This window comes from Culicoides brevitarsis, chromosome 1, assembly GCF_036172545.1.
Source record: "Culicoides brevitarsis isolate CSIRO-B50_1 chromosome 1, AGI_CSIRO_Cbre_v1, whole genome shotgun sequence".
Classification (NCBI taxonomy): Eukaryota; Metazoa; Arthropoda; class Insecta; order Diptera; family Ceratopogonidae; genus Culicoides; species Culicoides brevitarsis.
Genome location: NC_087085.1, coordinates 31517155 through 31661333, shown reverse-complemented (window position 1 = coordinate 31661333; position 144179 = coordinate 31517155). Strand labels below are relative to the sequence as shown.

The following is a 144179-nucleotide window of genomic DNA, read 5'->3' as shown; positions in this document are numbered from 1 at the left end:
ATTATGAAAAAATTAATTTAAAAAAAATATATATTTTTGCCATTTTTTTATTTTTATTCAGAAATTTTATATTTTTTTTTTTATTCTGCTTTAAAAATTATGAAAAAATTAATTTTTAAAAACAATTAATTATTTTTAACAATTTTTTATTATAATTCAGAAATTTGTTATTTTTTTTTAATTTTTTGTTAGATATTGCTTTAAAAATTATAAAAAAATTAATTTTTAAAAATAATTATTTTAAAATAAATTTTTAATAATTTTTCATTAAAACTTAGAAATTTATTTATTAGAAATTTTTTTAAAAATTTTAAATTATAAAAAAAAATATTTTCAAAGAAAAATTTATTTTTACAATTTTTTTTTTTAATTTTTTTTGAAATTTTTAATATTTTATATTTTTTTCCAAATATATCGCACATTTCGTGCTCATAAACCTTCTAGTAAAGCATTTTGACACTTTACAAAAAATTCTAAAGAGATTTGTAAAGCAGAATTTGAGTTATTTCGTTACAAAACTTATATATTTAATTAATTTGTGTATTTTCAAGCAAAAAAAAAAAATAATAATCAACTAAACATCGCAAAGCCCCGATAATTTTTCTAACAATCATCACTTTTAGTTTTGCCATCAGTTAAAGGATTTAAAAGCAATTTACAGTTATTTCCTTTCTCTTTTGTCTATTTTTATGACATTTTCCTATAGCATTGTTTATTTTTCATCCATGAAAATCGCAAAAATAGTAAACCAAAGTCCATTTGATCCACGCGCCAACTTATTTTTTTTCTCTATGACAACACACAAAAAAGTTATAAAATTCGTTTAACCACAATAAACTGGATTTACTTCTTTTATCATATTGTACAAAGGCGTGTCTGTCATTTATCTTGGCATTTTGGCATCCTTCTAAATGTGTAACAAAGTAAAAAAAAAATAAATTTAACAGAAGTGAAAGTGATTCCAAAACTACAAATGAAAAAATGTGTACAAGAAGTCAAATAATTTAACAAGCCATTACACTTAAATTGTATTTTAATCTTCTTTTATGTCATTTCCTAAACTTTTTTTTCACTGTCATCATTGTACGGAAGAAGAGAAAAAGTCAGAAGAAATTTCGTTTCTGGCTATTTCTCAATGGGTATGTAATGCAAAGTCAATGATTAGTAGATAATCTTTTTTTCTCTTTTTTTTTTGGCAATGAATGAGCAACTTTAAATGAGTTAAGAGATGTTTTATGGATTTGTTAAACTTGGATGTATAGATGGCATATTGTTCGGAATTGATGTCAAAAATCTATCAAGTTTTGGGAAAGTTGATTACTTTCGAGTTTTGTACAAAACAAAAATTATTTATAGAATTTACGTCACAAGATTTTTCACACCCGAAGAAGGAAAAAAAAGTAATTGACGTGTGTATGATTAGCATTTTTTTTCTCTTCTCTGGTTGCACTGACTTTGCCATATCATTCGCATGGCCTTTCACTGATCACGTAGTTAATGATATGAATGAGTGTGCATTAAATAGGTAAGCAAAAAATTAGCTGGAGATTATTTCGCATCTAACTGTGTTACAAAACAGATGTTCGCTTTTTGCCTTATTTACTTATTGTCTTGCTGCTGCTGCTGTATGTTTGTGATGTAGGTTAGTGGTGCTGATGATTATTTATTGTCTTTTCCTGAGTTTCCTTTTTACTATTGGGTAAGTGCTTTTTTGGCCAATTTCAGCCCAAGGACAAATGAGATTTGATTATCTTTAATGAGATGATTTTTTTCTACTGATGGATGTTGTGTAATGGCAGAGCTACAGGTCAAATTTAATTTTGTTCAACATTTACATAATATTTAGTAAAAGGCGAAAAATTTTATAAAAGATAAAAAATTAGCAAAAATGTCCTTATTTTTTTAATGAAAAATATTTTTATTACATTTTGATTAATTTTTAATTATTTTTTAATTAAATTAAACTCAATTAATTATTTTATTTTAATTTAATTAAATATTATTTAATTTAATTTAATTTTATTTTAATTTTTATTTATTAATATTTAACTTAATTAAACATTATGATATTTTTTATAAATATTTATTTTTATAAATTTTAATTTAAAAAAATAAATTTTAATTCAAAATACAATAAAATTTAAATAATTTTTAAAAATATTGAAAAAATTCAGAAAAGCCAAAAAATAAAAATTAATTAAAATTAATAAAACTTAATTATAACTTAATTAACTGAGATTATTTTTATAAAATAATTTAAAATAATTTTTATTTAAATATTTTTTTAAAAAAATTATCTAAAAAAATTAATTTAATATAAATAAATTAATAAACAAAAAGAAATATTTAAATAAAAATTAAATTAAATTAAATTATTATTTTTAAATTTATTTATGTATTCAAATTAAATATAATATTAATATGTTTAAATAATTTAAATGTTTTAAGTTCAAAAAAATTATAATAATCATTACTCACAAATTTAGTAAAATTTTTCTCATTAAATGAAATTTTATAATTTAAAGTTTTAGATAAACTCACAATTTTCGCATAAATTCGAAAAAAATATTTAGACAGGATTATAAAAAAAAGAACTATGATATTTTAAAAATAATGCATAATAATTTCGTGTTCCTGTCTAATATTTTTTTTTATTCAAACAAATTACAGTCCGTTAAATTATGAGTCTTTCCATGGACACTCGTAAGTTGTTTCATGCATACAATACACCCTGCACTCAACCCCTAACTACATCATCATCTCGTTGCAAATGCAAATAAATGCTCAACAGGGTGCATAATTTTTATCCCATAAATTTCAGTCATTCCTGCCTATAACGAGACATGCACAGTAGCACACCGTCTGCATGCCTTTTAAATAATATTCTTCCAGCATTAACATTTTTCTTTCTTCTTCTTCATTTTTTTTTGTTCCATTTTAAAATCCTTGCTAAAACATATACAATGTTGCTTGAACAAGATATTATTTATAATCGCCCCCTATAACCTTATGATATTCCTGCAAAACTAAGCTCAACGTAGAAATTCTGGAAATTTTCTGCAAATACTCAACTATGAGGAGAAAGAGAGAAAAGAGAAAAAAAATGACGAAGGAATAATGCAACAAGTAGCTGAATGTACAGAATAATAATAAAATGGAATGGAGTGGTACATGATGAAGTAAAAAAAAGTGCATGTTAAAGATGAGACATAGCAAAAAAATATTACTTGAAAAATCCTCTCATAGGATGCATTTATCTATATTAAAATAGATAAGAATGGGATTATTGCATCTGTGAAAAGGAGAAAATTTTCATGTTGAAAAGTTGTGTAAGCAGGAAATGTGATTGCAATTTAATATTCGTTTAAATTTTCATCGAACCTTCATTTATTTTAAATAACATCTTATCTTTAATCAAACTTGAAGACAACTTTTCTTCAATTTTTTTGCTTCAGTGAAAAATATTTAATCTTTTGCTTTAATTTTTTATCATATGGATCAAACATTTTCAATTGACTTTTTATATTTTTTAAATTTTCCGGAAGATTCAATTCGTAAAATTCCTTTTAATGCTAAATGACAAGCTTACAAATGCAGGAAAAGATATATGGTGTGAAATATTTTCTTACCGCATTTCGAAGAAAAAATGCGGTATTGAACTCCTTTAGTGTCTTAAAGTTTTTTTTTTTATTAATTCTTAGTTATTTGTGGACCTTGAAAGTCAATGGGCAGTCACTTGGGTTTGAGGTGAAAGAAAATGTGAAATGAGGAGTACAAAATTGTGAATTTTAATGGAAAAATTCCAAAATTGTGAAATGAGGCGTACGAAATTGTAAAGTGAGGAGTACAAAATTGTGAAATTTGTGAATTTCCAGAAATGTTGGAAATGCTGGAAAACAATCGATACTTGCGAATAGTACAAGAGGTCTTCTCTGACTTATTTTTTTTTTAATTTTATTTGCTTGGTTTGGATTTATTTTATTAGAAATATCTCAATTTTTATTGTAAAATTCGAATCTATTTCGAATAGTTTAAGAGTAAAAAAAATTACCTGCTTATTTTTACAGCTTTTTTAACGACATATCTACTGTAACTCCCTAAAAAGGAAAGAAATAAAAAAAATGTTAAAAATATATTCTGCAATATTGAAATCCGATAATAAAAAGATAACATAAAAATTCACTTCTCACAGAGAGAAGAAGATTTATTTGAACGGAGCAAAAAAATCATTTGACATTTACCTCGTTCACCATGGCAAAGCAAAGCGATTTATTTTATGTCAATATAATTTTGTATCATTTTTTGCAGGAAATCGCTCGTTTCGAAGATTTATTCACACACACGACACACAGCGAGGTGTAATTCACATCCAGGAAGAGGAATTAATTTTTTGAATCCTTAGAATCATCCTTTTATCAGCAGTCGAAGATCATCGAGCAGTGTTGCTTACAAATTCGCACTAAAAGAAAGAGCACGAAAAAGAGAGAGAGACAGGAAAAAATCTCATTACTTTAATCGAGAAGCAAATCTGCGTTGAAATACGGATCCTTTTCAAGTGCAAGCAATCAGAATAAATCAAAGTATCGCTATGGGGGATTTTCAATAATAATAATAATATGTGATACATATTTACCCATTATTTATTCATCTGAATCGTTATTCTTTATTTTTCGTCATTCGTGTTTGTGTGCAGGCAGGATCCAAAAATAAGTTCTGTGCAAATATGCCGTGAGTGAATCGCTTCATTTATGGATACGGAGAAACTGATGAAGAGAAACCCATCACGCAAATGTACTTTCTTCATGTGTAAATAAATCACAAAACTTTTTGCTCTGAAATTATGTTATGCAACTGTTGTCAATCATCCGAAATATCGTCAAGTCTGACAGTGTGTGTCGAATTTTAATAAACATGTGAGCATAACTACTACTACAAGTTTCCCAAGAAAATTTCTTGTTAAAAAGTACAAACAAGTAATGGGTTTGATATGTGCATGATGTGAGTTTCGAGTTTTATTTGCATTTTGGAGTAAGCAAGCAGAAAGTTTATGAAATTATGATGTTCAGATGGTTAGAAGTAATTTTTGCCAAAGTAGAAATTCTTCCTGTTGGAGATGAGGCACGGTTGTTTGCAATGTTGAACTAAAGCTTTGACACAGTTTTTGACATAGTTTTTAAAAATTAAAAAAAAATTTTTTCAGTTTAAAGTTTTGATTTAAAATGATTAAAAATGATAAATTAGAGCCCTCTGACAAATTTTTATTCATTTGGAGCAAGATTTGACAAAAATGGCTTTGACACAGTTTTTGACATAGTTTTTGACACTGTTTTTTGCCTTGATTTAGTTTTCAAAACAAAACTATGTCAAAGAAAAAAATTTTTTTCAGTTTCAATTTTTTGGCAGTTTTGAGTTATAAAATAATTAAAAATGATAAATTAGAGCCCTCTGACAAATTTTTATTCATTTGGAGCAAGATTTGACAAAAATGGCTTTGACACAGTTTTTGACATAGTTTTTGACACAGTTTTTTGCCTTGATTTAGTTTTCAAAACAAAACTATGTCAAAGAAAAAAAAATTTTTTCAGTTTCAATTTTTTAGCAGTTTTGAGTTATAAAATGATTAAAAATGATAAATTAGAGCCCTCTGACAAATTTTTATCCATTTGGAGCAAGATTTGACAAAAATGGCTTTGACACAGTTTTTGACATAGTTTTTGACACAGTTTTTGCTCTTGATTTAGTTTTCAAAACAAAACTATGTCAAAGGAAAAAAATTTTTTCAGTTTCAATTTTTTGGCAGTTTTGAGTTATAAAATGATTCAAAATGATAAATTAGAGCCCTCTGACAAATTTTTATCCATTTGGAGCAAGATTTGACAAAAATGGCTTTGACACAGTTTTTGACATAGTTTTTGACACAGTTTTTGCTCTTGATTTAGTTTTCAAAACAAAACTATGTCAAAGAAAAAAATTTTTTTCAGTTTCAATTTTTTGGCAGTTTTGAGTTATAAAATGATTCAAAATGATAAATTAGAGCCCTCTGACAAATTTTTATCCATTTGGAGCAAGATTTAACAAAAATGGCTTTGACACAGTTTTTGACAAAGTTTTTGACACAGTTTTTGCTCTTGATTTAGTTTTCAAAACAAAACTATGTCAAAGAAAAAAATTTTTTTCAGTTTCAATTTTTTGGCAGTTTTGAGTTATAAAATGATTCAAAATGATAAATTAGAGCCCTCTGACAAATTTTTATCCATTTGGAGCAAGATTTGACAAAAATGGCTTTGACACAGTTTTTGACATAGTTTTTGACACAGTTTTTGCTCTTGATTTAGTTTTCAAAACAAAACTATGTCAAAGAAAAAAATTTTTTTCAGTTTCAATTTTTTGGCAGTTTTGAGTTATAAAATGATTCAAAATGATAAATTAGAGCCCTCTGACAAATTTTTATCCATTTGGAGCAAGATTTGACAAAAATGGCTTTGACACAGTTTTTGACATAGTTTTTGACACAGTTTTTGCTCTTGATTTAGTTTTCAAAACAAAACTATGTCAAAGAAAAAAATTTTTTTCAGTTTCAATTTTTTGGCAGTTTTGAGTTATAAAATGATTAAAAATGATAAATTAGAGCCCTCTGACAAATTTTTATCCATTTGGAGCAAGATTTGACAAAAATGGCTTTGACACAGTTTTTGACATAGTTTTTGACACAGTTTTTGCTCTTGATTTAGTTTTCAAAACAAAACTATGTCAAAGAAAAAAATTTTTTTCAGTTTCAATTTTTTGGCAGTTTTGAGTTATAAAATGATTAAAAATGATAAATTAGAGCCCTCTGACAAATTTTTATCCATTTGGAGCAAGATTTGACAAAAATGGCTTTGACACAGTTTTTGACATAGTTTTTGACACAGTTTTTTGCTCTTGATTTAGTTTTTAAAACAAAACTATGTCAAAGAAAAACATAGTTTTTGACACAGTTTTTGCTCTTGATTTAGTTTTCAAAACAAAACTATGTCAAAGAAAAAAAATTTTTTCAGTTTCAATTTTTTGGCAGTTTTGAGTTATAAAATGATTCAAAATGATAAATTAGAGCCCTCTGACAAATTTTTATCCATTTGGAGCAAGATTTGACAAAAATGGCTTTGACACAGTTTTTGACATAGTTTTTGACACAGTTTTTTGCCTTGATTTAGTTTTCAAAACAAAACTATGTCAAAGAAAAAAATTTTTTTTCAGTTTCAATTTTTTGGCAGTTTTGAGTTATAAAATGATTCAAAATGATAAATTAGAGCCCTCTGACAAATTTTTATCCATTTGGAGCAAGATTTGACAAAAATGGCTTTGACACAGTTTTTGACATAGTTTTTTTAACTAAATTTTTAATAATTTATTTTTTTTAAATACCTAAATATTTAATTTAATTTTCAACTTAATTTTTTATTTATTTTTTTAAAAAAATATTTTAAATATTTTATTTTAAAAAAATTTTTATAGAAATTTTTTGATGAAAAATTGAGAAAATTTGTCGTTCTATAAAACCGTTTTAAAGCTCTCACACATATTCAAATTTATGGAATCCATACTGTAGCCTTGATTTTCTCCAACGGAAGCCATTTGCGTACACTTTGAGTGCTGATAAATAATTTATATGAGAGAGATTATTTAAAATCTTTGCTTTGATGCCATAAAAACCCCTCTATTAAAATGTTTTTTTTTTTTAATTTTATTATGCCTTATTTTGTCTCGTGTATACGATTTTTTTTAAATGCATCTCCAAATATGTTTTTAAGTTTTTTTTTAAATATTTGGTGAATTAAATTTTTACTCAAAATATTTATTTTATTTAATAATTTAATTAATTTTTAATATTTCAGAGATTTTTAAAAATTAAAATTAAAATAATTAAATTAAAAAAAATAATTTTAAATTTACCTATTTATTAGAATTGAAAAATGTATATTTTTTAAATAAAACAAAAAACGCATAAATACCTGAAAATTATTTTTTTTACTCCACGGCTAAAAAATTCACTTTTACATCCTATTTCCGCTACTTTTAAATAAATATCACAGAAAAGTCTGCTTTTGGCCATAACAATGAAAATAATTACCAGTGTTGTAAATGGCACTTTGAAAAGTTTTTCACAGCCCATTGATGTTGAAAGTTTAAGGTTCTCCGGTCTGTCATTAACTCGCATCTCCTTCATCGCCAACGCGAACAAAAAAAAACGAAACATGTATTCCGAATAAAAATGATAATAATAATAATCGCGGTAATTATTAACATAAATAAAAATGTACACACTTTTTGAACATTAATTAGTGTACTCGCGGCACTTCTAATGGCTAATGGAAACATAAAAGTAATCAAAATACCAAACATTACGTGTTTTTTATTAGACCAACTTTGCCATTCACTCACTTTTTTGGTCGTTCCGCAAGCAGGCCTGTGTTTAATTTAAAGGGAAGTCTCGAATTTTAAATTACAAATGAACGTTATGATGCTTCCTCTCTCTCCAAATTGGCATCCCAGCGACGCATTTTTGAGCATATTTGATCAGAAAATTTGCGGTACCGAAGCCATAACAATAATAATTAATGAAAATATTTTAACCGATTCGCACGTCTTTGCGCGGGAAAGTTTTTCAACAATTACAATAAAATAAAAGTAATCCCGAGAAAATGGAAAATTTTTAGCGATTTGGGAAGGCAAAGGAAAACACTCATCAAAAAATTGAGGGGAATACTCGAAAAATGTATTTTTTTCCTCAAGTAGCACAGAACCGATTTCTGCTTGTTAAAAATGATGTTTAGAAACCAATTTAAGGAGCATTTGCACAGCAGCACTCAAGTGTTCTTTATGTAGTATTTCAACATGATGTCTTGTTGCGTTTAAATAAATTTCTGAAATTAGAAATTAAATTTGATGGCACTTATTTTCTTAATGTAGCTTCAACATTTTCTTCAAATACATTTCTTTTTTTAATTTTTAAAATTTGTTTTTCTTCCATTTTAACAAAATGTCTTCCTGAAATGAGAAGTATGAAAATGATAAATGTCAATAAATATTTTGGCGGGAAAAAAATTAAAAGCTTGTTTATTCGAATTTTTTATATTCAAAAATTTTAAATAAATTCACGAAAAGTTATAAAATTAAATTACGCAAATAATTTTTTTAAATTAAAGTTTTTATTTACAAAAAAAAAACAATTTTTTTTTGTATAATTTATTTATTAAAAAAAATTAGATCTCTAAAATGTTGAAAAGTTAATTTTTTTGCTTTAAATTAAAATTAATAATTAAAATTAAATTTATTAATTTTTATAAAATTTATTAAATTTATTTATTTATTTTTTAATTTAATTTAAAATTCTCTTAAATTAAATTAAAAAAAAATAAAAAATTAAAAATTAAAAGAAAATTTATAAAATAAAAATTTAGTAAAAAAAATTTTAAAAAAAAATTAATTTTTTATTTTCAATAATTAAATATTAAATTAAAAAATTTAAAAAAATTTTTTTTTAAAAAATTTTAAATAAAAGCACTTTAGCTTTTAAAGAATAAATACGATAACTAACAAAAAACGATCATTCGCTCTGATAACATGCCAGAACTAAAATAGATCAGTGAAATGTACTGCTGTTTGAAATGGTTTTCAGGTTTTGCAGGACGTGATTCACATAGAAAATGCCGATTTATCGACTGCGTTCTACCATCGTACTGTCACGGAATTGAATTTTATGTTAAAAATTCTCCATATTTCGGTTCCAATGGGGAACAAAGTGAAAAATGTTTATTCACATTGCTTCCTTTTGTTATAAAAAAAGGAATCGTTCTGCATTGATTCTAAAACGTTAGTTTTTATTTTGGTCAGTAGATTGCCCTCTTATATATCAAAACTACATGGGAGAAAAAATACAGAGCATGACAAGGACACATTCATTGTATTAATTTCATGCTTCATAGAAAATTGGTAGCATAAAAAAGCGATCGCCCGAAGGAAACAAAATATTTTGTTGTTTTGCTGGTTTCTGAAATCGAGAAAAAAATCAAATTTAGCATACACTCAATCAATTCTAATCATCATTTTTACCGAAAAAAAGGCTCAATTTGCGTACATTTCTTTAAAATAGAAAAAAAAATTACGTAGGAAGGAAACCACATTCCGTGAGACCGAAAAAAAAGTAAAGATGTTTGTGTGATGAATACAAACACTCATAAAGATATATGGTTAATGTAACGTAACCAACTTCAACGTGTTCGGATTCCAGCGAATTTCACGAATAATGAAAAGAGACGAAATTTGTTGAAAATGCTTTTCGTTGCGTTACATTCATGTCATATTTATTTATTTGTTACAATAACACGACATCACGATAATATCATCATCGTTCCCGTGGATGGCACGTACAAACATAAAATTGATGTACTCCAGTCAAAAAAAAAAAAAAAAAAAAAGGCGAAAGAAAGAAGCCTTTTTTCTCAATGGATATGTCTTGTTTCCTGATGCACGGTGACTTGAACATGCGATATGTGGTTTTGTGTGGCACTTACACGCGTATTCCATTTAAAAGTCTGTATCTACATCCCCTTCATACCATTCAATTGTAATGGCTTTGCTACATTAATCTAACAAAGTGTATTATATTATGTAATTGCAAGAACACACTTTACTGAAATAATAACTTGAATTTTTTTCTTCAAAAGAGAAAAAAATGACACTCGAGATTTTCAAGGATTTTGTTATCAAAATTTAATATTTTTTACGTGGCAACTTTAATTATGACGTCAAATCAGGCGGGGTGCCAGCAAGGATTATAAAGTAGAAGAAATTAGATCAAAATCTTCGTTCTTGCGACAAATCTTAAGGAAACCGGTAAACACGACCTTTGCTGATAAAAAATGGCAGATAAATTCCACACATGTCCCTTCTTTGTGTCATTAAATTATTTGAGATAATCAAGCATGTGGCACCTTTGAACCTTTTTTTCTACTTCTTCCTCTTGTCTTTTTGTCGTTGTTGTGCGTTGTTAGGATTGAACTTTTTGATAAAAAGAATATTTTTTTACGTGTTGTGTGACAAGACATCGAACTAATTCGTTTCCAGCATGTGAGTTTTGTGTTGAAGAGAAGAATTTAAGGACTCACGTTCAGTAATCTGAAAATTTTGATCTTTCTTTTATTTGCCGCAAGAAAAAAAATGTGTCAAATGTTCAGAGGTGGCGAATTGTCGTTCGAGTATTTTAAAAAAAAAAATATAAAAATTTGATTTAAAATTTTTTTTAAAAAAATTGTATATAAATTTATTTTATTTGGAATTGTAGGTCTAAAAATGTCGTTCTCTTGTTTTTTTTTTAAATTGATTTAATCAATTAACAACAAAAAAATAAAATTTTTAGACCTTAAAACCAAACTAAAATAAATAAATTTGAAATTAAGAAAAGTCACGAAAAATATAAAAATTATAATTAATAATTTATAATAGTTATAATTAATTAATTATTTATAAATAATATTTTTTATTTAGTAAAATTTAAATTTTACAATTTTTTTTTTAAATTAGATCTTAATTTTTTTTTGTACATTTAAAATTTTCAAATATTTAGAAAAAAAAAATTTAAAAACATAAATAAAAAAAATATTTCACAAATTGCTGCAAAATTTTTTTTCTTTAAATTTTTTCTTGTTGAAATAAATTTATAAAATAAAAATTCAAAAATAAAATATTTTTATTTTACTATTTTAATAATTTTTATTTTATAAATGCATTTCAACAAGAAAAGATTTATTAAAAGTATTTTTGCAGCAATTTTTGAAATTAATTTTTTTTTAAATAATTGAGAAATTTAAAGTTAATAAAAATTAAGTATTTTATTTAAATTTATTGTTAAGTCAACAAATATAATTAGATTTTTTTTATTAAAGAACTTTATTAACAAATTCATTGTAAATAATAAAAAAATTTGTTAAATTAGTTTTTAATAATTTTTTTATTTTTTTTTTAATTTTTAATAAATTATAAAATTTTTATAAAAATGATAAATATTCAAAAGATTTTAATGGTTCTATCTTTATAATTTTTATTTAATTTTTTTAAGATTTTTTCATTTTAAAATTATTTTTTTTTTAATTTTAGATGTTACGCCTCTGCTACATACACAAACATAAGAAGTAAATCTCACATGAGAGAAGTTATCCGGAATGGAGTTACTTACATTCACACACCAACGTGTTATAATTCTTGTTCAAAAAAAAAAGTAAAGTAGAAAAATGGGTTTCCTTTTGAGACACAATAGCCGAGTAGTGTTCTTAGTGTATGTAATCTTTTAAGTAAATTGCGTGAACATATCAAAGGTCTCTCCATCCATGATTTCTTCCGCATACGCGTGTGTACAAAAGTGGAAAATATGAAAAAGAAAAGGATGTGAAAATTACTTTAAAAAGGGAAATAGTTGTGGTTAGCACATGCGGCAATAAATAAAGATAGAAAAGTCTTGTAGTAGAGGTGAAATTGTGTCCTTGATAACATGTCACACATAAATTGCTTGTAAAGTACCAGACGTTCCCCAATTTATCGCACATGATTTAAGTTCCGAAGAATCTTCAAATTTTCCCCATGCACAAGATGAAAATTATCCGAAACATTCTCGTCGTGCCTAAATTATTAGCATATAAATATTTTCGCAGCAGTTATTTATTAAAGCAAAAATGTTCACAACTACTGGCAACAACATTGTAAATTTCACTGTGTGAGGGTTAAATGCTTTTTATTAGGAGTAAAGAGGGCAAAAGCAGATATTTTATTTTGATAACGCAACACATTCCCCCGACCCGACCAATTTTTGTGTCTAGAACAATGGGAACGTTGGAAAAATCAAAAAATATTTTCTACCCATTTACACGACGACTGACTTACATGACTACCCGAGGTACCTACAAGCTGATATGACAAGAGTTATAACTGTTGCTTTTTTGTGTAAAAAAAATTCCTGTGAATGTATTTATTACCCGAGTATTTGATAAAACATGCGGATAAGGAATAGTTATGGCCATAAAAAAGAGTGTAAATTTATGTCATCTACGAGTCTACGAAATTCCAGCAAAGGTAATTTCCATGGAGGCACAAAAAAATTCTACTGCTTCTTCAACATCAATTTAATCAAGCAGAAATCTAAATGGAGTGCTATATAAATATTTGAGTTTGGAATTTATTTTACGTTTTTTTTTTTCTGTGAACGAAACAAAAAATCCATTTTCGAGCGTTTAATATCTACCTTTTCTATGTTTCGACGTGTGTTGTACGCGGGGATACAAAAGAACACAAGAAATGTGTTGAAAGGAGGAAAAATTCTAAATTAATTGACTAAATCGCTTTTTCAGCTAAGAATCATCTAAAATTTGAATATTTTTTGAAATCTATTTTTTTTATATTTTAAAAATCAATCAGTAAAATTGTAGAATTTAATTATTTTTTTATTTTTAGAATAAATTTAATTATTTTTTTTTTAAATTGTTGAAATTGGTTTAAAATAATTTTTTTTATTTTATTTTGAAAATTTTATTTATTTTATTGAGGAGTACAAAAATGAAATTTTAAAAATTTATAATATTTTTGACCACAAATTGAATTATAATGCTCAATAAAAAAAATTAAATAAAATTTTTGAATTAAAAAAAAAATTAAATATTCTTGACAGTTACATATTAAGATAAATTTTTACAAAAAAAAAAATTTGAAATTAAAAATTTTGAGCAATGAGGAGTATAAAAATGTGCTTTAAAATATTTTTTGAAAAAAATTTGCTAACACTTCAAAATAAAATTTCTTCTTATTTTTTTCTAAAATAATCTCGGCAAATAAAAACCTAAAAAATAAAAAAAAATGAAATTTAAAGAATTTGAGTTTTTTTTACATTAAATTTTAGATTATTTTTTTTTTAATTTTGAATTTTTTCTCAATTTTTTTTTTGCCAAAAAACGGATTCAAACTAAAAAAAATTCTCAAAATTTAAAACTTCTCATTTTCGTACTCCTCATACAAAATAAATGAAAAAAACGCCATTCCACAACCACATTTTTACAAAACTTCTCCCGGAATGCGAGTAAAAATGTATGCCTAACTGATGCTCAACATGTAACGTGTATCGGGACATGGGACTCGAAAGTTTAAAGTTGATTGAAAAAAGTATGAACTAGAAAACGACGACGACGACGAAGAAGAGAAAAAGATACAAATTGAAAAGTTTTTGTATTTTATTATTTGCGTGAATAACAACTTGAACGAGCATGTAATTACTCGAAAGTAAGCTGGATATAAATTTAAATAAAAATCGTCAAGTAGCTATTCTTTGCTTGATTGCGAAAGATTTTTTCTTTTTTGTCATAAATTTAAATTAAATTTGTCTCTTTAATTTTATTTTTTTCTGAGATTCGAGCTTCAAACCAATCAAAAGTCAAATACGGAGAAAATTATTTTAAAATTTGTTATTGATTAGCCGCAAAAGTCGTTTTTCCATTTATTTCCATTTATTTATTCCATTTTGCATAAAGGATAAATTTTCACAGAGCACCTGATACCTTTGACACGTCATTTTCTATCTTAATTTCCTCACTAACAATGTGGTTTACTTGCAAAATATTTGTTCGTGCTGGCGTCATTCTGATACAATTTCACCTCTAGACGTTTTAAAATATAATCTTGTCGAATCGTATCAAGATTAATGAAATCTAACAACACTTTTGAAACACATTGTTGTAACATTTTAGACGCACGTACACGTCATTCGAGTCTAATAAGTTTTGATCTGGATTTAAAGTGAGGGGAAATTTTCCTACTTTTAGACGCAAAAAATGATGAATTTTGTTTAAAAAGTGCCCAAGGCGGATTTTTGCCCACAACAAAGATACAAAAGTATTTTTAGACACCTCAAGGCGCTACCTTCAAAAAAAAGGCGACAGTGATTGATCAATTAAATTACTATCATGAGAGCGTGAAATGTTGGCAGAAATAACAAAATAAAGCTTTTTCGAGCTTTTTATCCGCAGCAAACACGTTTTTCTGGCATTCCGCGTACTTTTATTGCCGAAACACATTCAACAATGCGCCGCTCTTTATTCAATTCAAAACAAACAAAAACATTTGACATTGATATATGACATCATCCGAATGCAAACACAAACATTTCACATTCCACGAAATGAACTTATTTCCTCGTTTGAAGTTCACTATTTTCACAGTTAAAAAAATTCTGTGTTGTCGCTTGTCAATAATGTCTATTTTTTGCAGCGTTACCTTTTTGCCTTTACTCTGTGTCGTCGCCGTATCATGTTCCGAGCAAAGCAAGTATTAAATTTGAATACAGAGGCACGTGTGTTCGTTCCATGGTCGCAAGAAAAAGGATAAACTAACAATTCGCATTGTGTGTGTCGCTGTAGAAAATCCATGTCTCGCAAACCAAAATATCTCAAAATGTGCACTGGGCTGAAAATTTTAGAATATGCTTTAAGGCAAAGTTAAGAATGTGCATTGGGCCAAAATTAAGAATGTGCATTGAGGCTTAAGATTTTATGCTTAAATGCACATTTTGAATTTATGCCCCAATGCACATTCTAAACTGTTGTTTCAATGCACATTCTGAACAATTACCCCAATGCACATTCTGAACTGTTGTCCCAAATGCGGGACAGTACTTTACAATGTGATTCGGGCCAGAAATTAAAAATGTTTATTGAGGCAAAGTTATAAATGTGTATTGGGACAAAGTAAAAAATGTGTATTAGGGGAAAGTTGAAAATATGTATTGGGGTTAACCTTGAGAGCTTTTACCCCAATTCACATTTTGAAACTATGTCCCAATACACATTCATAGCTTTGCCCCAAGATACATTTCTAACTTTGCCCCAATGCAAATTTTGAACTTATGCCCTAATACACATTCTTAAGTTTACCCCAAGGCACTTTTTCATCTTTGCCCTAATGCAAATTCTTAAACTTCGACCCAATTCACATTTTTAAATATTACGTCACGGATATTTTCGTTTTGACAAAACATGAATTTTTCACAGTGTGTGAAATATTTGAAAATTTCAAATGAAAAAATGCTAGCTGTCGGAATGTTTTGTGTTGTGTCATTTTATATGCAATAGTGCGATGGTTTAATATTCAAAAGATGTTGCTTTTTTGAGTTGTCGCACGAAGGACATCAATCAATCAAGGGTAGCTTATGGCGATATCGGAATAGTTTTGCAGACCATTAGATGTCAAATATGTAGTTTTTGCAAAAGAAAATTGGTCAAACCGGAGTTCTCACTTTACTCGAAGGCACGTGTGACACTTTAATTAAAAATGAATGTTCATTTTTTTTTCTTTGAAGATTTTTTGTTCACACCTGGTTCAATTGTTCAATTCGTGTTTGTCGGTTGAAAGAATTCTTATGGCGAAATTCTTTGAAAATTTATTGAACTGGAGTTTGAAAGAATAACCATCGAGCAGTATTTTTTCGTTTTATGATTGAAAACTTATTGTTTGTATGTTTATTTATTTGTGATTTTGTGAATTTTTTTTTTTAATTTAATTTTTTTTATATTAATAGTCAAATTATTTAAGAATTTTTTTAAACTTTCATTAGAAATTTTCTAACGTTTTTTTTTTTTTTAAACATTCTTATTTTTTTTTTAAGAATTTGAAAAATATTTTTGTAGGCTTACTTAACTTCATTTAAAGTATTTTTTATTTATTATTTTGAAGTATTTGCTCATTTAAAAAAATCTTCATTTTTAGTAGATTTTTTTTTCAAAATAATAATAAATTAAATAAAATATGAAATGCAAAAAAAAATAAATAAATAATATTTAAGTTTATGAAAAGTTTTTAAATTTTAAATTGATAAAATTAAATTTTATATTGAATTAATTTTTTGAAAATCATTTAAATTAAAATTAATTAATTTAAATTAATTTTATTTAAATAAAATTTTATTAATTTTTAAATTAAATTTTAAATTAATTTTTAAATTTAAAATTTTAAAATTAAATTTAAAAATTTATTTTAAATTAAATTCAATTAAATTTTATTTAATAAAAATTATTTTAATTTGTTTCAAAAACTTTCGAAAAATAATTTAAAATTTATTGCATTTTAGATAAAAAGATTTGATGGTTGAATATTGAAAAAATCTCTAATAAAATTTTAATAAAAAAATCTTGAATATGAAAAAAATAAATTTCTCACAAAATCACAGATAAACTCTTAAACCACATCGTAAAAATAAATAAAAACCATATCACCTGAAGTGTATAAAGTGCCAAGTGAACAATTCATCAAGCAAAGCGCCAACGAAGCACGAAACCGCATGAAAAAAGTTCAATCATCTAAACAAAACAAACACCCCGGAAACACACTTTTCTCAATATTTATCCTCTGTAAATCCCTCTCGATGTACCTTCGAAGAGTAAAATCTCCCGTAATCTGATAAAGGGGAAAATCCCGTCTGATAAGAACAAACTGCACATTGTTGTCGTTAGGACAATAGTTACGGCACGACACGAAAAAAAAGTATCGATTTACACTCCGCTCTTTGTTTATTCTGTCAATCAGCAAAATCGAGAAAAAATTGTCGATTTTTTTTTCTCATCTTGCGAAATGCACTCATTGTAAGCAGATAATAACACCTCAATATGGCACGTTCGCTCTCGGTGTGTATTTAGAAAATTGAAGGAAAATGTGCTATTTGCACCTTCTTTTTTCCATCAAATCTGGATTTCCTATTTATCGTTGCTGATGGGCAAGAATTTTTTTCTCTTTTAAATGGAATTCAGATAATTGTAAAAAGCAATTTAATTTTCTTCATTAATTTAAAGTGGTCGCATTTATTTGTAATCTCGTCTAATTTGCTGCAGTTGAAAAAATTCTCAGCAAAATTTTCAGCGACGTGAAAATTTGTCGCTCAGAAATTTGTCGCATTAGCTTTTGAGACAATTAAAAGACCAAAGGCAATGTTTATTGAAGCAATAAATTAAATGTCATGATCGCTCATGTGTTATTTTGCATTCCGTTCAACTCGAAAGAGACGAGAGATAATGAAAGAGGTGCGAATAATTGATTAGAACCAAACAGATGTCCAAATTAAATTTAAATTGTGTTCACATGACAAATTTTTCGCTTTCAGACAGGTTATTGACAATAAACCATGTAAGACACATTTCCATTATGCGAAGCTTCAATGAGTCGAAATTCCATTAAATTAGCATTATTTCGGGAGGTTTCATGCGCATTTCATGCCAACATGAATATTTTAAGAGTTTCATTAACGAAAAGACACAGACGACAAATTTGTCATCTTTTAAGTTCTCCACGTTGTAAAATTCCCGTCGTCTTATATATATGAATAAATATCGCTCTACTTGAGTCCTATTAGCAAAATTACTCATAATAATCATCAAAATAGCAAAAAAAAAATACATCAGAAAATTATTATTCCATCATCAGTTGTCTATCGAGGAAAGAAGGCGCAAGAGACGCTGTTGTCATCGCAACATGCACGTTACATACACGAAGGCAAAAAAAAAAATAATTTTTCTCGTAAAAAGACATTTATTTTTATTGTCATATTCGCACACTTATAGGAATTTATGCAGATTATTGATACTCGAGTGAATGACAATTGAGGAAGAAATTGCTGTTATTGGTGATGATTGGTGATAATAGTAACTGTGGCAATAAAACACATTCCTGCTTCCAATGGAATTGTCGTCAAGAGTATATGAATAAAAGTATGATATAACAATAAACATAAAGTACCAGTCGTTTCCACTTCATATTTTTTTCTTCCGATGGCATGTGATGTGTGTCACATGGTGCATATTAGAGGAAGAATTGTGATATATTTTGTGAGAAAACTTACTTGGCAAGGATTGTTGAATGCGAAAAAAAGAAAAAAATAAAAAATTAAATTTAAATTAAATATTTAAAAAAATTTTGAAATATTTTCATATACCTAATTAAAAATTTTATTTTAATATTATTAAAAAATTTTGATGTTTTTTTATTCTAGAATTTTAATTGAATTAAAATTAATTTGATAAATTTTTTAAAATTAAATTTAATAATTTATTAGTTTTTTTTTCAACAAATAAATTTAATTTAATTTAATTAATTAATATTTTATTTTTTTTTATTTTTTTAGTATTTAAATAGTTCTTTTGTTTTTTAAATTTATAGATATCGTTTTAATTTTATTTTTTCTAGTTTTTTTTATTAAGAATAATTTACTTACGGATTTATTATTTTGTTTCAAATTTAGATTTTTATTTATTTTTTTTTGTAATATTTTTTTAATTAAAAACTGTTGACTAACTAACGAATTAAAAAACTATTATTTTATAAAAATTTAAATTTTTTTTATTTCAAGTTTTTTGAAGGTTTTTATATTTTTGTAAATTGAAAATTTTAATTTTATTAATTGAAATTTTAATTTTAAATTTTTAAAATTTTTATTTTAATATTTTATTTTTTTTATCATTTAAATTTCGATAAGATTTCATTAATAAAAAAGAAATTAAGACTTCATAAATAAAATAATAATAAATTAAATCAAATTATTAAATTTTTTACAATTTTTTATTTTTTCGCAATTTAAAAAATTTTAATTTTTTAAATAATTTAAATTTATTTTCCATAAGATTTTATTTTTTTTTATTTATTTAAAAAAAATTGAAATACATGAAAAATCTCAAATATCTTATCAATCTCATTTTTTCTCATTTAATTTAATGACTAATTACCAAAAAATAACACGCTCCTTCAAAATCAATAAAAGTCCAATAAAAATCGCTTACGTCTCTGCTGTAACTTAATTTATTCTAATTTTATCTAAATTTATTTCTCGTCGCAGAGATTAATGCTGATCAAATACTACACATCCCATAACACGAGATGACCATGATTTTGGCTGCGCACGTAAAAAACGTGGCGTGTGAAAAGTTAATCGACACCCTACACATGCGAGATCCTCATCTATGTGTGTCGTGTTCGCATAGCTTTTATTTATAGCTATACACAATTGAATCAGACACATTTAATGTGAATAGAAGTGGTTTCGTCGTTTTTGCTGCTGCTGCGCTAGATTTCCCAAATGGTTTGAAAGCAATTTTCATTCACTTTTCCCTTTGCTTTCTTTGATTCTTTTTTTCACATATTCGCCACAAAGCAACATATATGACAAACTATGTCGTTTTTTTTCTTATCAAGTCATAAAAACGTTGATGAGTCTATTTTCTTTTTCATCTTCTTTTATTTTTTTTTGTGTCCGGAATTAAATGCTAAAAAAATATGCGAAGAAAATTAAAATTTCTCACGAATCAACAGTTTGTTATTTTTTATATGTGGGTCGTTAAAAAAATGGTCTGAAGCACTTAAAAACACTTGGTTTGGCAGATAAATCTTAAAAGTGTCCTTCAACCATAAATCTACAATAAAATAATGGAAATGGTTCCAAAAACAGGGATTTTAGAGACAAAGATCTTATCGAGGTTCCTCCACACACACGAAGAAGTCGGTATCCGGTGTAACATAAAAATTTTGGGCCATTAGTGGTGACCTTATGAGAATTATTGTATTTGCCACCGCCATTAATTTCCCCCTATTCGTTTCCCTTTTGTTTCTCGCTTTGTACTTTTTGCTGCCTTATCGCATACAAGGGATCAATTTTTTTGGTACATTGGACACGAATAAGCTATTTGGGAACCAAATGGAATCCAATAGGTCTCCAATAATGGCCATTAGCAAATGTAACCTTGAAATGCGCACCGTGCCCTCCATTTAAGTCCATTTGCTCGGGCAACGGCAACTTTGTCATATGTCATTTATTTAAATGTTTTGACAGTTTAGAAAACCATAAAAGTAAAATTGTAGCGATAAATTTTTATTCTTTCTTTCGTCTTCTTCGTTTTTTTTCTCCCATTTACCGCGCCAAATGCAAAAAGAATTCCGGAAATGTACACGCACTTCGAGTTGCGTCAGATCATTACACAAAACGACGACGACGAGAAATTGGACAGTCATTTGAGGCAAAAAGAAAGCTTTGACATTGAAGCAACCACAAAATTAAGGGAAAAAATAGAGAAAAGAAAATTCAATTTGGGAATACACAATATTTGTCGTATTTGTTGTTGCTACTTACCCATTTGGGTAATGAGGGTATTCATTGTATGACACGAATGTAAATTATGTTATTATAATTGTCAAATGAGAGAGAGAGACTGAGATACAAAAAGAAAAGTAAGGAACCAATCTGAAGCACAAAGACATGCAAAATTATTATTGATCCATTTCAATGTCAAATAAATTAAATAAAAAAGAAACAAATTAGATGCCTGCGGCTTTGAAAAGACTTAAGAAGAGTCTTAAAATATTACGAGTTTTTCAGTAAATTTAAATTTGTCACGGAAAGGTTGATTTTTATTTAAAGCGAAAATTATTTAAAAGGAAACCGAAATTTTTATTGAATTTGATTTTATTTAAAAATGTACCTACTGAAAAAGGGACAGATCGAAATTATTTGTTTTATAATTTTATAAAATATCTTTAATTCACAAGAAAGAAGATATTTTGCTTAAAATTTATTCAAAAGAGCTTTAAACGAACAAATTTTTAAAACAAAACAATTTAAATCTAAATGTTTAACATTTTAGTACTCCTCAAAAATAGTTTACGTGATACGCTAAGATCCTTCAAGATCAAAATAAAATAATAATCTTAGAACAATTTGGTACTCCTCACGATCTTCAATTCCTTGTGATATCAATTATTCTCATTAACTTCACGAAAATATTTTATTTAATCGAACTTGAAACAAAAAAAAAATTTTTTTTTTGACTATTTAATTTTTAATAAAATATAATTAAAACCCTAATTTTAATAATTAAATTGTAATTAAAAAATCTTTATTTATTTTTCCTCTTTATTCATAAAAATCAACATCAACATAGATCTCTCAAAAATTTTATTATTATGATTAAAACTAAAATTTTTCACATTTTCGTACTCCTCAATATTCGTTTATGGGTTCTTTTATTCAAAAAACTGAAATCTTATTCTGAGATCTTTAACTTTTTTTTTACTTTTCTTATTTCAAAGAATAGATTTTTAATACAAAAATATGAAAATCTAAAATTTTCTCAATTTAGTACTCCTCAAAATTTATGGGCTCAAAAAATCTTAAAAGATCTTTTAAAATCAAAATTAAATATTAATCTGAACACAATTTTATACTCCTCGTTATTAGATTATGCATTTAATATTTCCACACGAGGTTAGATCTCAACTTTTTTCATTTTGATACTCCTGAAAAAAAAAAAGTTTATAATCGAATAAATTCTTCAAAACGCTATAAAATCTCATAAAAGTTCATTCTCTATTAGAAGCACAATGTTAGCAATAAATTATCCTCACTTCATAAACAAGTTTATTTACAACGAAAGTAATTTAATTTACTCCGCGCTACAGCCAAACCAAATCTCTGACACGGACAATAATTTGCCATCGGGCATTTTTGATTCAATTAGTGGAGCGCGATTTGGTGCGATGCAAATAAAGGCCGAAATTTGTTTGTGAATAGAATGCCAAATTTTGTAAGCAAAGTTCGACATTCTTCATGGCAAAGTGTGAAAGGACATCGTCACCGGAGACACTTTTATGCGAGAGTAAATTCTAATTAGATATTGAAGGATTAATTTACTTAATAAGAGACACGGTGCAATGCCTAAGTATAGGAGGAGGAATTATCAAAGGAGACTGGAAAGTGCGAAAATGAGGAAAATGTGAATAATTAGCAATAATAATGCTTATTATGAATATACTTCAATGAGTAACAGTCAAGCCAGAGATAACAATTTTTATCGGCTTTGCGATGTCGTCTTATATCATTTTTCTTACACTTTTTATTCGTCGTGTAAGATTTTGACAGTGCATGTCATCGTTGTGCGCTTTTAAATTGAATAAATCTTGGAAATTAGTTCCATTTTCTTTTAAACGTAACGAGATTAGCACATTTTTTTATTCCATCTTTCAGCGTTAAGCTGACAGTCTGGTTTTAAATTCTGCATATTGTCATTCGGATTTTTTCTTTCATTCGTTTCAACAGAATTTATTTAAATATTTTATATAAAAAAAAATATTTTCAGCGAACTTTTTTTTTGAGGTCTATAGCAAAGCAAAAAAAAATTTGTTTAAATTTTTAAAAAATAATTAGAATTATTAAAATTAAATTTAAAAAATATAAAAAAAATATTTAATTAATTTATTAATTAATTAAATAAATCATTTAAAAAAATTATTTAAATATTTATTTAATTATTTTTTTAAATAAATTATTTTTAATAATTTTTTAATATTTTTGAATAAATTTAATTTAATTTTTTAACGAAAGACGGATCTTTCAATTAATTTTTTTAACGATTTTTTTACAATAATTTTACATAGAAGCTTGGTTTGAATTAAAAGAAATAAATTCAAAGGAGTCTACTAACATTTTTTTTTTTCATTTTTCTATTAAAATTCTTTAGAGCCACATATTTTCCTGTTAGCAAGAAAAACCAAACAAATTTACATAAACAAAGAAAATAGTCGAAGAAAATATTTATGCTTTGGCGGGATTCCTTTTGTTGGTTTTTCTTGTGCAAAGAATCAACATACATTAAAGAAGTTAGATAGAAGATAAATATTAATAACTTGTCTTTGTTGTGAAACAACGCGGTTAGCTGGGAATTTCAAAGGGATTCTCCAACCATCGTCTGGCATAAAATGCAAAGCTATTTTAATGCAATTTTCATCCGTCTGCCGAACACAAAGAAACAGGTTATTGCATTCCCGCGAAATTTACTGCACAAAGGTTCTCGTAAATTACTTATTTTCATGATTCACGACGATAGAATGTCTGAAGATTATTTTAGCGGTATCTTAATTTACAATTTCAGGTAGCTCTAATTGTTCCTCTGAAATATTTTTGACGAATATTTTGAGAGATAATCTGTTATTATTTGTGGAGCGTCATCTCTTTGTTAAAATTTTCGCGGTTTTCGGTTTTATGTGTGGGATAATTTTCATCGAAAGGCTGAAAAATAAATGAATTAAGAGCATGTCTCGCCTTTGTTGGTATTTATTTCTCTTAAAATTGAGTTAATTTTTAATTTTTACCTCACCATAAATTCATTTAATACTCAATTGTGAACAAAACCACGAATTAACGGTCAATAATACGTATTTTCGAGAGCAAAATGTCAAAGACACGTCTTCACCCCTCATCATATGGCAGCTGATTGTGACAGTAAGTGGGTGTTATTCTAACCATTAACTTGGACATGTTCCCTTGTGATCATCAAAAACATGTGAACCCAATAAAAATTGGCATTTACTGACGAAAAAACGGTGGCACGTACTTTTGGTCTGAATAAACAATGAAATTTATTGAGATGAGGATTTTTTTGAAGTATTCCAGCCAATGAGCAAAATCTCCGAAACTACCACAAAAATTAGTTTCAAAACAGATTTGACAAAAAAAAAAGTAGAAATCTTACCCAACATTTACATTATCTCCAATAATAATCAGCACGAGAAAATTCTCACGAGACATGTTTTTTGCCATGTAAAAGCCTGACAAAAACATTGTACATATCCCCGCACTAAATAGACACAACTCTCTGTGAAGTGTGTTTTTCCCTCATCAACATTCATTAGATTGGCAGTTTTGCTTTTAACGCTCTTAACAAGAACAACAAGCTTGACATGCAACAAGTCAGTTTAAATTTTCTGAAGACATGATGAATTGTTATTGAACTTCAAAGTGTGTGTTTTGCAACAAACTAAATGTTTATCGAGTTTAACTGACAATTACCGAGTCTTCTTCTTGTTCTGCTTGAATTTATTGCGAAACGAACAGCAATAACTGAAAACGATAAATAATTAACTGTTCATTGTCACAATTTGCATATGAATAATTTGCAATAAATGGATTCAAAAGAATGCTAATAATAGTTGAATAAGTGGTTTCCGATAAGATGACCAATTTGCATCAATATTTTAACAATATTGTGGAAAAAGATTGTTTAGCAATTGAAAATTTTGAGCGAGATATTGAAAACTTTTGATTTTTTGAACTTCACATACGTTTTTAAGTTGGCTAAAAATTCTTTTGAGTCAGTCGATGGTGTTATTTCTCGCTTCATTTTGCATTGTGGCAATCTAAAATCCATTAGTTTCAGCGCGTTAAAATAGACTCTTTGCTTCACGTTAAGTAATTCTGTGTTAAGATCACTCGATTTCATCAGTTCATCGAAAAAATTGGCATGAGATTTTTTCATGGTTTCGTGTTAGTTAGTCTTAAAGAACGTCGAAAAAAACTAAATTCAAACATTTGGAATAAGTTTTAGAGTATTTAGGCACTTTTAGTTTGTCAAAGAGGTACTTGAAAATCCTCAAATCCATTATCGTCGTCCTTCATTATATATTTATTTATTTCTTTCATCTAATAAAGACTACAGTAACAAGTGTCATATAATTATTTGTATCTGACGGAGATCACTTTCTTCAGCTTTTCACTAAAGGCATTTCGTGGAAGCTTTAAGTCGAAGGCAACGCAAAGCTCATTAAATAGACGCGTACATCGATGGATTGTGCTGTTTTGCGAGTAAGTTGTGTGTTGCGTTTTCGATTGGAAGGCTCTAGCGTGGCGCAGCTTGCCTTTCATTACGTCATGCACAAACGTGCAGCAAACAATTTCTTGTCTGTCGCGGATTGTGATCATTTTCAACAAGTTTAGTCGATGTTGGTAGCGTGGCAGTGCATATCCTTGCCAACCCAGATTTCGTAAGCAAAAGATCAAAAATTGCTTTTGAATGGATTCGACACGGGCTACGTCGGTCTTGTATGCAGGCATTCATACTATACAACCATAGTCCAGGATTGAACGAACATAAGAGACATATAAAAACATTTTATTACAAATACGTCTTTGAATTCCTTTCCAAATCCAAAAAGTCATAACCCTCTTGACTCATATACTTCTTCATAGCTTCTAATCCTTATATCGCATTTTTTAAAATTTATCGATACTGCAACTTTCTACAATAAAAATACTAAATTATGTAACAATTCAAAAAATAAAAAAAAATATTTAGTTCCTTTTCATTTCTCGTCATGTCAGGATTAAAACATTACGCTTACCTTGATGTTTATTTAAAACTACTTCAAAAGCACCTCAAACTCGAGCTGCTGAACCGCAATTGGAAATGGGATATGTACACAAATTGTCTCATCGGTCTCGTATTAACAAGTGGTTCCTTTATCATTTACGCTCTTTACAAAAACTGGAGTGACTTTGATTTCGTACTTTACAGCTCAATGTTGATACCTCCTCTGGCATGTGGCTTACAACGTTCAATCGAATGGCCGTCAAATGGTAAAATTGTCAGAATTTTGTACGAAAAACATCTAGAGTTCTGTGAAAAAAACCAAAAAATTCCAAAGTACAAAAAAATCATCGAAAATTACAGTTTCATCGTGAATTTTGTCATCATGGGATGCATAATTTTATTTTTTGTCGCAGTTTCAGCAATTTTGTCGACACCATTTTTCATGTATCTCTTCACCGGTGAAGAGATGCTTCTGCCCTTACCTTTGTATATAATTGGAGTGAATGCTGAATCGCATCCTGGATACGAAATCACCTATTTGTTCAACCTCGTAGCCTCTTACGTTGCTTATTTGACCTTTTCCTTGACTCTGGCTTTGACTTTTCTCTACATCGGATCCGTTACTTGTCAATTGGAGATTTTTCGTGTAAAAGTACGAGAATTTGAAAATATTATTCAAATGTCGTGCTTGGATAAAAACGAAGAACGCTTAAAAATCGAGATAATTCAACTCGTTGAGGGTCACATCGAGATTCTCGAATATGGCAGCGACGCGGAAACCGTGCTGAATGGACAGTATTTTATCGATTCCGTGTCCATTACTTTTCTCTCGGCAATTTTATTGTTTTATGCGAAAATTGCAAATTGGATTCCTGGTTACTTGGCGTCGTTTATTGTTACGTTTGCGGCATTTTTCGACTATGGACTGGGTGAATGGAACGTCATGCAGCTGGAAAAGTTGAATAACGATGTTTACAGTGTCTCATGGCATCGCCTGAGTGTTCGCATGCAAAAGTTGTACCTGATTTTTTTGCAAGGAACACAAACGGAATATATTTTTAGTTGTGGCGGACTGCGCCCGGTGAATATTGAAGTTTTTTCCTCGGTATGAATTACTTTTTTTCAATTTTTTTTGGTTTTTCCCTGAAATTTGTTTATTTTTTCAGTACTGCAACGCTGTTTACTCCTATTTTTTGCTGCTAAAGGACCTGAAAATAGCAAAAGGTTAAATAAAGTCAATGAAGATGTAAAAAATTTTATGTACTAAATTTTTTTGATGTTTTTCAACAATTGAGACAATATATTTTTTTTATTTTTCAAGCATGAATAAAAAATTCCTTTGTCTTATCGTTACTTAGATATCGATACGTGTCAAAAAATGACATAAAAAGAATTTCAGTAAGCGAAGTGTAATATTGTTAGCATAAAATAAGCTGAAAAAAACAAACAAAAACGATACAAAGTATTATTTTGTTCATTCAAATGTGAAAAATATTGTAAGAATGTTTCTTTGTGAATTGTCAAAAAAAAATAAACAATGCGAAGTCATATAAAGGATGTGAATGCGTATAAAGGTGAAAATTTGACACTGATTGGCTTCATTTTTGACGAGAAAAAATATTTATCTTGGATTATTTGAAATATTTTGACATAATTTTTTTTCACATGTTTTTTTAAAATATTTTTTTCGGTAAAAAATCACAAAAATATTAGCAGGAGTTTTTCATGAGAAACTCAATAAAGATATTTTTTAATAAAAAATGATTCTGATAAGCAGATTGACATTTATTATTGAAGAAGGATGAAGCATTTCCGATAATATATTTTGCAATTTGCATACTTTTGACAAACAAAACGTTCGTTGTCCTTGCAAAGAAATGGGTTTCCTTACAAAATTTTCATCCTAAAATCCTTTTATCTACCTTTGTTGAAAGACGACAAAAAAAAGTTAAATTTTATACTTACGTGTTTAACCAAGAGTAAAAATAACATAAAACGACATCAACTCTTTCTTCCATTTTCGAGACCAGCAGATTTCTTTTTTTATGGATGTTTCCTTGATAATTTGATGTCCGGTCAGCTATTTTCTTATCTTTTCTCCGACATTACGACGTGTTGCAACTTTTTTACCTTGGCTCGTTACATGTTTGTTCGATTTTTTTTTTTGGGAGGAAAATCATGAAACACGTTTCAGTGCCATTTTCTGCCAAGTCTGTGCTATAAGTAGAGCTTATCTTTGGTAAACTCTTGTTGCCAAAGAAAGTTTTTTTTTTCAAAGCATTTCGAAGAAATAGTAAAAAAATTTGTCTTCAATATGGATTTTGGGATTCGAAAATTCATAATATTGTCTTTTAGATCATGAGGAGTACGAAATTGTGAAGTGAGGAGTACAAAAATGTGAAATTTTTACAAGACTTAAGATTAAATTTTTAATTTGAGTAAAAAATCGTAAACAAATTTAACTTAAGAAGCTTTTGACAAATTTTGTTAAATTAAATTAGTTTTTTTTTTCGAAAAATTTTCTAATAGTCGAAACTTAATAAATGTTTCTTTATTTTTTTAAAAAAAGTTATTATTTAGTAAGTTGTTTATTATTTAAAATTAAACAAAATATTTTTTTTACTTTCTAATAATATTTTGAAAAAAATCCTGAGAAAATATTAGACTTTTAGAAAATATAAAAAAAAATGTTTTAAATATTTTTTATTTTGGTATAATTAATTTTATTTTAATTTCTGAATTTTTTTTTTTAATGAATTAATTTATTTTTTTTTTGTTTATTTGACTTATTATTAAACTTAAGAAAAAATTTTAAATTAAAAAGTTTCGAAAATTAATTCAAATTAAAAATTAAAAAAAAAAATCGAGGAATACGAAAATGTAAAAATTTTCTTGAGGAGTATTAAAATGTGAAATTTTTAAAAATAACAAAATGACTTGAAGTTTTTCGTTTTTTTTTAGAATGAAAACTATTTCATTCTAATTTTCTTCTAAATCTATAAAAAAAAGTGTACAACTTTGAATATCCGAACGATAACGAGTTTCTCGACTATGGGATGCAATAGTTGAAAAACTATTTGTTATATAATTTTGAGTTCAACAGTCTTTGTTGCCAGATATAATTCTTCTTACATCGTAAGTAGAACTAAAACTCTCTAAACTTTCATGTAATGTGACACATTCCAAAGAAAAAATAGTTTACGACTAAATGTGTCGTGAAAAACTTTGTAATTGGATTTTATTTGTTTTAAGCACATAAAAATTTTTAATGCACTTTTTAACGCCTCTAGCTTAGAATCTAGTTTTTGGAGGCGTCAAACGTGATTAAACTGATTTTTCATGAAAGTTTTTTTTCTTTCGTTTCACTTCAAAGAAGAGTTACAACTATTTTTATTCATTTTCATGACGACTTCAACGAGGACGTCAAAGTTGTAAAAAAAAGAAAAACTATGATCAAGAAACTTTTTTATTGCATTAAAAATTACATGAGAAAAAAAATCGTAATAAAGTCCGATTAAATTTTTCACTTTATGTCTTTTTATGTAATTTAAAGTTTCTGTAACTTCTTTAAAAAAATAAAAAAAAATCTTTTGATTAGTTTTGATGCAAATTGCATATTTTTGCGTTAAATGAAACGGAAGAAAATGTCAAAGTTGATTTTTAATTGGAATTTTTTTCATTTAAAAAATTATTTTTTTCACAAGAATTGATTTAAATTGTCTTTTAGTGACATCTTTTGTTGATTTTTTAAAACAACTTTCGATCGCATGTTTTCCATTAGAACTTGGAGGGTGCTCAAGTGTTGCACGCTCAATCAATGCAACAAAAAAACTTTGAATTTCTAATCGATAGTGATAAGATTAGAAACGCACATGCCGCAGATTGCAATTAAAAGGGCGAAATTTTATGATTTTTCGTCATTTTTTGATGAAACGTGTCACGATGAGTTACAAAATTCTGGTTGCGATAATTTTGTGTGGAATTTCTTCGTGTCGAGCTGAAGAAGTGACAGGCAACACAAAAATCTATGGAGGAACTTACGCGTTACAGAATGAAACTTTGCATCAAGTGTCGATTCGAATCATTAGAAAGGAAGAAGGTTTAGGATTTGGCGGCGGGCATAATTGTGGAGGAACGTTAATTTCGGATCGGATTGTTTTGACGGCAGCTCATTGCATGTACTACACTGAAATTGTGATGAATCCTCCGTAAGTTGATTTTTTTTAAATTTAAATCTTTTTTTAAAAAATAATTATTTTTATTTTTTTTATTAAATTTAAATTAATTTTTAAAATTTTTTATTCAAAAAAATATTTTTTTTAATTAATTAAATTAAATTTATTTATTCAATTAATTATTAATGATTAATAATTATTTAATAATTTAATTTAATTTATTTTTTAAAAAATCATCTTTTTTTCGTAAATTTATCGAAAATTTATGTTTAAAAATTTATTTTTTTTTTTCAATTCAATTAAATTAAATTTTTTAATTTTTTTTTCAAAAAAAAATTTTTTTTTTATTATTAAATTTTTTTTTAATTAATTTAATTTTTTAATTATTTTTTTTAGATATTATATAACCCGAGAATACAAAAAGGATGAACTTTACATCGTAATGGGAACTCTTGATCGAACCAATAAGACACAAAACACGATTGTTAGAGCGACAGAAGATTGGACTATTCATCCGGATTATGATACGGAACTTGTAAATAATGATATTGCCATCATTAAAGTAAGTTTTTAACTTTTTTCTTTAAAAATTTATAAAAAACCATTAAAATTATTAAAAAATCTCTTTTAGTTAAACGAAAGTGTTCCAACTAATATTCCAACGATCAAGACACTTCCCAATTTGGGATTCGATGAACTTAAAAGCGGAGTCATTTGTTCAGTTTCTGGATGGGGAGTGATGGAAAATGTAAGTAACTCACCAAAAAAGTCCATTTTATCGTAAAAAAATGTTTTTTCTTCAGAAAACGATGCCAAAGCATCTTTTATCCGTTGACGTTCCTATCGTTGATGCCACTCGCTGCAATGCCTCCGATAGTTATAACGGGACAATTGATGATGGAATGATTTGTGCTGGAAATATGCAAGATGGTTTAATTGATTCGTGTCAAGGAGACAGCGGAGGTCCGTTTGTGTGTAACAAAATTTTGTACGGAATTGTTTCCTTTGGACATGGATGCGGATTGCCATATTTCCCCGGAGTTTACACAAAAGTCTATCATTTTAAGGATTGGATCAAGACTGAGAAGAATAAGTTGCTGAATATCACTGAAGAAGAGGATAATCCGCACAATAATGGAACTGATACGGGAAATAATGGAGCAGGAAAATATTATTCGAGTTCGGTTTTGAGTGTTTTCTTAGTTATTTTATTAATGTTTGGTCTCATGTAAAAAATTAAAATAAAATATTAAAAAAATAAATTAAATTAAATTTAATAAAAAAAAATATTAAAAAATAATATTCAATATAATAAATTATTAAAAAAAAAATTTTTTTTTTTGTTCTAAAAAATGAATTAATTTTAAAGCTTTTAATAAAGATGAAAAAAATTCAAAAAAAAAATCAAATTGAGAAAATAGTAAAAATTTTAAAATAAATTTTCAAATAAAATTATTAAATAAAGGAATAAAACAATATGTACAAAAATTTTTAGGTGTTCAGATTGATTCAAAAATCAATAATTTTCTTACTTTTTCTATTTTGAAGAAAAAAATAAAATTTTGCAATATTATTTTAATTTTCAAAAATAATGAACAATTTAAGTGTAAAATATATTTTTAATATAAATTTGTATTTTTTTATGTTTCTACAAAAAAATTGTGTACAAAAAAAATATTTTTTAAATCAGACTTTTAATTTTTTTTTAGTTTTATTTAAATTGTAAATAAAATTAAATTAATCAAAACTCACTAAAATTTAATAAAAATATTTTTAAAAAATTAAAATTTAATAATTAATTAATAATTATTAATAAATTAATTAAATATATTTTAATTTAAATTATTTAGGTATTAAATTTTATTTTTTAAAAATATTTCTTAAAGCAAAAAAAAATTAAAAATGATAAATTTTAACGGTTTTTACTCACAAATAAATTTCAAACAGTAGCAAAAGCATGAACCATGTCCCATATCAAAATTCAAACCATCAAAAAAAATCCCAATAAATATTTTCCTTTCATCTTTCAAGCCCATTGAACATTCCATCGTGCATTTGTTGATATCTTAAAATCAACACAAACCTTAAAATCGCGAAAATGCACGTAACTTAATTGTAATTTTCAAAAAACAACTGTGATAAGATACTCCAATCAACATATTTCGCATTTAAGTTTTCGGACCTTTCAATGTCAAAAGCCCGCGCCAACTGTTGAGTTAGTATTAGTCCCAAAAAATCACAAACTAAAAATTGTCCACGTTAAACATCATGTCTGGCGAAATTCGAATAAAACAAAAGAACCTGATAATTCTCCTGGGATTCGTGTTGCTCGTGATTTTCCTCATCCAAAGCAGAAAATGTCGCGAACCGAGTGCCGTCATTCAAGAGGAACCGGAATCCGGAGATGACCTTCCCATCATTTATGCCATTACCCCCACTTATTACCGTCCCGTACAGAAAGCCGAGTTAACGCGACTCTCGCAAACCATCATGTTAGTGCCAAACATCTACTGGGTGATTGTCGAAGATGCCGATGAAGTCACCGAATTAGTCACAAATGTCCTCAAACGAAGCGGTTTGTACAAACGTAGCGTACAACTAACGGCAAAGACACCGGATGACCTTAAGCTGAAGCAGAAAGATCCGCATTGGTCAAAGCCACGCGGCGTAGATCAACGAAACACAGCACTCGAATGGGTCAAGCAACGAATTGTCGAAAGTTCACCGCGTCGCACAATTGTTTATTTCATGGACGACGACAACGCGTACAGCGTGCAGTTATTTAAGGAAATGTCGAATATCGAGCTTGGGCGAGTCGGAGTATGGCCCGTTGGATTAGTCGGAGGATTAATGGTCGAAAAACCGATTGTAGATGAAAATAACGTCGTGACAGGCTTCAATGCTGCCTGGCGACCCGAACGACAATTTCCCATCGACATGGCGGGCTTTGCCATTTCCGGAAGTCTTTTTATGAAATTTCCAAGTGCCAAATTCAGTGCTGACGTAGAACGAGGATATCAGGAAACGGAGATTTTAAGACATATAACGACAGTGAATCGCCTTCAACCGCTGGCAAATGGGTGTACGGAAGTGCTTGTGTGGCACACGCGGACCGAAGCACCCAAACTTCGCGAGGAAGAAAAACTCAAGAAACAAGGAAAACGATCTGACGAAGGAATGGAAGTTTAATTACGACTTTTCTTCTCATTTTATTAACGATTTTGATGAATTTTTTTAGACGTTCAATGCTCAAACGAAATCTTTTCTCGATGTTAAATTAGTGACGTAAGCTTAAAAAGGAATTAAAAATCATAGTCTTCTAATGTATTATACAAGAAAATATTAAAGAACAAAAATAGTATGATAAAAAATAATTATATATGATCAAATTTACCAGTAAATTAGAAAAAAAATTTAAAAAATGTATTATTTTAGAAATAATTTTAAAAATAAATAAAAAGTTATTAAAAATCTCGAAAATATATTTTTTACCTTTTTTGCTTCATATTTTATTCAAAAAATTTTGAATAATATTTTTTTAGCTCTTTTGGTTTATAATTTAATTTAAAAAACTCAAAATTATGAAAAAAAATTTGAAAAATATTGTTTTTAAATTTTTTGGTTTGTATTTTAATTGAAAAAAAAATTCTAAATTATTAAAAAAATTCAAAAAAAAAATGTTTTTTACCTCTTTTGGTTTATATTTTAATTTAAAAAATTCAAAATTATTAAAAAATCTCGAAAAATATTTTTTCTTAAATTTTTTGATTCATATTTTAATTAAAAAATTTAAAATTATTAAAAAAATATATATATTTTTGATCATATATTTTAATTGAAAAATTCAAAATTATTAAAAAAATATTTTTTTTACCTTTTCTTATTCATATTTTTATTAAAAAATTCCAAATTTTAAAAAAAATTTAAAAAATTTTTTTTTTATTTTTTTAGGTTCATTTTTCAATTAAAAATTCCAAAGTATTTTCGAAAAAATAATTTTAAAAATATTTTTTTTGGTTTATATTTTAATTAAAAAATTTCGAAAAATATTTTTTTACCATTTGTCGGTTTATATTTTAATAAAAAAAAAAAAATCAAAATCATTTAAAAAAATTCGAAAAATATTTTTTTTACCTTTTTTGCTCAATATTTTAATTATTAATAAATAAAACAAATAAATATCCAATAAAAGCCATTTGCTTGGTGATTTATTTATTTAAATATTCTTAAATTATTTATGAAAATTAAATTAATTTTACACATTTGTTGTGACTTTTTCCATAATTTTTATTACACTTAGCATTTTTTATTTATTTATTTTCTTTAAATATAACATAAAAATGTTATTTAGTGTACAATTATTTTTAATATATTTTATAATAACATTAGTAGTTGCTTAATTTACATTTTTTCATATCTTAACAATTAAAATTACATATAATTAATAAATGTCTACATTCAATAGAAATATTCGGTTTAATTTTTTATTTTATTTTATTTAAGCTTCTAACTGGATCCGTTTGTTTTGTTTTTTTTTTTTTATTTATTTTAAATCATATATCTTATAATATATATGTTTTTGTTTACGTACGTAGAAAAGCTTACATTATATATTTTTTTTAAATATTTATTATTTTTATTACAGATAGTTTTATTTGAATTTTATTTGAAAATTATATTATTTAATAAAAAAATTAAAATATTATTTTCTGAGTAAAAAATTATCATTTCGTTTAATTTATATTTAAATATATATTTTTTGGCTGATTAAAATTATTTTTAAAATAATGAATAAATGCACGTTAGTAGTATAGCTGATAATTGTTGTAAAATAATTATTTAAAGACAGATTTTAATATTTTGGTTTAGAATATTGTCGCTTAAAATGTCATTTTTTATTCAGTGAAAGTTAATGATTTTTAAGTTGTTGAAAAAAATGATTTTTTTAAATTTTTATAGGAATTGATAATTTTTTTCTTCAGTCTTTTTCTGATTTTTTAAGTACTCTGATTGGTATTTCACTATTTTTCGGATTTTTTTCTACGACGGAAATTATTTTTAATTTTTTTTATTTGGCATTATTTTTTATTGTACTGAATGCGACATCTAGCAACTTTCTTTCTTTAATTTTCACAACAAGCTGGCGCAAAAAGGAATATTTTATAGTAGTAAGGACTCTTTTTTTTATGGGGGACAAGCTTATAAAATAGATTATTCCTTTTTATTTTCTTATTTCATTATTTTTTTAAGGTATATGAGATACTGTTTGTATTTAAAGTATAAAATCTAAAATAATAATATATATAAGCTACCTCTCGTAATCTACATTCAATCTCTTTTTTTGTTGTCTGATGATAATTAATTAATTTCTCGATTTTTCATATCTAAACCGTTTTCCAGTCAATTTTTTTTTTACAAATTTTCCGCTTAAACTGCGTTTCATACCGCCGAGTTTTTGCCAAGTATTTCGCCGCTTCGGGAATGCACCATATTTCCGTCGTAGTCGACTGTGGATGGCTGCTTTTTGATTGAATTTGTCGGGGAATTGCTCAACGGTTGCTTCTCATCCTCCCTAAATGGTCCATGGTTATTGAAAAGAATAATAAATCTATACGTTAAATTCGTCGAGGTAGCGTTTGTTGCTTTGTGTGTTAAAAGAGCGCAGGATTAATTGCACTAAAGTGAGCAACACAAAACACTCTGTTAAGAGAGAGATGAATGAAAAACTCATGCAAACACAAAAAAAAATCAACTCAAAAATTTTTATAAAAAACAAAACATGATAGGGGATAAAATTCCTATACTTTCAAGTGTAAAAGTCATGCAATTATTTCTGTGTTAATGGTCGTCTATCCCATCCGTTGGAGTGATAGATACGGATTTTGTGAGCTGTGTAGTAAATCTTTTGCCAAGCCATGCATCAGTAATGCAAGAATTTATTGCTTTGATGATGGAGGGCGAATGGCTTGCTTACACCTCAGATGACATCAACAAACAAAAGAATAAAATTTTTAAACGAAAGTCTTTAAAAGAGGACTTTAAAAAAATTTTTAAACAAGCAAAAATAAAAATATTTCATGCTTTACAAACATTTAGAGTCAAACGTGTAATTTTTTTTATATGAACTTAATGATTTTAAGTCAATTTTTTTTACGAATTATTTTGTACTGAAATTTATTCATATATTTTAAGTTAATGGTAAGGAAAAAAATTTTTCAAAGCTTAAATAAAATTAAGTTAAAATAATTTATTTTCTTAAAGTTATAAATTAAATAAATAAATATTTATTAATTAAATAATTTATTTTTTTTAAGAAAAAGTTACGTTAATTTAAATGTGATAAAAAAAACTTAATTTTTAATATTAAATTTTTTTATATTAAAAATAATTTAATTTAAGCCAATTTTAAATATATTTTCTCAATTTTAATTCAATAAATTTTATTTATGATTTTTATATTAAAAAAATTAACTTTTTCAAAATAATTTTTTTTATTATTTAAATTAAATAAAAAGTTTCATTTTTAATATTTTATTTTTTTTAAATTAAAAAAATAATTTTTATTAATTTTTATAACTTAAAAAAATTATTTTTAATTTTATATTTTTTTAAGTATTTTTTTTTTAATTTAAAGAATTTTATTTTTAATATTTTTTATTACATTTTTTATATTTTAATTGAAGAATTAAATTTTTATTTATTATTTTTAATATTTTTTAAATTAAAGAAATATTTTTATTCTCAACAAAAAAAATCAGAACCTTCTCAGATAATATTTTCATTTTTTAAGTCAAAAATTTTTCGTTTTTGAACTTTTGTAATTTTTATAAAAAAAAGAACTAATTTCAGTTAAAAATTATAATTTTTTTTTCAAAAAACTTTAAACTTAACATCCTTACGTTCATAAAAAAAATAAATTAACACGTTTGCCCAATTTTTTTTTTAGTTATGAAAAAAGGTTTATCTTACAATGGAGTCGATGCACCCAATTTAACAATTGGCGGTGGTAATGGCAATGGAGATGGAGGTCGTTCCTTTATGAGACTGCCACTGCAATAAGGTAGTGGGAAACGCCAACCGTAAAGACTGTCAGTCATTTAATTTTTTATAAAGTTTTTAATGTGTGAGTTTTTTTTAGTGACATTGAAAAAAAGAGAACACAAGGAAGTGATTTTAGGAGTGAGTGAGGTAAGGAAAAAACTATGTATGTTAAAAAATTCAAAAAATTAATTTATGAGACATGAGTTCCCTCAAAAAGTTACAGTATGACTAAGCAACAGCTTGATATACCATAAAACTTGAATTTGTGTGTTTTGTGTGTAAAAAATGTCTCCAAAAAACAAAAATCTTCAATTTTTCAGGATAATTACCTTCCAATTTTGGTTTCGTCATCCAAATCCGATGGAGAACGCTTCGTGCGACGACACATCAAGGCAAAGAGTCCCGCATTGACGATCAAGCAACACAGCAAATCGATAACAATCAGCAACAGGATGACACCTCCAACGGCAACCGCAATAATTGTTGATGAATTCAAGATTTTAGCTTGTGGATGACGAATTACATCACGACCTATACAAAGAAAAAATATTAATTAATTATTTTTTTTACATAAAAAAATTAATTTATTTACAAAAATTGACGTAAAAAATATTTACAAAGCTAAATACAGGCAAATTAGTAATTTTATTAATAAACTTCTAAAAATAAAATTAACATGCAACATTCAAGCATTCAAAAAAAAAAATTCAAGGAAGGGAAACATCAAACAAATAAAAATTGAGGATTAATTGATTTTGTGCCATCGTTGCTTGTTCAAAGCACGAGATGTAAGTGTTAAATTTTAAAATATATTTATATAGTCTCAATTTTTGTGAAAGTGTTTGTGGATGATGATGTATATGATCGTGTCAATATTTGTGCTTTTAGTCCAAAAAAAGGGTGAAAACAAAGGATTTTTTTAACAATAAATTGAACTTTTTTACATTTTAACCTTAAAAATATACAAAATTCATGTAAAAATGATGAGAAAAGCTTTACACCGGAAACTTAACTTCTAGTCTATTTGGAACGATCTAATTATGGCTACTCCATAATCTATAAAATTCATTTGTGTAATTAAATTAAATTAAATATATAAACATTGAAACTAAATTAACACTATTGTAACATATTGTTCAACATATTTAAATTTAATTGTTATAGATAGAATGTAGGACTGTAGTATTATTTTGTAAAATTTATGAATTTATTTGGGATTAATTAGTAAAAAGCCAATCCAATCACCAAAAAATATTTTTTTAAAATATAATTACTACCTTAATATTACAGCCACAATCCATCTAAAAAATATTTAACTCTAATTTTTTTTATTATTTTATTTTTTTTAACAATAAATACATAATTGATAATTAAATGATAAATTTATTATCGACGAAGATTTTAACAGTGTCTAACATAAACTGCGCTCAAATTTTGCCAATTATCGTTTTAAAATAATTATTCATGTTGTTTGTGCCACAGACAATAATTGAATTTCAATTAAAACTAAAATTAAATTGGATAATGATAATAATATAATTTTGTTTGTACGAATTGAACTCCGAATACAAATACATAATTAAAAATTTATACAAAGGAAATTATTTGCGATTGTTTAAATATTTAGTTAGTTGATTTTAAAAAATCTTTTTTTTTATTAATTTTAAAGCCGATTCACCAAAAAATATACAAAAAACTAAAACAGTTCAACCGTAACTTATTATAAATTTTATAATAATAGTGGCTAATAATTATGTATATATATTAAAAGTGTGAAATTTTTAACATAATTCATAAATACCAATTTTGAGGTATGAAGGTAGAAAGAGAAAAATATACAAGAGACAGAGTGTATAAATATTATTTAATTTAAAATTATGTTTTTAATTACCTTTTTCATGTTTTGTTTATTTTTGTGACGTTTTTTTTTTAAACATACATTCATCATAAATATTTTTCACTGATAAACGAAATTTAATTGTTTATTTTAAATAATTCAAATGTTTGTACGATAATAATTGAAAAATTGTATTATGATGTGTATTCTTAATTATTAATGTTACTGTGTGCAAAAAATAAAATGTTTGAGATATGATATATAATTGAATTGTATCTGTATTATTGATAAAGATATTTATTTTTAATTATTTATTTTTTTTAACTTTATTTGTAAATTTTTATTCAAGTACATTTATATTAATTTTTATATAAATTGTAATATTATTATTAAACATTTTGTAAAAAAAAACTTGGTTGTATGTTTATTATCTATTATTATTTTTATATTATTCATGCGTTAAACACGTATTTTGCGTAACAATTTTATATTAAATTTATTTTAAATCACGTTTATATTTTGATAAGTCTTACTCATTTTGAGGATTTGATGTATAAACTTACAATTTATGATTTTCACCTGTATTGTATTTATTTATTGGTTCAATTAAGATATTTATGTAAAACATGATATAAACATGCGTATAAATGTTTATTTTTAATTATTTTTTGATATTTTCTTATTAAACATTAAACAATAACTTGCAACATTTTCATTTTTTTTTTCATTTAAATTGCTTTTCACTCTTCCATTTAACACTTAAAACTTTTCATATTTATTTTTTTTTTTCATATTTGATCAACAACGATAAAAATAGAACATTTTTTTTTATAAATCTGTCTAATAAAAAAAAATAAAATAAAAAATAAAACAAGGCAAACAATTTTAATTGTTGCATGAAAAGTTTGTTTTATGCTATTTAAGCCGTTTTTGTTCGTTCCTTCTAAAAAAATTGCACCATCAAGAGAAGAGATGTGAAAACTATATTTTATAGAACAAATTTTTATAAAGGAATTGTTTTAACTCTTGTAGAAAAAAATTTTGTGTAAAAAAAAAATAAAAAAAATGCAACAATGGCATTAAATTAAGTAGCACAAAACGTTTATTTACTACTTTTTCTGCCTTTTAAGTAAATTGAAAAAATAAATCATTTAAAGTCCGTTGTGGTTTTTTTATCCTCTTTTCTTAGTTTTATTTTTTTCTGAATAAATTTGAAATTTTTTATTCATTTTTTTAATGAATTAATCTCTTATTCTTTTAAAAATCTAGAAAAATTCTGATAAATTATGCAAAAGCGCAATGCTAATAAAAAAAAAATCTCAACAGCAGCAAAAAATTAAGTGCCGTTATTTTAAATGCATAAAATGAAGCACCTGAATAAAATGTAGGTCAAACTTATTTCAAAACATGTTATCCTTCCTTTCATTATGCCACACAAAAATATGGGTTAAACTTTTCTTCTTCATTTTTCCTTCTATCACGAACTTTTTTTTTTCATTAAAAGAAATCTAATAAATTTTCATTTTAAATGTTGTTAACACAATTTTATGGTTTTTGCTTCCTCATTTCGCGACACGATTTCTCACACATATTAGCTGAGAGAAACACCTTTTTTGCAATTTTTCATTGCATGTTGAAGAAAAAAAAAGATTTTTCGCACTTATCTTTTTTTTTTGTATGAGCGAAAAATATATAAGAAAAAAAGTTAAATAAATGCATTACGAAAACCATTACAAGTTTTTCTCGGTTTTATCTTTTGTTCATGCTTATACGATGCAAATGCACGTTCGGATAAACTTTTAATGGGACTTTTTTTTTGTTGAAAATTTTCTTCTTTTTAATTTTTTGTAGAACAAAAATCTGGTAATAAAGGAAAATGAAGAGATAAATATCTTCGTTTTTATGCCAAATTACTAATTTTATTACTTTTTCGTAGATAATTTTTTTTTTGCTTCATAAAAAATTTAAAAAAAAATATTTTGAGCAAAAATTTTCTACAATTTTATCTAAGAAGCTCAAATTTTATTTTTTTTTATTTGGCAAATATTTCGCTAATTTTTCTAATTTTTTAAATTTATTTATTTAAATTATTTATTTATTTGTCTTCTAGATTGTTTTTTTTTTATTAAATATAAAAAATCTTGAAAAATTCGTATTTTTTTTATCTAAATTATAATTTAATAAAAATTGATCCTAATAAATTTTATTTACAATTAATTAATATTTTTTTTCTTGTCTAATTTCATCGATTTACGTCTAAATTTTTGCTTACACTACTGGCAATTTTTTGTAATTTAATTGATGTCATACTGCTAGAATGGAACAAAAATCCCATGATGATTGACAACAACCATATACAACAACAACAACTACTGACAATACTTTTATGACTTCCACTGTAGTAATTATCTAGATTGAGAGGAGATTGGAAGCGAACGAGACATGGAAAAAAGAGAGAAAAAGAAAGAAGAAGAAAATATGATTCCTCTTCCGATGATTTTTCTTTTTTTGTATGAAAAATTGATGATGGCGTAAATGTGTCAGTGGAACTTTTGCTTACGATGCAAAAAAATAAAAAAAAAATGAGAACGGAAAAAATGACTTTTCACGCAATTAAAGATGAATTTCCGATGCGATGATGTCAAATAAATGTCCTCTTGAACTAAATTTCAAAGAAAAAAATAAAAGGATGGAACGGAAATGCAACTCTGATGATTTATTGTTGGATGAATGAAGATAAATTGATCTCTCTCGGGAAAATTTTGCGGTGACAAAAAAAAAGTTTGGTGAATGGTCCAATTAGTGAATGAGTTTGTGTTTGTGAATTTGTGTATGAAGCCTTCGTGTGGTTTTTAATTAAAAATTTTTTGATAAAAATTGAATGAAGTGAAAATTTGTTTGATTTTTTTTTTAAATTTTGAATTAAACAAAAAAAAACACAAACATCAAAGGCACCAATTTTAGATAAAATTTTAATAGAAAAAAAAATTAGACCAAAAAATTGCTTTCACTCAAAAAACAAACTCTCAAAAAAAATTGTGCGACAAAAAAAAGCAATAAAAAATACGGATTTCTTATTTTACGTGTATATTATCATAAATGAAAATTATAATTAATTATTTTATATCGAATCAGTAATTAATGGTAAAAATGCGTTAAAATACTACACAATTTGCTTACAAAAAATAAAACATAAATCTAAGTTACAACAAATATAATTTTTTAAGGAATCTAATTATTATTTTAATTTTTTTTTTTATATGAAAAAATTCCAAAAATAATTTTAAAGATGATTTTTCTCGAAATTTTGAAAAATTTAATGTGTGATGTCTTTCTTTGAATAAATTTCGAAAAAATAAATTTTATGTATGAGGATTTACAAAACACAAAATTAAAAAAAAAACTACACAAACAATACAAAAGTAAAGATAATGAGTACGTTAGAGAGTAGCGCCAGCGAGCGAGTCTTTGGCACACGTAAGTTGTCGCTGCCGCCAGTCATGTATCCGGCTCTGTATACAAAGTTACCATAAGATTTTGTGGACTCACCTCTCGCTGTCTTGAGCAAAAGTGTCACGGGTTGCGACAATCCGATGGCATTGTGTGCCCGGATTTCGATGCGATAGTATGTTTCGGGGCTCAAGTTGCGCATTTCAAAGTTGTTGCCATCGAGGACGGCACGTTGCACGGTACGGCATTCCAAGTCGATTTCGGTCCAAACGCCGTTGATTTTTTGACCCTGTGAGGAAAATTAAGGAAAAATAATTAATTTGAGATTTTTTAAAAATTAATTTTTTAATTTTTTTAAAATTTATTTTTTAATTTTTTTTAAATTTATTTTTTAATTTTTTTAAAATTATTTTTTTAATTTTTTTAAATTATTTTTTGTTTAATTATTTTTAATTTTTTTAAAATTCTTTTTTTGTTTAATTATTTTTTATTTTTTTTTTTAAATATTTTTCAAATTATTTAATTTAATTTTTTTTTTATTTTTTTTTTTTTTTGTTTTTAGAAAAAATATATTTTTTTTAAAACTTACAGGGCAGTATTTGACTTCGTAATAATCAATACGTTCTCCGTTATCATGAGGCGTATTCCATCTCAAGTCAAAGAGATCCGAATAAGGAGACAATACGATCATATCTTCGCCAGATTCTGGTTGAACATCAGCTTTGTGTAAAAGTTTTGGTGGTTCGGGATATGAACGTTTAGGAGTCGATTGGATCACGTGTTTGCCATAATTTCCTAAGCCGACTTGATTACGAGCAGCAAATCTAAAAAAATTATTAAAATATTAATTTTTGAAATTTTACTTATTATTTTTTTTTTTTTTTAAAAGTTTAATAACTTGTGCTTGAAATTTAAAGTAAAAAAGTAAAAAAAAAAATAAATAAAAAAATATTAAAATTTTATTTCAGTCTAATTTGTTTTTTTTTAAATTTTTTAAAAATTATTCATATGAGAAAAATTAAAATTTTTAAAAAATTCAGTTGTTTTGTGAAAAATGTTTTCAGTAAAAAAAATTAAATTAATTAATTAAAATTAAAAATTTATATAAAAATTGAACAATATTCAGAATTAAAAATTTTAGAAATAAAAAAATATTTTTTTTAATTTTAAATTTTTAAATTAAATTTTTTATCAAAAAAATTTTTAAAAAAAAATAAAAACTTACCTAAATTTGTAAGATCTCTCAGGCAAAAGTCCTTCAACGACATACGGACTATCGGGCGACCAAATTTTTTGTTGTGCATTATTCCATCCAAGTTCCCGTTCATCGGCATATTGCACGTGATACGCCAAAATCGGCAATCCAACTTCCATGGCGGGTCCCACGATATCGAACACCATCGATGTCGCTGTCACAACACGAGCTGCTGCCTGCACAACTTCTCCCGGCACATGAGCTTCGCGCAATTCCATGATGTGTTCCGCTTTTCCCAAAATATTTTGCGCAATGCACCGATAACTTCTGTAGTATTGCGGATGTGTCGGATGGATGATCAAGTCACTGCGAGGTCCTGTGCCAAAAATTTGCAAATTCGGATCGAACAAGTCCTTGATGAGTTTGTCGTCGCGTCTCCATTCGATCGTGGCATTGGGGAAACCTTCAGCTAAGCAACTCAAGTTGGCTTTGCGTTGTTCCCAACTGTAAACCGGAGGCAAAGTCTTCATGTGCTCAAAGTTGGGTGGGTATTCGACAGCGATATGACCATTTTTGAAGGCTTCGCCGCCCTTGTTGCGCGCGATACAAACGTACAAACCGTCATCGGGTCGCACGAGTTTCGTGATTGTCAGGATGCCACTCGATTCGCCGCGTTCATGATCACGATTGACTTCCAAAATGACACGATCGTCGTTCGGTTGGAAGCCTGGCACAAATTCCTCGTCTTCTTCCCATCGACGGAACGTGATGTCGGGTGCGGGACGACCTGTGGCTTTGCACGTGATTTTCGTTTCTTTCGTCACGGGCGTCGTTACGTTGTTAAATTCGAAGATTTTCGGTGTTACAAGCACATCAAAGAGCGTTTTCGACTGCGAAATGCCAGCAGAGTTCTTGGCGACGCACGTATACATGCCGTAATCGTCATCGGTGACTTGACTAATGATCAGCAATCCCGTTCGTTCGTCAACCTGGAAGCGATCTGCAATTGCCAAATTTTGTTGTGTGCGGTCCTTGATCCATTCGATCATTGGTGGCGGTTTTCCTGTGGCATTGCACTTCACGGAGAACGATTGTCCTTCAACAGCTTCAATTCTTTCGGGCAAAACCAAGACTTCGGGCTTGACTTGTACTTCGACACGAATTGTACGTTCAGCAAGTTCGCCAGTATCAATAACGACAGCACGACAAACGTAGGCACCATCATCCTCCAATTTGACGTTGCGGATCATCAAACCACGCGAATCGACGACGTGACGACCTCCGGTACGGATTATTTCACCATTTCGCAACCAATCGACTGCGGGAGGAGGACTCGCTGTTACTTCACATTTTACCAAGTAATCGCTGCCTTTTGTCGGGTATTGCTCTTCGGGGGCGTCTTTCCATGTAATTGGTACTAAAAAGGAAAAAAATTAGTTAATTTGAATTTATTTTAAATTTAATTTAATTCAATTTAAAAAAAAAATTTTTTGTTATTTTAATTTTTATTTAAAAAATTATTTTTTTTTATTTTATTTTTCATTTAAAATTAATTTTTTATTTTATTTTTATTTAAAAAAAATATTATTTAATTAATTAATTTTTTATTTTATTTAATTTAATTTTTTTAAATTTATTTTTTTTTTATATTTTTAAAAAATTTTAAATTTTTTTTTAAATAAAAATTTATTTAATGTAAAAAAAAAAATCTTACCATAAGTTTCAATTTTCACGCTAATTTCCAATAATTCAGTGTTGGCATAAGAAGCTGAGCAATAATAATTTCCCGCCATCGATTCCTCCAACTTATTGATGATTAAAGCCAAGCTCTGGTCGTTATTCAGTTGTTCCGTGTACATTGGTGAACTTTTTGGGTTGGCTCTGTAAATTAAATAAAAAATAAAATTGTTAAAAACTTTTCCGCAGGACAAAATTAACAAAATAAAAGTTAGTCAAATAAATCAAAATGCAATTAAATTAAACGTTTTATTCCTAAAGGACAAAGTTTTCTTGCAATTTAAATAATTTGATAAAAAACAACTTCTTTTGTAGTGTAATTAAGTTAAGAGCAGAATAGAGAAGATAAAAGAAGCAGATTTTTTAGAGTTGAAATTAAAGGCAATCAATTTTTGTGTTATTTAAGATTTTTTTCATAATTGATGAGAATAAAATTTAGCAAAAGCATGATTTTTATGATGAATTTTTAATTTAAATGATTTTTTTTAATGATTTAAAAAAAAATAATAAAAAATAATTTAATAAAATAAAATAAAATAATTTAAGATGAAATTTAGTAGAAATTTTAAAAAAAACATGTTTTAACAATTTTTTTTTTGACATAAAAATATGTTTAGTATTTTTTTCATTAAAAAAAAAAATATTTTATTTTTATTTCTATTTAATTAATTTATTTATTTTTATTAAAATAATAATTTTTAATTTTTTTTAATCATTAAATTTTAATTTTTTTAAAAAACTTTTCATACTCTTGTTGAACATAAAACATTTTTAATTTATTTTATTGAATTCATTTTTTTTTTATTTAAAATTTTTATTTAAAAATAGATAGAAAAATTATTTTTTAATTAAAAATATATTTGAACTTTACTTTTGAACCACTTTTGATTAATTTTCTGTGAAAATTTTCAAAAAAATATATTTTTAAGAAGTCAAAATTACTTGAAAAAATTCGATTTTTTATTTAAAAAAATTAATTTTTAAAATTTATTTAATTAATTAATTAATTTTATTATTTTTTTAAAACTATTATATCTTTACAAAAAATATCGAAAAAAAATAATAAAATAAATCTCCATTTAACATTAAGGATTTATTTATTTTTTTTAATTTTATTTTGAAAAAAATTACAAAAAAAATTCTACCAAGTGAGAACAAATAAGAATTTCAACAATAAAATTCATTAAAAATAGTTCAACAGATGACCAACCATCATGATGACTCTTTCTAAAAACAAACAAATTTAGTCAATATTGACACCGCACTGCACTGCACTATTTATCTCGCCCATATAAATATTTAGCATTTTACAACAAAAACATCAACAACAGTTGCTATCCATTCATTAGACTGACCGCACTGAGACTCATTCGAAAAAATAAATAAATCCGTTTCGCTTCACAACGACATGCAACGACTGAACAATAAATACAATAATTTTCTGTAATTTAACTGAATTCTCCGATGACCGATCTCCGAGTGATCAATTAAAAATATTTTTCATTTACTGTCCGTTCCCCTGCCTTCAAGTCTCTTGGGCATTTGGTTCGTTTTTTTTGCATGTTCATGACGATTGTGGGCTGTACTGTCATCGCCACAGGACAGAATTCGGGTTTTGATGTTCAACGAAATATCATGTTGACAATTGTCCGATACACATCGCAGCAATTATGTGCGTTTTTGTATTGTCATTTGACGATGACATATGCATTTCTGCACAGAAAATGCGGTTAAAATTCCTCTTTGTACTTTTATGATGGAATAGATTTATTAAAATTTGTCGTTGAAAGGTCTTTGTTTGCGATTTTATGTCATGAATTGTTGATTTTTTGACAAATTTGATGGATTTCGCATGAAATATTGTCATAAAATTACCTTTTCACGACTTAAAATCGAGAAATATTAGTTTCAAGCAAATAATTTTTCTATTCTAAAACATTGCAAGTAACGTGCGATGAAATTTTTGTAAGTTTCGCATGAGATGAAATTAGCTTTTGTTAACATAAGCAGCCTCTCAATAAATAATAACGACAAAATCCACTCATTCGACCCAAAAATAAACATTTTTCTGCATTTCTCACTTACTTCGCCGGCATCGGTCGACCATATTTATCATATTTCGGATAATAATACGAGTCCCTAATGGAAAATCAAAAGGAAAAAAAATAATAACACTTTTGTGCTTCATAACAACAACAACAACTTCCTTCGCCATGTCATAAAAATGGCGCTCTCGAAAAAAAAAAATGAGTAGAAAAAAAAGGAAAAGTAAAATAATGTGTTAACAATAGCATTCAATTATGTTATTTTGACGGTTACTTAAGGCCCTTGTTTTTCTTTGCATTTTTTTTTTTCATCTTGCTAATAAAATGTGATGTTTACGATAATAAAAATAATAATTATGATAAAGGAACAGACACTTTTCCCGGGTCTTTTGTGTCGCACTTTTTTGTTGTAATTTGATTTACTGAAGAGGTTTTTGCCTTTTTGATGTTTTTCTTTTTTTTTCTTTTAGCTCATAACAACAAGGGTAAACAATAGACCGCTAATTAAGATTTGCGTTTCAAGTAATGGACTTTAATTGGCTTTAAGGATTCTACAATTTACATAAAATTATGGAAAATATGGAAAAAAGGGACTTACTGTTTGGAGAAAATTGTGTTGCCTTTGTTGTCGCGCCATCTGAGGTCTGTCACTAAGTTGATATCGGGCACGTTGGCTCTACACGTCAACATTAGGGATTTGCCAACGGGTTTTCGCTGCACTGGTGACACTGGCAATATTACTAAATTTGGCTTGCTGCATTCTATTAATCCTGAAATTAGAAAAAAAAATAAACTTTATTAAAGTTTTGTATGAAAAAATTAATTTAATGAAAGCGCCATCTATTGTCGGTTTTAATGAGAATAATTTTTATTTTTTATATAATTTTAAAAATTAATTCATATGAGAATTTCAAAAAATTAAAGAAAACCTATGAAAATTTTTCTTAATGATAATTCGCAAAATTAGTAAAAAATTAAAAAAAATATTTATTATAAAAATTTTGTTTTTTTAAGAATTAAAAAAAATCTGACGTTTTATGAAAATTAAAAAAATCTTGAAAGGCCAATTTTTTATTTTAATTTTAATTATTTAAAAATTTAATTATTTAAAATTTTATATTAAAATAATTTACTTATTTTAAAAAATTATTTAAAAAATAAAATTAATTAAAATTAAAATCTTTTTTAATTAAAAATTATAAGTTAAAATAATTTATTTATTTTAAAAAAATTTAAAAAAATAAAAATAATTAAAATTTAAATTAAAATCTTTTTTAATTAAAAATTATAAATTAAAATAATTTAAATTTAATTCAAATAATTAAATAAAATTATAATCAGGTAATTAAATAATTTTTTTTTTTCAATAATTAATTTTTTAAAAATTTTCTAACAAAAATCATAAAAATTAATTAAACGAAAATTTATCAATATTTTTTGTTAAGCTACTCGATGACGATGAAAACCATATTTTTTCGATAATATGTGGTAATATTCCTTGATTGACGGTTACAATGCACATTTTCAAAGATTTTTCATCTCACGCCAATCAACGTCTCATATCTAATGGCTTTCAACAATATGCATCTTGTACAATGAAAATCAATCGGATGGAATGATTCTGCATTTTCTTCCCACATTTCCGCTCAATAAACGAGAATTATATTAACTGCCTCAGAAATAAATTTAGAACAAAAAAAAAATCAAAAATTACTCTAAACTCGTGTAAGGGATTTTCCACAAATTCTTTTTAAATTTTTTAAATAAAAAAATCTTTAAATGATTTATTTGCATCTTTTCCATTCAGTTTTCGACACGTTCCTGTCTGACTTACAACAATTGAACAAAAGTATCGATGAAAAATGGATAACATTATTCTCCAAACAGCTTCAATTGAATTTATTTCAAAAAAATCGAACAAGAGGCTTAGTCATGAAAAATTTCCTTTATCCCGATTTTTTTTGTTTTGCATACAAAATGCATGAACAAGAAAAAAATCGATTTCTTCCATTTTTTTTCGGCAAAAAGTGAACAAACTTTTCCAGACATTTTTAATCCAGTTGCATGCTCATGAATAATCTACTGGTTGCTTATTTTGTATTTATTTATTTTATTTTTTGGCGTCCCATTCCAGCACTACTGATTGTCAGCAAGATACATTTTTGCATAAAAACACCCCGAAAATCCCTGCGGAGAATACATAAACAGCATATTTTGTTTGAAATGAAAAATTTTCCATGATTTTTTTTTTTTTTGTATTTTTGAGTTGAATTCAATTTTTGGCAACCAGAAACCGAATTCATGAAGAATTCATATCAAAAAATTTTTCAATCACTTGCTGAAAAAAAATGAGACGCCAAAATATTTGACTTTTTTTTAATACATTTATCGGATATTTTTCGGGCACATGAACGAAAATCAGGAAATGTTGTGCAAAAGACTTTCCCTTTTCATTTTTTATTTTATTTTTTCATGTTTTCATTTTCTTATAAATATTTATGGAGTTGTCAACGTGCACATTTGTGGAAAAATTCACATTCGTAAAAAAAAAATTTTTTTTTTCATGAATATAAAATAAATGAAATTTTTTTAAAGTTTATTTTACGCACAAATGCATAAGTTTTTGACGTTTCTGTCTGTTTTGATTTTTTTTCCTAAAATAAGAAAAAAAAATAAGGAAGAAGAGATCAGAAAACTTTTTCCTGATGTCTCATTGTATCGATTTGTATCTTTCCTAAAAACATTTCTTTGGAAATTCCATTAACAAAAAAAAAGAAAAAAATCGGAAATGACATGTCAAAAGTTTACAGACATCTCATCTCGGGAATCCGTCGCTAAGAGACATGCTAAAAAAAATTAGCATTTATCATGATTTGATATTTTTTTCGCTATAAACATCATCAATATTTTTTTGCTTTATTGCTCATTCATGCAGGAAATGCGGAACAAACATACACGAAAATGAGTTAAAATTCTCTGAAGACATTCCCCTTCAAAAAATTTCTTACATTTTTTTTTCGACAAACAGTTCTGGTGTCAAACAAATACACGTGCATGCAATTACGAGAGAAGGAAACAATGAAAGGTCTTGCGGAATTGAATTGAATTGAAAGAAGAAAAAAAAACATGACATGGAACCCCCCTACGAAATTTTTACTTTTTTTTTTATTATGATGCTTTTTTTATCATAGAAACGCAAACAGACACCTGATTGTACGAAAAAGGGACCATTTCTTTTGCATTAATGCTTCCTTGATGTACTTTAATGTAGTTACTCGGAACATACACAATAAGGTCATAATAATGCAATGGCTCCCCTGGGTGCGCAAAGGAACAGGAAAAAAAACGACGACTTAATGAAGGAGACGTGAAAGAACATTATTATTGTGTCTTGGAGTGACATTGGCATGGCGTGTGTCCCAAAAAAAAAAAACTTTTTTTTTTATTTATTTTTCTTTAATAGTAATGACAAAATGAATAAAAGTTGAAGGAAGATGCCCAAAAGTAGGAATTTTGGCGAATTTTATGACCAAGCTCGAAAGTTGTAAAAGATAAGAAGATTATTATTATTTTTTTTATTTTTACGGGGAGGAAGTAAATTGATTCCCTCGTCAAAAGAATGTTTTATAGATTTTTTTTGGTAATGCTTAGTCAATTCTGATGACTTTTGTTTGAAAAATGTTGGAGTTTATTGTGAAATTGACATTTCTCGTTAAGTTAGTCAGTCGTCATACGCCTCATCGATCACTTTTTTGACAGCTTGAATAATCAGATGCTGCGTTTTTGTTTGAAATTGCCATTTGCTGTTCATTTCTTGGATTTAACTCTTAAATACGAATTTTTTATGCTGTTTCAGGGGCGTGAATTCGTAAAATTTAAAATAAACTTCTTTTTTCGGACAATAATTTTTATATAATTTTCGGCAAAATTTAAATTTTCAGGTTTTAGGTTAGATTTTTGAATTTTAGATTTTCGCGCCATTTTTGAGATCAGCAAATTTTGATCCAAAAATCAATCAAAGTTTTTCAAAAGCTTCAAAAAAATTAAAATTTTTATTTTAGAAGTATTTTTCATTAGAAATTTATGAAAAAAATGCAAAAAAGATAAAAAATGATTCAAAATATTTTTTCGCGCCATTTTTTAAAATTAATAAATTTAAAATATTAAAAAATAAATTTCTTTAATATAAACTTTTTTGTACTAAAACTTCAAACTTTTTGAAAAAAATATTAAAGTTTACGATCATTTTTATGAAAGATCAAATTTGGCGCCATTTTTAAGATCGCGCCAATTTGAGCGTCATCTACAACCCACGCTACTGCTTTGTTAAACAATTTCAACAAAATTGGATTCCAAGAAGCTGCTTAGCATGAATACAAAACTCCTGATAATCCGAAAACATGAAAGAATGTAAAACTCTAATATGATGGATGAGTGTCGCTTTGTAAAAAAGATCGATGGTGCGATATGAGCAACAACAAAAATGAATCTTTTGAACATTTGTGTGTCGAGATCGATTACTTTATCTCAAACAAACAAAAAAAAAAGTAAAAATTGTCACACGACAAAATCGATGACATTTTCATTGACATGTTAACTCCAACTGCAACTTCCATTCACGTAATAGATATAATGGGAACATAAATTAATAATCCCCGATGCATGTTTAAATGATCGATTTAGATGTTTTTCTTTGTCGTATGTCCTCCTGCATCTGTACGTGGGCTAATTTTAGATATTTTTTACGTATTTATGATTGTTTATTTTATTTATTTAGAAACGCCGCCGACCAAAAATTCGAATTGTTTTGTATATTTTTTTCTTCGGAGACAAATGCTCGGTAATTAAGGTTGAGTTAAGACATTTCTCTGGTCGTTTAAAGAGCTCATATCAATTAAGAAACGTTTAAGCAGCCGCTTCCCCTTCGCTTTTTGTCTTAAGTCGATAAGAGAAAAACAGAAATTTTGGGAAACAATGATATCGGCATGAGTGATCTTCGTGCATTTATGGATGTAAAATGACGTTAATGGTTGTTTTTCTGTATTTTTGTCGTAATTTGAGGGAAATCGGAAGAAAAGAATTGACTAACATAACAGACATAATCACTGTCAAGTACGAAATAATGACACGAGTGATCTTCTGGTCCCCGATATTTGTAACAATTTTAAGTTTTTAGTCGCGCGTTAATGCGTTTTGTTGTGTCTGGAGGGAAAGATAAACAAAATACTTATTGTTCGGATTTTTAATTATTTTTTCGACATAATGACTTAATTTTAAAGTATTTATTTAAAAGAAATCTTTTAAATAAAGAAATTTTAAAAATTAAAATAATTAAAAAAATGTATTATTTTCAAAATTTATTATTTTACTTTATTTAAAAATTTTTAGTTTAATTTTATTTTAAAAATTATTATTTAAAATTTAATTCCATTAAAAAAATTCTTAATTTTCATTTATTTAAAATCTTCAATGAAATCATTTTTTTCTAATAATAAAATTTAAAATAAATATTTTTATAAAATATAATATTTAATAATTTTAATAAAAATTTTAATTTAAAATAATTTAATTTAATAAAAAAAAATTATTAATATTTTAATGTTTATTAAGTTTATTTGGATCTTGCGAAAAAATAAGAAAAATATTTAAAATAATTTAATTTAAAATAATTTTAATTTTTTAATTTAATTTTTTTTGTAACAATTATTAATGACTATGAAAACATTCAGAAAAATATATAAATAATTTCATAATTAATTAAAATTTATCAAATCGATCATAAGCACATGTCTATTCTCCCACAGTAACGCCAAAAACACGCAAAATTCTCACTTCTATCCGTGTTTTCACTTAAATTTAATCAATTATTTAACTCCAAAAATATTTAAAAGTTCAAGAGGACCCCTCAAAATACAAATCTTGTCCCTTTCCTCAAGGAAAAAGAAAAATTTAATAATAAAATGTGATTTAAGGAAGACGAGAAGGCATGCATCAAGTTACCCTCGCATTTAATAATCCAAAAATATTTTCTAAATGGGAAAGTTTTTCAAACCAAAATTCTATGATATGCAATTTGGGTGAATTGAGTTATTATTGAGGTGGTTTTATTAAAGTTAAACAATAAAAGGGAATTAAAGTAAATTTTATTGGAAAAGTTTTTTTTAAAGATTTTTATCTTGAGATATTATTTCAAAATTAAATAATAAATTTTTACTTGAAATTTTTGATTTTTTTCTAATCTCTTTAAAGCAATTTTTATCGTTCAGTAATTGAAAAGCCACTTTATCAAATTGTCACATTTTTCGTTCAAAATCTCCTAAAAGCCACGTAAGAAATTGAATGTAATACAAGCAAATTGAAAATCAATTCTCGATTTCATCTCTTGTACTGCAAAATAAATGTCGATTTCGAATATTTTCCAATAACGGCTGCTACAATGGTACTTTTGTGGGAAATGCATTGCCGATGCAGGAATGCAATAAAATACAATTTTAAATGTCTTCTTGTGAAAAAGACGGAGAAAATGCATGAACTGCATGTAAGCTAGGTGGATTTAAGGATCAATTTCTGCAATTCCCAGCACAATTGTAAATTCCAGCAAAAACAGAAATAAATATCGAATTGCTGCAGTACTGTAGGAAATGCATTTGTTACGACAATTGATGCCAATCTTATAAGGAATGGGAAGAAAATTGTTGGATTTTTTATTGGAAATGTTAAAAATTGAGACAAATTTATATTTTTTTAAATTAAAGAAAATTTTTTCATTTGAAGGAAAAAAAATTAAAAATTGTATAAAATATTTTTAAATTATTTTGAGAAGATTTAAAAAAAAAAAAATTAAAAATTTATTATTTAAATTATTTTTTTTTTAAATTAAAAAAATATATAAGTTTTTTTTTGTAGATTTTAATAATTTAATTTAATTTTATTTTTTAAATTTAATTTTTTTTTTTTAATTTTTCAAATTTTTATAAAAAAATACTTTATTTAAATTTTTAATTATTTTTTTTTTAATTAATTTTAAAATTTGTAAAAAAAATCTTTAATTTAAAAAAAAACGTCATAATCCGAATCACGTTACGTCCCTTTTTGCTCTTATAAATTGATCAATATTTATTGTACCTCATGTTATTCGAAAAATTTCTGCGTTTCTAAGATACGACATGCAATATTTTGATTTAAAACTCCCTCGAGAGACATTAATTTTTTGCTTAAAATTGTATTTTTATTCAAAACTCCTAAAAAAAATTCTACACAAAACTAAAATCCGCCTAATCTATCGAAATAATTGTCGATATACAGCTCGTCCATATCTGGCTTGTCCATGTCATCCTCAACTTTACACTCTCCCATTGATTTAAACTTCACAACTGCATGAAAAATTCAAAAAATTACCAAAAAATCTCTTAAAAAAATTATTTTCAGCAACTTACTCAACCCACATCGCACTGCACAGTTCAACTTATGAATATTATCGTAAGTTTTCCCGTCGTCGCCACAAACTTTCTTTCCCTCATTCGGAGCCGGGCAATCCATGAAGCAAATTTCAAAGGGAATTTTCTCCTTTTTCTTTCCCTCGTCGCTGTCTTCGCCTTCATTGAACGAATATCCGTCATCGAAATCGTCTCGCAAAAATGGCGGCGTCGTGATCGCTTGTGGCCCATAATAACTGTCAAAATCATCGAATTTCGGAGATCTCGGAGCTGCTTTGACTTTTTTGAATTTATTCAATATCGGCCATTCGCGATAAATTTCGTCGCCGTGATCGTTTTCGTGCACTTCAAAGCAACGCAATTCATGATTTGGGCGAATTTTCCTGCCATGAACCGAAAATCCCCCGTGCCCGTACTTCTCATTAATCTCCTCGCTATGAAACGGCAGAAAATTATTGTAATAAAATTCGCCGCTCGCAAAGTCGTCAATCGCATAGGCATTGACAACAACGGTAAAAATTGTGAAAAAATAAAAATTTATTGGAAAAATCGACATTTTTCACGTCTAATTTAGATGAAATTCACGAAGGAACTGAATTTTAATCGATATCAAAATTTAACGTGAGACAATTTGTTACGTGACAGCGTTGCATAAGGCACAAGCAAGCATTGATACATGCATCAAGTAAGTCGAAGAAATTCTTGTGCAACTTGGTGGGTGAAATTATGCAAATTTTTTTACAAATGCATTTTTTTATTGCACCAACTTACTTTGCATGCAGAACTCGACACAGAAAAAATTATTTAAAAATATTGTCGGTTTGAGAAATGGTGCATGAAAAGTGGGAAAAATCATAAACAGCGAAGGTGATTTCATCAAAATATGTTTAGTGGTGAGCCAGCCATTGGCCTCATTGGAATAAAAATTTATTCAATTCGTTAAAATTGTCATCGATGTCAGTTAAAAGTATTAAAAATTGTAAATTTGTGAAAATTTTGGCAACCCTGCATATAATTTTTTAATCGTAATTTTTTTTATCAATTAAAAATTATATTGTTACATGAATTAAAATTATTCTCATTGGAGTAAAATTCAAAAATTGCCATTAAAATCAGTTAAAAGTGTAAAAATTTACAAATTTCTAAAATAATTTGGCAACCCTGTATAAAATTTTCGATCATGACAGCCCTGAATATAAACAAAGGAACCAAATCTGTCATTTTTTGACGTTTACTTATCAAAATAATTTTTTTTATTTTTCAAAAATTTTCAAAAAATATTCTCATTAAAGGATTTTTTTAATCAATTAAAATCAGTTAAGAGTGAAAAATAGCAAATTCGTGAAAATTATGGCAACCCTGCATATATTTTTTTTTAAATCATGACAGCCCAGAATGTAAACAAAAGATCTAAATCTGACATATTTTGACGTTTTCTTATCAAAAAGTTTTTCATTTTCCAAAAATTTTAAAAATATATGTGAAAATTATTCTCATCAAAGTAAAAATTTAATTAATTTGTTAAAATTGTAATTAAAATTACAAAAATATGTAAATTTGCGAGAATTTTGGCAACCCTGTATATAATTTTTTTAACCGTGACAACCCTGAATGTAAACAAAAGATCATAACTTGCTATTTTTTGTCATTTCTGGATAAAAATTTTTTTTTTAAATTTTAAAAATTATTTTTAAGTGACCTAAAATTATTCTCATTTTAAAAATTCATAAAACCGTTAAAAAAATAAACATCCACATCATAAACTAATTAAAGCTGCCATCGATGACAGTTAAAAGTGTAATAAATTCCGCTTGAAACTTGAATCCATCACGCACCATACCAATAAAAAACACTTTAAATTAGCTTGTAACAATGAATTCTTTCTTCTCGTAAAACACTAAAGTGAATTTGATACTTTTTTATGAAAAAATATTAAACAAAAGAACGTATTTATGAGATTTTTAACACTTAAAAAAAATTAAAACTTTAATTGGAACCATTTCTTTCAGTGAAATAAAGAAGAACAAAACGTGCCCGTCAGCAATAATTACCGATTCGCGTTTGATTGAAATATAGAATGACGTCTCGGGCAGCCAAATACAATAAACTTCTTAATTTTATTGCATTTTAGATGCAATCTGAGTGCAAACGGGTTATTATAATCGGTTCTGTAAATCGAGCTTTGATCGAAAAATGAAATAAATTTTAAATGATTTTAAACAAATAAAGATGTAAAGTAATTTGAAACGCTGTTGGATGAAATTTTATTTCAGATTATTTTTTTTTTAATTTTTATTTAAATCAAGAACAGACCGCAACTTTCGATGACTTTTTTTTCTAACAACAAAAAGTATCAATAATTTAATAGAAAAAAAAATTATTTACATAAAATCATGTTTCGGTGTGAAGAAATGTATGTTAAAAAAATATTTTTATGATAAACACAATAAAAATATTAATGAAAACACAGCAGCAGTTTTTTGTCGAGAGTCACGTTAAATTATGTATGCGGCGAGAATATGTCAAAAAAAAACGTTCTAGATCGTTATCTTAAAAAAAAGACGAACGACGACGACGACGAAAAAATGTCTAAATAAGTCAAATACGATAATCGTCGAAACTTGTCTCATGTTATTATTTCATGTCATGTTATTCTAAGTAGTTTTTTTTTCTTCTGTCACTTTTTTTCTCTGCTTCATTTCAGAAGTAAGTAGAGAAGTGTGTGATATAACCCCAGCACTTGATAAAATAAATAAACTCTAGCAATTGGGAGTGTGACGATTTGAATGTCATCATTAATTAAATGTCAGTTCATTAAAATTAATAAAAAAATGTCAATTGCGTCTTATTTTGGTTCGAGATATTGTTTTAACAGAAAATCGTTAAAGAACATTTGTTTATTTAACCCATATTATTATTTTATAAATTTGAAAATTTTATTCGTTTATTCGAAAAAGCAATTGAATTTGCATTACTTCCACTGAACTATAACATTAAAAATGTAGCGAATGATTATTGTGAAAAAAAATGTGTTATAGCAGGAAAAAAATTTGCGAAATTTAAAAAAAAAATTTTTGATATTATTATTAAATGAGTTTTATAAATAATAATTTCTGACATTAAATTTATTAAAAAATAAATTAATTAAATTGACCAATTTTAAAATATTAAAATTAAAAAATAAATAAATAATTTATTTAAAAAAAAATAATAAAATTAATAAATAATTATTAAAAAAATCTTACATTTAATAAATAAATTTTTTTTTTATTTAATTAATTAATTTTTAAAAAAATATTATTAAAGGTAAAATTTTAATAATTAATATTATTAAATTATTATAAATTAAAAATTATTTAAAATTAAAAATAAATTATTAAAATTTAATTTTTTAATAATTATTTATTAATTTAATTAAAATTAAATTATTTATTTATTTTTATTTTTAATATTAAATTTGTTAATTTAATAATTTTTTTTTTAAAAAAAAATATTTTAAAATTCAATTTTTTGCAAAAATATTATTAGAAAAATTTTAAACTGCGAAAATATTTTTTTCACAAATTTTATATCTGAAACATATTCACTGCAATAAAAAAATTCATGAATAAATTCCTGTTAATATTACATCGTTACTCCGTCGTTATGTTCAGCAGATTGAATTTTATATGAACTCTCAAACAAATTTTTTGATTAAATGTTTAAATAAACGGATGAATAACGAAAATAATAATAACTCATTTATTAAAAAGAAGTTCGTTCGCTTTACAAGAACAAGTCATTTGTCATTTTCTGTGCCCTCACATAAATACTTTTAGTGCTTGTAACACGCAGATAAAACAAAATAAGAGAAAAATCATCTCTTGTTTTCATTATCTAATAACGTGTCTTTTATTATTTGCTTTTTGTGTGATATATTTATTTATTATTCCTTCACTAACACTCTTCTTCCTTTTTCTACTCGTGGATCCAAAAGATAAATTCAATTCAACAAGAAAGCTACTTATTACAAGATTTCATGTTGAATTTTCTATTATTTACCTATTTATGTTATTATTTCACTTCTGTCTTGAATTATTTCTGTCTGCCGCTCCGAAAAGAAAATTAATTTTCGTGGTTTTATCATATGAGGAAGACTCTGACGACGAAAATTCGACTTTGAGAGGGGAATGTAAATTTAATTTAGTGCACGATACGCAAATAAATTTATGGTTTCAGGTTGTCTCAGGTTTTATTTCGTACAAATGTGATTCGAAATGAAAAATTGCTTATCAACACAAAATGAGAGAGACAAGAAATTTGCATTTTTGGGGCACTGTTTACATTGGAAATTGATATGTTTTGATTGAAATTTCCATTTTGTAAGAAAATTTATTTAATAATTATTTTTTTATTTATTTTTTCTTCGAACAGGGAAATTTAATCTCATTTTATGTGGTTCTTGAACTTGATTATTGATCGAAAAATATTGCTCCAGACAGAAAAGAATTTAATATTAAACATCTGTTTGCAACAATAATAATCATACGCACGTAATAAACACGCATTTCGACAGAGAATTTCCATTTATTTTTATGGAATCGTAATTTTTATCTTTTTATTTATTTTTATTATTAAATGTTAAGACGCGTTTATATTATTTACAGGTGTTGTTGAACGTTTTGTATGGTTTTAATAATTTTTTCTTGATATAAATTTAAAATAAAATAAAATTTAAAAATAAATAATTCAATATTTAGTTCAATATTTTATGGCGAAATCTCTTTAATTGCCAATAAATATTGGAAAAACAAGCAATTAATCAGGCCAAAATGCACTTTGCTCAGTAAACAATTATTTTGTTTCACGAACATGAATGCTTGGATTAGATAAGTGCGAAAATTTATGGTAATTAAGGCAGAAAATGCATTCTTAATTTATGGGAACACGCGACTTCTTTGGCAAAATAGGAGCAACGCGTGATTTAATTGAAAATTAATGAATTATTTTTTTTTAATTTATATTTTTCTTAAAAAAAATAAAATTAAATAATAATTTTTTAATTTAATTAAATTTTTAAAATAATAATTAAATTTATGTTAATAATTAATTACTTTAATTTTTAATAATTAAAATAAAATAATTATTTAAATATCAATTATTAAATAAATTAATTAAATAAAATTAAATTCAATTAAATAAAAATTAAACATTTGATTTTTTATTATTTTCAGCTACTTGCGCTTTCTCTATGAAAATTTATTTTAAATTTCTTGAAGAATTTTTGTCACTGATGATGACTCTTACCTAAAAAGAAAAAAAAAAGAAATTATTAATAAAAAATATTAAATTGCAGATAAAAAGTTTAGCAAAAGTTAAAAACGTCACAATTTTTCTTGTTATTATTTAAAAAACTTTGATAAATAAATAAATTTTTAAAAGTTTTTCCGTCAGCGAAAGGCAGCACATGTTCGTCTAGACTACAATAAACGAGACAACTTCTTGATTTTTTCAAAGATTTAATTTCATCTTTTTGTTAAATGACTATAAAAAACTATAAATAATAATTTTTATGTATTTTTATCGCCTATTCATGTCCATTTTGTCACCTTTTTGGAGTGTTATAGTGTCATCATTTATCAAAAAGCCATTTCACGGTGCGTGACTTTTATTTTTTACACCTCTAAATGGAAAAAAAAGTTGAAACAATAAAAAATAATTGCCAGTCATTGTCACTTAATATCATTTTTTTGACCATTTCCGATCTAAAAATATGAATTTATATTTAAAAATATTTTTTGCTTGATTAATTTCTTTAAAATTGATCCTCTTCAAGTTCATTTCCTTTAAATAATTTACTCTAAAAGACATTTCGATACAAAATTAATTAACACACAAAAACCACTCAACCAAAAATCATTTAATTTCTAATTAATTAGGTGCGATTTAGGTATTTTTCGTTTACTGCACCCGGCGAATTTTGGGTTGAATTCGGGCGACAGATAGTTTTGAACGCATATTTTAAATAATTTCATAAATTTTCCATACGTCTCTTAATTGACCGACCAGCACTATGATAAATGAGAAGCACAAACAATAAATAAATTGATGAAAATATTTTGCGGTAGTGCCAATTTATGTGCGTGTTTGTTGTTTTTGCTGTTGTGGCGATGTCATATCCCGAATGCATCAAAATTTATCAGTGAAATTATGGTTAAGCTGGCTAATTGATTCATTTTCTGAAAATGTTTTAATTTTTAATTTATTAAAAAAATATGAAAGGAAAATTTATTTTTTATTGTGATGTGGTTTTCACTCAATTAATTTTTTTTTTATTAATTTACAAATTTACACAAGACCAATTTTTTCCAATTAATTATCGAAAATATAAAAGGTCAATTATTTTTTTAATTAAATTAATTTTCATTTGTAATTTTTCAAATATTTTAGTATTGATTTTTCGTTTGAAAAAATATTTTTGTTCAATATAAATTTTTTTTTGGATACACAAAAAATTTGAACAGGATAATTAATGAACAAGAGCAGACTTTAATTAAAAATGTCCCGAATTTAAATAAAATATCAATGTACCTGGATTTTTGTATATGATTGGAATTTTTGTCCAAAAAATAAATGTTTTATTTAGATTAAGCAAAAATCTTTATTGTTTCATGCAATTTTATCAATATATCGCAAAAAATAAAAATCCAGTTAAATCCCATTTTTTTATATATGAAAAAAAAATTAAAAGTCCATTGAAAAAAATTTAAACATTTTTGGATCATTTAATTTTTAAGTGAATCTCTTTTTAAGCCTCTTTTCAACATTTAATTCCATTGTCAATAAATTTCACTGCGGGATTTTCTCGGAATTAAAAATGCATTTTTAAATCTGGAACAGTAGAAAATTGTAAAAAATGTGATGACACTACTTTTTATTAAAAAAAAAAAAAAAAAATGTGAAAATTTTTCTCCAAGGTTAGTTTTCTGTTCTAAAACACTCAACATCACGTTCAAGTTCAATAATTTAATTTTTTTTGCAACAAACTTTGAACATGATTTAAAAAAAAACTTTTCACCACAAATGAGACCACTTTTCTTCCGTTTTAGCATCATAAAAGTCTATCTTTCTGCAATTCAGTTTCTTTCAAGTTTTTTTTTATGTAAAAATAGTTCTTGAACAGAAGACAGACCACTATTAACAAGTACTATCCATTCAAACAGCAACAAAGGATTTTATGAAAATGTCATTGAAGAGATGTTTTCTTGCTTCCTTATAATTTTTATACAAAATGATACAATTTTTTGAATAGACATCATGATGGTTGAGAAAATCATCGAAGCACTCAACTGTACTGCGGGCAAATGATAAGCATTATTTTGCATTCTTCTGCAAGATTTTTCTTTTGTTAATTTTTTTAAAGGTTTTTTATTTCGTTTTTAAAATTTATTTTTTTTTCTTTAAATTATTTTTATTTAATTTAATATTATTTTATTTTATTTTATTTTATTTTATTTATTTTATTTTATTTCTTTTATTTTATTTTATTTTATTTTATTTTATTTTATTTTATTTTATTTTATTTTATTTTTCTTTTATTTTTTTATTTTATTTTATTTTATTTTATTTTATTTCATTTTATTTTATTTTATTTTATTTTATTTTATTTTATTTTATTTTATTTTATTTTATTTTATTTTATTTTATTTTATTTTATTTTATTTTATTTTATTTTTTTATTTTATTTTATTTTATTTTATTTTATTTTATTTTATTTTTATTTTATTTTATTTTATTTTATATTATTTTATTTTATTTTATTTTATTTTATTTTATTTTATTTTATTTTATTTTATTTTATTTTATTTTATTTTATTTTTTTATTTTTATTTGAAGAAATTTTATTTTATTTTATTTTATTTTATTTTAATTTTTTTATTTAAAATTATTTGTCAAATTATTTGTCAAATTATTTTGTTTTTTATTTTATTTTATTTTATTTTTTTTATTTTATTTTATTTTTTTTATTTTATTTTAAAAAAATAAATTTGAAAAAAAATCATTTAAATTTAAAAAAAATATTTTTTTTTAAATGTATAAAACGAATTATTTGTAATTTCACAATAATTTTACAAAAGACGCGACTTAATCCAAGAAAAATACTTTTTAAGCACGTAATAATCTAATTACGGATTCTTTGACATTTTAGCTCGTCTTTTGCAATTACAGCACTATTATTGTCTGTTGCGCTAAACTCATCGCATTTTTTTGTAAATTACTTCAGAAACAAAGTTAAAATTGTAGAAATAAGCACCTAAACGTGTGAAAATATCATTTTACTTGTCAGAAGCATTTCTTCGTTACTTTTGTACTTCACAGGTTTCACATGAAAAGTTTTTTTTTTATTATTTTTAAACAAAAGTTGTCTAACTTTTCACGAGAAACGATACAGAAAAATTACTAAAAGACACTTTTTCGCATCTACTTCTCTCACGTAGAGCTAAAAATGCATTTCATTTCGCGAAAACTTTAACAATTGCATCATACGTGAAATTCACAACTTTTAACAAGCATTCATTTCATGTAAAATTTGAGAGTGAAATTTATTCACAAAAAACTTTTAAATGAGAAAATCTTACAGAAATAATTTGAATTTTCTTCATTTAAAATATTTCGTCAAAAATTTCGATTTTCTCGTTATTTTAACGAAAATTTCTAAGGAACGCAGATAAAAATCGGGAAAAACAAACAAATAAGAAGAAATTTTTAACATAATCGTCAATAATGAAGATTAATTATCGTCGTACCTCTTTCTCATTGTCTACGTTTTTGTTATTTTTCATTGTTTTCTCAGTTGTTTTTTCATCAATTTCTTTTTGATTTACTCTTAATGGCTTAAAATGTCCCGTTTATGGGTTGTAATCATAATAAATAATAATGAAAATCGTTTGAAAATCTGTTGAATGAAATTTTTTTTAAGAAGATTAGGATTTTATCGAAGAAAAATGAACGTTTAATAGGTCAACAAACTGATTTATTTTGTTTTCATTGCAAATTAGAAATTTCGGATTACGTGAAATTTTGTGAAAAACAAAAATAAAAGAAAATTTTTAGATTATCGAACAAACCGTAACCCTTTCACTCGAAATTTTCCGATTATAATTTAATTTGTGCGTGCTCAATTACATTTTCCATCGACTTCAAACGAGATTTCCCTTGTTTACACGTCTTCCTTCCGTGCGTTTATTATAAATTCTCTTCTTCTTCGTTTACCGTCGTCGCTTGCCTCACATGTACAAATCAAACTCAAATTAAGTCGGGCAGGCAGGCGAATGCATCGAATACTTAATTAAAGGCTTCCAGATTGATTTATTTCCATTTCCTTTTTGAATTAGTTTTGATTCATTAAACAAATCCTCGACAACAACTTTTCAGAGGCAATCAAAATGACAGGTAAGTTATTGCTCGTCGTTCTCGAAAAAAGGGGTGAAAGTGTGTTTACTTGAGCGAATTTTATTACTCGCGTTGTCATCGTTTGTTTAAAGTAGTTAAATATGTATTTTTGGTCGATAAAAATCGATTAAACGTCTTGAAAGACAAAAAGGGCCAAAAATGTGGAAGAAAAACTCATCTCGTTTGTAATTGTCCCATAAATAATTTTTAATATCGAATTTTATTGATATGTGCGATGGATTTAAGGATGGGAGATCTTATCGTTGCAATATTTTTTTTATGGATTTTGGTAAATTGTTATTATTATGGATGTGATGACACTTTTCTTTTTCTTTTTGTCTAACGTATCATGAAATTTTATTCTGTATTTTGGTGAAATTTTTTCAAGAAATGGATTTTTGTATGAAAGAAGTGTCAAAAATATTTTTAAAAAATAGTAAAAAATTAGCAAAACATCATTAAATACAAATTTTAAAAGTTGAACTGGCCAAAAAATAAATTTTTATTTTTTGCGGTCATTTTTTGAATTGACAGATACAAATTTTCAGTTACAATAAAATTATAAATTAATAAAATAAAAAATTATAAAATTAATATATTATTTAAAAAAAATTTAATTTTATCATTAAAATAATTTTTTATAAACAAATAAATTAAAATAAAATATCTTTAGAAAATATTTTTAGAAAATAAAAATTTTTAGAGATTTTTTAAAAATTATTCTTAATATTTTGAATTTATTTTTAATTATTATTTTATTTTATATTATTTTATTTTATTATTTATTATTTATTTTTATTTATTATTTTATTATTTATTATTTATTATTTATTATTTATTATTTATTATTTATTATTTATTATTTATTATTTATTATTTATTAATTAAATTAAATTATATTTTTAATTAATTGAAACTTTTTTTTATTCAAATTTAAAATAGGTACTAAAATCAAATTTAAATTTAATTTTACGTCAAATTTAAAATTTTTAACGGCCATTTTTCAAATTGACATTTGTGAATTTTTGTTCGAATTAGAGACTCCAATCCCGGTTCCGGGATTCCCGGGTACCACCGTCCCGGGTATTTTTTAAGACCTTTTTTTCAAAAACTTGTATCAAATTTAGCTCATAATGTGATTTTTTTTCATTTTCAATAATGAATTTGTTCAACGTGAACATATTTTTTGCTTACAATTAACTCTTTTTGGTCTTTACTTATGTTCAACATATCATTAAAAACTTCTTAAATTGTTTGAATAAGTCAATTGATCATCCTTTCAGGTTTTTTTTCTTATCCAGCACTTCAGATTATTTTTTACTGATCGTCAATTTTATTAAGTGTCTCAAAAATAAATATTATTGTAAAAATAAATTTTTCAAGTCTTTAAATTTTTTTAAAGTTTTATATGAGCCTTTCCAAGATTTTTCAATTTAATATTCATGAGTCAATAAATCACAAAAATCAACTTTTTATCAAATTTACAATATAATAAGTTAAAAATACCAAAAAATCATTTAAAATATCGTTTTAGATCGATTTTTATCATAAAATTGAAGTTTTTAAATTAAAAAAATAATCTAATTATTCAATATTTGGGTAACGCCTTTCGTCGAATAACTTATAAATGTTCAAAAAAAATATTTTGTTCTTTGAATTTCATCATTTTTAGGTCTCGGAACCGGAACCGGGTACCCGGTTCTTTCCATTTCCCGTCCCGAGAACCGCCTTCAAAAAATACCCGGGAAATTGGAGTCTCTAGTTCGAATTCTTAAAAATTTTTATGGAATAAAATTTAATAAATTTTTTGAAATAAAAAAAAAATTAAAACAATTTTTTAAGCTTAAAAATTATAATTAAAAAATTATTTTTCTTATTTTACAAATAGATAAAGTTTAAAAAATTGAATTTTTAAAATAAAAAATTAAGATGAACCTTTAAGCAATAAATTAATAAACTTTTGAAACATCTCCCAAACAATAAATATTCAACACAACGTTTAAACAGCTTACATTCCCCTTTCATCCCAACCCAAACAAATAATGCCGGAAAACAAAAGGATCCATCATTGATACAATTTATGCGTGTATGTCCAATTCCATTTGCCGAGACACAACAGCAGGTAATAAGCACCAAATAATAAATGATACTATTTGTTTTCGATTCAATAATTTCATGTCAGTTCTGTAAGTATACCCATTTCTATTATCATCATCGCCGCCTCACCATTTCAATAGCTTTGTAAGGAAGGATTGTATCCCCAAAGCTCATTGAGTGAAATTTACTTGTTTTACATTATTATAAATTTCCTGCTTGTTCGCTGCCGTGTCTGCTTGCAATTGAGAAGCACTTTAGGCCGAAAAAAACATTTTACATTTCGCCCAAACAGACAGAGGTGTTTTAATTGTAGCCGGTAGGAGACGAACAATAGACCGAAACTTTGTTATTGTTTGAAATGTATCAAAAATTGAGGGGATGTAAATTACCGCTTCAACGAATTTGCCAAACAAAATTTTTGTTTTCGGGAACAAATTAAAGTAGCATCAGTGAATGTTTTGCAATTTAATGATGAATCAGCGAAAAAAAAAACATTAAAGTTAAATTATCGTTGTTTGTTCTATAAAGTTTGAAAAGATTTTTTATGTAAATGTGGAGAAAAAATTAGAATATTTCCTTGCGGTGACAGTCATAAAACTTCACCTTGATCTATTTTGACGGGAAAAGTTTTTCTTCCACGAAAAAAAGTTCATGGAAAAAGTTTTTCCTATTATTTTTGAATAATTTTTTTTTGTTTTTAAAAATTTAAATAGACACAAAATAATTTAAAGGAATTTTTGTGTTTTAAAAATAAAAAAATGATGAAAATACAAAAAAAAATCATAAAAAATTTTAAATGTCAATTCAAAAACTGACCGTTATTTTTTTTTTTTTGCTAATTAAAAAAAAAATAAATTTTAAAATAATTTTAATTAATTAATTTAAACCAAATTAAATTTAAGTTAAAAATTTTTTGATGCTTAAATTTTTCGTTAAATTTAAATTTTTTTAATAATTTTATATTTAATAATTAAAAATTTTTTTTTAATTTAAATTTTAAAAAAAATAATTAAAAATAATTTAAATATTTTTTAAAAAATAATTTAAAAAATTTCTATTTAAATGTTTTTTTTTAAAAAAAATACAATTAATTAATTTATTTTAGCAGGTATTTTATAAAAAATGGACAGTTTTAATTATTTTCAACAAAATTAATTTAAAAAAAAATTAAATGTCAATTCAAAATATTACCGTTAAAAATATTTTTTTCGCTAATTCAAAAATTTTAAATTATATAAATTTTAAAATAATTACAATAAATCGATTTTAATCAAATTTCTGTTAAAACATATTTTTCTTCTAATCAAATTTCGCTTAAAAAAGCATTAATTAAGTAATTTTAAAAACATTTTCCCCTTATGCTTATCTGCCTTTCCAAAAAATAAACAAACAAAAAATTATTCAAATTACAATTAATCAAGTAATTTCGTGTCATATTTCATCCGCATATATTTGATGTAAACATAAAATATTTTCCATAAAAAAAAACTTTTTCCAACAAAGAAGATGAGTCACTTTACAAAAAATGTAATAATAATAAGATAATCAAGTTGGCAAAAATAAATCATATTGACTGCGACTTGTAAATTCTCCGGACTTATCTCTTACTTCCTCGTTTATTTGAATTTTCTGGATGATATTTTGTTAAATAAAAGTTTTTTTTTATGAAAAAAGTGTAAATCATGAAAATAAATCCGAGCAAAAAAAAAAATAATTTATTCGAAATCTGTGCGACTTTGGGAGTTATAAAGAAAGAAAGAAAGAAAAGAAGAGGATATCCTCAATTACAGCCCGTTTCCATTTTTACGAACTACTTTTCGCATACAATGGCGGAGTTGTAACCAGAGAAAGTTCCGTCATAAGTAGATAAGACGACAAGTGAAAACGGAGGAAACCGAAGAATTAAATTTTCACTGAGAAATGCAATTCCATGTCACGCCGAAAGATTTATGTGCGATATTGAGTTTGCATGTAAATTTATTCATAATTCATCGCCACCCTTGTTTATCTCCTTTTTTTTAAGAAACAAATATTTTCCGAGAAATTTGCTTCGAAGCGGGAGAATCTTTGAATGCACCATAAAATTTGTTGTGTTTCCGTTGTTTTTCCCTTTTTTAAGATTTTTGCATTGTTTTCGACAAAAAAAAATCGCCTGCCGAGTTTTTCGCAAAAATCCAAAAAAAAAAATATGTTTTTCTCCCCTTTTTTTGTTTTGATCATTTGACATCTGGGTTAATTCCGTGAGCCAAACAAATAAGAGGACTGGACATTTTTTCCTTTAAAATCCAATAACAAACTTTATCGGTGACTTTATCAAGAGAAAATAAACATTTTTTTATGATTTTGTCACACTCGACATGAATAAATGCGCACGTAATGATGTGCGTTACGACGAAAAAAGGGGTCGAAAAGTGGTGAAAAAGAGGAGGAAAAAAAATAAAAATAATTTTAAGCCTAATTCGATACGCTTTCGATACTTTTCTTTCATTTCTCTTGTCGAACACAGAAAAAAAATGCAAAAAATAAATAAAATGAAACAGCAAAACACATAAAAACAATATCATTATTGGAGTATTTATGACAGCAGTCAATTTATTCATTGTCTGGATGAAAGTTGAGCAATATTTTATGACAAATGAATATTTTTTCTTCTGTTTGAAATAACTTGGATAACCAGAAAAACAATAATAATAAAAAAAATATGAAAAAAAACGGAGAAGGGGACTTTGAGTCATCCGAAGGTCCTTTCGCCAAAAAATATCATGATTTTTATGTGCGTTTTCCATCAAATTGAGGCGCTTCCTTCAAAAAATTTGTCAATAAAATTTTACGAGCAATTTTTATGGAGAGTCGAAGTCATTTTAAGAGAAAATCTAAACAAGAGAGTCTCTCTTTCTAATTTTTCTCAATTTTTTTTTTCAAACGAAATTGAAAGCAGGTTATTTTTATCACGTTAACGCTCAGTTTCGAAGAAAACGTTGTCTGTAAAAGACATTTTTTTACAGTGAAAATGGCGAAAAAATTATCATCGAACGAGGTTTTTGCCCGTGAGGACCAATTTGGAGCTCATAATTATCATCCCTTGCCGGTTGCCTTGTGTAAAGGAGAAGGTAAGTTTTTAATTTTACCAAAAAATTGCTAAAAAAAATTTTTTAAATTAATTTTTAATAAAAAAAAAATTTTTTAGGTGTCTATTTGTACGACATGGAAGGCAAAAAATACTTTGATTTCCTCAGTGCATATTCCGCCGTGAATCAAGGTCATTGCCATCCGAAAATAGTTGACGCATTGTGTAAACAAGCGCGCGAATTGACACTCACCTCACGTGCTTTCTATTCCGACAAGTTGGGCGAGTACGAGGAATATTTGGCGAAACTCCTGGGCTATTATCGCGTCTTGCCGATGAACACGGGAGTCGAAGCAGGTGAAACCGCATGCAAATTGGCACGTAAATGGGGCTACCAGGTCAAAATGATCCCCGATAACAAGGCAAAAATTATCTTTGCTGAAGGAAATTTTTGGGGCAGAACCTTGGCGGCGGTAAGTTCATCAACAGACCCATCGTCCTTTGGCGGTTTCGGACCTTTTATGCCTGGTTTCGAAGTAATTCCTTACAACAACTTGGAGGCACTGGAAAATGCGTTGCAAGACGAAAACGTTTGCGCTTTCATGGTTGAACCAATTCAAGGTGAAGCTGGTGTCGTTGTGCCTTCGGAAGGATATCTTCGGGGCGTTCGTGATTTGTGCACAAAATATAACGTACTTTGGATAGCTGATGAAGTGCAAACAGGACTCGGGCGATGTGGCAAAATGTTAGCGTGCGATCATGAAAATGTGAGACCAGATATCGTTTGTTTGGGCAAGGCATTGAGTGGAGGCGTTTATCCGGTGTCAGCAGTGCTCGCTAATGACGATATCATGTTGTGCATCAAGCCGGGCGAACATGGAAGCACTTATGGCGGGAATCCATTAGCATGTGCGGTGGCAATGGCAGCGATGGAAGTGTTGATTGACGAGAAATTGTGCGAAAATGCGGAGAAAATGGGAGTTAAGCTGAGAGAAGCGTTGGAAAAATTGCCGAAATCTGTCGTGAAAACTGTTCGCGGAAAGGGATTATTGAATGCGATTGTCATTGAATCAAGTAAATTTTGCTTTAAGGCTTTTAACTTTGTTAAAACATTTTTAGATTTCTTCATCAATTAATTTTTGAGACATTTAAAATTAAAAATAATTTTTTTTTTCAATTTTTGGTTCATTTTTGACCAAAATTTAATTTAAAAAAATATATTAAAAATTTTTAATTCCTTTAAAAGTCAGTTTTCAATTATTTTTTTTATTTTTAATTAATTTAAATTTAATTTATTTTTTTAATTTAAATATTTAAAATTATTAAATTTTTTATTTAATTTTTATTTCAATTTTTTTAATTTAATTATTAATTTTAAAATTTGATACTCAAAAATCTGCCAAAATCTTAAAAAATTCAATTAAAATTGTAATTTTGTAATATTTTTAGAAATTTATATTTTTTTTTATATTTATTTCTATGAAATCAAAAAAAAAATTTTCAACTATTATATCGACTTAAAAACAAAAAAAAAATCATTTAAACATAAAAAATTATTTTTTTTTCAGAATTCGATGCATGGAACGTCTGTCTCAAACTAAAAGAAAACGGATTATTGGCGAAACCAACTCACGGTGACATCATCCGATTCGCTCCTCCTTTGGTAATAACCGAAGCTGAGCTCGACCAATGTATCAAAATCATTGAGGAGACAATAAACAGCTTTTGCTAACCTCGAAAGAGTTGACAAGAATTCATTAGTTTTTGTCTGTTGAGTCCATTAAAGTGACTGACATGCATGAAAAATCAAAGAAAAGACGAGGAAAAAATTCCCCCATGTCGATTTCTATGCAAAAAAAAGAAAAAAAATCCATTCATGCATTTCCAAATGAAGAAACCTCATAAGTGATTTTTTGTTACAAATTTTCTCAAAAATAAACAAACAAAACGATAAAATCACTCCCGGTCTGGAATCGACGTGAAAGCGATTTCATCATAAAAAGCAATAACTTTGACAAATGATTTTATTGCTTGATGCAATCGTTGTGCCGAGCAATTGACGTGAAACAAAGAAAAATCACTCAAAAGATTTTTATGAAAAATGATAAGTTGTCAAGTTTCGAAAAATATTTTTCCTTCTTTAACAATCGGACCCATTTTTTCGTCTTGTCTATTTATTATTGTCTTGACTTGTGTCACGGACTGTGATAAAAATAAATAAAACAGGATAATAGGACATTGACTTTTGGAGTTTCTTTGATTATTGGAAAAATAACTTTTTTTCCCTCTCTCTCTCGTTTTGCTTTGAAGAAAATGGAGAAAAAGTTTTTTTTTCTTCAGAAAAAATTATTTATCTTTATTTCGCACCCAAACATGAGAGTAAAAGATAAAGTTTGTTCAATTAATTTTACTTATTTTTATTTATTTATCTGTTTATTGTGCGTTAGAGAGATACAACATACTGCAATTTTTATGAGTTTTTATCTTTTATTTTGAAACTATTTTTTTTTTCTTTGAATATTGGCAGAGATGGATATTCAGTGAAAAAAATATCCAATAAGTAATTTTAGAGAGATTTTGCTCCATTTTTATTTTTTTTTGTCTCCAGAATGTTCAAAAAATAAAATTTCAAATATTTTTTATAAAAAAAAATTAAAACTTAATTTTTAAGCAATTTTTTCTTAGTTTTAATTTTTTAAAAATTTTTTAATTTTCATACAAGATTTATTTTTATAATAAAATAAATTAAATTATAAAAAATTTAATTAAAAATCTAATAAATATATAAGACTACATAATATGAATCTTTCTTCATAAAAAAAATATTTTTTTTAATATTTTATTATTTGAATCAATTCAAAATATTTTTATTCAAAATTTTATAAATTAATTAAAAATATTTATATTTAAATTAATTAAAATTCAATTTAATTAAATATTTTTTATTTGATTTTTTTTTTTAATTATTTTAAAATATAAAAATAATTTATACTATTTTTATTTAATTTAATTTTTTATTTATTTATTTATTTTATTTATTTATTTATTATTTTTTTTTTTTTGAAAAATTAATAATTTCAGTCTCTGACCAATAGACAAACTTTTTTTCAAAAGTTGTTCATATTTATTTATTTTTTCTTATTTTTCTGTCACATCTACGACTAATATTTAATAACAACAAACCATTTGTGGACTCTTTTAATTATGAAAGTTATGATTATTTCTCATTTAAACAGAAAAATATCTTGAATCGCTCTTAATTAATTAAAAACTTTCAAATGTTTCTCCATTAATTCGAACTTTACTTTATTCACAAAAAAAATCATCATTATCTGAAACTCAAGAAGAAACATTCTCACTTGCGAACAAAATTACCTTAGAAACTGCTTATTATTGCAACATTGCAGCATCTCATGCAGACGAAGCCAGAGGCGTCAATTCAATAAAACACCAACAACCATACTATGTTGCTGCTTAGATAAACAAGAACACGGAGTCAAAGATGATGATGAGAGGTAATGATAAAGAAGAATGCTCGTTGCATGTGAAATGCATCTCTAAGACCCGTTCACTATTTGCGCGATATCATTTATTGTTATTATTATTGCGAATGCGGTGAATGTTGCGGTAAATTATGATACGAATCTTTCTTTTGTTTGTTCCCATCTACATTAATTCTGGTCGCTACTCGTGTGTGTTTCGTGGAATAATATTATTATTTATTTTGCCTCGCATGAGAAATATTTCTATTTTTTCACATTTTGTGACCCAATTGATCATTTTTTTAACCAAACTAGCCAAAAATGTTGACCAAAAATTAAAATTTTATTTTTTGCATGTCTCACGTCTCTCAATTTCCTCTCTAAAACACAGAAAAAATCGCACATGAACGTGTCATTGATACTCAGATAAAAACTCGAGGTGTTGAATATTCACAGAAAAACAATCCTGATACAATCACGAGAAATAAATTTTCATTTTTTGAATGACTAAAATAAATGGACAACTTGACACTCGAGAATTGAGTCAGAATTTTTTTTTTTCGGGACTTTACACACTATTTCACGGATTATTTACAAAAAATAAAAAAAAAGTCACGTTCCTTCCATAGCTCGAACGAAACATGACGGCGATGATCTACTATGAAGGCAAAGCCCGGTTTCAAAATCCAGACTACCGAAGCAGTATTTACAATCCGATTTTATCCATTTCGTTTCTGTGAAGCTATTAAATTAGGGATTCAAAACATGTTTTTTATTTGTATTTCTTTCGCATTCGGGAATAGGACGGGCTGTAACTGCAAAAAGTATGCGAGACGGGAAAAAAATAAATGAATGTAAAATTTGTTATCGAACATGTGTATCAGAAGTTGGTTGTTGCTGTTTAAGTAATGATAATGTTTCGCATTTCATTTTGAATGTTTTGTATTGTAAATAATTTCTTATCTTAAAAAAAATCAAGGAGCGCAATTTTTGAGTTTAAAAAATATTTTAATTTTTTTTATTTAATTTCGGACTTTTTCTTTAATTCAACTTTAATTTATTAATTTTTTTTAATCAATTAATTTTTATTTAATATTTTAATTTTTAAAAATTAAGAAAACATAAAAATTTATCAGTTTAATAAATTTTTATTATTTAAATTTTAATTTAAAAATTTTAAATATTATTTTTTTTTAATTTTAAAAATTTTTTCTTTTAATTTAATTTTAAAAATTTGAAAATAATAATTTTTATTAATTAAATTAAATATATTTTTTAAAATTTAATTAAACTTAATTTAATTTTAATTTTTTTATGAATTAATTTTTTTAATTTTCTTCATTTTTTAACGAATTCTTATTCAAAAATAAATATATAAAATTACAAAAAAATGATAAGCTTTTTTTATTAAAAAATTAAAAAATTTTTTTTTTTTTTTTGACATTTAACTTGATTAAAATTTTTGAAAAAAATAAAACTATTAAAAAAAATAAATAATTTTAAATAATGTTATAAATTTTAATATTTCGAGCCTTTGATTGAATTATTTTTTTTTTATTATTTTACCAAAAAAAAAATAAAGAAAGATTCTTAAGAATTTATTTTTTAATTTTTTTTTAAATTCTTCTAAAATTGCAAGACGTCATTTTCTAACATTTAAAAGTAAAAAATTCATTTTTTTTTCGTTTTCTTAAAAACCGTCCTCAATTTCCATTCACAAGAACAAAAAACGATTAATTATCGCTTTTTGTCTCAAAATCCCGCGATTAACCATGGAACCACTAATCGAATTATTTCCACACATTTCGTCTTATTTCTTTTCGCGTAACCATGAGACAATGCGTCTATCCCCTTATCTGTTTTTTAAGCAAAAACATTGAAAATAATTTGTTTCCATGGCATAAACTCTCTCGTATGAATTACTCAAAAGGAAAATTTGAAAATTATACAGCGGAAAGTAATGATAGAGAAATTCATTCATATTTAATAATATGGAAAAGAAGAAAAATGTCCCCCACGAGTTTCGGTGCATATACAAAGAAAAGTGTATTGTCACTCCTCGTCGCTCCGATATTGTGTATCTTTCTTATTATCACCGCCGCCGCTTCATTCATTCATTCAACGTACGCATCCGGAAAATTTAAATGAATTGATATGTTTGCAAGTTTGTACAAAAAAGTCTCTTGCGTGTGACAGTCGGCAGGAAAGAAATGTCTTTTTATTAAAATAGACACTGGAATTTCATTACCCGGCGTACCTTGAATGGATGGCGCTTTAATATTGTCTCTTGATATAGGTGTTAAGTCGGTTACGTGTCGTTCTCCCACTTTTGATATCGTCGTTCGAAAAGGGATCTGATGCGTTTCAAGATTTATGTCTTGGAAGAAATGTCTCTGGCTGTATTTAAAGTGAGAAACAATTGCAAAGTTTTTTTTTCTTCGTTGCGTTGAAAATACACGCTGGAGACGTATCGCAATAATTTACTTATTTTTCTTCCCCCTTGTTTTTGGGTCTTCTTCTTTTTTTGTTGTTGGTACTATCAAGAGCTTGTTGTCGCTCAAACCATTGTCTATCGGCATTTCTGTGGTACCAAAAAGTGTAGGTACGCATTCTTGTCACAAATAAATTTGAAATTTACTTAACATTTTCCCTTTTTTATACATTATGTAATATTATTATTACATTACATTTTACTTATTTTATCCTCGAAAACACTTGTGTGTGGGTCGAAGTACTTGCGCTCTCGTATTTTATCAAAAAAATAGAGTAAGAGACAAAAATAAGAAATTTCTTTGAAAGAAAGGAAAATTTGTTTTGAAATTTCTTAAGAAATCCTTTGTAGAGTTATTTTTATTGCTAAAAAATTCTTTAATATTCGTAAGTGGCGCAATTTGAAATTAGCTTTAAGAAGTTTAGAAGTATTTTCATTAAAATTCGTTCAAGACTTTGACAATTTTTTTCTTTTATGATATTAAAAAGTCGTTTTTGATTTTTTTTTCTTCAAAAATTTTTCATTAAATTAAAAATTAAATTTTAGTAAATTTAAATTTAAGAATATTTAGTTTATTAAAAGAATTTTATTTTATTAAAAATGTCACAAATTTAAATATTTTTTAAAAATCGTTTTAAATTTATTTAAAATTATTTAATTTTATTAATAATTTAATTCAATAAAATTAATTAAAATTTTTAAATAAATAATATTTTTTTTTATTTTTAAATAATTTAATTTAATAAAACTAAATTAAAAAAACATAAAATAAAATATAAAAATAAAAAATAATATTCAATAAATATTTTCTTTAATTAATATTTTTTCCGTTTTATGATAAATTATTATTTTTTTTATTTTTTTTTATAGAAATTTTTTGATTTCATTTTTTTTATATTTTATAAATATTTTAAATATTTATATTTTATAAATATATAAAAAAATTATTTAAAATTAGGAAAATTTATTTTTTCATTATTATTCTCAAAAATAAGTAAAATAAAATCAATAATTTAATCTCATTCAATTTTTTTCTTTTAAAAAATATTTAATGGACTCACCCAAAAAATCCATCAGAAAAATAATCAAATCTCATGCTGTTCATTTCTCGCCTAATTACATTTTCGCCTCTACTTTGATCGAATATTTAACTTAATTTTCGTGCCCAACTCGGTTGGTCACAAATTTACATCAAAAGTTACTTATCTGAGTTCCGTTCTACTTTTTTTTTGTTTTGTTCATTTATTAACAAAGCATATATGACGACAATTAAACAAAGCGGCAAAAATTATGTTTGTCATAATTGTAATAATTTCATAAATTAGTATTAAATGAAGTGAAAAACCGGCAATTGTTCTATAACGCTTATCTGATTTTTCGGGTTAATTTCATACGAAAATTGTTTATTTAAATATTTTTTTATTAAAATTACAGAAAATCATGTTCTGTTCATGCAACAATAGATTTTTAGAATTTTTATTAAAAATAAAAAAAATGTTAATTGATTTTTTTTAAAATCATTTTTCATAAAAGCCGTAAGATTTACGTCAAATTAACGTCAGAAAAATCATTAATTCTCATCTAATTTTAAAATTTTTATTTATTTTTTTTTTGTACCTGATGTCTGACTGGGTGCTATAAGGATAAATCTCCAGTCATAATATTTTGCCTTTTAATAGATTTTTTTAATAAATAAAAAATAATGATACAAAAAAGTGAGGTGTAAAAAGCATCTTTCAATAAAAATAAAAAATTTAACGCACGCCTTTCCATTTATTATTTAAAATAAAACAAAAAATAAAGGAATCTTCTTGTGCGGTATCCTTTTGAAGTGTGTCTCTAATTTGTATACAATACCATTAATGGCTAATTGTTTTCATTTTAGAACATCCTTGTCGTGTTTTTGTGTCTGTCTGGCGCATATGCCGAACATAAATTTTCTACTTTGAATTGCTTTTGAAAAAAAAAAAACATTTTTAAGGGGTACATAAATGCATCTTAAATATTTTGATTTTTTTTTTTTTTTTTTTGTAAAATAATAAAAAGAAAAAACATTTTTAATGACCAATTTTAAAATAAAAGAAAAACAAGTATCTATTGTTTACCTTTTATTTTTGTATAATTTTTCTATGGAGTCAAGGATTTATTTAAAAACAAACAAATTTCGTCTATTGTTGAAAAAAAATTGTTTGTTTTGGATACGCAAAGTGCATCATAAGTGGTTTATTTTGTTTTTAACACAAATATCACAAAAAGGATAACAAGAAGATAAATATTTGAGGCGCTTAACGGACTTTCTACTCGTTTCGCTTGAGGATCTTTTTTTAAAAAAATAAAAAAAAATTATAACTTTGTATGAAACAATATTTTATCACATAAAAACTATTTTCAGGCAACTTAACTATTATAAAAAGTATAAGAAACGCCTTTTAGATATATCATAAATAATATTCCCAAGTTGGATGGGAACAGAAAAAAAAAATTTTTTTATTACTTTTGATTATTATTTAAATTTTCAACGCTTTTTGATCACTTAAATTGTGTGATGGCCTTAAGAAGTTCTTTTTTTCTACAACTTTCAACAAGAAAAAAAATAAAAACTTTTATAAATGATTTATTTTGTAGTGCAAGGTTGTTACTTCACGCAATGATTCGTGAAATGAATGAGTAGCTCCGGGGATCAACGGTTAGTGAGTGCGAGAAGAGAAAAAATATTCATGATAAATTATACATTTGATACAAACTGAAAGCTAAAAGCTTTAAGAACAATAAAAAATGATAGTTCAAAACAATTAGAGGTCAAAACTTTAAAATTCTTTTTCTTATCATTCAAAAGTTTGCTTGCACGTAAAAATATTTCCTTTTAAAATTATGCCACAAGGGTATAAATAGATAATTGGATACGTTTCTCTTCCTTATTCTCATCTCTTTTCTTAAAAAAAGTTCTTTTCAAGACAAAATAAAAATTTTTAAAAATATTTGAAGGCATCTCTCTACCTGTCGCTCAGCGGCATACAAGCAAAATTATATGGTAGGTACAATATTTGTACAAAATAAAATAAAATAACAATTTAAAATAAAAAAAGAAACAGGTGTTTGAAGAATTTGTTGCTTTTTTTACGAGACGATTATATTCTTTTGTTGCTTCTTTTAAATTCTTTTTGTGGTAAAAATATTTTTACTTTTTTTCTGATCCTTGTCTTGTTAGGGATTTGTGTGGGCGTCGAAAAAATACTAAAAATGTCTTGTTGACATGCTTTTTACACAAATTCCTTAAAAAACTGACAGAAGATGCTAAAAACAAAGCAAATTTAAATTTTTTTAAATTAATTTTTTTTTTCTTACGAGACTTTTTTTTCAGACAATCCCTCTTGACATGAATTTCGCTATAACTGACGTTTTTAACACAAAAGCCGTGAAACCCAGGTGTGAAAAGTGGTTACGTACCTGTAAAGATAAAAATGAAAAAAAAAATTAGTTTAGGTAAAAAAGTAATTAAATTATGCTAATATTAATTAAATTATGATAATTACGACTTGAGATGCATTTTTGTATTTTTTCTGAAGAAGTCAAAGAGTGAGTACGAGATTAATAGAAGAAGTCAGATCACGTATTAGTTTCATTTTATACTAAAAGCATCATTATTACGCGTCAGTTATTCTTTAATGCCATGATGGATCATGTCCAAGAAATATCCAATTTCATGCTTTTCTAACAAATCTTCAATTTCTTGATTCGTATTTGATTGAAAGACACAAAAAACGGATCTAAGTCAAATAGAATCATTTCAATTTATTTATTTTTGGTTTTTTATTTTTTTTATAAGAATTCAATGGAGAGATAAATGTATAAATAGACAAGATATGCTAATGTTAGACAAACAACCAAACATAATATCGCATAACTTTTATCATCAATCACTTTTTTTTTATTTTTAACGTACTTATGAATTTAGATCGGCTTCTGTTCAAAATAAATTTTCATGAATTTTTATTAAATTATTTCTTGAACGAATTTCCGGTTAATTTTTTTTTTAATTTAAAAAAATTATTAAAATTTTAATGTTATGAGTAATAAAATAATTAAAATAAATAAATTAATGATTAAAAATAATACATAATTAATTAAAATAATTTAAATATTTAATTCAATTAAAGAAGATTTTTAGATTTTTATTTTTTTTTTAATTTAAATTAAATTCAAATATTCATTTTTTTTTATAAATTGATAAATAAATAAATTAATATTTTTAAAAAATAATTAAATTAAAAAATAAATAATTTTAATTTAATTTTTTATTTTTTTAAATTAATTTAAATATTATTTTTTTTTCTAAATTAGTAAAGAATTAAAATAATTTTTAAATAAATTAATTTAGAAATAATTACATTAAATTTAATTTAATTTAATAATATTTATTCAACATTTTTATTTTTTTTTTATAAATACCTAAATTGTTTTTTTTTTTTTGATAAGCAATTTCCTTCGAAAAAAAATGTTTTAGATAAAATTTTAATAATTTTTAATGTGTCTCGTTAATTTTTATCGTAATGTCTTCATTTAATGACAAAAGTGCGTTCAATGATCTTTCCCGAAAATATTTCTAATTATACTAATGAACGTTCCTAATTGTCTTTCTCTATTACGCGGCGTATGTGGCATCTGGTTTCAATGTCGATGCACTCTTTCTTTCTTTCTGTTAAAAAGTTTAACGACTGTTTCTGTTTTGATTTAGTGTTATATTGTCATGATTTTTTGTTTTTTTTTCTGATTGAAAACAGTTGCGCTTGTTTGTAACTGATATTATTAGACACACTGCTGCTGCTGCTGTAGGTAAAATAATCAGTTTTCGTTGCAAGTCACTTTCTGAAAGCGACCTGCATTTTTTCCAAAGAAATGCTAGTCAAGGTCTTGCTTTTGTCTTCAATTTATCATCATCAAACAAAAAAATCTATGAAATTTTTTTTATTGTCTTCTTCTTTATAATACTTTTTGTTTACGTTGTTGCGTATTTGTTCAGATAAATGAAGAAAAGGTACTTGTTGTGTGGTATGTCAAAGATTTCATTTGAAAAGTTTTTTTTTATGACAAAACAAAAAAAAATAGAGATGAAGATAGATGCAAGTCGGAGACAGATAAATCGATAAAAAATCAGCTGGATTGATGAAACATCAAAAAAGAGACAAAAGCAGCATGTCTAAGTTGAATTGTTACAGCAAAATGTATTTATCCATATATTTTTTTTTAATAAAATAAAAATAACAAAAAATTAATAAAAAAAAATAAATTAAATAAAATAAAACATTTTTTATTAAAAAGATTATTTTTAAAATATTAAAATTAATTTAAATTAAAATAAATTTTTTTATTTTAAATTTATAATTTATTTTAAAAAAAAATTAAAAATTATTAATATTATTTTTAATTTTTTTTTTAGCTTAAATTTAAAAAATTTTCATTATTTTATATTAAATTAATTTTGATTTTTTGTCAAATTCAGCAATTTTTTTTTTTTTAATTGATTTTATTTTTAATAATATCATTTTAATTATTTTTTGTAAATTAAAAATATTAAAATATTTTTTTAACAATTAAAATTATTTTTAAAAAAAAATAAATTATTTTTTTAAATAATTAAAATAAATTATTTTAATAATAATTAATTAATTAAAAATAATTCTTATTAAATAATTTTATTAAAAAAAATATTTAAAAAATTTTTCTCACAAATAAAAAAAATATGATCTCATCCTAAAAACAACAACAACTTCAAACTAATCCAATAACGAACGACAATTATCATAAAATTTAAGAGCCAGTTTATTAAACAAACGACAAAACATATAAAATAAAATAAAATTTAAATAAATGCATTCGGAGTACATTCACTCAATTTCGCATATCATGAACAACGAACATCATTAGTCGTACCAACATTTATAATAATTTTGATAAACTGTGTCGTTGTCGCCAAACGTCTCATAATTTCATATTCTTCTCCTCTCATTATTATTAAAATGATTAAAATTTATGATTTGTGTATGAATTCTTGTTTAATTTTCATGAAAAGAAGAAAAAAAAACAATATTCAACATTATTTGTGAATATGAAAATAAATGACCATAAATGAGAGTTAAATGTTTCTTGTCTCGTTAGAAATTAAATATGAGAAAGCAAATTTTAATGCTGAATGAAAGAGTTTCTAGAAAGCGTCTTAAATGACTCTTTATTTTATTTTTATTTTTTTTTTTATTTATCAGAATTGAAGAAAAATGCTTGCTTGCAAAAATAATCTCTTTGTGACATTTTTTCATTAGAAAAAATAAATAAATTGACAAAAAAATAAAAACAACAAGAACAAGTGTTTTTTTTTTATTTTTCTGTCACAAATAAACTGCGATATTTTTGTTTTTATACAAGAAGCCCTCTTTTTGTCTTTTTTTGCTTTCCAAACAAAAATAAACATTATTTTAATACTTTTCGAAAACTATTAGAAATGATGATATTTCACGATGTTTCCTTGTTGTACTTTTTTGCTTTGCCACTCGACGTCAAGTACGTAAAAACCCTTCTACGAGAAAAGACAAACAAACACTCGTTGTCTAGACAAAATGCACATATAAACAACATTTAATGAGAAAGCTCGTTGGAAATGTTCAAAACTGAAGTTTAAATGGGTCTAATGTATTTTTAATGCTTTTTCATGTTGTTTTCAATTATTGCACGAATGATTTGATTTCTAACGATTTTTTTTTGTTTCGCTATTTTTTTTTAAATTAATTTATATTTATGAGCAATTATGTGAAGAAATAACTCTGAGTCATTTTAAAATATTAATCGAGCTAATAATAAGCATCGTCATCGAAAATAAAAGTGACAAGATTCCAAGAAATATGCCAACTGGCAAGAGATTCAAGTTACTATCAAATCGACCGATCTCTTTTTGAAAAGCGATCTTTGTTCTAAACACTGCATTTTTTATGTCTTGACAACTCTTTTAATAATAAAATTTAAAAAAAAATAATAAAAATCATTGGAAGACATAATAATCTATGAAAAATATAAATAAACAAACAGCGCGATGCGAATCGCTTTCTCGGAAGAATTTATTTTAATTTAACCGACATTTAAGCGTTTCTTTTAAATAAAAATTAATACCGCGTAGAGTTTTTTAAGATTTAAGAAGAAAAATCATAAAAAAACTGAAGTTGAATGTCAAGCACGTGCTAATTTGTGTCACAAATTAAAGAGGAAGTATCAGATTTAACCGATTTTCCACTTTTTTGTTAATGCGGAGCACATGTTTGAAACAGAAAATGCATTTCAAGCAAACAATTTTTGGTTATCTTTGATGCCAAGTTACACATTTGCCTTTTTTGAGTAAATTTTTGGCTGGATTCTCATATAAATTTTGAATATAAGCCAAGTTGAACAGAAAATATTTGGATATTTTATCGATTTTTACAAAGAATTACGAAAATCGTTAAAAAATAGGATCGATTTGTGTATTTTTTACATTTTGGTACTCCTATGAAAATTTCATTTTAATTAAAATTGAAATTATTATTATGAGGAGTAATAAAATGTGAATTGAGGAGTACTTAAATGTGATAAATTTGTATATTGATAAAGAAAAATGCATATAAAATAAAAATTTATCACATTTTAGTACTCCTCAATTCACACTTTTGTATTCCTCATTAAAAATTTCTAGATTTTACATAAAATAAAATTTTTAGAGGGGTACAAAAATGTAAAAAAACAAAAATCGATCGAACAATTTTCGTATTTATTTGTAAAAATCGATAAAATTTTCTTCATCAAAATATAAATTTATCACATTTTAGTACTCCTCAATTCACATTTTTGTACTCCTCATTGAAAATTTCTAGATTTTACATAAAATAAAATTTTTAGAGGAGTACAAAAATGTAAAAAAGACAAAAATCGATCGAATTTTAAACAATTTTCTTATTTCTTTATGAAAATCGATAAAATTTTCTTCATCAAAATATAAATTTTCACATTTTAGTACTCCTCACTTCACATTTTATTACTCCTCAAGAATAAAAAGCTCAGATTTTAAATAAAATTAATTTTTGGAGGAGTACAAAAATGTAAAAATGCACCCCAAATGATGAATTTTCACTAAAATTCTGTTGATATGCGATAAAAAATGCAATTTTAGTTAAAAATCGATTTGAAAAGACCATCATAGTGCAATGTTTGGTCAGCAAATATGGGTCAACGATAGCAACGCATCAGAAAATATGTATTTTTCGCGAACAAAAGGCAGCATTTACACGCATAAATTTATTGGGGCCTATCAACAACTGGAAAACATGATAACTGGCGGCACTTTAAATATGGGTTCATAGATTTTGCGATAATTTCCGTTCACATGACTCACACCCAATAAATTGACGTTGTTCCAATTTATGAACATTTTCATACTTGATCAATTAAGTCGAGCACATAGAGTTTAATTAACAGTAAAAAAAAATGACGAACGATTGTTTTCGCGTAAACATTTTAATTTTTTCGCAATTATCGCAACTATCTCCGAGCAAGCCAGCCGTGTCATCGTTCTGTTATATTGTTTCGTGTCACAGTCCAGTTGACAATCGAAAAATAATTGGCAGCTAGTACAATAAAAATACGTGCAATCAGCTGTGAACTGTGCACTATTATAACTGCATTAACCATGATGAGCGATAGATCGGTATCGGAACATAACAGTAATAAACACATTAGGCCACTGATGCACCGCTGAACAATATTTTAATCAATGCACAGATGTGCCATTGAAATTTTTCAATGAGGCTTTGATCGCTTCATCGATTGTTCTCGAACGATTTTTCTTTACTTACCGCATTTATTGCAGGTTAATGATCCACGGCGAAAAAAATACGGCCCAAAGCTAATTAACTATTCATTGTGAAAAATTTCTTTTTTATATTTATTTTTTGATTTTTTGAATAAATAAAAAAAAATAGAAAATTTGCATTAAAAAACACTTCAAAATTCAATTTTAATTGAAAGTTGATCATCGTCGCCGCTGAACAATCATTCATTCAAAAAATAAATCAATCGTCGTTCGTTCGTTCGAAATTTCGCTATTGTTGTTTTTCCCTTTTCAAATTCGAGTGACCAAAAGGTATCAATAGAACAATAAAAATAATGCTTTTGTATCGATTGCTCAAGTTTTTGGTTCCATTCTCGTTGTCTAACTTCAAACAATATTTTTTGGACAAACAAATTCTACGCGTGATTGATTCCGAATTTCATCACCGAGTGATGCGACACACCGGAATTCATTGTTTGTCGATATTTTTTTTTTTTTCTTTTTTTTGTGTGAGGTGTTTGATAGTTTCGCCAGCATCGAATTTTGAAATATTTGTGGAAAGAGGAGAATTGTGTTGCTTTGATAAAATGTTTGTTTTAAAGTTTTTATGGTTCGTTTGGTTAAAAGGTTCGTTTTGACGCCAATTAAATTAAATTTTGACTTGAATTTCAGTGAAAATTATTTTCTTAAAATTTATTTCATCAGAATTTTAGTAATGAAAGTCCTTAAAATTGCAAATTAATGGTTATTTTTTTTTGTAATTACATTTTAAAAAATTTTTAAAAAAATTATTATTAAAAAATTTCGGATAAAAAAATTTAAAATTTAATTATTTTTATTTAATATTTTTTTTTAAATTTATTTAATTTTTCTTTTTAATAAAATAAAATAAAATTTAAAAGAAATGAATAAAATTTAAATTAATAAATTAAATTAATTAAAAAAAAACTAATTAACTAAATAAAATTAATATTTTTTTTTAAATAAAATTAAATAAATAAATAAACTAAAAATATAAAAAGACAAAATTAATGTCAAAAATTAAGATTTTATAAAAAAATAAATCCAATTTTATATTTGTTCTCTTCGAAAGGTTAATATTTAACACAAATTTCTATTTAAAAATATTTTTTAACCTTTTTTAAAGAAATTTATAGAATGAGGAGTATTAAATTGTAAACTGAGGAGTACAAAAAAGTGAAATTTGTAAATAAAAAATGTTTTAAAAAAGTAAAATGATCTAAAATATGAAAATTTAATAAAATTAAATTTAATTTAATTAAAAAATTATTTTCTTTCAAAATTTTTTTAAACCACATTTGTAGTTGCTAAATTTTAAAAAGTTTTAATTTATTTATCTGTAAAATAAAAAAAAAAATTGAATTCTAGTCCATTAAGGGATAAAATTCATTTGTTTCTCGAATCACAAGGCGTGAAAAAATTGTTAAAAGCCACTTTACAACAATTTATCATCATCTTGTAACTACTATCATCAACGTTTATCTCAACAAATATCTCTCGAAAACTAGAAAAGCACTTAAAAACACGAGCGATGAATGAAAAATCATCGATACTGCATCCACTTGCACTGTTTCTTGGTTACAGAAGTTTTGAACGAAATCCAGCTCAAAATGCAAAATCCATAATCTAGATGATGTTGGAACGTTATTTTATATTCATGCCACACATTTTCATCCATTTTTATCTATAATCATGGAAAAATCCATATTTGTACTTACAAGGGTGCAAAACATCACATTTTATGCCAACACAGCAAATGCCGAGAGAGAAACACCTCCGACATGGATATTTTTCGTTAGTATTCCGAGCATGTAATGAAATTCCTCCTTTAACTTATGCTCGTAACACATATTCCGAAATTTCGACACCGAACTCCATCATCGAATGTCTAATAATAAAAATATGCTCCCCTGTATTTTTTTTCTTTCTCGTAATAATTCTCGGAAACATAACTTGCGAGGCGCAATGTGAGGTTGTCGTCTTGCCAACAGGAAAGAAGATGTTCCGAGATAAAAATCAAATTTATGCAAGCCTTTCTCGAAGAAGACGACGACGTGTTAAATGGCAGCGCGTAGTTTATTGTTGCAAGAAGATTGGATCGTTGTCTGCTAATAAAATCAATTCCAATCCATATGTTCCGTAAGCGGTTTAGCGGAAAGCCATCATCAAGCCACTTGTCTGCGAGTAAATAAGATTTTGATATTTTTTTTGTGCATTCAGTCTGTCAGTCACTCGGGAAGCGTTCTTTTGTAATTTGATAAAACCATGACTGCCAGCAACGAAAGTCGTCGTCAAGCGTTGCAAACAGGAAATTTTATTATTATTTAGCTCTCTCTGCACTTGCACGGAATGTAATTTGGCTCAATTTCATGACTCAATGAATGTCACTATGGGGAATAATAGACCGAGAGAGACAATTATAAAACGGGCCTTGAGCATAATTTCATGTATGCATCGTTATTATTACACACAATGGTCATGTTAGAAATAACAAGGAAAATTTCTTTCGGAGCCATTCCTTGAATAAATTAAGGTATGAAACATCTGTCATTTCTGCTTCTCTTATAAAAGGAATTTTCTGAACAGAATTCTATTAAAAAAAATCAAAAAAATGCTGATTTTTCGCATGCAAAAATTTGAGATATGAAAAAATGTACTTTTTGGCAGGAATCCAGAAGAAGAGTTTACTGTCAAATAATATATTTTATTTCCTTGCATGGATCGCACGCTTCGGATGCGACTTCCTTATTGCATCATATTTGCTCTCTGCATGCGAAAATGATATTCTTGAATTAATTTAATTTTATTTATTCAATAAAAAAATTGTGAATTGAAGTTTTTGGCGTAGTTATTGAAATAAAATTATTTGTAAAAGGATTTGGTGAAAAATATAATTTTATGATTTTTTTATTTAATTTTTTTGTTTAGAAAATTTTTATTTAAAAAAAAAATTATTTAATTTTAAAATTTATCAAAAAAATAAAATGTTTTTTCAATTAAAAAAAAATTAAAATTATTCAATACGAATTATTTATTTAAATTATTTTTTGTATTTATTTATTAAATATTTATTTAAATAATTTATTTGTATATTTTTTAAATTTATTTTATTTATTTATTTATAGTTTATTTTTAATTAATTATTTAATTAATTTTATTTAATTTTTAAATTAATTTTTAATTTAATTAAAGTTTGCAATTTTAAATGAAAATTATTTTTTTTTATAAATTTTTAAATTTTAATAAAATAAAAATATTTTTTACGTTTCAATTTTAATTTTGACTTGAAAAAAAATTAAAATACTGCAATTTCTCTTAATTAATCCTTCAATAAAAATATTTATCCATTATTTGACAATATTAATTAACAAAATTGCGTTCCGCATGGAAATACGTCGAAATTTGTGAAAATAGTTCTTGAAAAATAATTTCACTCCACAGCGACAAACTTTGTTATGCATATGAAAATATATAAAATGCAACTGAAAATTGTTTGCACACTCGAAAAATTATGTGCAAATTAATTTTATAAAATATGCATGAAATTTCATTCACACACATTTATACAAAATTGTACAATTTCCCTCATTTTAGCACAAAATCTGCGAAAACTGTGCCAAAAGTGGTTTATTTGGCGAGTCGACATATGATGCATTTGACACGCGAATGTGGTAGGCATTTTCCATTAACAAAAAAAAAAAAATAAATAAAAAAGTTGATGGATGGAAAATTAATTTCGTTGTGTAACTCAGAAAAATATTTTTTTAGGAAAAATTAAAGGAATTTCGTAGGAAATAAAAATCCAATCAACTGTCGTAGTTTATTTAATTTATTTGTCTTCGATTAACTCAGCAGTCCGAAATTTTTGCTTTTAATTGCAACTACACTCGAGGGACACCTCTTCATTATTAGCTCATCATTTCAAGTCAATCTAACCGTAAATTAACGATTTTTTTCTTTTCTACAAGAAAATACTTTCACTTAAATGGAAACAAGGCCACCCTTCCGATTACTTCTTTAATTATTATTATCGTCGTCGAAGGTAATGTTACCTCCTAATGTTTCATATGGTAGGAAAAAAACCAAAAAAGAAGGGGAAAAAACCACAAGAAATTCACAAAGACATATGAGGACAAGAATGCCAATAATATAGAATAACAAAATAATTAATGGAAAAGAAATATCAACTAATTAAGCACGTCTTTCGTATGTTTTTGGTTAACATTTCGTACGTTTCTTGTCTGTCTGACGTGTTTTTTTTTGAGACAATGGTTACAATGAATGAGTTGATTGAAAACACCTTCCTTCCGATTTCATTCAATCACACTTCCTGTGATACGTATCGCAATTCGTGACGGTATTGGAAAAGAATTGTTGTTGTAATTTAAAAAAAAAATAATTTTAAATATTTTTAAGAAATTCTTTTAAAAAAGTTAATAAAAAATTTAAAAATTAATTTAAATATTCTAAAAATATAAAAAAAAAATAAAAATATTTAAATTAAAAAAATTAATAAAAAAAATATATTTTTAGATAATAAATGAAAAAAATATTTCAATTATTTTTTTTCTTTTTGAAAATTAATCAAAACTTAAGATTAATTAAAATTAATTAAATAAATTAAATTAAAATTAATATTTTATTTAAAAAAATATTTTATAATTTAAACAAAAAAAAAAAAAATTAAAAATAATTAAAAATTTTAATAAAAGTTTTAAATATAAATAAAGGTATATTGAATTTTTATTTTATTTTTTTTTTTTTTTTATTTAAATATTAAATTTTTATTTAATTTTGTTGTTTCTCAAAATCTTAAATTTATTATTTTAATTATTATTTTTTATTTTGAATTAAATTATTTTTTTGCATAAATTTTTAAAAAGTGCTTTTTTTTTTTAAGTCCCTTGATTTTTTAGCAAGAAATTCTTTAATATTAATTTCCAGAATATAAAAAAAAATATTAAATACTGAAATAAAATATTTGTAACCTCATCAATGAAAAAATTCATACGAAAACCTCAAAAATTGATTTAAAATCCGGTAACAGCGCATAAAATTCCATTTAAACTCCGTTAACCGCATATCTGGCAAGAAATTTTTTGGCAACGACCTCATCATTAAAACCATATCCACTCTTACTTTTGTTCTCACATGCTTTCTCCTCACATGCGGGACCGATGAAACTTGAGACCAAATTCGGTAGCATTTAGTGGCGCAATGAATATGATACGACATGATGGCACTTTTGGGTCTGCATTCAATGAAATTTATGCAGTGTTGATATTAAATTTCCCTTTTTTATGGATGCGTTACTATTATTTCACAGCAGAACGCGTGTTTTTGTGTGAAGGAGAAAAAAGTGCTGTTTAAATATTTTATTGATTTTCGTTTGAAATTTAATTCAAAAAGTCAAATATTTGACCATTCAGGACAAACAAACGAGAGTCCCGAGCCCACATAATAAATCGTGTAACTTAATACTTTTAATCTAATCGAGATATCACAAATTTAGAGTGATTTGAAAACCACACGACACAAAATGGCGAATTTATTAAGAGCAAACATTTTAACATTTTGACCGTTTTTGCTGCTGCCTCGAATGACTAAATAAACAAGGATTCCAAATGATACAAGCCAGACATTATTTAAGCACGTATTTTGCATTAAGTCTCGTTTTTTCATGGAGTTCGTTAAATAGTAGCAGACGATTGATGTTTATTTTCCTCACTGCGTCTAAATGCGGTACTAATAAATTTTTCGTGGTACTTTAAATATTTTCGGCGAATTATTTTACTTACTACGCTTTCTCTTCTTTAGACTATCATAGCCCGAACTTGTGCTTACCTAAAAAGAAAAGAAAAAAAAATGAAAAATTTAGTAAGACTTAAAAAACTCTTATTTAAAGTATTTATTATTAACTCCCACTTTTGTCAAAACTCAACCGAATACATTAAAAATTCAGCAAAAAATGAATAATTGATCGTCATTTTTCACGCTTAATCACGTACCAAATAAAATTATTCCCTCAATTTTTCTCCCTCACACCTCGTTAGGTTCGGAGCAACTGTTCAAACAAACACAAAAAACGCTTCAAAGGTGTACGAAAAAGTTGACGGTAGGTAATAAATGAACTTTAGATTAAGTTATTATTGCCTCGTACTCTCAGTTATTGTTCTTTTAAAGACATTTTAATTCATAATTTTTCTTTTGAGCACGCACAGCTTTTTATTGTCTGTTCAAGTGCTTGTTTCTACAAGAGACAATGGGAAACCCAACACCAAAAGAGAGATTTGTGAGATGAAAAATGGACGTGCTTATGAGGATTTTATATGAATTCATCATTTTTTGAACAAAAAAATATTTTTAATCCTCAGTAGCTTTACAGCAATTTTTTTTTATATTTATTTATTTATGATTTTTTTAATTTTATTCTTTAAAATTATTTTTTTTATTTTATATTTAATTTTAATTTAATTTTTTTTATTAAAATTATTATTTAAATTAAATAAATTTTATTACATTAATTATTAAATATGTATTTATTTATTTTGTAGAATAGAATTGATACAATAACATAAATAAAATATTTTAAAAATATTTAAACCTTAACAATATTTTTAGATTTACTTTTAATTTTGATTATTTTTTTTTAATTTTATTTATTTTTTTTTTTTTTAATTTTTTTAAATTTTTAATTTGACTTTTTTTTTTTATTTTAATTTTTTTTTTTTTTTTTTTTTAAATTTTATTTATTTTTTATTATTATTTTTTTTTTTTTTTAATAAAATCGAAAAATTTATATTTATTTAAAAATATTTAAAATAATTTTTTTTTTAATTTAATTTTTTTTTTTAATTTTATTTTTTTATTTTATTTTTATTTTATTTTTTTTTTATTTATTTTATTTTTTTTTTTTTTTTTTTTGAATAAAAATGAAACAATATTTTTTTTTTAAATATCATTAATGAACGATTACCAAAAAAATTATGCAAATAATGAAGAAGCGATGAATTATTATCTGACAAACAAGGATTATCTTCTGTTTTTTTTTATTAATGCATAAAAAATTTACCCTTCATCCCCCAATTTAATTTTTTTTTCGTACATTTTTTTAATCCCAAAGTACCCTTTCGTCCCATTCATCCTATTTTTTTTTGTAATTCTTTTGTTTTAATACAAAAAAAACATAATTTAATGTCTTCATAAATTTTACATGACATCCTTTAGTATTCATGAAACACCTTAGCAAGTGCTCTTAATATAATAAAGTACTTTTTCATACGCTTAATTACCAATTTCAATACGTTTCTTTAATAGATTGCTCACTTCCTGACAAAGAGATATATATTTAAGTGCCCCAGAAAAGGGGTAAAAATTCCTGCTAATGAAGAAATTTCGAAAGAAATATTAAAATTCAAGGGAGGGGGACTTTTCTTTGTCCTTTTATTTATAAAAGCAAAGAGTAAAGAAATGTTGCACGGATAATTTATAATTCAAAAGGTGATGAAAAATTCATCAAAATACAAAAAAAAATATTTGCTCTAAAATTCTTTTATGTTTTTCGAATTTTATAACTCAATTAAATCTCTTTAAATTTATGGAACGCGTGCAAAAATTAAATAAAAGGCTTTGTTTCACCTTTTTTTGTATTGAATGCTTTTTGATTGCCTTTTAATGCAAAAAAGTGAGGTACAAAGTTTGATATATTTAAAATAATTTTAAAATAAAACGAACAAAAGAGCTTCTTTTATTCAAAATTTCGCGTAAAATTCGTTTTTTTAATAATAATAAAAATAAAATGATGTCTTGAATAACAAAAGGAGAACAAAAGACCTGACGAGGGGAGGCTCAATGCTCAATCTAAACGTAAATGAGGCAAAGATGTTTTTATTATGACAACTAATGTCTGATGTTTGTTCTTTAAATGGAATAAAACTCCTTTTAAAACATCAAAATCCCTTTTTATGTGAGTTTTTGAAGGAAATGCTCGTCATTTATCCTTTCGTTTGTTCAAAAAACATTTCAAGTGAGAAATTTTAAAAGCATTGTGGTTTGAATCGAAGACATTTGATATCAAAATATTTTGAAATAAATTTGCCTTTAATAAATCATATCAAAGAAATGCAAATAAATAGACAATAAAGACAAATTAATATGAAAGTTTTGGAATAAAATTAATAAAACGCATATATATGGAAGAAAAATAATTTTTCACTTAGGCAAGGGGTTGACTTCCCTCAGAATTTGACATTCAATTCACCCTCATACATTAAAGTGTCATAAAAGTTTGAGATAACATCATTTGTGTGTCTTCTCAAGAGTTATTTGTTCACTTTTCTTCAACTTTTGTGTATCTTTAATGCATCTTTTTGGCATGAAAGGGAAGAAATTCGGGTTAAAACTTAATTTAATAATAACTGAAAAGAGGGTTTATCAAATTTTCATGGAGATAAATTGAATTGTTGACCGCAAACTCAATAAAATAACATTTAATTAAGTAAAAAATAATAAATTTATTCGAATCAAATTTTGAAATATTCTCGAATTTCCGTTTTAATTGAGAATCAATAAAAAATTTATTTATCAAGCCATCAGTAATGTGATATTTTGATACTTTTGAGTGTTTTTAAAAATGCTCGAATTAAAATCAATTAGCGCACATCCTGCTGAGATCATGGCACAAAAATCTTCAAATGTCAACCCACATTTAAATTAGTATCAGACACTTGTCAGACGTTCCTTTTTTCCGCATCTCATCGAAATTTGGATGGAATCAAAGTTTAAGCCGACATCTATCTGTCTGAGTAAATGTCCGTCTTTTTAATTAATGTGACAGAGGTTTGTATTTATAAATGGAACAAATTTTAATCTTGTGGTATTTTGACTTGTTTTGTGTATTTTGTTCTTGGTCAAGTTAAAAGTTTTATTTAAATTTTAATTTTATTGCATTTTATTTTGCGGTTCTAAACTCCGTAGAAGGAATTTTGCATGGAAATAATAGAATGAAGTCATAATAAATTTTATTATTTGAAAAAAATATGAGTTTAGATCAGATGAGGATTTTTTTATTAAATCGTAAAATGCGAAATTATGGACTTAAATTGAGGGTGAGAAATTTGATGTTTTATTGTTTAAAAAAAATTTTAATTTCATATTTTCATTAAAATATATTTTTAATTATTTATAAAATTTTTAATATTTTTTCAATATTTAATATTTAAAAAAATATTCCATTTAAAAATTTTATTTTTTTATTTAAATATTTTTTATTTCGAAAATTAAAAAAAAAATCGAAAAAATAAATATTTACTATTTTTAAATAATTTAAAAACTCAATAATCATTTTTTAAATAAAAAATTTGAAAAATTTTATTTAATTAAAAAAATTAAAATTCAACAAATAAAATTATTATTCAATTTAAAAAATATAATTTTTTTTAACAAATTAAAATATTAATTTTTATATAAATATTTATTTATTATAAATTATTTTATTCAACATTTTTTTACTATAAAAAAATTAATTTTTTAATATAAATTTTTTTTCAACTAAAAAAACTCAAAAAATAATTTTTCAAAAAAATTATTATTTAAATTTCAATTAAAATTATTTTTTTTTATTTTTTATTAGCTCAAAGTTTTATCTCAATACCAGAAATTGATTCAAATTTCCCATCTGCAAACGATAATTCAAAAAAATCCCATAACTTATTATGAAATATTTGAAAGAGCTAAAATATTTGCATCTTATTTCGTCCTTTTCTTTCGCTCAACAAAAAATTCTATTAAAAAAATTCTACTCTTCTAGGCATACTTTTTCATTTCTTTGTAAAAACCCATAAAATTGTATCATAAACTTTCCTTTTATCATAAGTTTATCATCCAATTTTACTACGACGAATATGTGGAAAATACCAAATAAAGACGTCCGCTCACTCTTAAAAATTCTGGCTTCGTGCCAACGACAAAAATGTCATTTTTCATTTTCCAGATTTTTCGAAATTCTAAACAAATGGCGTTTTTTCGTACAAAATACAAATTGTAGCGAAAATTTAGTTCATTTATTTCGTTAGGTTAGAAATTTATTATTAGCTCATGTTCCTCACATGTGCAACTTGTTCGAAACCTTTTCAAATGCAACAACTGTCGGGTATTTTTGCTCGAAAAGACAGAAAACAGTAATTTATCATAAGTCAAAATGTCATGAATCTCGAAGTGAACCATGAATAAAAATCGTATAAATAACGAAGGAACGAAGGTGTAACACATGTTTGTGCCTGATAACTTCCAAAAATACAAAAAAAAAAGAACCTGAGTTAATATCGTTTGTCAGACATGACCACAAGAGGGACCAAAAAAGGTCTTTTTCATGCAAATTTCCAGTTAATATGCAGTCGAAATGGAAAAAACATAACTTTGTGACGTAAAAAATGAATGAAACGCAGATCGAGGGGGATGATTTGCATGCACAGATCCCATAATATCTCATAAATTCATGTTAAAAATTTATTTTTTCCCGTATTTTTTTACCCAGTTTCATAACGGGATGGAATATTAAACGATATGAATCCCATAAAAAAAGAGAAGTAATCATAAAAACCGAAAATTAAACGAATAAAAAGCGAACAACGGATGAAATAGGTGCACAGCATGATGCATATTGTTGTGTTTTTAAAGGTCAACGACGACGACGACGAACCACATGGCTCTGATGGGACACATAAGTTTCATAAATTTAATGCTCGCCATGCTCAGAATGCGCGTCAATCGAAACAAAAATGATTAATTAATAAATATGTGGTCTCCCGCTTTTTTTTCATTCCATATTTTTATGTTTGTCTCGTTATTTAATCGAAAAAAAAAGAGAAATTTATCGCTTTATCTTTTTTTTTTGTTTTCGGTCAAAATATTTTATTAATTTATTAGAAAAATAAATGCAGTTCATGTTTTGATAACATTTTTATTAGTAGGAATTTTGATTACTATTCCCCATTTTAATGCATCTCCGACACCATCATGTTTGTTCGGCGGCGCGTTCCGAAAGCCAAAGCGTGTCAAGTCACAATAAATATTTAACGATCCCCAATTAATTTACTATTTTTTCTCTATTTTTGTTTTATTTACAACGAAATTTCTACACTTTTTTTCTAATTATTATTTATTTATTAAATACGAGCAGATTCTTGCCCCTTTTTCTTTTGTATCTATAAATCGTTGATTATTTGACTGCTGCTTTAATTTTATTTTTAGTGAAAGTAGTAATTTTTTTTTTGTTTTGTGGAAGCAGGAAAAATTGAGTCATTAACTCTGGAATGAAGACATTAGATGCCATATGCGCGATGTGTGCGATTGATTTTTGTGTTTTGGAACAACAGTTAATTACTTTACACGACTTTTATTGCCGGTTTGTTTCTCGTGAAGAAGATCTGGCACAACCCATCAGAGTTTCTAGTTAATTACTGTATTGTTAACGGTCATTAAATTAAAATGACTCCCTTGAAAGTTTAAGAAATGCACGATTTTGTTTAAATTTAAAATATTTTTATTTTAAAACAAAGTTGAGAATTCTTGAATATCTATTTTTTTTATAAAAAATATTTTTAAAAATATTCGAAAAGTTTGAGAAAAAAAATTAAAATAAATTATAATTTTATTGAATTTAGTAATTAATTTTTTTTTTCAATTATTAATTTATTAATTAATTAATTAATTTAATTATTAATTTTATTAATTAAATTTTATTAATTTTTTTTTCAAATTTTTTTTTTAAATTTTTTTTAAAAATTTTGCATTTTTTAAACCTTTTATTTAATTTAAATTAATTTTAAAAATTTAAATTATTTTTTTATTTTTAAAAATAAACTGCTATTAGTAAATTTTTACTAATTTTTAAGCTTCTTTTAGAAATTGTTAATACCTATTTTTTTTTTTTATTAAAATAATTAAAAAATAATTGTAAAAAATAATTAAAAAATAAAATTAATGAAAATGAAAAATAAAAAAAAAGTTAATAAATATTAATAATATACCTAATAAAATAAAATAAAATTAATTATAAAATTAATAAAATAAGTTTATAAAAAAAATTAATTTTCAGTTTTTCTAATTTTTTTTTAATTATTTTATTTTTTTAATTTTAATTCCTTTCTTTAACGTAGAGGGCGTAAAAAATAATTTTTTTGACTGAAGCGCCCCCTACCATATAAAAATGCAACTAAAATCAAGATAACCTCAAACTCTAATAAAAAGCACATAAAAAATCGAAACATTGTAGTAGATTGATAGAAAACAATTACTTCTTTAATTGATTCGATTCAACAAAATGAAAGGCTTTCACAATTAATGCACAGCGCCGTTCTCGTGGAATAAAATAAGCTGTTATTATTTTATTATCGCTATACTAAAAGCTATAATTGAGCAACATAAATTCGTTCGTTCGCGTTCCAATTTTACTTTTTAACTGAACTTCGATGAAATTACGTTCTATGCATTTGTCCGGTAATCATCGAGGAACATTAAGGTAAGTAAATGCTAAAAATTTATTACTGAAAAAAATCATAAAAATTTATGTTCTTTCGAGCAAAATCATAATTCACGATTTAGATCGATTTTTATCATCGTCGTGAGTATTAAAATTAATTGCGAGCAATTATTCATTACAATCTGATGGACCTCAGTCATCCGCGTGATGGAGTTATTACCATCAGCATACAAAGGAAAATTAGTGGGTTGTGATTGAAATCTAGACTGAATGATTCATTTTTGATGTGATTGGAGCTCGTAGGTGTCATGAATGGCAAAACGTCTCTTTCTTTGTAATGAGATCCATTCAAGTTTCGCGCAAAAAAAGGAGGAGCAATGACACTTTAATACATCAAGATTTCTTTTGATGTTTATTACTTTTCACAAACGACCGACAAATGTTGATGAAATTAAGCAGATGCCCACTTCTTGCCTTTTTTCTTTTCTCTCTCTCGCTGGTTGCCATTGAAATGAGATTTAATTAAGAATCTATTCATCCATTCATGCTGCTGCTGCGTTGGTAAGACAATAAGCTCATTTTCTTTAACGAACTTAATAAAATAAAATTAAACATGATTAAAATGCTTGAGAAACGTTACTTTATTATGTTTCATCTCAGGCAGTTATAATCATCAATGTCAATGTCTTGCGTTGTAAAATGATACTTTGTCGCAATTCTTGACATTTTTAATTTCCTCTTCGTGATTTCGTCAAATAAAAAAAAGAAAGTTATTCAAAATTGGTCGCTAATGATCTTTATAATTAAGACATTTGAAGTCATTCAAGAGCGAAAAATCTCAAGAATTACACGCAAAAAAATACAGTCGTTAAATTTATAGTTTTTCGTAATTCGATTCGGAGATAATAAAAACATTTATTTTCCCCAAAATACGAAAGATCATACGAACAAACAACGTCGTAAATTTCAAAAGGCTTACCGACGTATTTATTTTTGTTCTCGAAAAAAAAAACCATATTGCATTTGCCTTACCTAAAAATAGAAAGAAAGAAAATTTGTACATTAGAAAACTGTTGGAAAAATTTAAAATTTATTACATTTAATTTTTTTTACGACTACGTCACAAAAAGCAAAGTCAAGTCCATCCACTGAGTTTATTGACATTTTTTGTTCATAAATTTTTTTCTTTAATTTTTTCTGGCACATTTTCATTCAGACAATATTTTACAAATTTTATTAGCACACTTCTAATGCAAAATTATTATATTTTACCACAAGTTCATTCATTTTGGGTTTTCATTCAGTTCGAGAACAACAAGAGAGTATTTTTAGTTTTTAACAGAGTACTCCAGTTGGCACAAATTCAAGTCACATAAATCACATCATCGTTATATTTAATGTTGAATGACATTCAGAAATATGAATAAAACTTAAATATTTTTATTTCAATAAATTCCTTATGGGATTGTTTTTTCAGATTCATAAAGAAAATATTTATTTGACATGTTTTATAAATCAATTAATTATAAATGATGGGAAGGCAATGTACTTTTGAAGGAATTGAATTGTAAAAACAATTAGATCAAATATGTCTCAGTTTAAAAAAAATGGCGCGAAAATTTGTTTACTTCACATTTGAGTACTTCTCATCCATAAAACTTCAAATTTTGTTAAAAATAATCAAACTTTAATTTTTCATTGATTTTTATTGATTTAATTTTTTTTAAAAACGATTATTTTTGGAAAAAAAATTATATTTCCTCAATTTTAATATTTTTGAGGAGTATTAAAATGTGAAATTTGAAAACAACAAATTTTCGCGCCATTTTTTAAATATACTCACATTTGACATCTCTAACGATCTGAAAATTCATTTCGCGCCAATTTTTATTCAAGTACTGTCAATTACTTTTTTTCATTTTTAGTTTTAATAATTTAATATTTTTAGAAAATATTAAACTTAATTTGCTTTAAAGAATTTTTCTAAAAGAATCTGACACAATTTCATGAATTCAAACAAAAATTTAACCCTCGTTAAAACCAAACCTTTTTATCACAGCTGTTTAAACTGTAATTTATAAACATTAAACACCTTTTAATACCCAGCTGATTGCGATTCTTATCTCCTCATAATTGAATGAAAAAAATTACTGTACACAACTATAGAACTCCATAGACTTTTAGTACTCTCAAAAATGCTTATGTTGCAACCTGCCCGCATGATTTCGTGTCATCGTCGCGTATAAAAAAAATTATTCCCACACAACGTGAATTTGCTCGAGTGTCCAAAACAATAAACTTTGAGTACTTGGTCAAAATAAAAATTTAAAGAAAAAAGTTAAACAATGTGAAAATATTTGATTTGTGAATCCAGATTCTTATCCCATAGAAAAATGTGCGTTCAATCATATGAGGTGTTCATCCATCAAAAAGTTATTATCTGGTCGAGAGTTTTAATTTTAATCTAAGATCACGACGACTAAATTTTTTCTGTGTATTTTATCCCATATTGTTCTCATTCGTTTCTCACTGAGGTACGAGGTTGTAAGCTTGTAACGATCATCATGGTATATTAATGTGTTTTTAGTTTGTCTCGTGGAGCGCTGATCACATTTTGTGAAAAAAAAAATTGATTAATCATTAGGCTTCAAAAAAATACCAAGAAGAAAGGTCATCAGCTTTTGCTCGATTTTTTCCCTTGAAAACTTGTGTGGCGTCAAACGATGATTGATGGACTTTTGATGCTTCATGCAGATTACTCACCAGGTCAAAGTTTCGCTTTAAAATTGTATCTAATTTGAATTCAGGTGAAATTCTCTTTCATCCCTGCCAAAGAAGCAAAATTTTAGTTAACAAAAAGTCAAGTAAACTTCAATCGGCTTATGGTAGTTTGTAAACAAACAAGTTGCAACAAAAACGATGCTGATAGCATGACGTTGACGCAACAATCTAGCACAAAACTCGAAGCGATGAATAATGTATATTTTCATCATGATACAATTTTATTTAGAGCACGATGAGAGAAGGCTTCTTTTGTGTAGCTTTTTACATGACACATGAATGCCGCACGCAACACAATTGTGCCTTTTAACTGAAAAGGATGCAGCACGATGATGATGACTGCAGAATTGAATTGGAATCAAGTGCAGTCGTTTGTGTCATGTCAACATTATTTGCGTGTCTCACTGCGGAGAGAAAAGTGTTTCTGTGTCATCGTGATAAGATACTGTCTATTTTGAAATACACCACAAAGAAAACTTTGCTGAATGACGAGTTTTTGAAAGGCATTGGATGCAGGTAAGAACTAATTATTAGTTATACGTTTGTTTTAAAATGTTAAATTTCAATTAAAGAAAGGCACGAACTTTTAAATTTTAATGTTTCGCTTTTTTAGTGTTAAGGTCATTGCAAAAGGAAAAAATATTTTAAGTCATCTGAAATATAAAAAAAAATTAAAAAAAATTTAATTATGTTTTTTTTAATTTTTTATTTAAATTAATAATTAACAGTATTTGAATAAAAATGAGCGCGAAACGAATATTCAGATCGTTAGAGATGTCAAATATGAGTACTTAAAAAAATGGCGCGAATATTTGTTATTTTTAAATTTTACATTTAAAATACGGTTGAAAATTTCCTCAAAAAAATAATAATTTGAACCAACTCAAAAGAATTATGATTTTGTTCAATTTTATTAGATTAAAAATCAAAAAAAATTATTTTTAAAATGCTTAAAAAAATTAAAATTTTTCAAATGAAAAGGGCGTAAATTAAACTTCTTTAAAAAAAAATACCTAAAATCTATTTAACATCTAAATAAGATTTTGATGATAATTTCTTATAATTTTTCAGTATTTTGAAAGTAAACAATCAATTCAAATTTTTTTTCAATAACTGGCAAAAAAATTTTAAGAATTAAACTTTTTTTTTAACTTTTTATGATTTAATAATATAATTTTATTATTTAATTAAAAAAATTATGAATTAAATTTTTTTTAAACATTTTAATTTTTTAAAGCATTTTAAATTAAAAAAATAATTCTGAAAAAATTTTAAGATCTTTAAATAGAATAAAACTTTTTAAATTTTTTTCAAAATTTTTACCATCCTAAAACTGCACTAAAAGTCACCTTTTCTGCATCTGCAACGCCTGCCTTTTATGTGTTTCTTTAATTGAAACAACAAACATTGTTCTTTCAACAAATTTACGATCCCGTAGAAAGCAAATTCATGTATAGGTAGAAAAAAGGCCTTTTATGTTCATTAGTTCAGACGACAAAAGGTGTTCAGGTGTGCTTTCGACCCGTAGTCGGTTCTAATTGCACTTCCGTTTACTTTAAACTCATCGGTGGTCTAAAGTTATTAAAAAATTTCTTATGACAAAATTTTTCTGCCTGCTAAACGAACTTATTTATGCACTTTAACCATAAAACAAAACAAAAACAAACCTCGTCTATTGTTCGGAGAAGAGAATTGCCTCTAATGGAAGGAGTGTGCCCAAATTCGGATAAGTTGCAAGTTTTGTTACAAGGCAATTTAATAATGACTGTTACAAGTTCTACGAAAAAGGAATGTTTTCCTTGAGTTTTGAGACATTATGTTCACATTGTTCTGTTTGTTGTTTAGTGCAACTCTCTTTCTATTATTTTCAAGCATTTAAATACTGAAAGAACAGAAATAGAGTGAAAGGCATGTAACTGTAATTTTTTTTTTTTTTTTGAATAAAATTTACAATGCAATTGTCTTCCTTTTGTTTCTTTTTTTTGCAAATTCTATGGGTCTGGGTGTTTTCTAACATATGTTTTGTTAAAGGTTTCAATTTATTTATTTATTTAACCAAAAGTGGTAGGAGTGTCTGAAAACAATAAAATGTGCATAAAATTTGCAACTTTTGAATATTTTATAACATTTTCTGTTTATTTGAATATTTTGAGGATGATAAACGATTTTCTTTGTTATGAAAAATCTAACTTCCTGTGGATTTACTGAAAATTCACAAGAGACAAAGAAACTTTCTAACAAACAAAAAAATTTAAATTATTAAAAATTTTTCATGTAACAACATTCATAAATAATTAACACAAATTAACATGTCCGTCCCTTTCATCTAAAACGTAAACAAACAATTCATATTTTTTTCTCAATTTAGAAAAAAAAGTCATTGACAGTTTATTAATGAGACACATTTAAGTGTTCATCCTATTTTTTTTTCTTTGTTTTTGTCATGACGCCCCATTTTTCTAAATTACATGTGTCGCTGTGGGACTTTCCCTTCCTTTGCTTCCAACAAATTTATTTAATAGAGAAAGGAAAAAGGAAGCAAAAAATATTCATAAGTAATTTTTTCTTATGATATGCAAGAAAAAGTAACAATTTTGTATCAAGTTACATCAGCTTTGACACACTCAGCTTCACGACAGACAAAAAGTTAACTGGATTTTTCTTCATTTCTTTGATGCGGTAAAATTTTCTTTTTATATCAACTTGATTCCCGCTGCTTCCATTCCATAAATTGGCTTGAAACGACGCAAAAAGCGACATTTTCACGTGATGAACAGATGTTACCCAAAACAAAAAAAAATGTTTCAGTAAATTGATACAAATTTGTAAAACATTGAAAATTACAAGATATTTACGAGAATCATCGACATGTAGCGAACGAGAGAAAATAAGGTCAATGTTGTGACATCTTCTTCTTATAAAAATGTGACAAAGACAAATTTTCGTTCAAACGCATCGGAAGTCAGGAATTTCTCTTGAGAAACGGAATCAAACGTATAAACATAATTTATCAAAATATTTTTTTTTTGTTTCGATGTCTCTTTCTTCTCACATGTTGCCAAAGAGTTCAAGGCGCAGAAATATTTTCTGTCACATGTCTCGATACTGTCAACGGCTGGCATCGAAAAAATGTGTGTGAATCGAAAAATCGAACTAAATATAGGAAACAACATTTGTCGCCTGAAACACTGTGAGATAAAATTTTATGAGGATTTACCGTCGAAAAATTGTTCAAAAGAAATGAATTTGGGCCCACTGTGCGGATCTTTTAATATTTTTCTCACACATGAAATGATAAGTGTTTCCCATATATTTTGCAGTCACACCATTTCATATTTTTTTGCTGTCTCGAAGACTTTCGAAGAGCAAATAAAAACGGAACGGATTAATAAAATTGAAATATTATCTAAGAAGAAGACGCTTTTTTGCAATTGTTGTCATATTGCAAGACAAAAAAAAAACAATAAATTGAATCAACAATTTAACAAATAGTCAGTATTTGAACGAGTGACAACGGAAATTGTCTTCGCTTCTTTCGATATTTGTTTCTTATCGAAGAGGATCTTAACCTATTTTTTATTTTGTGCATCAGCTAAATTTTATTGATTGTATCATTTTATTGAGATTTAATGCTATCGTTTTATCAGAGACGGAGAAACTGGATTTTTATTGAAATTTTAATTTTTTCCCGCAAGAGGGCGCTATGGTAAAAAAATGTGATTGAACGATCAGGTGATCAATGTTTAAGATCAGATCTACCTAAATTAAGCAAAATTGATCTTGAACTGATCTTTCACAAAAATACTTTTTTTAGAATTTTTATTTGATCTTATAGATCTGCTTTGATCTTGAGAGATCTTTTTCGATCTTGTAATTAGATCTTTTAATTTTGTTTCAAGATTTGAACTTTTATTTCAGATCTTAGGATCAAATCTTGGAAAAAAAATTAAAGATCTTACAATAAGATCCAAACAGATCTCTCAAGATCAGAGCAGATCTGGTAAGATCAAATAAAAATTTTAAAATAAAAAAAAAATCCGTTAGAATTTTAAATTTAAATTTCGAAGGATACATCACTGTCTTCTACTCCAACTGAAGAGTAGATGTTCAAATATTGGATTTCAATCTGTTCCTTTGTCCGTTTTCTGTAAACTTGCTTGTAACGGATTTTTTTGCGATTCACTTGGCAAAGGTCGTTATTCTTGTCTCTCTAAGTATTTACAAAACCTTTTTTTATGCAAAAAGAGTAAACACAATAGGAAAAGGATTGTCAACAATAAATATCTAAGATTCTTCATGTCATTTCGGTAGTCAATAGCAATCAATGCGCTCTGGTATTTTTTTGACAATTTTTCAAAGAAAAACCTTATAAAGGTTCAAAAATAAAAATAAATTTTTATAGAGCTTCTTGTTGTTATGTTACAAATTGGTTACTCATAGTGAAAGGCCGGAAACAATTCATTTCAAAAATAATCATATCTCTTATAATGTCTCTCATCGTGTTGTAATTCGCCCATACATAGAGCTAAATTATTGCAACTGATAAAGTAGATTTTTTTCTAACAACGCCTAACATATTCATGACTTAGACTCAACTTGGAGTAAAAACAAAAAAAAATATAAACGGCGTTCCGAGTACTATTTATTAAAACGAAAAGAAATGAAACACGTACTTGTGATAAAACATTTAAAAGATAAACTGTGTCTCTTTTTATGTAAAACACACGCCAAAAGGAGGAAAAAAGTCGAGCATTTTAAATAACTTCTGTTTCAGTTCATGGTTTTAAAATAAAAAGGGGACCATCCGGGAATGACTTTGTTCACAAACAGATCACAAAAGATTAACTTGACAAACGACATGCAATAACTTTTAATTTTCCATTACATGTCTCTGCTTTCTCCGTGTTCTCGTAGAAGAAAAAAAAGTAAAATCTTGTTCTAGAAAAATTTTAAATAAACCACATGATTGCAAAAAGTTGTTTTTCGGTTGGGATTTATTTGCATGGCTTACATTTTTTGACGAAAATCTTGTTGGAATTGTGGCGGATGATGATTTAAAAAACAAGAAAATTTTCGGTTAACAGATTTTTATCAAAAAATGTTTTTTTATTGTGTTTCAAGATGTAATCAACAAACGTTAATTTATTTAATTGAAGTGATTTTCCTGAATGAAACATTGACCGAATAATTCAGAATAATTCGTCGCAACTCCCACAAAAAAATTTTTTTTTTCTTCAAACGAAACATTGAAGAAGAACAAAACTCACTTGTGTTCATAATTGAATTAAATTACAACGTATTTATTCACGCAGTTAAAGAAACAACATATCATGTTCATAATGCAACATTCGCTGATCTGTGTAAAAAAAACTAACCTTGCGATTCTCACAGTTCAAGTAGCACATTTGTTCTCATCATAATCGGTCGTAGGATTAAAATGTGCGGTTAGTTGGCTAGAAAAAAGGGATGTAACGAAGCGATTTTATCTCGTTGTAAATCATGTCAGAAAAATAAACTTGGTCCCTGATTCACGCAGAAGAGCGCATCATATTTTTTTTTGTATAAAAATATTTTAATTACGATTGCTATCATTAACTGTAGTAGCAAACGTTTTTATTATTATTTAAACTGCGTTTACCGCGTTTTTATTAAAGAGTATATTTGAGTTGAAGGAGCACAAAAAATGGTATGGAAAAATTTTTACTTGACTTTACAACAATTTTTAAATTTTTCAAAAAAAAAATTTTATTATTTTATTTTTTTTTAATAATTTTTTTCGAAAATATATATTTATTTATTTTAGTTTAAAAAAATATAAAAATACAAAATAAATAAAAATACAAAAATTTTCAAATAAATTTAATAAAATAATTAAAATAATAAAAAGAATATTTTTATTAATTATTTTAAACATTTTTGATTTTTTTTATTAATTCTTTATTTCAATTTATTTATTTATTTAATTTTTTAAAATTATTTTTTTTATTATTTTATATTGTTCGAAAAAAAAAATAAATAAATAAATAAAAATAATTATTTTAAAATTTTAAAATATAAAATAATTATTTTTTTTAAAAATAATTTCGAAAAAAAAAATAAAATAAAAAAAAAAATAAAATAATAAAAAAAATAATTTTAAAAAATTAAAAAAAAAATTTTTTATTTAAATTTAATTTAAAAATTTTTATTAAAAAATTTATTTTATTTTTATTATTAAAAAAAAAATTAAATTATTATTTAAGTAGCTAAAAAATTTTTAAAAAATAATTTTTTTTTAAAAAAGTTCGTTGAAAATAATATTTTTCTATCGTTAATTGTTCGCGTAGGTGTTTAACTTCTACAGAAGCTTTAATTCATACATTTTTATATCGCATAAAGACTATAATTATTTCCTTTTATCCTCCAAATAGGCTACGAACATTTTAAAAATTTTAAATGCCAGAACTATTATAACAACAACAATAATTCTTTTGTATTTTTTTTTTCGTTCTGTTCTTATAGATGAGATCCAGATTAAAGTGCATACACAATAAATGCACTTTTAAACATTTTATTCCTTTACGTTCTGAAGATGACTTTCCTGAGAAACAACTAGAAGCACTAAAACCTCTTTTTATGAAGAAACAAAAAAAAATGTGGAGAAGATTGTTATCGCAGATAATGTTTAAGAGCTGCTTTGTGCTCGCTCGTTTGGGTTGTAAAGTGGATTAGATTGTAATTCGTTATAAAAATGAGAATAAATGCACTTTGAAACGAAATTGGAAATTATGTAATATAAAAACATTTTTCGATCATCATTTCTATTAAAATTTATGTTCTTTCGAAAAATAATTTTTTTTAGCATGAACATAATTTTCTTAACAAAAAAAAAATTGTACCGTAAATGTTAATGATCTTGCAGTTTAAATTCTTGTTCTTTAATTGTTCGACCCACTCCCATTTTGTTTAATTACTTGAACCTACGCAACTTGTTTTTCTCTCTTTATCTCTCTGATTCTCATTATATTAACAAAAAATAATAATAAATGGCTTATTGTATTAATTTCTGTATCATTTAACAATGAAACGTAAGCCATACCTTTAAATTAATACAAATTCGCAATAATAGCAAAATAAAAAAAAATAAATCGAAAAATAATAAGTAGAAATTCAATTAAACAAACATTTAATATATTTAATTATCTTATAAAAATCAATCTTTTCTTCCATTTCCTACGCAAAATTTTTGATTTATTATCTTCGTGTTCCTTTTCCATCCTACAAACATAAAAAAGTAACTCACACACCTTAATTAATAGAATAACAATGACATTGAAAGTTCTTCATCGAAAATGTTACTTCCTTTTTTCCGCTGAATTTCACCAAAGCAAGACGATGTTAACGAATTTAATAACATAAGCCAATTAGTTAAAATTAAATTTTCGGAAATTTCATCGGGAATTCCAATAAACGTGTCAAATAGGTGAATTTATTTCTTGAATAAAAGCAACGGGTGTTTTAAGTACGTAAGAAGATTAATTTTCCTTTTTTTGAGTTTTCATCGAATTCACTAAAAGTCAGTAAGTAATGGAGAAGTGTAAATAAATAAATAACGAAGTGCAAAAATAAAATCGATTTTGCTTTTTGTTAACAGACTTACGATTTTGATGGTAAATTTGCTTAATTTAGCAGGAAAATTTGGCTTACCTGAAAATAGAAAAAAAAAATATTAAATTTTAGTTTAATTTAATTATAAAAATATTCTTTTAATAAAAAAATATTTATTTATTATAAATTATTTATTTTAATAATTTAATTTATTTTATTTAATTAATAAATTAATTATTTTTTAATTAAATTATTTAATTCATTAAATAAATATATTTTATTTAATTAAAAACATAAATTTAAAATTAATAATCATTAAAATTTTATTTCTTTAAAAATTTATTTTTATTTTATTTTATTTGAATAATAATTATTTTTTATTTTTTTAAATATTATTTTTTAATTATTTTTAATTTTTTTTTTTTTTTTTAATTTAAAAAAAAAATAATATTTTATTTTTTAATAAAAATTCGCTCACAGTTCGTTTATTTTAATTTATTTTTCAAACAATTTGAAAAAAAAATTGTCCGTCAAAATATCAACATTTCCCATTTACGAAAAAAAAAAATATTTATTTATTCTCTTTTCAACACCTTGAGCGCTTCTGATATTTTTTTTACATATTGACAGCAATACGCGGTAAATGATCTGAAATATCGTATTCAAAACATCAAAAATATTTATTTTAACTTTTTTTTTTCGCAAAATATACAAAATTGCATTGTGTTACATTACTTTATGAAAACGAAATTTTTAACAAAAAAATAATAAAATAAAATTTTACGCAAAAAAAGTTTTTGTTTGTATTTTTTTCAATCCATTTATGTTTATTACGCTTGGACAAATCGTTGTAATTTTTTTAAAATTGATTGAATGAAAATAAAATTTACAAAAAATTCAACAATGAAATCGAAATATCATTAAAACTCGAAAAATTAAAAGGATTGAATTAAAAAGGAAGCACTCAACAACAAAAAAAAATCTATTTTTATTCGCACTTGAAAGGATTCAATGACAAAGAGCATTCATGTTGGATTAATTTTATTTTTCATTTGAAATTAAAGGCATGATTGGACGTGTTTTTTAAAGGATTCCTTCATTTCATGTTCAAACTCGAGGCATTTCCCTGAAAGATGTCATAAAAAAATCACTCTTGAAAGGCATGAAATATGAAGATTGAGAATAATGAGAAACGCGATAGATCACGAATGTGAATTATTATCATCATTTGCTTCGTAACTTGGCTGCTCAAAAAAATTTGTGTGAAATTCGTGAGATATCCAGAAGAAAATATGAAAAAAGTGAAGAAATGAATAATAACGACCAATAACAATTATTTATTACGTTACATTTTTCGTGTGTTTATGGATTAAAGTAAAATTCATCTCATAATTTGGCTTGAAATTGTTTGTCATTGCAGTTGCACTGAAAAAAATTTATTATTATGCAACTTTCAATAAAAAATAAAATTGAATTAAAAATAGAAATCTTTTCGAAATTCAAACGATAAAATCATCATGAGTTCAATTGAAATCAAAAATTGCATAATATTAAATTTTATTGCTTTTAATGATGGATTTTATCGATTAATTGAAAAAAAATTACATGTTTTTATTGATTTACAACCCACAAACATTTCTTTACAACTGACGTTCAACGGAAAAAAATGAAGAAAGATCATGAAGAAGATTCAAAAGTGTGTCATGATTCGCACCTTGAACATTTTTGAAGCCACAAGTTGAATTTTTGCATATTTACGAAGATTATTTTAAGGCTTGGTTAGCAAAAATTTGACATAAAATGGATTTTAATGGTAAAAATCTTGTAAAATTTCCGTTTCTAGTTGCGAAAATGTCACTTTGACTGACACAAATTACTCGAGACATTAACCAAACAGTAATTTTGAGAGGTGATTACCACTATTGTTCAAATAAAAACCGTAAGAACATCATCGCTAACAAGCATCAGTCAAAAAAAAAATTACATGGCAGCAGTTACATTTGTAGTAGAAAGCAACTTTTCTACTTTATTTCACTTCCACAACAATAAAATCAGTATAATTTCGTGTGAATATTTCTTTCTCTTCGCTTTTTTTTGTTATTTTTTGTGCATCTTCTACATTTAAATGTTTCGACATTTTTCGTGTCTCACTCTTTTTTCGCGATATGAATCCGACGAACGAAAGGCATGGGAAAGCGCGAACAAAAGTCGTACAAGTGCATTTCTAGCGGTGCATCTTCTTCTACTTGAACTTTTTTTTATTGTTTTGCGAGACTTATTATTTTATTTTATTTTTGCTATTCTGTGTTATATTATAAAAAAGTGCAAACAATGATAATAATGGTGAAGAAGAAGCACTTGAAAGTCATATAAAAACATAAGGTTTATATGGAAATGAGTACAATAAATAATAAAAATAAATACTTTCGTGCAAAAGTTTTTTTTTGTTTTTTAATGAAGCTCGACCTATATTAAATATTGTGGGCTTCTTGGTTGTAAACAAGATCAAGTGCTTGGTTAGTTATTATTATTATTTTTTTTAATTGTAGAAAAAAAAATTAGACAATAAAATTATTATTATTATTTTTCTTATTTAGACTTTTTTTTCATTTTTTAACAAATAAAATTATTAAAATTAAATTATAAATAAATAAAATTAAAATAAAATAATTTATGAATAAAAAAATTAATTAATTAATTTTTTATTTAATACTAAAAAATAATTTTAATTTTTATTAAAAATAATTTGTATTTTGTTTTTAATTTTTATTTTTAATTTTTTTTTTATTTAATTTTTTTTTTAAATATAAATTTTTTTTAAATTTTTATTTTTTTTTTTAATTTTAATTTTTTTTTATTATTTAATTTCTCAATTTTTAAATTATTTCCGTTTGTATATTTCATTTCTTTAATTTTTATAATTTATTTAATTTTGTTTTTTATTTTCACTTCAAAAAAAAATTAACTTTGATCATTTATTTACTTTTTTAATTTTTTTATTTTAATTATTATTTTTAATTTTAATTAAAATATTTTTTGCATTTAAATTTATTTATTTATTTATTTTTATTTATTCACCTTTTAAAAATAATTCCTTATCAATTTATTCTAACAATCTATTTTTAAAAATAAATAAATAAAAATAACAAATATTTAAATAAATTCAAACAATAGTTCATTGTACTACTGATCAAATCTTCATGAATTTAAATTTTTGTTGTTTGATCATAATCAGATGCAAAACGATTGTCAACACACTAAAATGTATTGAAAAAATTCATGAATTATTGTCACAACAAAACAAGAAAGTTACCGAAAGGGAGTAAAAATTTAAATAAAAATCTAGATCTCGAATTTAAATTTTTTCTGTATCGAAAATTAGATCAAAAAATTTTCCAGAATAAAATTTCACGAGGCGTCAAAAAGTTTATTTTGTCATGATTTATTAACCTTTTTGACACGTTCTGAACTAATTCCTCATTTTTTCTTACTTTTTCATGTTGTTGCCTTTTATCGCCGCCAAGATTAACAAGAAAATCCAACGATAATCGCTTGAATCATTTTCATGCTCCCTGAATTTTTTTTCCTTTCCAAGACATTCAAGAAAAAAAAATACTGATAAATGTTGGGGATTATAACAAGTCATCCCAAGTCGTGTTTTTTTTGCTAAATTCTGATAAGAAAATACGTCAAGGTATTTTTATCGACGAATTAACGTTACACAGACCAGAATTTTCGGTTAAAGAGCAATAAAACAGAAAAAAATCCTGTTTAACCACATTTTTATTATATTTTTATTTTTTTTTTTTTCATGAAACAAAAAAAAATGTTTGTGGTATACTTTGAACCCATAATTTAAATTGCTCTCATAAAGTGCAGCATTTTAGTGATGTAGCCACAACACATTTCAAAGGTAATCATCATACATGAAGAATTAACCTTTTGCATTTAGCACGTCGAGTCGGTTCGAAAACATTTTTCTGGTTTGTTTTGTTATAAACGTTCCTTTCACGTAATTTTTTTGTTTCTCTTTTTCTCGTACTTTGATGATTTTTTTATTAAAATTTATAATAATAAAGAAGAAACATTTTTAGAATTTTTATTTTTTGTTTGAAGATTAATATTTGAATGTTTTTGGTCATGTTAACATTTTTTATTTGAAAAAATATTAATTTAAATAAATAAACATCTCACAAAAATTATTAAAAATCTCTAAAATGTCATCTACGACAAGCACGTTTGTCTAAAAAAAATAATTATTCATAAAAAAAACATCGCTAAATTGTCTGGGAAAGTTCGTACGTGCTCAAAAAAACAAAAATAAATGAAATTTTGTTGTTCCCATGATTTATTTTTCAACAAAAACGAGATAAAATTACAACAGAAGTAAATATATTTTAATTTACGACTGATTCAAATCACATTTAATTGAAGGGCTTCTTCTTTTTTTTTTTAATTTTGTCAACTTTTTATTATTTAGACTCATTGGAGACGAAAATCCTTAGAAAGAAACCTCACAAAAAATATTTAAATTAATTTTTTTCTCAATAACAATAATTTTGTTCATTCGACAGTTTAATTACTTACAAATTTTATGATGTGAACATATGGAAAACATACCAAAAATTATTAACATAAAAAAAAAACTAAAAAAAAAATTAAATGCAGTTTAAAATATTTTTAGTTTATTTGTTTATGACTACAAATTGTTATAAATTCAATTTTAGGATTAAAAAGTGTCACGCCGCAAAATTACGCGTCGCTTAAAGAATTTTTTGGTCTTTAAGAAATGCATATGGTTCAAAAGAGTCACATCATTAGTACATATTTTTGTTATTTTTTCACAGATGCAAATGTGTTTTGAGCAAAAAAAAAGACATTTTAATGAAACATATTAAAATTTTAATTAGATCGCATATATCATGCGGCTTAAATAACCATTTAAGAGCATATTTATTCATAATATTTTTTTTTTAATTTATTTATTTTATTTTTGAATGTTCAACAAAGGATTTCATTATTTTCTGTCTTTTAATAAAAAAAAAATAAAATTATTACTGGACGTCTTTTTTTAAATTAAAGAATATTATTATTTTTATCGTTTTATTTTAAATTATGTGAATCGTTCTTCACGTCACAAAATTACACTTGCTGCATAAGCCAGATGTTTATTCGAAAAAAATTGTATCGCTTGTCTAATGGCACACAAGAGGCGCATATTTCACAGAAGATACAAGAAAAAAAAATTAAAAAAATAAATCGTGCTCGTTTTTTCGTGTTAAGGTCTGAAAAAGGAGTCAAAAAGTGCAATTTGAATCACTTTTTTAAAATAAAAAAAATTTAATCCAATATAATTATTATGATAATGCGCAGTCCAGACACCAATTTTATTTTTTTTTCGTTAAAAGGTTTATCCGTTTTTCCTTCTTCCTTACGATTTTTTCGTAAATATTTAAAACACAGCAGACGACTTTTAATCTCTTCAAATATCATCATAGTTAAAAAATGAAGTTAAAAGAAGCACTTGAAATCACATTTATCAAATTCTTCGCTGTGGAATGATCAAAACGGCACGACAAACGACGAAAACGAAGGTTAGGTGCATTTGTATGATTTTTTTTTCTTTTTCGTAGGGCGGCTTGTTCGCTTTTCTTTGTATGTCAAATGAATGGCTTGACATTTATTTATGGGATATCCGCTCACCAACGACGACGACAATGCCTCTTGTTAAAAAATTCTGTGTTTGATATACTTTTAATTTTGAACGTTTGGAAAAAAAAATTGAGAAAAAATTCTACAGAAACGGTCGTCGTATGTTCAAAAGAGGAAATCATGCATTAAATCGGGCGCCACTTGATAAAAAAAAATCTGGTAGAAAAAAATTGTATTATAACGCTTGACATGCAAGTTCAAAGTTCGAAAGGATTAAAATGTTCTTTTGTTGATTGGACATGAAAAGGACATTTTTGAAGGATTTTTTAATTATAAAAATTGAATGATTTTTTTTTTAAATTAAAATTTTAAAAAATATTTTAATTTTTATTAATATTTATTTTCTGAAATTAAATTTTTTTTTTATTTAAAAAAAATAAAAAAAAAAAACTTTTAAAATTTTAATTAATTTATTATTAATATTATTTATTGAAAATTTAATTTTGTTAAAATTATTTTATTTTATTTTTATTTAATTTTAAATAAATAATTTTTTATAATTTTTTTTTTAATTTAGAAAAAAATATTTTAAAATAAAAAAAAATTCGGTTAAGCAAATTATAAAAATAAAAAATCATGAAAAAAATTAAAAAAAAAAAAAATAAAAAAAAAATTTTTTTGTAATAATTAAATAAATTTTATTCATTTTTCTTGTATTTACAACAAAAAAGTTGAATAATAAAAATTTACAAGGCACAAAAAAGGACCAAAACTTTTATTTTCTTTCCATTAAAAATATTTAATTTTTCTTCATTCCACGCAATTTAATGTCATTTGTTCAAAAGTAACCAATTTTTATTATTTTAAAGATGCGGATAACCCAAAAAAGGCTTTCATAAAAAAATTGTAACTGCTGTTTTTTTCTTTTCCTGTAGCAATAACGAACAAAAAATAAATAGAGCAACTTTCGGAGAAGTAAAAATATTTTTTTTATTTTTTTTTTTCGTTTTGCGCCACAGTATGGCTAATGAATTCATTCAGTAGTTTCAGCATGTGGCACAAAAGCAAAAAAGCCGGCATGAAACGACAAACATTTAAAATCTCATTTCGCGTCATTTTATTCAATAGAGCGCGATGCGGCATCAACAGCAAAATTTCAATGAAATTTGAAAATGAGAATGGAAATACTAATTAAAATATTTTGAATGTTTAACAAGCATTTGGTCTTTTTTTTTGTAATTTTTATTGTATTCGTTCATTATTATTAAAAGTTTTCTCTCTTTTTGTGCGATTTGAGAAAAAAAAAACAAACAAAAAAATCTGTCTGATGAAAATTCCTCTTTTTTCAGAGATAGTCGGAGGAATTAGTTAATGTTAGTGCCATCATTTTAATGAATGCTGTAATTACATGCCATTTATTTTACTTCCAAATGGAATTCTAATTAAACAGAAATTTTGCATTCATTTGAAATTTAATTTGTGAGAATTTTTCGTGTAATTTATTGATTTTCTTTTATTTTTGTTCGTTCGTTTTTTGTCAACAAAAGATAAGAAATTTTATCTTATCTATTTTTATCGTTAATTCCGTGTTACAATTTTTTTGTAAAAAAAATGTTTTTTTACTATTTTTTCTTAATTTGAACGAAAAATAGCAGTTTTGACCTTGAAATCAAAGTTTTTACATTAAATTCCTTCGACGCAGTTCTTTTATAAAAATTAATATGCAAAAAATTGATGTATAGACAGAATATATCTATTTTATTTATAAACGCAGATCTTGATAATTATTTGATTTTATTGCCATAAACAAAGGAAACTGGCAACAAACACATGCAAACGTCGCTTAAGCAATGTTTGTGTTGCACATACGTCACTTATTCGTTAATGAATGAGTCATTCACTCGCTTTAAATTATTTTATAACATTTAATACACAGAACACTTGCATTCCTCTGCATAATTTTGTGTAAATAAATAACATTCATAGACGAAGTGCATTAAAATGTCTGACTTATGGATGCATTCGTAATGATATTTGATGGAATTAAATATGCAGCGATGAGTATTTGAGCTTTTAGTGACTTTTCAAAAAATTATGGAAATTCTTTATTGACGACAAAAATTAAATTTTTAGTATTTTTAAGCATAAAATAGAAATATTAATTTAAATGGATAAAAAAAATGCTCAAAAGCCGCTACTTTTCATTGAAAACTGTGTAAGTCTTTAATTTTCTTCAGAAAATACCAACATGAGCTTATCATTAAAGCACGTAAATATAATTTTCTATCAATAATAATTTCATCACTTCACTTAATAGTGTTCGCATACATAAATAATGTTGGTATTCAGCTCTAAATTGATTCATATTGATAGTAAGTAATGAAATTCTCAAGTAGAATATAATCTTTGTAGCTCAATTATATATCATTAAATGTACAAGTAAGTCAATAATTTTTATTTCTTTATTATTTATTTAATAATAGATTTATTTTTTCCAATATTTTAATAAATTAATATCAAAAAAAAATAAAATAAAAAAAATTAAAAATATTTTATTGAAATTCAAATTTCATTTTTTAAATTTTTATTTAATTATTTTAATTTAATTTTTTATTTCATAGTTTAAAAAAATTAAAATTTTATTTTTTTATTTTAATTAATTTTATTTATTAATCATTTTACTCGTTGATAAAAAAAATATTTTAATTTAAATTAATAAAAATTATATATATATTTTTTAAATATTTATTTTAAATTTTTTTATTTAATTGAATAAATTTGATATTTTTTAAGAATTTAAATATTTGTTGATCAAAAATATTTTAGTTTTAATAAATCGTTAAAAAATAAATAAATAAAAATTTTGAAACAACTAAAAAAAATTTATTAGATTATATTAAATTTTAAAAAATTAATAAAATTAATCATAAAATTTTTTTATTTTAAAAATATTTTATAATTTAATAAAAAATAACATAATTTTCATAAACATTTTTATTAACATCAACAAATAATAATTAATAATAAAATATACAAGACAACCCAACTTTGTTTATTTTGTTTACTCTTAAAACATAAAGATAATAATAAACAGTTACTTATGTTAGCTCTAACTTTACATAGTCTAGCCATACTGATACTATCATCAAATATACAGAAAAAAATTCACAACAAATTTACATTAATCATCAGCGTTGCGTAAACTAACTTACTAAAAAAAACTTTTATCTGATACCATGAATCACATAAATCTCAAGTTAACAGTAAGTTACGAGAAAGAAAGAAAAGCAAAAAAAAATGTTCAGTCTTTTATATATTTTATAATAAAAGTAATAATAATATTTATCCATAAGTACATGAATAAAAAGTAAAAGAATATGAGCTAGACATGAGACTGAAAGTGAATTTATTGTCTGCTCGAAGACGACGTCGACTACATTTAATTAGCGTTTATGATTGTGACGTTCAATCTAGATCGCAGTCGTGCACATTCTCTCGCTATATTTTTTTTCTATGTAAATAGCTCTGGGTCAAGTTACATAAAAAAATTGTGTGTTGAAGCTAATTGAGTGTTATATATGGAATTAAATGGAATCTTGAAAAATTTATTTTAGGAGAATTATTTGATGTGACATAAAATTTTGCTGAATTTGATAAAAATTCATTTTTCGTGAGTAATTTTTATTTCAAACAAAATTTATTTAATTAAGAAAAAAAATTTTTTTCTAGAATTTGCAGTTAGCATTTTTCATTATGATAAATGATTATACAATAACTTCAATGTCATTGAAGCGCTAACTTCATGTAAAAAATGTATAAAAATGTTAACAAATCTATTTCTAGTTATGTACAAAAATTAACACACTCTTGTCATTTATTGTAATTATTTAACTTAGTCACGAAACGTTTTTATTTTTATTCATTTATAGATAAAAATAGTTAAATTCTTATGTCACTAATTTCTGATTCTTGTTGAATTCGTTTTTTTTTTATTAAATTTTAATTTATTTTTTTTAATTCAATTATTTTATTTATTATTATTATTTTTTGTTTTTATTTTAATTTTTTTATTTATTTATTTATTTTTTTTTTTTGTAAAAAAAAATTATAGTTTTTGTCACTGATCTCTGTTTTTAGCTGAATTTGATTTTTTTCTTAATTAAATTTTATTTAATTTTTTTTATTTAATTTTTTTATTTATTATTTATTTATTATTTATTATTTATTTTTATTTTTTTATTCATTTATAGATAAAAATAGTTAAATTCTTATGTTAATTTATTCGTTTTTTTTTAAATTTTATTTATTTTTTTTAATTCAATTATTTTATTTATTATTTTATATTTTAATTTTTATTTTATTTATTTTTTTTTTTTTTTTTGTTAAAAAAAATAATTTATGTTTTTAGGCTGAAATTTTTTTCTTAATTATTTTATTTAATTTTTTTTATTATTTTTAAAATTTATTTTAATTTTTTATTGTTACAATTTTTTTATTTATTAATTTTTATTTTACTTTTTTTTTATTTTGTAAAAAAAAAATAATTTATGTAGGTAAAGTTCTCAGCTAAAATTCTAAAATTATTTTTAAAAACTTTATTTTATTAAAAATATTTATTTAGTTAAATAATTAATTATTTTTTTATATTTTTCTTGTAATTATTATTTTTTAACATTAATTAATTTTTTTTTTGTAAGAAAATTATTTTTAAGAAAGTTACGAAATACTCATCATCACTTTTTTTTTCTTTGTAACTAAATATTTGTCATTTTCTCACAATAATAACACACGTGTAAAAAATGTATAATTTTGACTCACCTATTAATGATATCCAGACAAAAATGAATATTGTCAGCTTTAATTTCACTTCACTTCCCATTGTGTTGATTTCTTTTTGATTCGCAGCTGCTTTCTATTTAATTATTATAATTTTCTTCCAAATTATTTATTTTATTACAATTTTTGTTTTTCCAAATTCACAATTTTTATCACAAATAAAAAAAATAATATTTTTTTGTCTTGTGGAATAAAATATGTAAACACTAATACACCTTTATTTCTAGTTAACGACTTTATGCCGCGTTTATTTTTAACACAGGTGTATTTTTATATGTATATTTTTTTATTCTTTACCACAACATTCACATCTAAAGCAACATGTGTGTTTGTATTTTATTTTATTTTTTTTCTGTAATAATTCATAAAATATTGTTATTTCACTTTTATTCTTGCTTGACCGATTTTATTTAAATAAATCCAAAGGAAATTATTTAAAATTTATTTTTTTGTCAATGTTTAAAAGGAGTATCAGCTTGATGAGTATTTTATCCGGCTTTAATTTTCGTTCGAAAAATTATTTTGTAGCTGACAAGGTTTAAGCCACTTCACCAATACAGCGACAAAATCTTAAAAGTTTTAAAGTTTCTGTGTGAAACAAGGTGAAACACACCTTAGTAGTTACAATCACACGTAAATTTTATTATTTTTTTTTATTCCATTCCAATATGATTTTTAATTTTTGTATGTCTTTAAAGCGCGACTAAAACACTTGTGTGTGTTTTGTATGCACTTAATACAATATTTAATAATATTGAAAATTAAAAGACTCGCTGCTATCTTAACTCAACTGCGGCAGTGTAGTTGCGTGCGAACACAACGAATTTCAAAACGATACTGAATGTTTTGAATGAAATGTGAAGTACAAAACAGAGTCGAGTCATGTAGAAGGTAGCGATGGATGAGAATATGTGTGTTTGATGTACGGACGTACGGTATGTTGTATAATTTTATCGTTCGTACCCCCATTGAAGACTTATGAATGGTGCGACACTGGCGACGTGCGTGCAACGTGAAGAGAAGAAGAAGAGAGAATTGTTCTCCCAAACGTGGCGATGTTTCTCTCTGTGTATTTTTAGAAACATCGCGAAGTTTGTTTACAAGTTTTTATGCAATATGTTTCAGAGTTATTGTCATGCTTGCGAAATATTAAATATTTTGTTTATTTTTTGCTAAATTTAAATTTATTATATATTAAATTAAATTAATTAAAAATTTTTAATAAAATATTTTTATTTTATTTTTTGATTATTTTTAAAATTTTCAATAAATAATTTGTATTATTTTAGACAAAAAAATTAAATTATAAAATTAATAAATAAAAATTAAATTAAATTACATTAAAAATTAAAAAATTATAATAAAATGTTTATTCAATAAAATAATTTAATATAATAAAAATTGAATTAAATTTATTAATTTAAAAAAAAAGTTTAAAAAAATATTAAACTTCTTAAAAAGTAAAATAATAATTTAATAATTTTTTTAAATAAATTATTTACCTGATATAATTTTTAAAAAATTTTGCAAAAAAAAATATAATTAATTTAATTAAATAAAAAAAATAATAAAAAAAAATTTATATTTTTAGTAAATTTTAAGTTCAAAAACTTGAGAAATTAATTAATTTAATTTAAAAAATTAATAAACGAATTTAAAAAAAAATTAATTTTTTTTATTAATTTTTTTCAAATTTTATTTAACTTATTATTAAATATTATTATTTATTAAACTAAAATAAATTGTTTTATTTTTTTTTATTTAATAAAGACTTTTTCTTTTTAATATAATTTTAATAAAATAAAATAAAAAATTAAATTAAATTTTTAAAAAACTTTTAATTTTTTGTAAAATAAAATTTTCATTTTTTTAATTTTTTTTTTGAGAAAAATATCATTTATCTTTGTGAATCATCTCCTGTATACTAGATTTCAAGTGAATTTTCATCATTTGCCCTTTAAATAAAGGGCCCGTACATAAAATAAATTCGATGTTTTTGTCTGTACCTTCAAGTATAGTATACGTGACTTGAATAAAATACTTTTCTCAATAGTTTTCTCCCGTATTTTCTTTCTGTAGTGGAAAATTTCTTACCAAACCAAACCAAAACATGAACACGTGAAATACTGTTCCATTGACAAGTTTTTATGTGCAAAAGACGCAAAATAAAACTAAAATGTAATGCAGTGGAATTTTCGAATGAGTCACATAAATATTTATATCTTGCTCAAAATCATAGAAAATTGTGCACCAAAAGAAATAATAAATAGCAATAGGATGTTAAATGGACATTTCCTCTATAAATAAACTTTTTTTCATTCCATTAGATGACAAACAGTTTTTTCTTTATTTCTTGCCAGTTTACGACTAAAAGTGTTAAATTCTCTTATCAACAGAAAAAAACTTACAAAATCATGAAGCAGAGATTTTGTGTCATCATCACAAAAAATTTCACTAAGTTCCATGTCAAACAGATAAATTTAATAATTTATTTCGAAAGTAACGTTCTCATCGTCAGTCGTCATTTTTTCATGGTCTTTCACAAAAAAAGGCTCGTGTGTTACGCGACACATGACACAAATCTGATGGAAAAGGATAAACATTAGATGTCTGGCGCTGTTTACGTTGCGATGTAGATGAGATGACTCAACTTCTCTCTTTCTCTATTAAATAAACAATTTTTTCTGAAAATATTTTTTTTTCTCGTGTCTCGTGAATATTTTCATGGCATTTTGAAAAAAAAATCAAGTTGTCGTATTTTTCTTTGAAGAAAAAAATAGAAAAATTTTAGCAAAACGAATAAAAAATCAGTTCACGAAGCTGAATCTGACACATGTAAATTATAATGTTGGTAAAAAATATTTTTTTTTAAATCTACTTCAATCAATGCGTTACAAAGTGTACTTCAATGTCACTCAATATTCTTTTCAACTTGTAGTGAATTAAAATAAATAGGTAATGGATATAAAGGATTGAAATAAATAGAGTTGACGTGAAGCTTTATTGAGTGTTTGCTGGCAAAAAGGATATCGTAACCTATTTTTCGGTGTGATATTTTGCCGTTTCTTTTCAATAAATTCATAAAATTGTGAAAAATTTGTGTTTCGCCAAAAAAATGTTATAATATTTTATTTATTGACCCAAACAATATTTAAAAAAATATTTTTAAAAAATTAAAAATTTTTAAAAATTAATTGAATAATAATTAAATTCAAAAAAATAATTTAATTTAATAATTTGTATTATTTTTTATATTTTTAATTTTTTTATTAATGATTTTAATAATTTTTTTTTATTTAAATTTTAAAATTATTTTTGATGAAATAATAATGGAAAATGTAAAATTTAGTGAAAATTTTTTAAATAATTATTTTTTTTATTTTAATTTCATTTTATTAATTATTTTTTTTTAATTTTTAAATTTTAAGTTTTTTGTTATTTTTCTTATTAAAATATTTATTAAAATTTCAAGATATTTATAAATATTAAAAAAAAAATAAATTTTCAAAACATTAATTTTTCACAATTTCGTCTCAAATTTCGCTTATCAATCATTTCAAACACGAAATTTGGCGTCAGCAAATAAATCATCAGACCAAATTACATTATAACAACCGAAAAAAAAGTAGCTAAACCAGCATTTTTTTCTATTTTACTGTTGGTTTTTGTACCGAAATTGTTAATCACGACTCCCACTTGAGTCACCCTCTCTGCATCTCGCAACCACTAAATTACTCCATATATATCTTTTCAATTTCCTGTATTATTTCGGTTTTTTTTTTTTGTCAAATATAATGGCAAAAATTCTCTATTTTATTGAATGGAGAGTACCATCATCGCCATCAACGCCTTCAATTGTTGTTCTGCGTGTCGTTCCGAGTAAAGTAAAGCAATTGACAAAAATCTTGTGCGACATGAGAAAGCATTTTACTCTGTATTGACTCTTCGCACGCACTCCTTCAACAATAAAATAAAAACCAAACAAACAAAAATGGTTTTTCATTTCCTTTTCGAGTATTTATTATTTGCTGACAATATTTTTCTTTCTCGCCATTCAATATTTTTTTGTCGCCACACTGTAGGATGGAATTAAAATTTTTAGACTATTAAATCAAATTTAAAATTAAAAAAATTTAAACTAAAAAAATCTATAGAAAAAAAAAATTACTTTGAAATTAATTAAATAAATTTAATTTTTAAATTTAATCAAAAAAAAATTATTTTAAATACAAATAATATTCAGGTATAAAAAATAAATTAAAATTTATTAATAAATTTTTAAATTAATTTAATTAAATTTTTTAATTAATAAATATTATTTTTTTTTAACTTTAATTAATAAAATTCAATTTTATTTAAAAATTTACGAAAAATTTATTTAAAAATTTATTTTTTAATTTAAAAATTTAATTAATTAATAGAAATCTAAATTATTTTATTTTTATTTTGTAGATTTTAAATTATTTATTATTTTCATGTTTGGACCACTGTGTCATCTAATTTTTTTTTTTCAAAAGGCTGTAGGTGAAAAATTTGATTGAAAAATTGAGTCTTTTATGATTTTTCTTTATAATTACCTGAAAAAAATTTTGAAGGCGTTTCACAAAAAAAATCTTTTTGTTACACTTTTCAAGATTTTTCGACGAGATAATCCGCAACATCTACCAATTACACTCCAATTTCAATCCATTTCACTCCTACCGACATCAATCATTCGACACGTGCCACTCACTAACAATAATAACTGATATTCCCAATTGCGTGTCGGCGGCGTGCATTCGGTCATATCCCTGCAATTTTCTTCACTTTTGTGTGTTTCTGTGCTCAACAACCCAATTAAACGGCCTCGAACAAGTCAATGTACTGCAAATAATTTCATTTAATCGAAATTCGAGCTGCGTTTGAAAGAGTTGGAGACGCAGATGCATTTGAACTGTCATAATTGTAAAATTGCATGAAACGACATGAAATGATGATTACACGGTATTTACATGACAAACTAGCCAATTTGCGAATAATGTCAATTTTCATCTGAAATTCTTCAGAGACAAAAAAAAACATGTGTCACAGCAATCAAAAAGTTCAAGAATTTGTTGCTAATTTTCCGATAAAAGTTAAGTTGAAACGATTATCGCATACAAAGATTTATCAAAGTACTTAATTGGAATCGATGAGTTGTCTTTCGGCAAAACTTCAGATAAAACACATGTGACAACAGATGCCGATATTAACGGAAAATTTATAGTTAAGTTACGAACGTTACATTAAAAGTTATTGCTAATAGTAAAATTTATTTTATTTTTCTCCGAAAATTTTCCCAAAAATGAAAGAAAAAGTAGAAAAAAAGTTGTTTCGTTATCTAGAATGTAAATTAGTAAGAAGTTAGTTTGCCACAAGGGTCTGCATTATTTCATGTCTTCCCCGAAGTTTTTTTCGTTCTATATTCTCAAAGGAAAATGTGGACCAAATTTCGACCGATATAGTGATGAAAAAAGTTTTAATTAGATAAAATAATTGGAGGATATGAAGAGATAATGTAACCGGTGTCTTGCTTATTTGTAAGGACTGAAGTTATTTTTTTGATAACATCATATATGAGCATTATTACCAATTTTTGTCTGAATCAGACTTATTTGTGAAAATTTCATGTTTCGCTTCAAAATTTATCAAAAAAAAATTTTTTTAACCCAAATTATTTAACAATTTACTCATATTATTTTTTATAAAATTACGAATTATATTAATTTTTATGATATTTATATTTTTAATTATTTTTAATAAAATTAATAAATTTTTGATTAATATATTTTTAAATTATTAACTTTAAATTCTTAATTTAATTTTTTTATAGGAAGTTTTACAATTTTTTTTTTTTTTTTTTTTTATTTAAATATTATTATTTTTTTATAATTTAAGAATTTTTGTTAATTTATTAAATTTTAAAAATTTATTAACATAATATTTTTAATTTTAATAATTTTTAAAATTTTAAGAATTTTCGTAATCTCGTTCGTAATATTAGTTTTTAAACAATGCAAATTAACATTTAAAATTTTTTTCTTCTTAATTTTTAATTTAATTCCTATTTTTTTATTAATTGATAATATAATTAATTTGAATTATTATTTTATTAATTATTTTTTTAAATTTTTTTTTTAATTTAAAATTTAATTTTTTTTAATTTTTAATTTTTTAATTTTAAAATTTATTTAATTCTTAAAATTTTTTTATAAATTTTTAAATTTATTTTTTTAGAATTAATTTAATTTTTTATTTAAATACCTAGGTACATAATTTTTTTCAAAAAAATTTCTTGAGAAACACAAAATATTCACAACTCACCTTTCTCGACTATCTCACAAGTACTTGTCGTGTAATAAAAATAAACGCATCCCCAGCCGGCACACACGGAGGACACGCGTATCACTGACGACATAAAAACTAATTTTATTTTTGCCATTTAATGGCAATATGCCAGATATTAACGAATAATCAGTCCACAGTCCCATTAGTCACACACATGTTACAAAAGAGCGAGAGTAGAGTGCATTGTCGATAATATTGAATAAATAATAAATAAAGAAAATGTTATCTTTCGCTCCGGATGACTTTCGTCGAAATAAATTTATGATAAGGATTAAGTTCTACTTTAAGACGTTGGAAAAAATATTTACTTTTACTTTGATTCGAGAGACATATTTTCTCGGATTTTCTTTCTTTATGTGCTTGTGCCTCGTGTTCAGTGATCTGGAAAATTAATACACTCATTGAATTCATAAATACTCTCGGAAAGAGGATTAAAACTTTTGTCTTCTGATATTTTTTCCAATAATAAATTATTATCGATTTTTTCGTTCACAAAACTTTGCCAAAAAAAACGAAAGTTGCAGCAACTCCCCCTCATTCGATGTAATTTCTGAAAAACGCTAATAAACCTATTAACTATGGAATCTATAATGTAATCATCCCAATTATTATTTTTTGCTCAAATTATCATAAATATTAATTATTATTACAACTTTTTCCCAATTTTCTGCAATTTTCCGACAAAAAATCTCTTTACCTGTCCGTAAATTCCAAAATTATCTGTCCCAGCTCGTCATGTCTGCAATAAATTTTCCTTTTCATGCCGTGCAACTATGAGAGAACAAAGCAGACAAAAGTCCATTAATATATTTATGTGTGTGGTTTTAGTTCGACAATGACGCGAACGGTGATCAGCAAGCCACATCCAATTCATTAGAGGTCAGATAATCGCATTGAGTGTCAAGTGACGCCGTTAATAAAAATTTTGGCTGTACAGTAGTTGTTTGTGATGATGAGTAATCATATTTGGCGGCATTTTATGAAAATTATAATAAACGATTAATTTTCCGACACATTAATTTTATGAGGATTATAAATATTCAATAGTAATTTTGAGCGATATTGATTTTTTTTAATGGAAAAGAGAATGAAATGGAATCAGAATATTTTGTGAATTATTTTTTAAAATTATTACAATAATTTTTACATGTTTCTATACAGATCAATTAAAAAAATCTTACTTTTTCATTTTTTTCGATTATTTTATTATTATTAAAAAAAATAATTTAATATTTTATATTTTGATAAATATTTTATCTTAATTTTTATTATTTTTTTTGTATCAAAATTATTTTTTTTATTTTTTAGGTAAATGTTTGTGAGTTTTAATTTAAAAAAAATGAATAGAAAAAAAAATTTTTTTTCAAAGAAAAGTTTAAAAAAAATATTAATTTTTTACAAAGCAATTTTCTTTTTGAATTGCATATAACATTTCTTTTTCAATTTTTTTTTTTAATTTTTCAATTTAAATAAATTTAATTAGGTATTATTTTCTTGAATTTTTCATAAAATTTTTAATAAAAAAAAAGTTTTCTTAATTTTATATTTTTTTATAACTATTTTTATTTTAATTAAAAATAATTTTTATTTTTATTCACATTAGGTATTTAATTATTTTAAATTATTAATATTAATTTTTTATTTTTTAATATTCGTAAGTTTTAATATTTGGAAAAAAAATTATAAAAATATAATACAATTTAAAAAAATAAGATATTTTTGTGACGTTCTGTGATAAAATTCACAATTTTTATTAAAATTGATCAAAAAAACATTTATTTTTTCTTTTTCAATTTTTTTTTTTTCATATAAAAAACTTCACATCACGAAAACTCTTCATTTATGAGAAATCAAATACTTTCACGCATTTTATGACAAAAAAATATATTTTATGTGAAAATATTTTATCCGTTTTGCATCTGGAATAATCAAACATTATTTTTAAAAAAATACGAGAAAATCAAGAAAAACTTTTTTTCTTTAATTAAACTCTAAACGGGTAAAATTCTTCAATTTTTGTCAATAATATCATTTTAAAAAACGAAAAATTTTTAATTCAAATCGAAACTTTGTGAAAAAAAAAGTTTTTCGTCGCATTTTGATTCATCATGAGTAATTTTATGCGAGAGACGAAAGAAAAAAAAATACAGAAAATTTTGATGTCACACGGAAATTTTATTTATGCATATATGGTGCTGAATATAAAGCAGCTTTTATCGTCATCATCATCAAGAAAATTTCTTATAATATTATATTCCACTTTTCTTATGTATTCAATCATAAATGCTGACTTGCTGCGCCATACAAAATTTAGCCTCAAAGAAAGAAAAAAAAAACGAAAATATGGAAAAAAGTGCGTGGATGCATGCAAAAAGTGATGTGTGCGGAATACATTTTTATTTAGCTTTCACTTTTTTTTTCGCAAATAATTGGCATGGCAAAGGACATGTTTGCATCAGTACGCTTTCGCTTTTGACATCTACATGTGATTTTGTATGCATGAGTGTCTCGGTATAAATAATGTATGGTTTAGTACTCGCACTCCTCTCGTTTGTCGTAACATATTTTTTGACAATATAAAATATTTGGCGTGAATAAAAGTGTAAAATATTGATGTTCAGACATTTGATTCAATATCGGTTTGATAAAAATAAAAATGCAAGCAAAAAAAAAATGCTAAACAAATGGGATTTGTGGCATCGTACCGTTTTATTTTGTATTTTATGGGCAAGGGATTGAGTAAAGGATGACAATAAACGGAGACAATCATTCACACTCCGTTGATCCCTATTTTGGTTTCATTGACATATTACTCGCGTTAGTCTGAGCGTGCATCGATTGCTTTTAGTTGTAGCAAAAAAAAATCTATTGATCTGCCAAATATTTTACCAGACTAATTTTTTTGTTGATTGTTTGTGATTTGAGGCAAAAGAGAAAATTCACAATGTTTTTTGTTGAAAATTCATTGAAAGTTGAAAATTTTTTATTTCAAAACTTTAACAATTAAAAAGTGACATTTTTAATAAAAAGAAAAGTTAATAAATGTTTTTTTAATTTTTTTTTTCTAAAAAAAATTAATTTAAATTTAAATTGAAAATAAATTTATTTATTTATTGATAATTTATTTTTTCAACCAATTTTATTAATCAATCAATCAAATTAAAAATAAATATTAAAAAAAATAAAACACAAATCGCTAATTAAAAAAAATTAAAAGAAATAACAAAGGATTCAAATTTAAAAATTCATGAAGAGCCCAATGCACATTTTAAAATGTCTGCCCATTGTAAATTCTTTTGAAACGAGCCTCAAAACCCTTTATATCTTGTCTTATTCTAAATTCAAAGCTTCTGACCCAATGCACATTTTATTTTTTTATCCCAACGGACATTAAATTTTTTTATCCCAGTACACATTTTGAAATTTTTAACATAATTTTTTTTCAAATTCTAAAAATATCTTAGATTTTTAATCTCAATATGAATTTTGAGATAAGCTTTCCAATGCAAATTTAGAACATTTTTACCACGAAACTAATTTTTTATGATATAAACCCCAATGCACATTTTGAATTTTTTTATTAATTTTTATTCGAAATTTGAAAAAAAAACTTATATTTTTATCTTAATAGGAATTCAAAAAATTCTTCCATTGTTGAATTAGAGAATTTTTACCACGTAACAAAATTTATGTAAGAAAGCCCCAAGGCAAATTTAGAAATTTTTACTTTAAATGATACAAACTTATTTATTTTTTAAAGAAATTTCTATTCAAAATTTTGTTTTGAAATTGTGTTCGCCTTTAATACTAATTTATGAGTTCAAACAGAAAATTTCCGATATTAATCCATGTCTAGCCCTTTTTTTCATCATTTTAACGGAGATGTGTACTCAAAAAAGTGCAAACAAAGCGATATAATCACCCATAAAAGTCAAGAGGAATTTAATGAGACAACGACGACGATATCGAGTTAAGTATTTGCAATTACGTTACACTTCAGCTAGCACCTTTACCAACTTGTAGCATGCTCGCATTATGTGACAACAACAATTAAGCCCGACGACAACTAATGGGACAAACGAGACGAGAGGGTATGAGCTTAAGACGACAATTGTTAAGGAAGTCCCCTTTGACAAAAAACCTGAGAGAAAAGTTGATGAATAGACTCTTTTAGCAGCATGAAGACATCAGCTGTGATCCGAGAAGAAACAGGATCAAAATGGATTAGACTCATTGAAGTATAAAAAAAATTCGTAATCCTCTAAATTTTTAATGTGACTGCATCTGATGAGACTTTTTTTTTCTCGTCGTTAAGAAAGACGTCTTTTACTTGATCTCGTTTGATGAAGGAATAAATTTGACGAAAAATAAAATATTTCCCTCTGTGAATGAAAATTTTGTTGTCTAGGTTACTTGGGACATTTGATACATCTTTTGAACGACGACATCTCATCAATTTCGCACACATACTTGTTGGATAAATAAGCAAAAGCTATAATTTTAATGTAATTATTTTTTGAACTCCCTCCCTTAACGATGATGGCACTGAAATGACAGAAAATAATGATATAGAATTTTCTGCGACGAAACTCTTAATTTTGCGAGACTTCCAATGACATTTTGTTCGGTACACGATCAAATTCACATTAAGTTGATTGATTAAACAAAAAGAAATTGGAGATTGTCCATTTTTGATGTGACGACAACCTTTGATATTTTTCGTTTGAATTGCATTCGAAAACAAAATTATGCGTTTCGAGGGTAGAAAAATGCGCTTTAGAAAGAAATTTTTGTCATTTGAAATGAAAATATGAAAAAAGGCCATAAAAGCAACATAAGAAATCAATATGTATTTTATTAAGTAAAAACGGAGGAAAATTTAATCATAAAATATTTGATGAATTTTTGGGTTTATTCTTGGTTTTATTTTTGGTGGTATTGTCAATTAGATTTTTATTCATGTTTTTGCCGAATTTTATTTCATTACAGAAAACAAGTAAAGGCATTTAATATTTTATTACTTTTTTGTTCCTTTCGTAAATTGATATTTTATATCTTTTGACATCAGGAGAATTCTCAAGGGTAAATTTTTGGTTTTATGAAGGAGAAAGTGCTGTCAATCATACATTGCATATCAATTTCTCTGTTAAAAGTAAGTAACAATTTTTTTGTATTTTTATATTTTTAATATTTGTTATATAAAAAAATTATTTAAATTTAAAAGAAATCAATAAAAAAAACTTGAAACTGAAAAAAAATTTCTTTGACATAGTTTTGTTTTGAAAACTAAATCAAGAGCAAAACCAAATCAAAAACTGTGTCAAAAACTGTGTCAAAGCCATTTTTGTCAAATCTTGCTCCAAATGGATAAAAATTTGTCAGAGGGCTCTAATTTATCATTTTTAATCATTTTATAACTCAAAACTGCCAAAAAATTGAAACTGAAAAAAATTTTTTTCTTTGACATAGTTTTGTTTTGAAAACTAAATCAAGAGCAAAAACTGTGTCAAAAACTTTGTCAAAAACTGTGTCAAAGCCATTTTTGACAAATCTTGCTCCAAATGGATAAAAATTTGTCAGAGGGCTCTAATTTATCATTTTTAATCATTTTATAACTCAAAACTGCCAAAAAATTGAAACTGAAAAAATTTTTTTTCTTTGACATAGTTTTGTTTTGAAAACTAAATCAAGAATCAAAAACCAAAAATCAAAAACTGTGTCAAAAACTGTGAAAAAAATTTTTTTCAAAGCCATTTTTGTCAAAGCCACAAATCTTGCTCCAAATGGATAAAAATTTGTCAGAGGGCTCTAATTTATCATTTTTAATCATTTTATAACTCAAAACTGCCAAAAAATTGAAACTGAAAAAAATTTTTTTTCTTTGACATAGTTTTGTTTTTAAAACTAAATCAAGAGCAAAAACTGTGTCAAAAACTGTGTCAAAGCCATTTTTGTCAAATCTTGCTCCAAATGGATAAAAATTTGTCAGAGGGCTCTAATTTATCATTTTTAATCATTTTATAACTCAAAACTGCCAAAAAATTGAAACTGAAAAAATTTTTTTTCTTTGACATAGTTTTGTTTTGAAAACTAAATCAAGAGAAAAACCAAATCAAAAACTGTGTCAAAAACTGTGCAAAAAAATTGAAACTGAAAAAAATTTTTTTCAAAGCCATTTTTCAAAAACTGTGTCAAAAACTGTGTCAAAGCCATTTTTGTCAAATTTTGCTCCAAATGGATAAAAATTTGTCAGAGAGCTGTAAATTATCATTTTTAATCATTTTATAACTCAAAACTGCCAAAAAATTGAAACTGAAAAAAATTTTTTTCTTTGACATAGTTTGCCAAAAAATTGAAACTGAAAAAAATTTTTTTTTTTCCTTTGACATAGTTTCAAAGCCATTTTTGTCAAATCTTACTCCAAATGGATAAAATCATTTTGAAAACTAAATCAAGAGCAAAAACTGTGTCAAAAACTATGTCAAAAACTGTGTCAAAGCCATTTTTGTCAAATCTTGCTCCAAATGGATAAATATGGGTCAGATGGCTCTAGTTTAACATTTTTAATCATTTTATAACTCAAAACTGCCAAAAAATTGAAACTGAAAAAAAAAAAGTTTTTGAAAACTAAATCAAGAGCAAAAACTGTGTCAAAAATTCAAAAATCAAAGCCATTTTTTCAAATCTTGCTCCAAATGGATAAAAATTTGTCAGAGGGCTCTAATTTATCATTTTTAATCATTTTTTTTTTTTCTTTTGCAAATAAATTTAGAAAAATTATTTTTAAAAAAAATTAACTGAAAAAAATTTTTTTCTTTAAAGTTTTGTTTAGAAAAATTAACAAAAATAAATTTTTATACTTGAAAAATATTGAATAAATTTATTTTTCATCAAACGTAATTTTCCATGATCTCAAACCAGCAAAACTGAACAAAAAATCTTATAAGCAATGAAGGTTGACCATAATAAAAAATTCTTAAATTGAGCAATTTATCTCCAAATTATCAAATTTTCTGCACGAACACTTCTGACTTCATATTTTTTGTATTTTTTTCAATAAAGTCATTTGATCTTCGTAAATCTTTAAGATCGCACGTGAATAAAATGATCATTCCATTATTTTTATCAACAGTTTTAATCATTTATTTGTGCGTTATTTCGCGAAAAATATATTTTTACACAAAAATAATTTTATATGCTTTCTTCGTGTTGTCTATTGGTAAAAAAAAATAAATTTTAATTAATTTTTATTAATTAATTAATTTATTTATTTTCAGGCACTTTAAGTGTACCAATTTTATTATTAGTTGGTCGAAATCCCCGAAATGGATTGTAAGAATTTATTTTTTTTATTTTTTAAAATAATTTTTTTTTGCTCAAAACGCCTTTTTTACGACATTTTTAGATTTTATTGCGTCACTACACGTTTCATTGGATGGCTCTTCGGTTTCACAATAATTCTCGAAGGAGTTGAAAATATCCGTCAAAAATCTGCTGGCGTTGTAATGCTAAACCATCAATGTTTCCTCGACATGTTGCCAATCGCGCACGTCATGCCACTCCTAAAAAAATGTACAATCGTCATGAAGAAGGAAATAAGTTACGTACCGATTTTCGGATGGGGCGCCTACCTCGCTGGGAGTATTTTCATCAAGCGCGAAGACCGTCATAATTCCGTCACTACCATCCGAGAGCAGATAAATTGCATTACGAAGGATAAAACGTCAATTTTGATATTTCCCGAAGGAACGAGAAATCGTGAAAAAACGTTGTTGCCATTCAAAAAGGGAGGATTTTACTTGGCTGTCGATGCCCAGTGTCCGATTTATCCCGTCGTTGTGCAGCCCTTTAAGAGTTACAATCATTCCTCGCAGATATTTGAAGGCTCCAAGGTAAAAGTGCGAATTATGAAACCGATAATCACAAAGGGATTGACTCACAAAGACGTCCCGGAGTTAATTCGAACCGCACAGAAAGCGATGCAAGAGGAATTTACATCTCTGTGGAATGAGTCATAAAAAGTGTCGTTGTGCAAACATTGAAATATAATAAAATAGAATAAACTGCATTATTTATTAGGGAATTTTGTGTGCATTTTGCGGGGTTTCAAATTTTCCCCGAAACACACACGGAACACTCACATGTCGGTTGATTTGATATCTGAATGATGTGCAAATGTTTAGAGACCAAAATGTGTCAATCAAATTATTTTTGTTTACACATTTTTTTCTTTTTGCATATTTTTCGATGTTTTTCGACTCAAAAGGGGCATTTAGACATGTATCATGTATCAAAAAGGCACCACCTTTATTAGTCGTCGTCGTCGAACAAAAAAAAAATCGAATGAAAAAGGTTCGAGGGGATTTCTCGTTGAACAAATAAAAACACGAATTTATGGACACACGATAAAAGAAAATACGTGAACTTTTCACCCGTCATCTACCTTTCGAGAGTTCCTTCGACGACGACGACGTTGTGTGTCAATATTTATGTTCGATTTATATTACCCATAATATACGGCTCATCATGTCGAAAATGGTATAAAAATTGGAGAAACGTGTTGATATTTTACGAGCTTATCGCGGTGCTGACACGAGCGAGACTCGAGTAATAAAGAGCAATTTAATCGGCGATATAAATTGATGATTGATTTTCTTACATAATTCACTTTTTTAACACCTCTACAGGATGTTTATATTATGTAGACACGACTAATTTTCCGGTTTTTATGAATTCAGTTCGGGAGTAAGAAATAAATCTAAAATTTAAAGAAGTCAAAAGGGCGGAAAAGGTAAGTAAAATTTTAAAAAAAAATTTTGTTTGAAATTTTTTTTTGTTTGAATCTTTTATTTTAAATTTTTCAAAGGGATAATAAAAATTTGTTATAATATTAAATTTTCCAAACTTCATGATTGATAAATAATTATATTTAATAAATTTTAATTTTTAACAATTCAATATTTATTAATAATTTTATTAATTAATTTTTTGTATATTTTATAATTTAATACAAAATTATTAAAAATTTAAAAAATAATTAATTTTTTAATTCACAAAATTTTTTATAATATTTAAAATAAATTATTTAATATTTTATTTTTTTAAAAATAATTTTTATTAAAAATAAAAATTTTTAAATTATTTTTAAAAAATTTTTTTTAAAGATAAATTTTAAATTTTTAATTTATTTAAAAAATTCTTAATATTTATTTAATAAAAATTTTATTTATTTTAAAAAAATTTAAAAAAAATTATTTTTTTTATTAAATTAATTAATTTTATTAAAAATTTTTTTTTTATATAAAAAAAAAAATTTTCTTTCAAAAAAATTTTTTTTAACAAAAAAAAATTTTTTCAATAATGCTGTAATTGAGCAACTGCCCTTTTTTTTAATTTTTTCCACAATATTTTGAATTTTTGATCAATTAAAAATTCCAAATAAATAAAATTTTGTATTCATTCCATATTAATTTTTATTAATTTTTTCGACAAAATCTTTCAGCGAACGAAGGAAATCATTAAATTATTAATATAATTTTGTTACCGTTTTTATAAATTTTATTTATTTTATTGAAAAAAAAAATATTTTTACTTTAAACAATGCATTTTTATTTAAAAATATTTTGACACTGATCTATAAAAAAATGTAATTTTTTTTTTCGTTCCCAAATCGAAAAATCTTTTATCATGTTTAAAGGTTTAAAATCATCTACCCATGAAAAAAAAATTCTCAGGAAAAATATTTTTCTAATAGCTCATTATTAAATTCGCAACGCGTACAATCAATTTACACCAATTTATCGTCATTGAACGCATATCGACATCAAATTTTTCTCACTTATTTTATTATTATTATTTTTCACATTAAACCGTAGCAAAATTCGTATCGTACAACAAATAGGGAGAAGCAAAAATAAAATGATAGACTGTTTTTTTTCGCAAGGATCATTAAGAACTGTTTGGTGCGAAATTTAACGAAATAAGAATGAACAAGAAAATTTATGTTAAAATGTCAACACCTATCAATATGCCATCAATTTTTTTTATTGGGGTTTTTTACTCTGACAAAAAAAAATCAGGAACGTTGTTAATAATAATAATATGGCTTCCGCCCTTAAATGTCACAAAAATACACAAGACAGGAAAAATTGGAGACTTTCACTTTTTTTCACAATAGAAAAAAAACTTTTACGCTGTCTGAGTTTTCCTGTCATGCCTTGCCAGGTGTTTGATATATTTCACGTGAACTTGAATGAAACGACAGGTAAAATATAATTACTTCGTTACAAAAAAAAAACAAGATTGGATTTTCTATTTTTTACTTTATTTGGTCGTCAGAAAATTAACAAACGATGGTATAGGCGTCTTTGTAGGCTTTGACAAATGTTTTGTCGATATCAGTAACAGCAGCATGTGTGATTTTGAGGTTAAAATGATTAATTAAAGCTGTGATGGCTTTTAAAGTACGTGAAATTGCCTCCAAAGTTGTTGCCAAGTACAAGTCATCTTTCTAAAAATTTAATAAAAATATTTTTTTGCATATTTTTAGCTCGAAAAATAATTTTGACAGTTAAAAATTTGACAGATGTCAAAAAATTTTTTGATCAAATCTAATTTTTTTAATTTTTAAGATTTATTTTTACTAAAATTTTTAAAAATAAGTCTTAAAAATTAAAAATTTTAAATTTTATCACAAATTTTGACTTCTGTCAAATCAAATTCTCAATTTTTGAATTTTCCCGCGCATTTACCTGAACCATACAATCAGTAGTTGTTGCCAAATCCTGCGATACAGGAACCAAACATTCCATTTGCGCATCAATAAAGTGATTATATAACGTAAACGGCACAAATTGGTTCGTCAAATTATCAAAATTAGCTTGAACTGCACTTCTTAACAACTCAATAACTCGATTTCCTGTTTCAGTAATTAAATTTTCGTAAAAATTTTCAAACGTCGTATCATTGCAACGATATCTCTTCAAAACTTCATACACCGCATTCGATGTTTCTTCCACGATTCTTTGCTTTCCAACAATATTTTGTTGCTGAAACGCAAAAGTTTTGGAAATTTCACTTCTTGCATCGGAAATCAAGTGTTTCAGCAGTAAAGTGTTGCCGGTATAATTTCGTCGAAAGTCAACAACGTGCGCAATTGCATAAGGATTTCTCGATTCAACAACTTTTTGAGCGAATAATTGAAAAGTTTTGTTGACACTTTCGGCGGAATGTTTGTAAAAATTTTCCAAAGTCACGTTCGCGTACAAATTCATGTGAAAATCGACAGTTTCGAATGTTTTTTGCATCACTTCATGAAGATCGGTATATTCGTAACATGATGCTACCTGAAAAAAAAATTATTAAAAATAATTATTTTGAAATAAAAAAAAATATTTTTTGAAATCTTACACTAATTAAAGCGAAAAAAATAACCGGAGTTGACTTCATTTTGAGACTTATCGCTTTAAAATTACTCAAAAGACTAAAAAATGTCAACTCAGTGAATTTTATTTTATACTTGAAAAGGATATCAATTCATATCTTATCAAGAGGAAACAAAAGATTTTTATGAATTGTCAATTTTTTTTATCAATTTAGATGATACATGATGATAAGACAAAAAAATGACGAATTTAGTGCAAAAAAAATCACGGCAAAGTATTTAAACGCGTAGATTTGATAATATTTTGATCAGTTAATCGAAAACTTTGCTCAAGTCAAGTTTAAAATCATTCAAAATGAATTCCAAAATTTTAATTTTTGGCGTTTTTTGTCTTTTTGGAGTAAGATTCTCAACTTATAAATTAATTTTTTATTAATTTTTGTTTTTTTTTTCAGCAAATTATTGCCGATGAAGACAAATTTGACTACCGTGTGTTGTTAGAAAAAGTTTTCAACACAACTGAACGTAATTTGGACATATTTCAAAATGCGACGATGGACAATTTTTATCGCCAACAATCACAAATGCTTCAACGAAGATTCGAAAAATTGGCTTACGATGTTGGATATGCTAAAAATCCTTATGCCACTGCCCATGTTTATCATTTCCGTAAAAATTATTCTTCAGTGACTTATTTGGTTGACAAAATGCTCGAGGATTCCCGCCAAAGTATCCTCAATTCGTTCAATTTCCAAAGACATCATTTGGCAGCAAAGAAACCAGAAGTCGATGAGACCTCGAGAGATGTTTATTTCATGTTGCTCAACAAAAACTGCAATGAATCCGTTTCGGAGACATTTTTCACGGACTTCTTTTATGGCATCAGCAACAAAATCATTGAAGTAACTTCCGAAGCTCACAAAGCTTACATGAGTCAAGTGAAACATGAATATGCTGAGTTTAAACTTTTTGATGCTTTCACGTCGCAATTGAATCTTTGCGCTACGGGAAATGTTAAGCCAATGTCTCATACAACAAGTTGCATGGTTCAGGTAAGGCTCGAAATTTTTTTTAAAAAAATTGCAGCGAAAATATTTTTTTTTTTGTTTGTAGAAAGACGATTTGTACTTGAGCTCTGCGATTAACGTTGTTTCTGAGAAAATGAAGTCCGTTGAGGATGTCGTTGCAAACTTCAACTTCAAAACTACGGATTATATCGTCAATTACATCGATGAAGCTCTGAACATGGCTTACAAAAATGCTTCTTTGATTAGATGTCCAAATGATTCAAATTGATTTCAATAAATTTTTTTGAAATTCAAGATTTTTTGTTTTTTTTTTTAATTTTGTATGAATTTTTTAAAATGTTTTCGAAAATAATCAATGCTTTAAAAATATTGTACAAGTTAAGATAGAAATTTGGAGGATTTGTTGAATTTTACTAAAATATTAATATATAATTTAAAAAATTGTAATTAGGTAACAGCTTTATGGACAATTCATTAGAAAAAAAACTCAGACAACTTTCGGGTTCAATATTAAATTAAATTCCATAAAATTGTACTAAAATAAATAATAAAATTATAAATAAAATAAATACATTAAATTTCAAAAAGAATATTTTTATTTACATTTTTCTTCTATATTCTAATTTTCTAATTTAGCTTAGGCCGCTCCAAATTTTTTTCGAATTTTTTGTCCCAAAAACTTTTTTTCAAAATGGCAAAATAAAAAAAAAAATTGAAATACTTTTTCATAAAAAATGAAAAAAATAAATTTTTGGTCATTTTCAATAATTAAAAATTAATTTTATATTTAAAATTGAGTTAATTCAACTAAAAAATTGAAAAATAATTTTTCACAAAAAATATTTGACAAAAAATTTTGTAAACATCTGTTCATCATTTTCAATACTAAAAGCTAAAAAAAATTAAAATTTTTTTGAAAATTTCTTGAAAAATCATGAAAATAGGCCAAAAAACGCCCATTTAAAATTTTTGAATTTTCATTATTTTCGGTTTTTGAAAAATTGACAAAAAAAATTTGGAGCGGCCTTATTAAATTAAAAAAAAATAACTATTTCATTAAAAAATAATTTAATTTAAAACAGTTTTCATTCAAAAAAATTAAAATAAAATTGAAACCTGAAATAGCTAATGACTCAATTTTTTTTATTTTGATATTCTTTAATCCTTTTGTACCTTATACATATTTTTTTTAAGTTTTGCTGACCTCAATTTGCTCAATAATATGAATCATACAATTTCTGATTAAAATATAAAAGAACAACAATATTAATTTTTTAATTCTTTTCTCGAAAATTCATGACAAATTAGAGCGAATTGACGTCAGAGTCCAATTAACATCAAAAAAGCGAACTTTGCCAAATTAATTATCACAAAATAATCTAGACAAAAGGATTAAAAAACATTTATAAAAATTATCAAAATAAAAATGAAAGTCATTAATTACTACCGATAAGCCGAATTCAAAAATTGACTCATAGTAATTTTTATCAATATTTTTTTTTTGTCAATGAAAATGTTTGTTATCTCGATTTATTTTTATTTTTCAATAACATAATTTGCCTTTGACGCAAATACGATTAGATTTTTTATCAATTATTACTCATCAATGTCTATTTTTATATAAAAAAAAAAAAAAACTAAATTTTATAAAATTTAAAATAAAAGTCCAAATAAACACATGAGGGAGTGCGTCAAAGGGGTTAAACATACATGTCAATTTAATACTCACCTTTTCTTTCTCCTTTTTTTCCTCGAAAGTTCATATATTATATTAACATGACATGTGTCTTGTCAAAGCATGAGACGTGCAAAAGGTATCAAGGGAATCGAAGGTGGTATTTTCAATAAAATATTCAAATTAGGAAGTGATGTGACATTTGTTGCTTTGCTATTTTCGTGGATGGTACGTGATGGTAGGTCATTGTCAGGTTATTAAGACTTTATCAGGTAGCGTGAAACTATTTTCTCCCCAGGAATCCGTAAAATTAAGACTTTCCCCTTTCATTTCTTTTATCCTCGCAGAATATTAAATCCGTATTTTGAATAAATTTGGACAAATCCGACCATTGCAGGACATTCTTCGAGTGAAAGTCCTTTGTTTATGGATCAAACACCAAAAATAATTATAAAACTGTCGAATTCTAATCATCAGTTTGCAAGTCTTTCATTATTTTTCAATTCACTTCTGATCCTGATGACTTATCTTAATCACACAGACCAACAAAAAATCCCATTTTTACAGGATTTTTGTGACAATTTGGTGAAAAACGGTCAAAAACCTGACACAGCAGTCGATTTTAGGCGAATTAATGGGAATAAACAATAGAATCTAATATAAAAATGTCATCAAACAAAAGACAGATTATCCACATGCCCTTTCTTCGAAGCATAAATGGGACTGTAACTGTATCGGACAATCGAATGGATTTGATACAAAAAAAAATTATAACATATTTTCCCTATTTCAGTGTCACACTCGGTATTTTTATGCGAAGGGTGCACGACATCTCTCATTGTTGTTGCAAAGTAATAAGCACTAACGTACAGTTCAATAATAAATAATCTTTCATTCAAAACGGTGAACACGGACATGCGAATAATCTCGTATGAACCTCCTTCGTTCGCTGAAAGAATAGAAAGATGCAAAGATAGATCAAATGTTAATTCGAGTGGAATGAATATAAATTGTTATTTATTTATATTTTGCTCTACTGATCAAAAATTCATAAATATTGTGGAAGAAAATTGCAGTTCAAAGGGCAGTGACACAGCATTATTGTAAGGAATTTTTGTCTCACAAAATTATTTTTTATGAAAATTTTTTTTTTTTTTGTAAATTTTTTTAATCTAGAAAAAACTGATATTTTTTCAAATTAAATTTTAAAAATGATCCCCATGAAGTCATATCTCGAAAACTGTTGACAGCAAAATATTTGTATAACCTCAAAGTTAAAGTCTTCTAAAAATTTTGAAATTCAAAATGTTTGTGTTATTTTTTTGTGAAGCTCCATTTAAAAAAATTTCGAAAAAATTAACAACGTTCCTGATTTTTTTTTCGAAACCCCAATCAAATAATTTTTGATGGCATATTGAAAAATTTTAACATAAATTTTCTTGTTCATGAAAAATGTTTTTTTTTAAATTTCGCACCAAACATTTTTGTTCTTAATGATATCAAAAAAAAAAAACAGTTAATTTTTATTCATTTTTAAAAAAATTTGTTGTACGAAACGAAATTTTCTACGGTCTGAAAAAAAATTGAAAAAATAAAAATTAAAATAAGTAAGAAAAATTTGATTTTGTCGATATGCGTTCAATTTAAAAAAATATAAATTGGTGTAAAAAATTTACGCGTCAAAAAAAAATTTAATAAATGAAATATTAAGAAAAAATATTAGAATTTTTTTAATTTAATTAATATATTTAAAAATCAAAATGATAATATTAAATTTAAAATTTTATAAATAATTAAATAAAATTTTCTTCTAAAGCTGCCTGATTTGGAGCAAAAAATGATAAAATCTAATAATTTTCCTGAAAAAAATAAAAAGGAAAATATTTTTATTTTTTTTTTTTCAAATATTAAATAAAAGAATTTATATGTAAATAATGTTTGTTATTAAATATCACAAACTTTTATTATGATAACGCAAATTATTCCTTAATAAATTTTACGTTAAATACTTAGTAAGTAGTTACAATTTAACAAAACATTTCCATAAACTTTATTTATTTAGTCATTCAATTGTTAGAATCGCTTACACCGAGTAAACTTCACTTTATGACCTTTTCATATAAATTATGCAACATTAATCTTGCTTATTTTGCGTAAATATGCGATACACGCTAAAATAAATCAAATATTCATAGTAATACATCAAAATATGTTAATTATGCGCGTGTATTGATCTAACAATTCTGAACTTGGCAATTATGTGGCAAACCGTAATAAATTTGTAATAGAAGTATTTTAAGCACTAATACGTTATCATTTGTTATTCTGTGTCATTGAAAGACAAAATTTAACTACCGACAATCTAAATTGTTGTTCTCGATGGAGGAATTTGTATTAAAATTTACTTGCGGTAAATGGTATTTAGTATTCTCAAAATGCTCCTTTTGTTAAATTTAATAATTTGAAATTTGATGGTACGAGAATTATGTTTGCTGCATATTATAACAAACAATTGTCCTGCCTGTGGTTATGTCTTGAACATATTTTGTTACAGAATATTGAATGTCAAAATTATAATTTGTGTTACATGAGATTGTATTGATTTGTCTGGTGTTCGGACATTTTGAGAGATTGCACAAGTGAATGTTAAATTTCGAGAATTTTCAAGATGTTTTAATATAAATTTTTAAAAATTGATCAAAATTTAAAAAAATAAAATAATTAATAATAAATTTATATTAAAAATTATTTTAAAAATAAAATTTATTTTTAAATTAAAATTAATTAATTAATTAAACAAACAATTAATTTAAAAATAAACTGCAAATAAAATTATTTAATTTAATATTAATAATTTTTTTATTTTAATTAATTATTTAATAATTTATTTATTAAATAAAAAAAAAAAAAACAAATAAAAATTTTTGCAATTAAATTTTTTTAATTATTTTTTTTTTATTTTTCAATGGAAAAATTTTTATGAAATTGAGCATATTTTTTAATTAAATAATAAATTAATAAAAAAATGTTTTTTTTTTTATTTTATTCATTCAACAATTTTCAAACTTTTTTTGCATTCAAATTTTTTTATTTTATTTTATTTTTTTTTTTTTGTATTTATATATTTTTTTAAATATTTTAAGAAAAAATAATCTCCAGGATATTGAAGGATAAAAGAAAAAGTCATTTTTAATCTCTTTTTTGATTGACATGCGAATACAATATGTTGACAACAAAAAATGATCCTTCTAAAAAATTAAATTTCTTTCTTTAAAAATTATTTTGATTCAATTTTTTTTTATTTTAAAATTCAGAAACTCGTCAAAATTACAAAATAAAAATATATTTTGTAAAAATAATTTTATTTAATTTTAAAAATAATTTTATTTAATTTTAAAAATAATTTTATTTATTTTAAAAATCATTTTATTTATTTTAAAAATCATTTTAATAATTTTTTTAAAATTTTAATGACATTAAAATACAAATTTAATTTATTAACATTTTTTAAAATACAAAAATTTTTAGAATTTAATTTTTAAAGGGCAATGCCAACAATTTTAAATAGAAAAAATTAAACCCACGAATAAAAAAAACAGTTGCCTCAAATTTAAACCAAAATTCTTAAACGGAACAAAATTTCAATCAGATAATGGATTTTTATCCAATTTAAATCGACAATGAACCAACTCACCTCATTCTAACGAAAAGAACAAAAATTTCAGATATGCATCTTTTTCTCTCTTCATACTGGTAGACATCATAAAAACAGGTCCATGCAGGTACAATAAAATAATTACAATAATCGATCCATTAGTGAATCATATCTCCTCGTCTACAAAAAAAATTCTTCTCATTGTTAATCATCCAAAATGCTTTTTTTAATAAAATAAATTTACGTATAAATCATATATATGATTAAAGTTGAATGCATAAATTTAATAAATGGTCTCTTTTCGATTCTGATTCAATTATTTAATTTTCATTTAATTAATAAACGACATCCCGAGTCATCTATCCAAAAAATTTTTAAATCAATTAAAAACGCCCTTTTGTGAAAAACTGAAATGTGTAACTTTTGATTTACTGTCGATGATGGTTGTCTAGCAGCTATCTCCATTTACGGTGAAAATATGTTCAAATTAAATTCGGTACGGCCAATGAATAAATTTTTATTGTGCTTTAACAGGCGAGTTCTCTCATCACGAAAAATTCGAGGGTAGAAAATCTCGCTCAAAATTCAATTTTTGTAATCTTGCTACAGTTGCAATGTACCTGCGTGTCTCGTCGAATGCACATCCCCCGCTTTTTCTGTTGTGACATGCAGTAATAATGGGTGTCTAATCACTCTTGTAATTTTCACTACCTAAATTAATATAATATTGTTCGAAGCATATAATCTTCTTGCTGCAAAAATATTTTAAATTGTTATTATTAGGGGACTCCCTTTGTTAAAAACAACAACGATAATAATAATAAACTGAGTGTGTGTCTGCAAAAGTGCGCAAATTTGTAGGTGCTGGTACTGCCAGACACGTAAAATACTTGAAATATTCGCTAGATGATGAGTTGAGACAATAAATTTTAAACAAATTTTCCGATAAAAATTTTTTAAAGCAAAATATTTTTCAAGGAACCCCAGTTTTTTGTAAAATTTTTAACAATTTTCTTAAAAATCTGTCGATTTATCTTACTTAAGATGCATCAAGTTGCCCATACTCCTTGAAAAAAACAACAAAAATCCCATTTTGATTTTAATTTAATTGGCTTTCTACTAAATTTTATTAAAAAGAGGGTGAATTTTGTCTCCTACACTCGAAATTTAATCACTTTACAAAACACTCCTTTTGTCGACACTTCAAACAAATCAAATTTATTAAATTGCATATTTAAAAAAAAATGTTTTTCTTTGCTTCTCATGTTACACAAATCATAATAAATAATAGTAAGTGAGAGAAACCGAAGAACGTGATGGGATAGTTTTTATTGTTTGTCTATGGAAACGTAGGCGTTCGTCATGAGAACAACAGGCGGCGGCGTTTTTGATGCAAAAGGAATCTAATTTCTATAAAATATTTATTTGCCGCCACTCTATCATCGATTTAAACAACAATGTCCCGAGCAAAAATATTTTTGTGACTTGTTACATTTTTTATTTATTATTGTCCATCGTGTTTCACATGACATTGCATCTCCATTTATTGTGACGATACGGAGGAGGAACGAAAATAAAATTTTATTGCACGCAAATTCATTTAAAATGCATCACTTGTTTTGTATTTCTATTTGTTCGAATGAAATTGTACGGATTTTTATTTTTTTTAATGCGTTTCGGAGAAAAATTTGGTTCTAATTGGTCACGTGGTTGATTTTTTTTAAAATGTGCATTGGGTTTAAATTTTAAAAGTTGCATTGGGATGAAAATTTATTTTTTTAATTAAACAAAATTATTAAATTTACTTGAGAATGAAGTCAAAAATTTAATTTGGGACAAAACTTGATAATTTGCATTGGGCAAAATTTTTTAAATGTGCATTGGGATTGAAATTTAAAATTTAATAAAAATACATCAGAAGGAAATCAAAAATTTATTTTGGGACAAAAAAAATGTTAATTTGCATTAGGCAGAAATTCAAAATTGTGCATTGGGTCAAAATTTTAAAGTTTCATTAGGCAAAATTTTTCAAATGTGCATTAAGATCTAAACGATTATTATAAAAAAATTAAAAACTTACATTAAAATAAATTCAAAAATTATTTTTATAACAAAAACTTTAATTTTTATTAGGCAAAAATTTGAAAATGTGCATTGGGATAAATATTTTAAATATGAATTAGGGCTAAAATTTAAAA

General features: G+C 25.2%; 6 protein-coding genes across 6 annotated transcripts; 5 read left to right on the top strand and 1 right to left on the bottom strand.

The window, feature by feature from the left end:
- The first annotated feature begins 30097 nt into the window (after positions 1-30097).
- Positions 30098-31679, top strand: LOC134838196 (ovochymase-like). Its single transcript, XM_063853671.1, has 4 exons — positions 30098-30394; positions 30758-30923; positions 30993-31109; positions 31165-31679. Exons 1-4 carry the CDS (start codon positions 30114-30116, stop codon positions 31591-31593), a joined length of 993 nt encoding a protein of 330 aa, XP_063709741.1. The 5' UTR covers positions 30098-30113; the 3' UTR covers positions 31594-31679.
- A 726-nt stretch (positions 31680-32405) lies between these two features.
- On the top strand, positions 32406-33785 carry LOC134837690 (galactosylgalactosylxylosylprotein 3-beta-glucuronosyltransferase I). The gene has a single exon (XM_063853077.1). The coding sequence runs from the start codon at positions 32630-32632 to the stop codon at positions 33548-33550; it is 921 nt and encodes a 306-aa protein (XP_063709147.1). The 5' UTR covers positions 32406-32629; the 3' UTR covers positions 33551-33785.
- A 1474-nt stretch (positions 33786-35259) lies between these two features.
- Positions 35260-118694, bottom strand: LOC134827496 (fasciclin-2). Its single transcript, XM_063840206.1, has 8 exons — positions 117857-118694; positions 48265-48436; positions 45599-45765; positions 43915-45301; positions 43279-43513; positions 42789-42978; positions 37732-37933; positions 35260-35933 (listed from the first exon to the last, which is right to left on the bottom strand). Exons 1-8 carry the CDS (start codon positions 117915-117917, stop codon positions 35801-35803), a joined length of 2547 nt encoding a protein of 848 aa, XP_063696276.1. The 5' UTR covers positions 117918-118694; the 3' UTR covers positions 35260-35800.
- On the top strand, positions 69615-71430 carry LOC134828092 (ornithine aminotransferase, mitochondrial-like). The gene is made up of 3 exons (XM_063841055.1): positions 69615-69741; positions 69819-70772; positions 71267-71430. The coding sequence occupies exons 1-3, from the start codon at positions 69642-69644 to the stop codon at positions 71428-71430; spliced, it is 1218 nt and encodes a 405-aa protein (XP_063697125.1). The 5' UTR covers positions 69615-69641.
- A 12080-nt stretch (positions 118695-130774) lies between the features above and the next one.
- On the top strand, positions 130775-132258 carry LOC134837644 (1-acyl-sn-glycerol-3-phosphate acyltransferase beta-like). The gene is made up of 3 exons (XM_063853026.1): positions 130775-130778; positions 131518-131572; positions 131646-132258. The coding sequence occupies exons 1-3, from the start codon at positions 130775-130777 to the stop codon at positions 132256-132258; spliced, it is 672 nt and encodes a 223-aa protein (XP_063709096.1).
- Positions 132259-135946: 3688 nt separating this feature from the next.
- Positions 135947-136939, top strand: LOC134827291 (uncharacterized). The gene is made up of 3 exons (XM_063839875.1): positions 135947-136023; positions 136079-136675; positions 136737-136939. The coding sequence occupies exons 1-3, from the start codon at positions 135979-135981 to the stop codon at positions 136917-136919; spliced, it is 825 nt and encodes a 274-aa protein (XP_063695945.1). The 5' UTR covers positions 135947-135978; the 3' UTR covers positions 136920-136939.
- Positions 136940-144179: the final 7240 nt, after the last annotated feature.

Coding starts and splice junctions, on each gene's coding strand:
- LOC134837644 (XM_063853026.1), top strand. Junction 131,573..131,645: donor CGAAATCCCCGAAATGGATT/GTAAGAATTTAT, acceptor CGACATTTTTAG/ATTTTATTGCGTCACTACAC.
- LOC134828092 (XM_063841055.1), top strand. CDS start 69,642: ATGGCGAAAAAATTATCATCGAACGAGGTTTTTGCCCGTGAGGACCAA. Junction 69,742..69,818: donor TGCCTTGTGTAAAGGAGAAG/GTAAGTTTTTAA, acceptor AAAATTTTTTAG/GTGTCTATTTGTACGACATG. Junction 70,773..71,266: donor TGCGATTGTCATTGAATCAA/GTAAATTTTGCT, acceptor TTTTTTTTTCAG/AATTCGATGCATGGAACGTC.
- LOC134837690 (XM_063853077.1), top strand. CDS start 32,630: ATGTCTGGCGAAATTCGAATAAAACAAAAGAACCTGATAATTCTCCTG.
- LOC134827291 (XM_063839875.1), top strand. CDS start 135,979: ATGAATTCCAAAATTTTAATTTTTGGCGTTTTTTGTCTTTTTGGA. Junction 136,024..136,078: donor GCGTTTTTTGTCTTTTTGGA/GTAAGATTCTCA, acceptor TTTTTTTTTCAG/CAAATTATTGCCGATGAAGA. Junction 136,676..136,736: donor CAACAAGTTGCATGGTTCAG/GTAAGGCTCGAA, acceptor TTTTGTTTGTAG/AAAGACGATTTGTACTTGAG.
- LOC134827496 (XM_063840206.1), bottom strand. CDS start 117,917: ATGGGAAGTGAAGTGAAATTAAAGCTGACAATATTCATTTTTGTCTGG. Junction 43,514..43,914: donor GAGAGATCTTACAAATTTAG/GTAAGTTTTTAT, acceptor TAATTTTTTTAG/ATTTGCTGCTCGTAATCAAG. Junction 42,979..43,278: donor ACGAAGTCAAATACTGCCCT/GTAAGTTTTAAA, acceptor TTTTCCTCACAG/GGTCAAAAAATCAACGGCGT.
- LOC134838196 (XM_063853671.1), top strand. CDS start 30,114: ATGAAACGTGTCACGATGAGTTACAAAATTCTGGTTGCGATAATTTTG. Junction 30,395..30,757: donor GAAATTGTGATGAATCCTCC/GTAAGTTGATTT, acceptor TATTTTTTTTAG/ATATTATATAACCCGAGAAT. Junction 30,924..30,992: donor ATGATATTGCCATCATTAAA/GTAAGTTTTTAA, acceptor AATCTCTTTTAG/TTAAACGAAAGTGTTCCAAC.